This window comes from Marmota monax, unplaced genomic scaffold (genome assembly GCF_021218885.2).
Source record: "Marmota monax isolate L192 unplaced genomic scaffold, Marmota_monax_Labrador192_F-V1.1 WCK01_AAM20220418_F8-fsc00133, whole genome shotgun sequence".
Classification (NCBI taxonomy): Eukaryota; Metazoa; Chordata; class Mammalia; order Rodentia; family Sciuridae; genus Marmota; species Marmota monax.
In genome coordinates this window covers 2,477,723-2,621,901 of record NW_026694821.1, presented here as the reverse complement: position 1 = coordinate 2,621,901, position 144,179 = coordinate 2,477,723, and the positions used below count along the sequence as shown (strand labels likewise).

Sequence of the window (144,179 nt, the reverse complement as noted above, 5' to 3'; positions counted from 1 at the left end):
TGACTCTGTGGTTCGACTCCAGGCACCCCACCTTCACTGCCAGCTGGGATCGCTTCATGAGCTCACTGCGCACAGTTCCACGGTGAATCTGTTCCCGCTGGTGAAATGCGTTTGCAGAACTCGCCCTTGGAAGGTTCCCCGTCAGGTCCGCTCCTGTTCTCACGGGTGCTCTCTTTTCAGGATGGCCAGAGCTCCTCCAAGTTACTGCTTTGTGGCCTTCCCGCCGCGTGCTAAGGATGGTCTGGTGGTGTTTGGGAAAAATTCAGCGCGGCCCAGGGATGAAGTGCAGGAGGTTGTGTATTTCTCCGCTGCTGATCACGAACCGGAGAGCAAGGTCGAGGTAAGTCATGCGCATGTCTCAGTTCCTCCACGCTGAGGATCCTTCTCTGGCTCTGCCTCCAAACACTGGCTTCTTTCTTGGAAGCTTGCTCACCCATCAGATTGTCATGTGATTTCTGCTGATTCTCATTTTCATTCACGTTGGCTCACAGTCTTAAAAAACGAGGGTATGTGAAGAATTCTCTGCTCCTTATGATCCTTGTTTTATAATTAAGTAAGTAAAATTTTACATGGTTCTAAGGTCAAATCTTTATAGGCAAGCACTCTACCACTGAGCTACATACAACTCCAGCCCTAAAGTCAAATCTTTAAAAAAAGTATATTCAAAGTGCTATGTCTGTCCTTGTCTCTTTATTCCATTTTCTTATCTCTCCATAGTTAACCATGTTTTAGAAGAATTTTTGGTTTATCCTTCTCATTAAAAATGTATATATGGGGGCTGGGGATGTGGCTCAAGCGGTAGCGCGCTCGCCTGGCATGTGTGTGCCCCGGGTTCGATCCTCAGCACCACATACAAACAAAGATGTTGTGTCCGCCGAAAACTAAAAAAATAAAATAAAATATTAAAAATTAAAAAAAAATGTATATATGTGTAAAAATCATACATACACATATGTATTTTTCCAGGTCCCCTTCCTCCTTTTTTTAATATTTATTTTTTAGTTTTAGGTGGACACAATATCTTTATTTTACATTTACACGGTGCTGAGGATTGAACCCAGTGCCTCATGCATTCTGGCGAATACTCTACCACTGAGCCACAACCTCAGCCCCACCTTTTCTCCTTTCTAAGGTTAATAGTAGCATGCCACATATACCTCTATCCTTTTTTTTTTTTTTCCAACTAAAATCCTATCTTGGGAATCAGGGCATATGGTATATACAGGAACTCTTCATTCCTTATTTTGAGCTGCAGAGTGTTCCGTTCTACAATGAACCATAGTTTAAGCAGCCCCTGAATGCTGGGGGACATTTGGGTGGTCTTCCAGTCTTTTGCTATTATAAAGATTGCTGAAATGAATAATAGCCACATGCATCTACCACAGTATAAAATAGTCTATTTTTGTCATGTTACAAATTATCAATCAATTCCTGTTTTGAGTGCTTTAACAAATATACTTTTTTTTTTTTTGTCAGTCTTTCTTAGGGATAGATGCCTAGAAGTGGTAATACTGGGTCACAAGGTAAATAAACATGTAATTTTGTTAAATATCCTTCCTCAGGTAGTTTACCATTTTGCATTCCCACCAGTAATGTTATGACAATGCCTGTGTCTGCATATTCCTAGAGTGTTTTGTCAAGTTTCCATGATGGCTATCTTAATTAATTTACCATTTTATCACATTCTTTTATTGGGTTGTATTCTCTTTTATTATAAATTCTCTTGGGTTTTCCAGGTGTATTGTTATGAATCACCTCCAAATAATGGCACTTTGATTATTCTCTTACATCTCTAATTATTTTCTTGTCTGATTGCTCTCATATCTTAAACTCCATGTTTTTTGACATTTTTTTTGCCTTTGTTTCTGACCTGAGTGGGGTTGCCTCTAGTGCTTCCCTATTGAGTAAGATGATAGCTTTGGGACTAAGATTTATGTTGTTTTATCATGTTAAAAGATCTATATGAATTCTTATTTTTAATGAAACAACAACAACTTGGGAATAGGTATTAAGTTTTGATGAAGGTCTTTTCATGATTACGGAAATAATCTAATAACCTAGTTTTTTTCTTTCTATTCATCTGGTAATTGAGCCATGATTGCATTCATGAAATAAACTTCATGGTTATGGTATATTTACTTAGGGTTGTGTATGTGTGCATGCACACAACTAACAAACAAGTGTTTGTTGTTTTTTGGAGAAAAGTGTTGGAGCTAGTAAATGAACAAAACTCTTTTCTATCCTCTCCTTTTTAGTGTTTTAAGGCTGTTAAAATAAATGGATTTTTTTTTCCTGGTCATCATGTTTGGTTTTAAATTAGTGCATCAGTGTGTACAGTGTTTTTTTGTTGTTGTTTTTGTTTTTTTCTGAATCTTAAATCACTGGTTCTGTTTCTATCCTTTGAAAGCACAAGTCAGCACCAAAGAGCAACAGAATTCTATGAAGAGCTCTTATTTTGGGTGAATTTGACAAAGGCACTGGAATGAACAGGCAGAGTTGAGCGTGACTAGACGTAGGCTGTCTGTGGATGGAGCAGTGGTGGACTGTGTCCTACAGGGCTTTCACCAGAACCACATGTCTCTTGAGTTAAGCTGTTAATTCAGTCCAAGCCCCTAGACTGCAGCAAGTCTTTGATGTGGGAGAAGAGTGCTAGTTTCTTTGATGAGCATGTTAGGTTCAATTGGTTTTCACCAGTGCATGAATATCTGTGTCATTTGGGTCTGAGTATTTCTCTTTTCCTGGAACAGGGTAGAGTGGGTGAAGTTTGTTGATTCGAGTGGTTACTGACCTTCCCTGTCTGTTTTCCCTGAATAATTCTATTTTTGCCCCTGAGAGAGCATATAAGTAAACATATAAATAAACTTTTCACATGGACAGATTTAATTTCCCCAAATTGGCTGCACCAAATCTCACCTTATATGCACTTCTTACAGTGTGAGGGGCACTCCTCCCAGGGAGAGGGGCAGATGTGGTCTACATCTCTCATCCCCACCATGTACCTTAGTGATTGCTCTGACCTGTGGGGCATGTGAATGGAATGCTATGTGCCTTTCAGGGCTGGGTGGTAAAAGGACATAGCTTCTTTCTGTCTGGATCTCTGACTGTAGCCCTAAGAAGCCAGTCATTTATCATGCTGGGAGGAACCCAAACTTTTCCACATATAGAGACCACAGGGAGGGGCCCATTTGGAGAAGAGCTGAGGTTCTCTAGTCAACATCCTGCATCAACTGCCAGACATGTGAATGAAAGACCTTCCAGATGGTTTCAGGCCCCAGTCTCTGGAGTGGACACACCATCTCTGCTGTTTGCTGTTCACATTCCTGACCTGTTAAACATGTGAGCTTAATTAAAATGGTTATTTTATACCACTAAACTGTGGAACGATTTGTTAAGTAGCCCTAGTATCTACAACATTATACATAAGCCATTTATAATCATGTCTGAAATAAGTATTTCAGAAAAGTTTGTTCTTTTTGTGGGAAAAATAGGCTAAATAACTCCTCTTGTTCTACTCTTGTGGCTATAGTCATTTTAGGGAATAGACTTACTTTTACCTGTTAATTCATGGTATATTGTCACTCAGGTGTGCTCTAGGTTAAATCTTGGTCTCTTATGTGAATAGGTGCAGTTTTATTTTTATGCAGTACTAAGGATTGAACCCCGTGCCTCACAAGTGCCAGACGAGTGCTATTCCGCCGAGCTACAGCCCTAGCCCTCTGATATATTCTTGTTCATCCTCGTGTGTCTTTCTCCTGGATCCTTTTCCCTGCAGAGTTACCAGAATTTTTTTTTTTTCCAGGATACAGCTCTGCCCATCTCATTGAAAAAGATTCTTATTTGTCGTTTAGACTTTTTTTTTTTTTTTTTAGGGCACATTTGTGTTTACAGAGCTATGAAGAGAAAGCAGAGAGTTCCCATATACTCCCTCACTCTGCCTCCCAGTCTCCCCTGTGCCCTGGTGTGGTTCACTAGTTATGATTGATGAGCCATTGTTATGCACTGTTATTGACTAAAGCCTAACATTGACTCTTTGTGTCATATATCCTATGGGCTTTGACACACATGTAATGACATATGCCCATCATTATGGTGTTGTGGAGAATGCTTTTATAGTCCTGGAGACCCTCCATGCTCCTGACCAGTTCATACTTTCCCCCAACCCCTGGCAACCCCTCTCTAATGTCTCCATGGAAACGTGTAGTTGGATGGTATGATATGTAACCTCTTATGCTTGGCATTGTGAAGAGAGGGATTTTTTTTCTTTTGTTTTTTAATAATTGACCTGTGCTAAGAGACTCTGTGACTCCAGGTGTCAGTGCCCAAACTCCCTATCTTTAGCACATGCTTCTGAGTCTGCTTTCCAAATTTACTGTTTAACTCCCTTATAGTTACACCTGTCTCCATTCTGTCCTTGTCCCAAGGACAAAATGCTGAATTCCTTCCCATATTTGGGTGTATGAGCCACAGTTATTGTCATAGGACTTTCATAAAAACGCCATTAGCACACAGATTTTTTTTTTTAAACTCTGAGGAGTAAGAACTTCCCATAAGAACCAATCTATTCCTCATGCATTTCATGATACTCTAAACACATATCCTAAGAATTCCCTAGAAACCTCATACTGGACTGTTGAGGTCCCAGGAACTCTCATCCTGAGAAGAACCATGTACGAAAAGTCATCCTGATTGCTTATCCACCCACTCATCCTTCCCTCTGGCCCATCCTTCCAGGTGGCTTCCCTTCCACCTTGACCACTCACCTGCCCTTCATCCTCCCATCCATCAGTCCTGTCATGTACCATATGTCAAACTCACTTTGCTTGAGGCTGGGAGAATAAGCAATAAGATCCTTCAGCACAGAGTTGCTCAGTTTCTAAAATTACACAGTGTGTTTTTATTCAGCTGCCGAGTTGGCAGATTGGAACGTCTTAATTTGATATTCTTTAGTCTTTCCCATGTGGATTCTGTTTTTTTAACAGCTTGTCTTTGGCTTTCAAGTAGGATGGATAACTATGTATCTAGTTTGAAAGGCTGTCTTCTCTTTCTGAGGATGCTGTACCACCATGCATCGCAGAACTCCCCTGAATTTACTCCAATTACAGCCTTTCCCTCTGGATGTGGGGAGGTTGAGGAAGCAGATGAAAACTTCTTGGATTATGATGTGCTCTGTGTGTGTGTGTGTGTGTGTGTGCGCGCGCGCGCGCATATGTGCATACACACCCACAGATAGCATAGTTCTATTCTTACGTGGTTGCACTTATCATTTAGAAAAATATTGAACCAATATTAGAATATTAGTCCAGAAAAACAATGGATTTCAGCTAAAGTTTACATTTTTTACACTTGGTGCCCAAGAAGCTAATTATACCAGTTTAAGGAGACAGAGAGAATCCTTGGTAGCAAGGTTAGTTTGGACACATAATTTTTTTGAAGGAGTCTGTTAATATTTGTTAATAAATCTCATTTCCATTATTTTCCTCCTTCATTTTTTCCATTCCTTGAAAATTAATTCTAATTTATGTCTGTTTTTCCACTACACAAAGTGCTCTCTGGACTCAGTATTCTCATGATTGGGGTAGGCTTTTTGTAGGTCCTGTCTTTTTTCTTTACCAGTGAAAATATTTATGAGAAGAAGAGAAAATTTAGAATTTGCAATGGCTTGAGAAAATTGTTAGAAAAATTGTCCAGATGGAGGCTGTGTTTTGTTGTATGTGTGTGAGTGTGTGTGTGTGTGTGTGTGTGTGTGAGAGAGAGAGAGAGAGAGAGAGAGAGAGAGAGAGAGAGAGAGAGAATGGGGTAGAGTACTGAATTTTAGCTCTAGAGGTTATTTCTTCCAATGGGAAAGCATAAGACATTCTAGTATCCCAGACAGCTAAGCAGAGCTCCATGGGCAGCCAATATACGTTTTTTTTTCCTGTCTGTGTCTGTTTTCTGTCCTTCCACACCTGGACCAGGAGCTGTGTGAAACCAGAAGCCTTGCCCTGGCTTCCAGGAGAACACAGCTTGGCAGCAAGTGTCTTTTCCCAAACCTACTCCTGACGCCAGGCCTCTGCATGGCCCATCCCCGGAGATCTCTTAAAGCTTCAGGAAAATCCAAAGCAGTTCTAAAGTGTGGTCAATGGTGTTGCCCTCTGACCTCCCCACCTTCTTTAGTCAACTATTTATTTAGACTCTTATGAACTTTAAGGATGCACAATAGTAGGCTTACACTGGGATTGAAAACTTAAAGATAAACGAACAAACCCTCAGTGACCCTGAGCAATGCTGCTTTAGGGTTGCATTTTTTCTAAAATTAAAGCCATTTCTCTGTAGCCTTCCATTTCCCTGCCTGTTCTCTCTCCACCATAAGAAGTTTGGCTGACTCATCAATGCATCCCATAATGGTTTTCACTGGTGGTGCCAGGGTTGTGTTCACCATCTGAGTACAGTAAGAGAGGCACAATGGTTGCATTTCATTAGCTGAACCGCCTATTGTGTGAGCGTCTACTCCCCCTTTCACTGGGCGATGTCCACAAATAGTGTGGCTGGGATGTGGGGCAGGGTAGGCGCCAGCAGGAAGCTGATCTTGCTTTTCATTTTTGACCCATTCCTGTAGAACAATAAAAGGCTTGCTCTGCAGGATCATTGTTTTTATCTTTTCTGTAGGGCCTTTTCAAGGCTCATCTTTTCCACCATCCAACATGGTAGGTGTCCCCTGCAGCCACGGAGAGGGGCAGGCTCAGGACAGGATGGTCCTTTAAAATCCCAGAGTTCACATGAGGTTGAGTTGACATTTGGAAGCAAACCTTATCACGCTCCCTGGCTGCTCTGGGCATTCTTATATTGTTATGAGGCTCTGACACCCCCAAAGTCATACTTGCTGACAGATTTGTTTTATGAGAGTCAGGGAGGGAGTAGCCATGGGGCAGCAAGACAAATCACTCATCCCTTTTCACAGTTCACTTGAATGGCTTAATAACCAAAGCTGAGATGGCAGCCACCTCTAAGGATCCATCCAAGGGCTGAAACACTTTCTTTTTCTTTTCTAAAAGAAATTTAGCTAGGAATTTTGACTTGAGGCACTCAATTGGTTTTTTCTACTTTGAAACAAGATTTCAGGTGCTGGATGGATATTTTCTCCTGTGAAAACCTCCTCTGCCATCTCAAATCCCACTTCTGTGTCAGCCTCATTAATAATGTAGCAGTTGTCAAGGTCAGTGAATTTTATTTAAAAAAAGAAAGGAAGAAGAAAGAAAAGACTGCCTGTGGAGTTTATGTTCTAGATGGCTGGCTTTACAGAGTTTAGCTAATTACCTCTGGTGTAAATTTCATTATTTTGTGAGTTTTGGTCCTAACCTGGGATTTTAAATCACCCATGCTTATGAGGATAATGTGTTCATCCCTCCCCTCCTGGCCCCACTCCCCAGAGGTGGCTGTGATTAGCCACATTTAAAACACAGTGGAGCGGGCATGAATAACTGTCACAGAAGGGCCCTTGTTAGTCCCAGGCTTCCTTGGTCTATGACAAAGAGTCCGCCAGGGGCATGTGTTACAGGCTCCCTGAGGTTCCCAGCACATGAGGGGGATGTGGCCACATTGGCTTTCAGTTCTAGTGCTTATGAGGGGCTGATCTGTCCCATCTGGCTATTTGGGGATCCCCTTCCTTCCTCATCATTCTCAATTTGGCCCGGAAACTGTCAGGTTGGCTGCCTACAGTTTGAACTCCCACAAGGGCCATCTGGTCTTTTTGATTCAATGTGCAACATTTTTGTCAATCCTTGTTGAGCCTTTGCAGTTCTGTGCCTCAGTGTTGTCAGAATGGCTGCCCTCAGCTGCACGGTGGGGACCTCCCTGGACCATGAATACACCACAGACATCCCACTTCTGCCTTTTCTTGGGCTCTTTGCTCTCTCCAGAATATATCTTTTTTTTTTTTTTTTTTGTATCGGGGATTGAACCCAGGGTGTTTTACCACTGAGCCACATCCCCAGCCCTTTTTAATTTTTGTTTTAAGACAAGATCTTGCTAAGTTGCTTTAGGGCCTTGCTAAGTTGTTGAGACTCATTTGGAACTTGTGATCCTCCTGCCTCGGCCTCCAGAGTTGCTGGAATTATGGGCATGTGCCACCACGCCCAGCCGTCTGGAATATCTTGATGTCTGACATATATTTTTTTCCAAATCAACTCAAATGTCACTGACAGGAGTAAAACATCAAGGATGAATAAACAACATGAATCAGCAAAAGGACTTGTTTTGGACTTGTTTTGGACTTTGCAGTGACTAAGTGACTTTTTAGTTGTAAACATGTTTTGGTTATAGGATGACTAGATAGTATGCCCATGTTAGATAAGTTGATGATGTAACTAGGTAGTGTGCTTATGTTAGATAAGTTAGACATAAACAAGTTTGTTGTAAACATATAGAGTATATAAGCGCGAGGGAAACTCCATGTATTTGCTCACAATCAACTCTCATCGCCTGAGAGTAAGATCGTGCAGTGTGAGCCAGCCACCTCGTGTATTGCTTTGTGTGGTGTGCGAATAAACCAGCATTTCAAAAGGCAATCGAGTTCGTGCTTGGTGTTCGCGTACGTCGCGGTCCGGGGTCCAGTGCAGATATCCGGAAGGGAACTCCTGGTAACCAGACAAGGCTGAGAAGCTGCTCGTGACAGTCACCACTTGAGAAAAACCTCTGGCCACTTACATGTGTTCCCTCTTTCCTTTGGACCTTTGTTATGCTCCCTTAGATCTTTACCATCCATCTGTCCATTCATGAAAAATAAAGCTTACTGGTGCCCACTGTGGACCAGCCTTGATATGTAAATGGACTAAACAACAAAGACTTCCTCCTTCTTTCCTGCAGCTTACCTTCTAGCTTTTGGGGAGATAGCATAGATGAGCTGTGTAATATTTTATCAGGTGGTAAGTGGAATGAATGGAATGGGAAATATAAAAAACAAAGCAGGGTTGATAAGAAGGAAGGGGCAGGATGCCATGAGTATGACATGGACAGGCCTCTGTGACACTGGAGTCATTTGGCAGTTACTCAATTTATGTGGATAGACCTTCTTCTTTCCCAACCAAGGGACAGAAAACAGCCATCCTCATTGATTTTCTGCCAGCAACACTTGGCACAACATACTTTGAATGTAGTGGGTGCTCTATAAATAACTGGTAAATGGGTATAAATGTGTAAAAATGTGTTTGAGGACAAATCAATAAAACCATTCCCTATTTCTACTCTTTTCCTGCCTTTAAAAAAAAAATCATGATAAATCTCTTTTAAGAAGCTGAGATTCCTTCCCCATTCTTGCTTTTCAAGACAAAATTTGTCACTTGTGTTCAGTGGGGACTGGGCTTTTGGAAAATCTTGGCCAATGCCTGTCTTTGTCAGTTTTTCATTTCAGTAACAGATACTTGAAACACTTAACCTATACAGAGAAAAGGGTTATTTGAGCTCACGGTTTTGGAGGCTCCAGCCCAGGATTGGTTTGCCCTGTTGCTTTGGGCCTGGGATGAGGCAGCTTGTCATGGCAGAGGAAAATGGCTTAACTTCAAGAGCCAGGGAGCAGAGGAGAAAGAGTAAGAAGCTGGGGTCCCACAATCCTCTTCAAGGGCCAGTGACCTAAAGACCACCCATTAGCCCCACCTCTTAAAGGTCCCGTCACCTCTCAGTAGCACCACCCTGAGGATCAAGCCTTTAACACCTGGGCCTTTGGGGATCCCTCAACATCAAAACCATCGCAATGCCTGAAAGGCTTCTTGTTTTTTAACACGGAGGAATGCAATTTTAAGGTAGAACCTTCAGTTCAACTTAGAAAAGCACAGGGAACATAGTTGCGATTCCTATTTTGGCTGGCCTTTTGCTCTAGATGAATCATTTATTAAAATAAATAAATTTGGGGAATGGAATAGAGAAAAACATTTCAAGAGTATGTTTCATTGTTCATTTGCCACCAAAATCTCAAGGGTTTCTTGGCAACCCCTGGACTTAATTAGCTTGCAGTTTACAAATATGTATCAAGTGAAATAATATCCCTCCCCCACTGCAGTGCAACCCGTGACGTGGATTGTGCAGACACAGATATCACCCGACCAAACCACTGTGTTTGCTACGTGCATTTCAGCTTTTACTTGAGGAGCAGAGATTACAGGAAATCAATGCAGAATAGATTTCTGGGTTGTATTCAGTCGATAGAACTGTCTTGAAAAAAAAAAAAAAAAAAGCCTAGGCTTCAGTAATCCCGGGCTTTCAGCTGCCCCATTTAAAATGTAAATGACACTGTGGCTCCTAAAATGATTCCCTGGGAGCTCAAGAGCTCTTTGCAATTTAGTGGCCCACACTGCATCCACCACACAGAGAGTGTGTCATAGGGGCCTTGGAGAGCTTTGTGCCCAGCCCAGTCCCCTGGTGGGCCACAGGGTAGGGAGCTTAAGGAAAAAAAGCCAGCAAGGATGTGAGTATGTCCCCACCTGTCCTGGTCCCACACTGCTCATCTTTTTGCCCCAGCTCACTTCGACCGGTTTTATTGTATTTCCACTTCTGTGTAAGAGTTTTTATGAAGGAAATGTTTTACAGTTCAAAATACTTTTGGAAGAAATACTGTGATCTAAGTTAGCTCCCTCAGGTAAAGACGGGGCAGCCCAGAGAAGGTTAAGACATGCAAGTCTAAGTGGCTTGTACTGTGTTGGTGACAGCAGCTAGAAGCACACCTCCATGGATCTGTTTCCTCCTGTGCCTGCCTCACTACCTTAGAGAATTCTCACTGCCTTAGTGTGAGAATCCAGTGGCCCAGACTGGAAAGCAATGTGCAAGGAGGTGCATGTTGGAATGCCATGGTTTCATCCTAATATCATAACCATTTCTTCCTTTTCTGCCATTACTGAAATCATATAGGTTGTCAAACTGTGTTCTGAGAAACTCTAAGAATTATTGCTGGGGTCTCAGGGAACCTTCTTTCTTCAGACAAAGCATCTTCCCTTTTAGCCACGTTCTGTGTCGGGCTTCTGGGTGAGGTTTCTTTTGAAGAAAGAGCTCTATACCTTCAGAAAAGTTCAGAAACCCTGATCCATCAGGATTTTTGCAAATGGAAATTAATAGCTATGTTCATTTGAAATCCCGGTGGTCATCTGTGGCTGTGGAGATGGCCAGATACAGAGTGTTCAGGGCAGAGGTTGGCTGAATACCTGGTGCAAGATGATCACAGATGTGGAAGCACTATGAACAGATTGGCTTGAACGAAACAGACTGGACTCACCATGGAAACCTTTGAGCTGCATTGCGACTCCAGGTGTCTTTTAAAGCTGGATGTTCACAAGGCCTTTTGTTTTTTGGCTCTGTGACTGATGTGATGGTCCATTGTGAGAGCCTGGGTGGAAACCAAGAGGTACCCGACAGGTGACGGTGCTTTCTTTCTTGTCTTCATTTTTTAGTGCACTTACATTTCAATTGACCAAGTTCCGAGGACACATGCCATAGTGATAAGCAGACCCGCCTGGCTTTGGGGGGCAGAAATGGGAGCCAATGAGCACGGCGTGTGCATAGCCAATGAAGCCGTCAACACCAGAGAACCGGCTGCTGAGACGGAAGCCTTACTGGGGATGGATCTGGTCAGGTACTGCATGGTGATTCTTTGAAACAACTACCCAGACAGTATAGTCTGGAATGGGGATGAGATTTATTTCCTCCTGAACCTCATATTTGGTAACACAATCCTCCCAGAGCTGATGTGTGCCTTTTGATGGAAACTTTCAGATGGTGGGGAAAAAAGAGAATAAGCTAATATGCAATATTTTTCAGTAATAAAAAAGAATCAAGTACCAGCATATGCTACATGATGATGTTGAAAACATTATACCGAGTGAAAGAAGGCAGGCACAAAGTCAATTCCATTTGTATGAAACAATACAGAAGAGGCAAATCCAGAGAGGCAAAAGGTGGATTAGTGGTTGCCTAGGTTCGGGTGGGGGTGAGGAATGGTGAGTGAGTCCTAATGGGTGTGAGGTTTCTATTGGGGACATTTGAAAAAGTTCTATACTTGAATCATGATGATAGTTGTACAACTTTATGAATAGACTAAAACCACTGAGTCTCATAGTTTAAAATGGGTAAATTTTATTGTATTTGAAATATATAAGTATATGTCAAAGAAAAGATACATAAAACACTTAAAATTTTAAAAACCATCAGAGCGATGACCACCCTCCTTCACCCTCTACCTCTCAGTTGTTTCTTCTTTCTTTCCCTCGTCTCCTAGCCAGCATGCACCAGAAGGAACTGGATGTGGAAGCTGGATGGGGCAGGGATCTTTGTTTGGTCCTCTACCGCATGTTACAATCCCTGGGAACTGTGGGCCTGGCAACTAATGGGTGATCACCAACAGAATTTTGAATGAGTGACTAAACTGCCTTCTTTCCTTTGTTTGCTCCACAGATGAGAGGAAAACATTCAACCCTTGATTTTCTGAGTCTGGGTTATTTCACTTAGCATGGTGTTCTCCATTTCCATCCATTCACCAACAAATACCTTTATTTTGATATTTTTTTTTCTTATATGCTTCAGATTGATCTTTTCAAGATTATCAACCCATAAGGCAACAGGAGTTTACTGAATATCTACTTTGTGCTTGACCCTGAGTGCATAAAGAAGCTCAAAGCTTCAACAAGATTTTAATGTGGTTGCAGGGAGGAGACAGAAAGTTGAGCAATGCAAATTGTATGAACAATATAAGAGATGACAGTAGGAAAGAGGTGACTCAAGGAGATTGGACATCACATGTGTGGCACAGAATTCCAGAATATAAGCACTGAAACAAGTTCTAGAGCACTGGTTCACAAAGTGAGGATGGTCAGCAAGCTCTGCTCTATGTTCAGATATTGTCACAGACTGGACACATTTGGGATGCTTTGAGGAGGAGTTTTTGACTTGCATCTATCTGCAAGACTCAGGGATATAGACAGCAAAGATAAATTTGGCACATAATTGGTATTGTGATAGCTAGCAAGGTCTGGAATAATAACATATGTCAGGAATAGATGACAGGGTAAGGGCTGAACTTTAGCTATTTAGTTTTAACTCTTACCCTGGCTAGCCCTATGTAGCTTCTGCAATAAAAAGAGAGTGAGGAGGACCCTGTGACAGGCAGGCTCTTCAGAGTGGGGCCTCTGTTATCTGCACCTTGCATGGATCTTTGAGTTAAGGGTTTGGTCTCAGCTTTAAACTGGCTAGGATCAGTTCAGCCAAGTCTGGTGAAATTCTAAGGGACCATTTCAGAGCAACCAAACTCCCTCCTACGTTCATTTGTAGGAAGCTCCAGGAGATATTAATGTTGAGGATTTGCCAACCACAGTTTGAGTGGCCAGGTTCTACAGCACTGTTTTTCAAAGTGTGAACGGTGAGCAAACATGGCCTGGGAACCTGTTAGATATTATCAGTCCCCACAAGACCTCTGCTGAATCTGGGGGTGGGGCTAGCAATCTGTTTAAACAATCCCTCTAGAAGGTTTTGAGGGGTGAAAAAAACAGAATAGCCCTGCTGCAGGGGGAACTTGCTGTGGGTTGGTTCCATCCTTTCGATGTCAGTCTCAGTATCACCCTAGGTATTGCTGTGAGGTGCCCCTACTTTCTCTGCCCTTGCTTGTCCTCTGTGCTTGGATGCCAGTTCTTTCCTTGGAGTGTAAAATATAAACAGCTCCTGTGAGAGGAGGCTGTTTATATTTTACACTCCAAGTATCTGCTATTCTTTATTGGAATATTAAAAAAAGCACAGCAGTTTTCATAAGTATCCTGGTCCTTTGTGTTTTCCATTCATATGTCAAATCCAACCTCAGTTCAAGAGACATAAATGAATGATAGTAGCATTCTAACAGGTACTGGATTTAAAATAAAGGTACAATTCATACGTGTTTCTTAAAGGCTTGTGTGAATGCAAGCATTAGGGCAAGAGCATCAATACTTCCACTGATGCTGATGCTAAAAGCCAAGCTTTGTTTTTTATGTATTTGTTTATTTTTTTTATTTTTACTATCCACAGATCTCTGTGGGACTTTGTTAACCAGTTTCCCCCATTCCTATCCTCAATCCCAAGAAAAGGCACATAGATACAGACATTTCTGCATTTCATGAGGCTGGTTCTAAGTGTCAAGTAGCTGACAGGAGCTAACATAAAGGGGGGAATTTATTAACTGAATGTCAAGGTGTCTCTTACAATCCAGGGTCTGGCTGTCATGATAATGCATATAGGCTTCAGCACCTATGAGGACTAGAAAGCTTTTAGGATCCATTAGTCTGCTGTATGCTGGGAAATGTTTAATAATCAACTGGGGGAGGGGCAGCCCTGATTTGTGGACTTTTCTACTCTCACCAGGACAGATTTCATGGCTACCAGTTGCTTAACAATTGGTCCAAAATCCCTGAAATTTAACCCTCTGCTCTCCGAGCTGATGTTACTAGGCTCAGCTTTGGAGGCTGGACCCATGGAAGAATCATGTCTGCGAGTTGAGTACTGGGGAGAAAGAAAGGCTTTATTCATTGGCCAAAGAATGGAAGAGAAAGGGTTTTGCTCACAAATCAGCTTCTCAACTCCAGAGTCAAGGGGTTACAGACACAGGAGAGGAATCATGAGGAGAGAGAGAGGCTAAGGAAGGGAGGAATAGTCCTGTGTTTTCTGGGAATAGGCAGAGATCTACCAGGAACTCTGGTGTCACCTCTTTTCATTCCTTTCATGATCTGGTACTTCTGGTCGTGGAAGCTGGTAGGTGCCTTTAGCTTTGAAGTGGGGAGACTGAGAGCCACAAGGCAAGTCTGGTAAAGTCAACCCTGTATTATACTTTGCAGAAAACATTTCTCCAGTGTTCTTAGCAGGGCTGAGTAGAATCAGGCTCAGATGTTGAGGCAACAAAGGAGAAAAACACAGTATGAAGACAGAGATGCCAGCCTTTTTATCCCATCCTGTTGCCCATCCGACATCTGTAGGCCCAAGGGAAGAGTCAGTGCTCTCAGCAACAGTGGGCCTCAGGTCCCTGAAGGGCCCGAGAGCTATTGTCATAACCCACAGGTATCATCTACAGCAAAGCCAGTGGGGGATTAATAATGTTATTGCCTAGCTGTGTGTCCTCCAAAATTACTGTGTTTTTTTTTTTTTTATAAGTCAATTAAGAGCAAGTGAAAATAGAGGGTTTATTTAGCATTTTCCTTGATAACACTGGTACGGCTGGCTAGGACAGGTCACCCCATTCCTTCAGTGTTCCAAGTCTCTTCTTTGCATAACTGCTTTATTCTTTTCTTTATCTGCAGATTGACTTTTGCTCATCCTATCTGTGTTTAATGTTGGCACAAAAACCCTGTCAATCTCAGTATTTCAGAATATTTTATAATTCTGGACACATCCCGTTAGCCCCTCAGCATGGCAAGAACATCAATACAAAAGTCACTGGAAAGAAACCAGTGTGAAAATTTGGAAAGCCCTGTAGTTTATCTTTAGGTGGTTCACGCATGTGGAAACTCACAGGTGATTTGAAGGGAGGCTGATCACTGTAGGAGGAAAGAACTACCATTAGTTCTAGCTCGCTGATCACTCTAGGAAGACATATGTGCATGTATTTCATTCAGTTCTTACAACCAGCCATGACATTGGTCTGTTTGTTTACTTACATTTAGTAGATGAGGAAGCTGGAGTTTAAGGACTTGCCCACAGCACCAAGGCTAGATGGTGGCTGGGCCAGAAATACCAGGACCTGCTAACCTCAGGTGAACCACTCCTCTCTGCATTAGATCGCAGTCCTACTCTAATGAGACAGGAAGCTCTGGACACTGAGAGGTGGAACTGAGCCCAAAGATCACACACCCTGCCTTCTGTCAAAAGTCAAAATGATGGCAAATTTAGTTTGAGGTCAAGATGGCATTTATTTGTGACGCATGAATCAGGGTAGCCTTCATTCTGCAAAACAGAGTTCCCATGAGGCAATAGCAGAACAGTGGTTTTATAAAATGGAAACAAGGAAACAGAAGAGCAGGGGAAAAATGGATTAGTTAACATTAGGTTATTTTAGGTTACTTTTTTGGAAGTGTGAAACAGAAGGGACTTCCTTGTTATGCTGACTCAGGCAGACTGGAATCTATTGTTTTAATAAAAAATTGGAGTATTTTGTGCTCCCTTAAAGCTTCAGTCCCTCCCACCCCCTTGGTACCAGGGATTGAACTCAGGAGCACTTAACCACTGAGCTATATCCCCAGCCCTTTTTTTTAAATTTATTTTTTTAAACTCTTTTTTTTAAGTATTTTAGTTGTAGATGGACACAATACCTTTATTTTATTTATTTATGTTTATGTGGTGCTGAGGATTGAACCCAGTGCCCCACACATGGGAGGCAAGCACTCTATCGCTGAGCCACAACCCCAGCCCCTCCCCAGCCCTTTTTATTTATTTATTTATTTTGAGTTGTACACAATACCTTTATTTTGTTTATTTGTTTTTATGTGGTGCTGAGGATCGAATCCAGGGCCTCGCACGTGCTAGGTGAGTGCTCTACTGCTGAGCCACAACCCCAGCCCCTCCCTAGCCCTTTTTGAATTTTATTTAGAGACAGGTTCGCACTAAGTTGTTTAGGGCCTTGCTAAATTACCGAGGCTGGCTTTGAATTTGTGATTCTCTTGCCTCAGCCTCCGGAGCTGCTGGGATTATAGACGTGTGTCACTGCACCTAGCAAAGCTTTTAGTTTGATTGTGGGGCATTTGGCCTGCGGGATTCCCTTTTGGTCTGGTCTGGTCTGGTCTGGTATGTTGGAGCCTAGTGCAGAAGTACAGTCCAAAACCATGCGTTTCCATCAGTTTTAAATTCCCAAATCAATGCAGCACTTAACATCCACTTGTGACCTTTCTTAGTTGATTTGGGCTGCTCTGATAAAGGTGCCATAGATTGAAGAGTTTAAACAACAGATGTTTATTTCTCTTCTGGAGGTTGGGAAGTTCAAGATCAGGGTGCCAGCAGATCCAGTGTCTCCTGAGCACTCACTTTCTGGTTTGCAGACCCTGCCTGTTCTTTGTGCCCTTACGTGACAGACAGCAGAAAGAGGGCAAGATATGGTGTCTCTTTCATAAAGACCCTAATCTCATCACAAGGGCTCCATCCTCATGACCTAATCACCTTCCAAAGGCACCTCTAAGTACCATTACATTGGGGGTTGGGCTTCAACATACAAATTTTGGGGGTGGGGGGACATGCACGATCAGTTCACAGCCTTACCTTCCTACGTCCAGCCCTCTGGCTGAAGGCTGGGAATTTTTCAGTGTCCAGAAGGCCATTGTTTTAGTCAGATTTTTAGCTGCTGTCACCAAAAGATCTGACAAGAACAATTAGAGACATGAAAGTTTATTTGGCTCATGGTCCATAAACGGCCAACTCCATTGCCCTGGGCCCAGGTGAAGCAGAGCATCACGGAGAAAGGTGTGATGGAGGAAGCAGCTCAGGACCTGGGCACCAGAAGCAGAGAAAAGCTCCGTTTTCCAGGGACAGAATATAAACCCCAAAGGCACACCTTTGGTGACCCACCTCCTCCAGCCACACCCTTTCAGCCTATAGTTACCACCCAGTTAATCCCTATCAGAGCATTAATGCACTGAAGGCTCGAATAACTCAATCATTTCACCTCTAAACTTTCTTGCATTGTCTCACATGAGCTTCTGGGGGACACCTCATAGCTAAGCCATAACAGCTGTTACCCCGAGGGGACTTACAAACTTGTTGATTATGGGAAGAAGGAAGGTAATTGGCAGAGTCCTCTAAGAACACCAGGCTAAGGGGAGGGGTGTCGACTGTTTTCATTTGTTTCTCAGGGACAGCAATTACACATCCCACAGTAAATCTAGTTATAACTTAGTTTTACCTTATTTGGCATACAAAGGGACAGGGTCCCTCTTATCTCTAGAGGCACAGATATTGAAAAGATATGCAGAGTTCTTAAAGGGACTTTAAGTAAAGAAAGTGCAGGTGTTTCTCTTCTTCCTTGTGAGATGTGTAAATCTTTCAGGATTGGGTGGGGCTAGCATGACATACCTGTGACAAGGCTGTGAGCCCCAAATAAATATTTTCCCATAAAACTAGGAATTGCATTTAGGAGCAGTTAACTCTCAGGCCCAGAACAACCTGGACAAAGCATACAGTTTGGAAGGATCTGAGTTACACTGAAAGTAGATCTCAGAATGAGACCATAACTTTGGCTCATTCAATTTCATCCCTTTCCCTAACCTGATCTTACCCAGGCTAATGTGGGGTGGTGGAAGGGAAATGAGGCACTGGGGCCATAAAAGTGCTGTTCTTATTTGGAACCACATGAATCTACTCCATCTAGGAGGCAAAGCAGTTGAAAACAGCATTAAAATAGGCCTCTGGATGCTGGGTGTGTCCCAGGATTACCACAGGCCTGGTATCGGTGGCATTTCCTCCACACTCAGTGACATGGGATTCTCCTGCATCTCTCAGTCTCAGAGGAGAGTACAGAACCCTGATGTTCTTCGTGGCCTTGAACTGAGTAGCTGGTGGTCCTGTCTTCATTCTGGGTTGGGAGACCAGCTGGAGATGGTCATGTGGGTCCACGGAGCCACCCGTGGTCTTGATCTGAGGAGGAGGAGAGTGAAACCACAATTATGTCTGTACCGGGGTGCTGAGGTCCTGCTGTGCATGTAGGGCATCCAAGTCAGGGTGGAGGCAAGTGCACACATTGTGGGTTTCAGTGGAAGGTAAACAGGCTGAATATCCAGAGAACATTAGAGAGATCCCAGCCTCCAAAGATGGGGCTACTGAGCACGGCTACGTGTTCACCTGTCCTTCCATAGATTTGCATAGGTCAGTTGGGGCCCTGCAAAGGCCCTGGGAGCAGAATCTGCTGGAGCGGGTGTAGGAAGCATTGTGACTAGGGCCCACCAGGGACCCTGGGAAGGAGAAAGGAGGCCTTCCAGGTGCAGTTCTGGTGATGCAGGTCTCACAGCACACTGGTTTGCTCCAGATCCTCAAGATAAGATGAGCTCTCACTCTTGCTGCTCCTTTTTGGAGAAGACAACCTCGAGCAGGGAAAAGTCTACTTAATTCTATCGTTCAGTAAGCTTGCTCTTTTTTTTTTTCTTTTCATGTCAGGTGGGTAATGTGCCAATGTGGTAACAAGGTTTGAGGGAGGTGTCTCCCAGACAACAGTGGGCAAACCCAATCCCCATGCTTGTGAACCACAGAGGATCAGGGTTATTTTTAAAATATTGTTATCACTCTCCTAAGGCGTTAGGGTTCAGCTTTGTAGATCAGAGCTTTGTAACCAAGCCTTCTTAAATGAGCTTAGAATGAGAAATTTCAAATGAATCGGTACGTAATAAATTGACTATGAAAATAAGCCTGTTACAGAATAAGTCCATAGCTTGTGGCTACATTATCTTTTCTTCTCCATGACAGCACAGTGGAATGCTCCTTCAGAAAGCACTGAATTGGGTGAATTTTAATAGCTACTGCTTCTTGTGTTGAAAATTCACCAAGAACAGGCTTGTACCACCATCTCAGTAGCTTTGCTCTAAGACTCTTGAATTTTTGCCAGCAGACTTACAATTTGAATGATCAGATGAATAAATGAACTGAATACGTATGATGTACCATTTTCTTTCATACCAGCCTGAGGAGGGAGTAGAAATGTTTTTACTTTACCAATAAGAAAATAGAGGTTTGAAAAGAAGACGTTACTTAAGATCATACTGCCTGTGAGTAGTTAAACCAGAGTGAGAAGTTAGTTCTTTATTTCTGAATTGCAGATTTCTCTGCGACAGTGTTCTGCCCCCTGAAATCTACTCATCATTTATTTGGTCTAGGCACTATGCCATTCTTTTTTTTTCTTTTGCAGTGTTGGGGATTGGACCCCAGGGCCTCATGCATGCCAGAAAAATGCTCTACCACTGAGCCATATCCCCAGCCCCAGGCCATCTATTTTCATGTTCATTATCTCATGAAACTCATATCCATTGTAACCCAATGATATAGGAACTGATTTCATAGATGTCATAAAACTGAAGTTAAAATGTATTATGTAAACTGCATATGGTCACAGAGAGGGCAGTATCTGTATTCTCTTTAAAGGGTTTACTAATTGGAAGGGCCAGGATGGATGTCTCACTTCAGAAGGAAGGTGTGTTCTTTTGATAACTGAAGCTGTAAGCCACACCAATTGCTGTAGGCTAATAGGTAGGAGGAAAATACGTAGAAAAAGGATGGAGCATGTCCTCCTAGACAACCATTTCTAATGAGATCTCTGAGCAAATTATATACACAGAGGAGAATGATTGGTAATCAAATACTGTTATTACTAATTGTCTTAGACCATCCAGACTGAGATAACTATAAATAGGATGCTGATAAACAACAGAAACTTATTTCTCATAGTTTGGGAGCTGGGAAGTCCAAGTTCAAGTGCCAACATTTGGTGTCTGGTGTGAACATATATCCTACTCACAGGTGGTGCCTTCTTGCTGTGTCCTCACATGGTAGATGGGGCAAGGCAGCTCTTGAGGCCTCCTTCATACAAACACTAATCCCATCATAAGGTTCCTCTATTATTAGTCATTTCCCAAAGGCCCCCTTGCCTAGTATCATTATATTGGGTGATAGGGTTTCATCATATGAATTTTGAAGGGACACAATATGTAGCAATAACCAAAACACCTGTATAGAATGATGGTGAGCAAAGCTGGGCTGGGCAGAGATTTCCTTTTGTCTAGGTAGGAGTCAGGAGGAAGCACAGGGCTTGCTGAGGGCTAGAGCTGAGCCAGACAGATTCATGGGAGATGGAGTCAGCACAGAGAAAGAGGGGGCCGACCTTCCTTTCCAGGGGAAAAAGCTGCTGGTTCCTGATTCTGTCTGTGCAGAAGGGGGATGATTTTTGCATTTGTAACTGAATGTGTGATAGAGGTATTCTGAGTTGAAAGTACCATTGATTGGTTTGCATGTTGGTCTGCAAATTGAACATTGTACATGCATTGGTGTGCTTCAGGCCTGGGCCTTGTCTTGGTCTTTGGTTGCTATGACAATAATCATGTGGGTTGAAATGACTGAGGAACACTTCTTGTTTCCTGACTTCAGGCTGGGTTTAGAAAGAGGGACAACAGCTAAAGAAGCCTTAGATGTCATCGTCTCCTTGTTGGAAGAACATGGACAAGGTGGGAATTATTACGAAGATGCAAACTCCTGTCATAGCTTCCAAAGTGCGTATCTGCTTGTGGATCGAGAAGAGGCCTGGGTGCTTGAGACCGTAGGGAAGTACTGGGCTGCTGAGAAAATCACAGGTGAGTGGTTTTGAGCATGTGAAAGACTGAGATGGATGTTGGCTGGACCCACAGCACCAGACCCAGAGAAATCATGCTACTGTGCAGCCCCTGTCTGTGCTGGCTCTTCACGCCTAAGCACACCGTTCACTTCTGGGCATCTGTTTCTGGAGATGCACCTGGGGTCTTCTGAATCTGGAGTGAAGGGATGCAGGCCCTTGGGAAGCATATTCCTAACATTTCCTATTTTCTGTTTGCTTTCCGGGCAGGAACCAATTCTGACTACAGGCTGCTGCATGACTCAAACCGCTACTCTATTGACCAAGGTGGTCATTGAGAATAGATCGACCAATCCCTTAAATGGGAACCTGACCTGAGTTCGAAGCAGCTATAGTGCCTTGTAGCTGTTTGTGGTTGGAATGGTCCTCTAAAAGAAGGAGTTTGGATCTGTGTGAGGACTATTCAGTACTACTCTAGACCAATCAGACCATTTCTCTGTGAGGCAATGTTCCTAGAAGGGCAGAGAACTTGATAATCCTCATGGAAGGATTTAGTGCTCATAAAATTGCTGCTCTGTGGCCCTGGCTCCTAAGACAGCACAGGGAAGGAAGCATTAGAGGTGGGAGTGGTGACCTTGAATCAGTACCTCAGCACTCTCATATTCTAAATGGGATTGGATCCCAGAATGGGTTAAAGGCTCCCGAGTTCTGAGGATTGGCCAGTGACATACTCTTACATTCTTTAGGACAGAATGATAAATGCATAGCACATGCACTGCCACTCTTCCCTCCTGTGTCCACAAAGACATGGCTAGTAGATTCCTGCATACTTCTTATTGAACCTATAGTTGGTCTATGTATTTTTTTCAACTTAGTTTACCAATGAATCAGAAAAGATGTTGGGATGAAACCTGTTTGCCACACTTGCCTTAGGGGTGACTGGCGCCAGATCTGACCTGAGTTAGAAGCAGATCTGGTTCAGTAATTGGAAGTCATACTTGTTTCCTGTGCACAAAGTCCAGTGATCAGGGCTTCTCTGGATGTTGGGCACATTGAACCCCATACACAGTTAGTTGCCCCTGGAGGCAGAGAAATCTGGTTAGTGGTTTCCTGGTCAAACTGTGTGAAGGCGGTGTCTGCCTGGATAAGGGAGTGGTGTTTTCTCATTCCCATAAGAGTACTGAATGGGCTAGGGGGTCCCTCAGCAACCACAGGAATTTCTCCACCCCTCTCTACCTAGCATGGAACCAGTAGGGCCTGTGCCCACTTTGCCCAACTCTTTCAGTATTTATAGGACAAGGGCAACCTGTGTGGCCTATCAGGTTTCCATCTCTCCCACAGTGCAGGAACCTCGCACTCCTTTCTTTAATGTTTTTAGTTATAGATGGACACAATACCTTTATTTTGTTTATTCAGTTTTTTTTTTTTTTTTTTTTGTATGTGGTGTTGGGGATTGAACCCAGTGCCTCACACAGACTAAGCAAGCATTCTACCACTGAGCCACAACCCCAGCCTCGAACTCCTTTCCTAAGAGGAAGTGTTGTGGGTAGACACAATACCTTTATTTTATTTATTTTTATGTGGTGCCGAGGATGGAACCCAGGGCCTCGCACATGCTAGGCGAGCGCTCTAGTACTGAGCCACAACCCAGCCCCTGAAGTCTTCCTGTTGAATGGTTCCATTGAGAAGGCTAGTGGGCCGCGCTTCAAAGCTATCATATTGCTTTTAAGTAGAATCAAAGACGTTTTGATCTATAACTTCATTTCAAAAGCCGAGCCCCTTCAAAATATAGCTTAAAAAATCCATCTCCACAAAATGAATGTTGTCTTCCACTAAACATTCAAATTAAAAAAAAAAACACACACACACACAACCATTTCTTGGGCTTATCAATTTCTTGTCCTGTGATCCCAGCAGTAGTGTGATCGATGGCAGTAGGATTAATGTGCTCTGTCCTCCAAATGGTGATTCCTAAAAGCAAATGTCGACCATAAATCAGCCCTCTAGGAGAGTAACATCTGTGGAGCTGTTTATGGAAAAAAAAAAAAAAAAAAAAAACCTTAGTATAAATGATATCAAAATCACCAGTTTAGGCTAAAACAATTTTTAAAAATTTTTAAATTGTTTATAATTTGACTCCTGTGGTACGCTCTGAAAAAAATGAATGGTAAAAGACCAGTGCCCATCATCCAGGAGTGCTTATTTTGGAAGTGTAAATCAGTGAAGCAAAACATCCTGGGTGCACTTAGCCCAGCACTGAGCTTGTCTCTAGGGACTGGGTTTTAGGAAGTAATGGCTGTATAGCAGCTTATAGTTTAGGCTGACTTGCTTTCTCCCACTTTATTGTTCAAGAATTTGGAAGCTCAGCATGTTCCCTGGGAGCAACAATTGTGAATGGGCCTTGTGCACTAGCCCTGATAGCTTGATGTTTGCACTCTGAACACCATCTCAAGCTTAAAGGCCATGTTGCTCTCCATGTGTTTGAAGCTCAGTCTGCAAATACAGAAATGGAGGAAACAGGGCTGGAGTTATACCTCAGTGGCAGAGCACTTGCCTAGCATGTAGAGGCACTGGGCTCAATTCTCAGCACCACATATAAATAAATAAATAAAAGTATTGTGTCCATATACAACTGAAAAAAAAAAGAAAGAAAGAAATTGAAGAAACAGAGCAAGTCTGTCATCTGAGAGGATTTCTCACCTAATCCTCATTCATTAAGGGAGAGTGTACTCAGAAAGCAGTCCTTTCTGAGTTCATTTAGCTCTACATATATTTATAAGGAAAATATTTCCATAAATTTTCACACATACATCTAGACACACATATATTTATAAGTACATTCTCCCCACTTTTTTTTGTACCAGGGATTGACCCCAGTCCTTTATTAAATTTTTTAAAATTTTGAGACAGGGTCTCACTAGGTTGCTTATAGTCTCACTCAATTGCTGAGGCTGGCTTTGAACCTGAGATCTTCCTGCCTCAGCCTCCTGAGCTGCTGGGATTAAAGGCATGTGCCACTGTGTCTGGCCATTCCTTATTCTGAAATGATTCATTATCATTGCCACGTGTTTTTCTAAATGTTGAAAAAATGTTGAATAAAGAAGTATCCGATTTGCATTATAGATTGTGTGTGTGTGTGTGTGTGTGTGTGTATGTATTTGGGTGAGTGGGGGTGGTATAACGTGTGCTACCAGGTGAAAAAGAGTGAGACTGGGGAGGAGGGACCTGTGGATGCTACAAAGCATTTTTTTGTGGAGGAATTTCTAAATCTTGTCAGCACTACCTCTTCCAAAGGATGTTTCACTTCTCTTGTAGGTAATGCACACTTGGGGTTATTTAGAATGAAGGGCCTTGTGTATTTCATTTTGATTGTGAATTTAAGAGCAATAAAGTTATTACACATTTAAAATGTGATGATGCCAGTCAATATTGGTGGAACTAGAAAGGGGACCAAGATTGTGTTTCTTGCTTCAAAATTTGAATTCATTCCTTCCTATAAAGTCAGTGTTCCAAGGAAGGATTTCCCATGAATTTCCATTTCCTGATTAAGTTTTCCTAAGTGTACCTGCTTTGTACTCTGCAGAGGGAGTAAAGTGCATCTGCAATCAGCTTTCCCTCACTACAAAGATGGACGCGGAGCACTCTGATCTCAGGACTTACGCTCAGAGTCAAGGCTGGTGGACGGGAGAGGATGAGTTCAATTTTTCCCAGATTTTTTCTCCAGCTGATGACCACCCAGACAACTGTGCAGGCAAAGACAGCTTAGAAAAGCAAGAAGGTGAGTCGGGCTGTCCTTTAGGATTTTCCTTCTCACACTTTGCTTGTAGCTATTGCAGAGCACTGGTCTGGATTTGGAAGGATGAAGAGGAGGGGTAGAGAATGGACCTTTAGACATAAAGACTAACTTTTACCAAAATTCCCTGGTATCCAGGCAAGGAGACAACTTGTACTTATTTTTACACAATGCTTTCTTGCCTGTGGAGGTCCCTTGTTTTTACTGATGTTATTTTTTCTTTGAACATTGATGTTATCATGTTGTCCTTTGTGATACTTATTGCAAATAAGTCTACTCCTTATAGCTCAGTTATATATTTGGTTTATTTTCTCCTTATATTTTCCTCTTTTCCACTAGTCTGCTGGGCCTTGAGTGCAGGGGTGTTATCTTTTATTCATCTTAAGATCCTCTTGTGATGTTTGTATAGTCCTTTGTTCCATGAACCTTTGTTGAGTAGAAGTGTCTTGAATTCTCTTCCTCAACCCTCTCTCTGCCACCCAGTTACTGACTTAATCAGAATCCATATTTAGGTAAGTGTGTTGATTAGATAGTTTACCATTTTTGTGCCAGAGAGGAAACTTTTCCAAAAAACCCACACTGGTCACATTTTATCTTTGCTAGTTGTATATGTATTTTGTAAGTCGAACTTTTTTTTTAACTCAGGGGCACTCAATCACTGAGCCACATCCCCAGCCCTATTTTGTATTTTATTTAGAGACAGGGTCTGAGTTGCTTAGCACCTGGCTTCTTTTTTTTTTTTTAATATTTATTTTTTTAGTTGTAAGTCGGACACAATATCTTTATTTATTTATTTTTATGTGGTGCTGAGGATTGAACCCAGGGCCTCGCACATGGTAGGCGAGTGCTCTACTGCTGAGCCACAACCCCAGCCCTAATGCCTCGCTTTTTTGCTGAGGCTGGCCTCAGCCTCCTGAGCTGCTGGGATTACAAGCATGGTATAAATTAAACTTTTGATCCATTAGAACTGGAGTCAGCAAATTATATCCTGCAGCAGCTGCCCGTTTTGTAAATAAAATTTAATTGGAACACACTCTGTTGGTCATCTTTTTGTCACGGTGACAAAATACCTGAGATAAACAACTTATAAGGAGGAAAGATTTATTTTGGCTCCTAGTTTCAGAGGTTTCAGTCCATGGTCGGTTGGCTCCATTGCTTTTGGGCATGTGATATGGTAGCACATCAACAGGAGAGCACATGGCAAAGACATAGCTCACCTCATGGCAGCTAGGAAATGCTTGTTTGGAAGGGGTGACGGGGAGGGGCCAGGGTCTCAATATCCTTTTCAAGGGCACACCCTCAAGGATCTAACTTCCTTCTACTAAGCCCCACCTCCTAAAGGTCCACCACCTCCCCGTAGCACTGCATGGGGGAAACCAAGCTGTCAACACAAGGGCCTTTCTGGGATGTTCAGAATCCAAGCTGTAGCACTCACCTGTTATTTATGTGTTGTTTATGTCTGCCTTCATGCTGCACTGGTGAATTTGAGCCATTGCAACAGGGAAGTTAAAATGAGACCATATGGTCCATAGGCCTAAAGTAATCTCTACCTGGTCCTTTAAGAAAAAAGTTTCCTTTTCTCTCATCTAGAAGAATACTTTAGGGCTTTTGCTGTGAAACTTAAGTCATATATTCTGGATAGGAAGGTAAGAATGTATTCATTTTAAAATGAGAATTTGAAAAAGAACTTCTAAAGATTTTTAATGAAATCAAAACTAGCTTGATGAAAGTTGTTCAGTAGTTCTTAGCATAACAGTATCCTTAAATCTGATGAAACTTCTGGTTATAGGAAACCTCTAGGTTATAGGAAATGCACAGGAGAGGGGAACATCTTCAGTATCACCAGGGGGATGCCACGTGCAAGTCCAGCTTGTGTGAAACTCTACAGGAAGAATGAACTGATTTCTATGAAAAATAAGGTGCAAGAAGAAAAATCAAGAGGCAGAGATTAAAATATTCAAGAGATTATTGCCAACCTGTTGGATTCCGATTCAAATCCTACACCAGGCCTGGAGATGTAGTATAGTGGTAGAGCCCATGCTGAGCGTTCCTTCTCAGGGCCCCCAGGTTCCATCTCCAGCCCTGCAGTCCCTCACAACAAACAAATGAAAAACTCCAAATCAATACCTATTTTTTTAGAAAGTAAGAAAGTTTGAACACTGGATAGTTTAAAAAAAATTAAAGACATTTTAAATATTTTTAGTTGTGACATCTTATAGAGATTTATAAAGAGGATATGCATTGTGCTAGCAAATTCTTTCCCTATGTGATGTTTTGATTCCGTCTTTGTGAACACAGATTGAAATAGCCTTTTAATGAATTATAACCAGAGAGGAGCCTATAGATGTGGGATCCCATACAAAGATTTTTTTTTTTGTTTTTGTACCAGGGATAGAACCCAGGGGTGCTTAACCACTAAGCCACATCCCCAGCCCCATTCTTATATTTTATGTAGAGACAGGGTCTCACTAAGTTGCTTAGGGCCTTGCTACATAGCTAAGTCTGGCTTTGAACACATGATCCTCCTGCCAGCCTCCTGAGCTGCTGGGATTATAGGCATGTACCACCTCGTCTGGCTCAAGGATTTGTTTATTCATTCATCTGAATTCAGAGATAATAATCTTAAAGCCTCCAAATATTCTAAATGCCTCTCTGTGTGTATATATCTGACTGTAGGGAGATCATTCTCTAAATTTAGTAATGATCCCAAACAGCACTAGCTTGGGGGTCTGTTTCCAGACTGCATACACTTCCTAATGCATATATATTGAGTTATTGTACTAGTTGAGGTATAGCTAAGTGCTGTAACAGAGAGACTCCAAATTAATGTGGCTTGAAGAACACAGAAGTTCTTCCTTTCCCATGTGATAGTCCAGATGTATATGGATTGTCTAGGGCTGGACCTCCATTTTTGGCCTGATTGTTGGCATCTCCTAGCAAACAGGAAGGGAGAAAAATGAAAGGCAAGGATGTGGATGTGACCAGGAAATTGCACACACCATTTCTACTGACCTCCCATTGGTCAGAATTGACCACATGGCCAGAATTAATCACAAAGAAAGCTGGGACATGTATTCTCTCACTGAGGGTTATGTTCCCAGGTATAATTTCAGGGGCTTATTAATGTAAAAAAGAAAGGAGTGAATGGGTTTTGGTTAACAACGTGCCACAGTTACATCTCCCCGCTATCCATCTCTCTCTTTTTCAGAAAGCATAACTGTACAGACAATGATTAACATCTTACGGGACAAAGCCAGTGGAGTCTGCATAGACTCTGAATCTTTCCTCACCACAGCCAGTATAGTGTCTGTCCTGCCTCAGAATAGAAGCTCGCCGTGCATTCACTACTTCACTGGGACCCCAGATCCTTCCAGGTTTGTTCAAGATACAGTCACAGAGAGAAAGCATGTGTATCCCTTGGAAGCTCATCAGTGTGTTCATGCTGGCCGTGTCCTCCCCATGGGTAGCTAAGTCACAGTTTTCAGTCTGTTTCAATGTGGGCTGCATAGCACAGGAGCTTTGATTAAGTGGAGTGCTTGGTATAGTCACATGGTGGTTATTACGGTTGCAGAATTGTGTTTTAAATTCATCAGATAGTTACTGAGCATGTGTAATGGGCCAAACATTGTGCTGTTTGGATATAGGGATACAGAGATGAACAAAAGATGCGTGCGGGGGCGGGGGATGTGCCCAAGATTTACCAAAAGAACTAGTTCCTAAGCATTATTGGACAAAATGTGATACAGATTGAAGCAGCTTTCATTAAGACGTTGTGTTTTAGGGAGGTATTTTTTTCCCCAAATACTTTAGCAAAAAGACAGCATTGCACAGTGACTAAGAACACAGCCCCTGGAATAACTGGTCAGCATTTGGAATCCCACTTCTGTCACCTAGTAGCTGGATAAGCTACTTAGCCTCTCTAAGCTCTCGTTCCTATAACTGTGCAGTGGGAATAATACCAGCCCCTACCTTTACATGCTTGTTGGGAGGATCACATGAGATGATCCAGTAAGTACATGGTAGGCTTAACTATTATTACTAATTAATTAATGATTATTATTATTTTTTTTTGTGGTGCTGGGGATAGAGCCCAGAGCCTTGAGCATTCGAGGCAAGCACCCTACTCACCAAGCTAAATCCCCAGCCCTTAATTATTATTAATGAGGGCTCTCTCTGACTTACCAAGCAGACAGCTACCCCATCTCCTTTAATGTTCAGCTGTGTATACCACAGGTGACATCATCAGTGGCTTAGAGGGACCATTCAATGCCTTCATTCACTATTACAATAACTGCATTCACATTACAGTAGCCTGGGGGGAAGCTTTTGGGCCAAGATGCCTTGACCCAAACCTTTTATATCAGAATCTTCAGGTGGACCTTGAATCTGTCAGGTATGTCTGATCCTCAGTATGGAAAGCCCTAGAAGACTGTCTACATCAATTAGTTCTCTGGTGTTTTTCAAATGTTCCACTGACCACAAACCATTATCATTTTTTGAATATCAGTTGTTAAACCTTTGAATTCACTACCAAAGAATCTGCAGCTGTTAAATTTCATTCCTTTGGATGCTGAAAATATTTATTCTCCTCTTGATTCAGGAATATGAGACAAGGATTGTGTCTATCAAAGGACTCTTTTTTTCCCCCTTCCTTCTGTCTCTCTTTCTCTGTCTTAGATGATTCAGGGGGAAAGCCAAGTACTTCTGACCTGATGGCCTCATTTTTTGTACTATTGCCAATATCAGTAGAACTTTTTTTTTTTAATATTTATTTTTTAGTTTTAGGCGGACACATCATCTTTTGTTTTGTATGTGGTGCTGAGGATCGAACCTGGGCCTCACGCATGCCAGGCAAGCGTGCTACCGCTTGAGCCACATCCCCAGCCCCATCAGTAGAACTTTCTAACACCATATGCAACTATTGAATTTAGTGTAAACTATTCTTTTTCTTTTAATCTTTATTTTATTTATTTTTATGTGGTGCTGAGGATCAAACCCAGGGCCTCATACATGCTAGGCAAGCACTCTATCACTGAGCCACAACCCCCACCCAACTATTTTTAACTTTTCATTCACTCAACAAAAACTTGTTAAGCACCTACTGCATACCAAATATTGTGCTTGTTCAGTACTAGGGGAGAGGTGTGTGTACAAGAAAGAGGTGGCACAGATGTGGTGGTACAGGGAAGAACTTTGCAGAGGAGACGTGAGCGCTGTGGGAGAAGTGAGAGTTTATTAGGTACAAAAGCAGTAATGGCACTCTAGGTAGAAGAACTGCCTATACTGAGGCACAGAGGCATGAAGGGGCAGAACACAGGTTGATGGGCATGTTTCCTCTTGTAGATGAGGCTGGGGATCAGGTTTCTATCTCTTCCTCCTCCCACTCTCCATAAACAAGCCCAGCCACCCTCACTGGGTCCCTAACTGCCAGCCTCAACCACTCTGTGGTGTTCTGGGTTCTCCTTCTTTTTGATTCCAGCTGTTTTTTCTTGGGTTGATCTGAATACTTGGTTCTGAATACTTGGTTCCATGGGCCCACCTTCCACCTACAACTTGGTCCCAGATTTAGGACTCCTACCACCCTCCCTGCTGACGGACTGTGACTTGTTTTCTCCCCTATCACTGATGTCTTGGAGGTATCTTGTGAGGACTCTGCTGGTCTGCGGGGTACACAGGGCATTTAGGTTCTATTTTGAAGCATCTGGAATGTTCTGCAAAGATATTTGGACATTATTCTTTAAGAAACAGGAGTGGGTTGAACTGAACCAACTCTCTTGTTGAAGTCTCAGATACTTGCTTTAACTCTCCTTAGGATCCAGGGCTTTGTGTTGTCAGGAAACGAATAGAAAGGAATTCTGTTTCCCAGTGAATTCTGTTTCTTAGCGTGAAGTTCAGGGCTTAATCTAATTACAGAAATGGGTTGAGAAATAGCCTTCTGATATTTAAAATGGAAAATTTCAAGTAATTCAAAAAGGAAATTATTCATGGTTAAATTAATTGAAAAGACCTTGTAGAAGATTAAGGCCCTTCCGGAAGACATTCATTTTTATCTTCCCTGGTTAAATGGGCTGCGTCTCCTACCGTGACTGTAGAACTATCATAGGTTATTTTTTTCTTATTCACATTTCGATGTTTCACTGTAATTGGGTATGCTCAACATTGTGCATTTTGTCAGCAGGAAGCATAATTACTTACTCTCAGGTTTTTTGGGTAGTAACACTGAGGAGGTCTTAGCTGACTCCTGCCAGTGCTAAAAATGTTAGAAGTTTTGGGGAGATAGTGTCAAAGTATCTTTTGCAGGTAGGGTACTGGGGATTGATCTCAGGGGTGCTTGACCACTGAGCCACATCCTTAGCCCTATTTTGTTTTTATTTAGAGACAGGGTCTCATTGAGTTGTTTAGTGCCTGGCCATTGCTATATTTGGCTTTGAACTTGCCATCCTCCTGCCTCAGCCTCCCGAGCAGAGCTGCTGGGATAACAGGCATGTGACACTGTGCCTGAACTCTCCTTCCTTCTTATCGTGTACCAATTACCTTGCAAGTTTGAGAGTTGGAAAGAGATACAAAACTCAGAGTTTGAATGATTGAGGGACAGGAAAAGTCATTTAATTAGCTTTGTGGAGAAGGCAAATTCCATCATATTCGTATTCCCTTGGGTTGGCTTGTGCCTTGATCACTGATGCAGTGATATTGATAGACTTCAGTGTACTGGTTCTGACCTTTGGAAGCCATTTTACTTGAAGCTAGTAGTCGTCAAAGCTTCCTTGATAGGAAGAACTGGTAGAGAAAGCATACTTGGAGAGGTGCCTTGCCATTTTGAGACAGGGTAAGATGTTGAGTTTTAGAGTGTGCTTGAGGCAAGGAGAGCTGATCGTGGGTCTCTGTGCCCAACTCCATGTTCTGTGATGCCACTATTGTCTTGAAAAGGGCCACAGAGGGAGTATTTATACCAAAGAATTCTGCAAATACCATACATCTGGGCTTATTATTTTTAAAGATGTAGTTGTCAGACCAGTATAGCACCGAGAGATCCTTATAGACTAACAATCAAAGATATAGGATTGGTAAACCAAAAGGGTTAGAGAAGGTAATTTAAGAACCCTGGGTCATGGTGGGTGTCTCTCCTCCCTCTTTTTCTTTCTGAGCTTTCTTTGTTTCATTGTCTTCTCCCAGTGCACTACCATTGAGAGGCTAAATTAGATTAGCTAAGACTGTGTCATTTGGATCTTTTAAATCTCTGCTGCGGAGGTTACCTTTTTGTTATCGGAAACCCGGGCATCCTAGGTCAGCCTTGGCAGCCACATCAGCCCTGCCTGCAGATATACAGAGCTGAGAGCCCAAGGCAAATGGTTCCCTCCCCTCCTTTCATTCTGAACTCTTCCCATACTACTTCTCTCCACCCTATACTTTGGACTTTCCAAACCTCCCAAGCTTCTGGATCCAAATCTCCATCCCCAAGGTTATCTTATGCTCCAAAAAATTCTCTAAAATTCTCTTCACTGACTGGTTTTGCTCTCAGCCAGGTATGACTCTGACAATATGATTCAGGTGACATAACATTGTCATACTAGAGCTGAAATGGCCCATAGATGAACCACTCAGAAGGACACCTGCCTTTTGAGGGAAACCATCTGCCTTTTAGATTGGTTCACGGTGTAGCAGATTTATCTGAGCAGGGGCTTGTATTTTTCTTTCAGGGACTAATGATCCTCAGTGGATTTGCAGGGATTCTGGGTTACAAGACCAGCCTGGTTTCATTGCTGGGGAGTGTCCACATCTTCAGCAAGAAGAGAGCCACATTTGTGGCTGGAACGGTTGACTGGCCACAGATATTAAAATCCCAAGTCCCAAAAAACAAAAAAGTCCTTATTTTTTGCAGTTACACAATGTATATGAAAAATACCAACAGGATTCAAGGTTGGGAAGTAGTAGGGAAAACAGACTTTGGATGTAGAAGGTCTGAGTTTAGTTGTAGGTCCACTGTTGGTTAGGAATGTGACTTTGGACAAAGCACTAGGATTCTGTGAGCCTCAGTCATCTCACCTGTAAAATGGGACAGAAGTTTTGCCCTGTGTATTCACTGCTGCCTCCATAATATTTGTCAGGCACTGAGTCAGACCCAACATATATTTGCTGAATGAAGGACAAATGAACATGAGAAGAGCAGAGCCAGGAGATGCAAATGCAAACACTGAAATTTGTGCTAGGCTGTAAAACTTTATAGAGATTTTCATGATAATTTTTGTTCTTCCAAATGAGAAAACAAATTATGGGAAAACAGATTTCTTTTTTTTTTTTTTAAACATTGGTTTGGTGCATCCACCAGAAGTTTCTGGAAAGAAAAATGGGCAGATGAGGCAAAGGTGCCACTAGTGGAAATGTTTTGTGGCTGTGTTCAAAGTGTCATTCAAGGCTAAACTTCCTGCACGTCTCTGAGTCAGATCTTGGAAGACCAAGCTGTCCCGTGTGTCATGAGGCTGTGTGCCTCAGACCTTAGATCTGTCTCATTGAGAGCTGAAGGTGGCAAGGACATGGCTCCCTGTAGTGTTGTTCATGGTCTTGTTGGCTTCAGTGTCCCTCAGTAGAGTCTATTTTATTTGTTTATTTTTATGTGGTGCTGACGGTCAAACCCAGTGCCTCATGTATGCTAGGCAAGTGCTCTACTGCTGAGCTATAGCCTAGCCCCCTCAGTAGAGTCTCTTAAAGTACTCTCCTGGCTTCAAACCTCCTCATAAACCAGCCCTGTGATGCCCTTGGCCATTGGAAGCACTTCCTCCCTTTGGACCTAACATCTTATATTCATGTCATACTGTAGAGGGGCTGAATGACCACAGTGAGTTCTGTCTAAGTTACCTTTCTGAAGGTCGTCCTCAGAGTCCAGCCCTGGGGACAGAAGAACAGTGAGCTGTCTGGAGCCTCTCTGCTATGTCCCACTTAGAGCCAACTATAGGACACACTCTGGGTCACTCCACATACATGATGAAGTGAGCCTCTTCCTGGAAAGGTGGTGGAGAGGAGTGGTCACTACCCAGTTTCAGCTTTGACACTAATTGGATATGTGACCTTGGTCAAGTCATTTAATATTTCTGGGCTATCAGTTGCCATACATTTCTTCAAGTGGTATTGAAGAGGCTGCCATCTGAGGTTCAAATATGGGAACATGCCAGTGTAGCTCCTTATCCATTTGGATTTTTTTAAAAAAATTTATTAATGGTGTCTTTTTTATATAACTTTATTTTACTTGTTTATTTTTTTATTCAATACTGAGGATCAAACCCCAGTGCCTCACAGGTGCTAGGCATGTGCTTTACCACTGAGCCACAACCCCAGCCCATCAATTTAGATTTTTCAGTGTGTTTTCAATAAGGATTGGTAAGAAGTCACAGTATTTGAAGCCACCGAGTTAGCCAGTTTCCCCTTTTTGGGATATAGTACATAGGAACAAATGATCAAACCTGAATTATAGATAATTTCCAAATTCTCATTTAAATTAATATTAATATTATTGCAGTGTATTATCAACAATAATTATATTCCTTATTCTATAAATAATTTTATTTCAAAATTTTTATTATTTATATAATTTATTGAATCTCAAAAATTCTTCCTTTAAACACCTTGACAAATTTATGCTTTGTGTTTTTAGCAGTTGAGGATGCTGACTTCCTCACAGAGTATGGAAAGAAGTTTTTGGAAATCTTAGGCTGCTTAAAATATTATGGGCACCTGCTCATATTTTTATTTTTAAGATCAAACCGATAGGTGGGAGGTCTGAACATACAGTACCTCTTATTTTAGAAAAGCTGCTAGACGCTGTCATGAATTAATCTCCATATTCCAGGGGGCTTCGACTGGGTTTGAAGTTATATCAAACAGAGCATTCTTTACTACCAGTGTCCTATATATTGGGTGCAGAAGACCGTGACTGTGGGTTGAAGTGGAGTTACAAGTTCACAGGTCTCGGGACAAAGACATAGAAATGGCAAGACAGCTTTAGAAGCTAGAAGGGACCACTTTAGTCCAGGTGAGCCCAAGAAAGGGAAAACATCAGCCCCCAGCTGGTCAGAGGCAGAGAGAGTACTCATGCGCCCATGCCCAGTCCCAGTCTGTTCTTTGTCCCACCTGTCACAAGGCAACTCAGGTGCTGCCAAGATATCTCTTTCCAGCCTCTCTGGCAGGCAAGGTTCTCCCCTGGGGTCAGTGTGTCAGAAGAGATACCTGGTGAGCAAAGCACTTAGGTTCCAGAAGTATAAAGGCAGGTTTCCAATGAGGAGGTCACTCCACTCCAGCTTTAAGTGCTAGAGAACAAAGGTGCAGTGTGGCCCTGAAAGAAGTAGCAGGTGAACATCATCGTGGCCTGGGGCTGGGAGACGGGCCTCCTCTCCAAGGGCCCCCCTTGTAGCCAGGGTGCAGTGGGCTCTGCTGGAGCCTGCAACTCCCTCGGCTGCTGGTGCTGGGGCCTGCACCAGTCCCACTACAGAGCCTCACACCATGGGGAGCCATGCTGTCACTGGCTCTACCCAATGCAGAGCCCTGTGACCCAGTAGGTGTGGACTGAGGAGTGGGCTTGGGACCTCCAGGCCCCTGTCAGCAGAGGGTCCCTATGTTAGTCACAGAGCCTGCCGGCCATTGTGTGGCAACTCCTGTAGGATGTACACTGGCTTTTCGGAACACTCTTGGGGGGGCTGGGCTCATTGGCAGAGTGTGTGTCTAGTGAGCATGAGGCCCTGGGTTCAGTCCCCAGCACTGGGAAAAATCGGGAACCCCTCAGAACACCCCTGGTACTGTCTGGTCCTGCAGGATCTGATAGGACTCTTGCTGGTTGGGATGTAGTTGTGTCATTGGAGACCAGAGCGACCCAGAGACAGCTCTGGATGCCCTTCTGTGCTGGGCACACTCTTTCTCTCCCACTCCCAGGTAATCAGAATTGGTTTTGACAGTTTGAAGTTTTGTATTAATTCATTTTTCATATCCAACAGTCAGTAGAAGGGAAAAGGAACGATCCGTTTCCAAGAGGCTGTAGGGGGTGGAAGTGTGTCTTCCCTCTGTGTAAGTAGCTTCCCTATGTCTTGGGCGACTTCCTTTGATGGTGGCTAAGGAGGGATATGTCTTGATTTCGCCCAGGTTGGCACGCCTTGTGTTCCCCAGCAGTAGGGCAGAGGAGGGGACCAGTCTCCCATATGAATGATATGTATCACCTGCAGAAGACAGCAGAGTCCCCGACACGCATCCTTAATTAGTACCACTCACTCCATCACTGTGGGGTGCAAATTCTCATTGCCTTTGACATGCAGGTTAAATTAGATGCTGTGACCAGTGTCAGTGCTCTCTCAAGCCCTTTCCTGTGATCACCTTAGGAAACTAACAGAGAGGTTATTTCCCACTACTGTTCTCTATGACTGTGCTTCTCAGACCCAGATGTTATGAATCCCCAGGGATCTTGTTAAAATGCAGATTCTGCTTCAGCAGGACAGGACAGGGCAGGGATGCTGATGCTGTAAGTCCAAGGACAAGTTGGGGGAGCAAGAGTGTCTGATAACCAGTCCTTTTCAGATCATGGTGCACATGAATGTATTTTCAGGGCACAATGGCAAGGTTACTCTGGCTGCCTCACATCTTAACACTTCTGGGCTGAAAAAGCATCCAAGCTCACTTCTAACCCAATGGAGGCTCCTTGGAGTGGGACAGGGTACACCCATGGAGAGGCAAAGAAAAGTCCAAATCTGATAAATTGAAAACACATGGGATGTGCACGTGGCTCACGCTCTCCTATCATTACTGCAGGCGCTGCCCCATGGCTTGGCTAACATCAGGCCGCAGGTCCAGCAGTGCCCATGCCTACCAGGAGTGCCCCTCTGCCCAGCAGTGTTTTCTCTGGGTGTGGAGAGGGGAGAATAAGTGTCCTTCCCAGTGTTCATCGGCTGTGACACTGGCCTGGAACGCCAGGCCACAGCTCTTGACGTGCATGGCTCTCTTGGGTGTGTGTGTGTGTGTGTGTGTGATGATGTGTGCAAGCCATGCACAAGGATATTCACTCACACCTGCCTGCCAGACATCAGTCCTGCCAGAAGAGCTGGATCAAAGAATAAAGGGGCATCAGCCCCTCACTCTGCCCAGCACCTGCTTTCACACAGCCAGATTTCTGCTTCTCTGCAGGTGTCCCCTCTGGGGTCTCTGGGAACTTTGCTTCATCTGTCTTAATCTGTCCCCTCCTTGAGGCTGTGAGAGATCTTACAAAGGTTTTCCAATGAGAATCTTAAAACCAAAAGACCCTTCCTTTACAGGAGAGAAAGGGGCAGACCTTTCATCTCATATTGACCATCCATTCCATCCTCTTCCCAGAACACTATGTGTCTTTTTGCCTCACTTTATACAACTTAAAAGAGTTCTCTTGGATGCTCTTTCCAGGACAGAAAAAGTCTGTTTCGGTGTCTCCTCACTGTAAATAGAAGAATTTGCAGCTTGTAAATGGCTGTTAGTTTTATTAAAATAGCTACTAAAACATGCAGTGTGTTTCTCTTGGCACGAACCCACCTGCCACGAGTTGGCTCTGAAAATGATTGCTGAATAAAGAGACAGTCTCTGGGTGTCCTCACGCCCTATGCTCAGTCTGACTGTCCTTTCTTTCCAGGTCCATATTCAAGCCTTTCATCTTTGTTGATGATGTAAAACTCGTTCCTAAAGCACAGTCTCCCTGTTTTGGGGACGATGACCCTGCTAAAAAGGAGCCTCGGTTCCAGGAGAAACCAGACCGCCGGCATGAGCTGTACAAGGCCCACGAGTGGGCACGTGCTGTCATCGAGAGTGACCAGGTGAGCCTGGGTAAGGGTTCAGGGAGGGTAGTGAGGTCCGTGAGGAAGGAGTCAGGGAGTCCGTTAGCCTCCTCTCCTCTTGGCCAGTCTCCTCCCGGGAAGCCAGGTTCCACAGGCCTTCCTAGAATGCTGGTGCTCATTTTCCTACCCAATCTCCTGAAACCAAGTAAAACAAAGCCTTTACTTTTCATGTTCTGGAACTCAGTGGGCCAAGCTCTCTCTCATTTACTGTTGACTTAGGAGGAATAGAGATGTGCAGTTCTAGAAAGGAGACCTGCTTCAGTGCTTTCTAAAAATTCTTTGCAATCTTTTAGGGCTAAGAAGCTATAATTGATTGGCAGTGCTTTATTTAAAGATGCAATCATATGCTATTTCCAAAAAGTAATTCTCCAAAAATGCTCTGGAGATGGATGGTGGTGGTGGTTGCACAACCACCATGTACCAAATTTTATGTTAAGCATATTTTCCCATACTACCGATATCATTTAGAAAAAGATTCTCACATTCCCAGTTTTTCTTTTTTTTTTTTTTTTTTTTTTGGTACCAGGGATTGAACCCAGGGGCACTTAACCACTGAACCACATCCCCAGTCCCCCTCCCCTTTTAAATTTAGAGTCAGGATCTCACTGAGTTGCTTAGGGCTTCACTAAATTGCTGAGGCTGTCTTTGAACCTCTGATCCTCCTGCTGCAGCCTCCCAAGCCGCTGGGATTTCAGGCACATGTGTGTCACCATGCCCGGCTAAGTTCCTATTTTTTTTTTTTAAGAGTACTTTTTCAAAGTCAAACTGCTTCTTTGATCGAAGCTTGGTTAATAAAGTTTCTGACAGGCCTTATTTTCTAGGTGGATGACAGAAAGCCCCAGGTAGACTCAAAATGTCACCTACTGGTGTCTGGTTTTGTGGGTATCAAGCAATGAGAATGTAGGGGTAGAAAGAGCCCATGGGATTGGTGGGTTTTGAAATTCAGAAATGACTCTTGGGTTGAATGAGGAAGTAGTGGATGAGTAAGGAGAGTGGCTTCTCAGTTCTGGGACTAATTGGGTAAATGAAAGCCTTCAGTGTCACCCACTGTAAATGAGCGAGTCCTTCTTGGAGGAAGAGCTCTTACCATCTCCTAAAAAGAGTGCCCAGGAGATAAACATTCATTGAGCATTCAGCAAACATCTTTGCAGTACACCTACTATGTCCCAGCCATTGGGTGGCACCATTAAGTCCAATTCCTGTGCCCTAGGAGATCATGACCTAACGGGTGACATAGCCATGTGGGCAGGCCATCACAAGACGGAAGATGGCAACCATGGTAAAAGTAGAGGCGTTGTCCAGTGGGGGTCCAGAGGGAAGGCCTTCCAAGGAGATCTGAAGATGGGCACAAGTTGCCCAAGTGTTGACGTAGGGAAAGACCCGCTCGAGGGAGAATCACTGTACAATGGGGGAAAGTATCATGAGATGGAGAAGGTAATTCAGTCTCGCTGAAGACGAGGAAGAGGTAAGGCAAGAGGTCAGGCCCACAAGACCTTTCTTCTCATCAGGGCCTTCCCTGAATGCCGCTTAGGAGTCTGGATTTTATCCTGAAGCAGCCACATTCTAGAACGGTCCTCGTGGTAGTGGTTTGGGAACAGATCAGAGTGGGTGGATGGGACTGTGAGCAGGAAGCCAGCGGAACCCCCGAGGCTCAGTGTCCACAGCCACAATCCCACTGTTGTGCTGACTGTGCAAAGGCCGTGTCCTTCCTCAGGAGCAGGGCCGCTTGCTGAAGAAGACCATGATGGAGCTGGAGAAGCAAGGCCTGGAAGCCATGGAAGAAATCCTGAGCAGCCCTGAGCCCCCAGACCCCGCCGAGGTGGGGGACCTTTTCTATGACTGTGTCGACACGGAGATTAAGTTCTTTAAGTGAAGTGAGCATTCCCTTTCCCCTTCTTATTTAAAACTTCCCACCTGACTAAATGACCAGCAAAACAAACCACTCTCCTGTTTGAGTAAAATGAGAAAAGTTATCAGGTGGTCTCCTTTTCTGAAGCCAGATCCAACTGTTACCTTGTGTCTCTAAATGTCCCTTTCTCAGCCGTGTAGGTCCCCTTCCTTTGCTATGTAACACGTATCCCTCTGGCCTCTCGCGTTCAGTTGTGTGACAAATTGTGGATCTGAAGCTGCTATTCTTGTATTTCAGTGACAATGGACACATTAGCCTCTTGCAGGACTAGAGTTCATGGAGGCTTGAAAGACAGGCTCCGCCGTGTTGAGTTGGTGGGAAAAGCAAGCTCTTTTGAAGTCTTAGTCTTTCAGTACCCGTTTCTTCCAGGTTAACAAAAGGCGTTTGTTGGCGCACACAGGCTCCTGTGTGTGGGGAGGGCAGGGGGCACCTCCCCAGCTGCTCTTCACCTGGGCGCATGCCTGTGGGCACTGCGGTTTCCACAGGTGTTCCCTGGGGAACGAAACCAATGGGAGGGAATAAAGGGGCCTCTTAGCCGCCCCAGCTGTGTCCTAGTGTCCATGATCTCCAAGGACCTGATTTCCATGCGCTGTACTCGTGTGTGGTGGACCCAACCCTGCTTCATATGCAGGAGAGCTGGGCAGCACTGTTAGCCAGAACCTACACACCTTAGAGATTCAGGGAGCCGTGCCAGTGACCTCCCAGGATCGCCAAGTGGGTCTCCCAAAAGACATGCTGCTATCCCTACAGAGCAGTGCACCTACCATGTAGATGGGGCCTTGCGTAGCGACAATTCCTGGTCTAGTTACCAGCATCTAATCTAGGATTCATCCAGTGGCCCTGCGGCATAGTCCCACCCCATGCAACTGTGACTCTCAGCTAATGAGGGAAAGAAAAGGAAAAAAAAATCTTGACTGTTTAGATTGCAGTTGAAGTTGCTGAGATTCGAGCAGTCGCTACTTTATCTCAGCAGAGAGACTCCAGTTGAGCTGATCTGCTTCCAATATCATAGGATTTGACCCACTAGTAGATCACAGAAAAGTAGGCAAGGAAGACCAGGTGGGCTCCATACTGGGCATTCAGAGGGCAAGAAGGTGATAGACAGATACAAGAGCACATCTCTGTGGGGTCACAGTCCAACTCCACCCCTCCTGCCCAGCCTGTCAGAACGCACACATGGGTGTCTGAAGCAGCTGACCGCCTAGATCTTCCCCCTTAGTCCTCATGCCCTGCAGCTGCTTCCAGACTGGTAGTGGAAGTGGGCAGGAAGTGGTGGGGCTTGCCTTCATCTATTGAACTCTCTCCCAACTCCTGCAATGGCAAAGTGGCAGAGATGACTGATAGGAGTGTCTGATAATAGAGCAGCTAGCGGGAGAGTGCTCTTTGGGTCTAATGATGCTTCATCATCCTTGACATGATTCTAGCAAAAGGAAATATTGGATCAGTAGACTTGGAAATGGCTCAGGGGTAGTCACTCCTCAGCAGCTATGTCATAGCCCATGAGGGCTGAAAATGACACAGCTGCTCATTATGTGGGTAGAATGCCAAGGATCAGAGATTTTTTAACGTTTTTCTTTTCCTTTTTTTTTTTTTGTTCTGGGGATAAAACCCACAGCCTTGAGTATGCAAGGCAAGCACTCTCAAATGCTCTCTACCACTGAGCCTTGTCCCCAGCCTCAGAAATTTTATGGGAATGAATATTTTCTTTCTACAACTCTCCTTCAAGAGTGTATGCATAGATTTGCCATGAACTTTCTATTCAGCAGTTTTGTAAATTCTGTATGTAAAATCACTAAGTACAGATGGGAAGACTATTTCAGCTGACAAAGTTTATGGCAGCTAGTAGTGGCAGCGTGTAGTGTAGGTTTGACCTGAGTTTTCACTGCTGATGAGTTGAGGATCTCCTCTTAGGTGCAGTGGCCATTCTAGAAGTGTCTATAGCTGCTAAGGGGGAAAAGGATGAAGTTTGAGAATGATGTAGGTACTTACCTTCCAAAGTCTACCTGAGGAGTGGTTATTTAAAATGAGGTGCTGCAGAAATCCTCTCTTTCAATGCATGGTCTCACCTGCACAGGTTAGGAATCATTTTATCAGACCTGACCTGTCTGAGATAGTCAGGGTAATACAGGATTTGATCTGAAGTCTAGTGCAAATAAATCACACCAAGGCCTGCTTTTATTACTATGGCCCAGGTCACAGATTACCGTAGCAACTCGTTGTCTTTACCCAGCCAGTTGTGCAGTGGGAAACACAGTAGCTACTTCTGTTTGTGGACATTGCAGGCAGGAAAGGGCCAACTGTACATCAGTCACAGCTATAATATCGATGTCTTACCGCTAGAGGGTGTGCCTGCCCTCTGTGTGGGCCTAGTGCCTCCCAGCAGGCAATGGAGGTGGGGGTCTGTGTACAGTCCAACCTGAATAGCAGTGCTCAGGTTTCTTTGTGCATTTGGGAAGGGTGGGGAAAGACTACAGAGAGCAAGCAGTCTGCTGATGTGGCTGTACTCACATTTAGTGACAACAGTCAGAAATATGTTGTTGAATTTTGAGTAGGTTGTTGTAGGGGGAATGTTTGATTTTAAATGCTCCTAACAGATTTTGCTTTGGAAGAATGCTTATTACATGGATAATTTCTTTTCCAGGGATTGCTTTTCTGAAGGCTATATAGGGAAAATGAATATTCAAGAGGAAACGTGAAACTAATGTTTAAAGGTCACCATGTGTAAATAGCTTCCTAAATACCATTTGTATATCTATTAAGAAGGTGGGGTGCCACTGCATGCTTTGTGCAGAAAGAAGTCATGGCCATAAAGGACAGAATCTCTCCCCCACCTCCCCTGTAACCTATCATAAGCTAGTTAGTCTTGTCTATTAGGTGGGATTTACCATAAGTGAAGACGGCCCTCAGATCAAGGGCAGACACTCCAGTGAAAGTAAATTAGCAAAGCAGAAATAATAGTGCTTTCATTTTTGGAGGTGGCTTGAACCTTAGGTAGAATAAGGACATAATCAAAATTATGGAGATTCATTAGTGCCCTGTAATGTAAGACCTGATGTTATTATTAGGAGCTACTCTACAAGCTAACAGAGCAGGTGTATGCCTCTTAGATTTTAGCAACGAAGTTCCTTTACTATTGGATGAATCATTAGGTCTAAAAAGTAATTGCTGACTAAGCAAATAACTGTGCATCCTAACAGATGTCATCTCACCTCCTTACAGGTGACACATAGCTCTGGCTGATAGCAGGGAAGACAGGTGGGACCCTGTGTCTGTCATGAGGTCTCTAATTGCATTCCTGATTGGAGACCTACCCATCCTTTATTGGAGAGGTCTTCAACTGAGCTCTTAGCTTTAGGAAGCACAGGGAGAAGAAAGCAAAGGGACCCACCTCACTGGGCATGCTCTCTGGGAGGGGGAGGAGTGGCAGGTCACATGCCTGGCTGTCCCAGTTCTACTGTATGCTTCCTGTAGCTGTGGCATTTCATTCCACGCAGTCTTAAGTCCCCGCTGCTCTCCTTAGGTTTTTGTCAAAATGTGCTTTATCTGATTGACACCATACATCTTGAAATGTCACATGCAGAATTCTTGTGGGAGCCAATATATACATGTTTGCAATCATATTGTGAGAGTTTCAATGTATTAGCTGGAAAATGCTACTGGCAGCGAATTATAATAAAGAAAGTCTTCGTTTCCTGCAGTGGGAACTGACCATGTAGTCTTAACAGTCTTTTGTACAACTATCTACAAACCAGGTGATGTCCCTTTATCCAGTGCTTGCCCTTGGGATTGTCTCTAAATGCATCAAGCATACAATAAAAAATACTGAAGTTAATGTCCAGTGGCCTCTTCTGTCTTGTGTTTCATGAAAAAATGCTGGCGTCAGTCACCACACAGGAAATGTGTGGAAGGGGATGTGTTTTCTGCTGGAAATCTTCAGAAAAAACCAATCAACTCAGAAATTTCCTGCATTAGGTACCATTCTTTGGGTAAATTCATTCTTTAAAAGTAAACACAAAACTACAATGAGAAATCGAGTCACATCCATCAGGATTGCAACTTAAAACAAAAAGTAGCCAATGGAATCCTTGTAGACTACTGATGGGAATGTAAGATGGCACATCCATTGTGCAAAATAGTATGGCGGTTGCTAAAAAAATGTTTTAAAAAAGGGCTACCATGTGACCCAGTGATTCCACTTCTAAGTATCTTTACAAAAGAATGCAAATCAGGACCCAGAAGAGATATTTGTACTTACAGGTTCATAGTAGCATTATTTACAATAGCCAAAATGTGTAGGCAAGTATCCATAGATGTATGGATGGATAAACAAAATGTAGTATAAGCATACTGTCAGGGAGCCGCTCTGGACAGGAGCTAGGTACACACCTTTAAGTCCTGAGCGAGGAGGTACTGAACAGGTATTGCACTGCAATGCGTTTGGACCCTACCTCCACTGATAAGAGAGGCGCAGCTCCCCAGGAGTGGGTGTCACCCGATGGGGTTGGATCACACCCCACTTGTTTCTTGTAACCCTACCCTTGCCTCATTTGAGTGGCTTCTCCCCAATAAAACCCGAGTTCCAGGAGTGCTCCTCCTCTTTCTTGCCTACCTTGCCCCTCCTGTAGGAGCTGTGGCTGAGGAGCGGTCATTGAACCCAAAAAAGTACTTTCTGTGTCTGTGTCTTTATTTAGTCAGACAAAATTCACTTGGAATGATGCTGACCGGTTTAGCCATGTTCCGTGACACCATACAATAGAATAGTCTTCAGCTTTTAAAAAGAGAAGGAAATTCTGACCCATGCCACCACATGTATGAATATTCAGGACGTCATGCTGAGTAAAATAAACAAGTTACAGGAGGAAGTGTACAATTCTATTTATGTGAAGTACCTAGAGTTGTCAAATCTAGAATAGGAAGAGGAAGAGTGGTTGCCACGGGTTGGGAGGAGGGAGAAATAGAGGATTGTTGTTTGATGGGTACAGAGCTGAAGTTCTACAAAATGAAGAGTTCCGAAGTTGGGTGGTGGTGGTGGCTGCTTAACAGTGAAGATGCCCTTCAGTTACACTGGACAGTAAAAACAATCAAGATGGCAAATTTTATGTTGTGTATTTAACCACAATTTTTTTAAAAGAAAAAAAGAACTAGAATTGGAAGTCTAGAGTCTAGATCATCAGAATGGCTGATGCTATCTATGCTGAGTCTCCTTCTAAAGGTTTAGCAGCTCCATGACACAAGGATGTCTCTTAAGAAAAAAAGTCCTCTCTGCTCTTATGGCATGCAAAATTGATTGTCTTGTTCAGGAAATAGGACTAAGCCACCTGCAACAAGTGACCCGAGTCAAGATCAGATTAGACGACTGCTCCATTGACATAAGGAATTGCTGCTTTAAATTTTATTCTCGGCTTATTTTTTTTTTTTCATTAAAGTAACACACTCCTGAAAAGCTCCAAGAGTAGGTATGAGTTTGTAGGGTTGCTATAACAAAGTATCACTGACTGGATGGTAAAAGCAGGAGAAATTTATTGTTCCATGACTTTGGAGCCTAGATGTGATGTGCAAGATCATAGTGTCTGTGGGGTTGGTTCCATCTGAGGACTGTGAGAGGCAATCTGTTCCATGTCTCCTGACCAGCTTCTGGTGCTTTGCTGGAAATCTTTAGCATCATCCCAACCTCTGCTTTCCTCTTATACCACATTATCCCCGTGCATATGGCAATGTCCAATTTTCCCTTTTTATAAGAAAACCAGCCATATTGAACTTAGGGCCCATTTCAGTATGACTTCATTGAAAATAATTATATCTTTAGTCATCCTATTTCCAAATAAGGTACCATCCTGAGATATACTGGAGGTAAGGACTTCTGTATATGAATTTTGTGGGGGACATAATTCAACCCATGACAGAATGGGTTCATGAAGGATGCCAAACCTTTTGGGGCACAGTCTGAGATTCTGGAACTCCTGGAAGAGCTTCTGGAACCTACAGCTCTTCTCATGAAGTTGTTCCTCTCACCTCTCCCATTCTTAATTTCCTAAGAAGTGCCTCAGTGTGAAGCTCAGCTCCTTTACCACCTGCCTGGACTTTAGAATTCATCACCTGCCTTGTAGATTATCCTGGGCCCTTGCTCTTCTTCCCCACTCAGACTGGCCTTTTTTGGCCACTAAAGAGCTTATTGGTACCTCCACCAATATGGCAGCAGGAAAAAAAAAAAGTCAGCTTCTTAACTCATTAGGATGCGAAGCATGTAGTAGCTAGCTTTCAAATTATTTTCTAGATGAGATTTATTTTTGGAACGTCTATGAATTTTAATTACCCCTCCTGCTTTGTTATCCCACAGCACAGCTAGCGAAGCGTGGTCCCAGCAGCTCAGCCAGCGACAAAAGGGAGCAACTGGGATGCAGCCAGCAGAGCCCTGTTTGTGACTGAGCATGAAATACGCAAACTGGTGGCTCCTCAGAGGGAGGGGTGTGCCCTTGCCTGACTGAAGTGACCGAAGGGTCAGGGCCTGCTCATGTAACTTCATCTCTATATGCCCAGGTACACATCCATGTAGTGCAACTAAAGCACAGGCCAAGTAATTTACTTTCCCAAACTCATACAAGATGATAGAGACTCAAATCTGTGTGTGTTTTCTAAGCTTTCATCCTGAGCCAGCTCACCTAGCAGATAAGCCACATCTCCCCCAGAGCAGGCTTCAGAGTCTACCTAAAACACTCTTAATGGAGTCAGAGATGGTTTTGCTTCACACAGGAGGCTCTTTGGAGAGGTTTGCTGAATTAAGGAAGTGGGGGTCCAAGTGCATTTTAGGCTGAAAGTTTTTTTCCATTTTAACACAATTTAGCAGAATTTATGAACAATACACTCTGCCCATTCTATATTAATAAAACTGAATAAATATAGTTATCTGCTTTATTATTATTATTATTATTATTATTATTAGGTACTGGGAATTTAACCCAGGAGCACTTGACCACTGAGCTACATCCCCAGTCTTTCTGTTTTTTAATTTTGAGACAGGATCTTGCTGAGTTGCTTAGAGCCTCACTAAGTTGCTGAGGCTGGCCTTGAACTTGGGATCCTTCTGCCTCAGCCTCCCCAGTTGCTGGGATTACAGGTGTGTACCACCACACTTGGCTAATTTTAGCTACTTTAAAAACATACCTGAAAAGAACCCCCCAAACCCTAGGCTTGGTTTAACCAAACAGTCAGTAAATTGGCTCAAAGAAGAAAGGCTCTGTTTCCATCACTGCATGTTATAGCAAGCACGGGGTCCATGTAAACATCCATTTTGTTGTGGCCTTCTCAGAAGCCCTTCCGATCCTTAAACTTCTAATCCTTGGCTTTCCCAGGCACGGTGGTGCATGCCTGTAATCCCAGCGACTTGGGAGGTTGGGGTAGGAGGGTTGCAAGTTCAAAGCCAGCCTCAGCAAAAGCTAAGCAACTCAGTGAGGCCCTGTCTTAAAATATAAAATAGGGCTGGGGATGTGGCTTAGTGGTTGACTGCTCCTGAGTTCAATCCCTGGTGCCCCCCCCCCCCAAAATGTTTGACCTTGGTACTCAAATTTGATCATTATACATCGTACGTTCAAAATATCACACAGTATCTCATAAATATGTTACCATTAAAAAATTGGCTTAGATCAGTACTGGTGACCATAGATGGGTTTTCACTAGGAAATGACCTCAGAAGCATTTCCACTTATTAAAGTTAGTTTATTAGGTACAAAGAAATGAATCTGCAGAGGAAGGCATCAATAAATATAAAATACAGGAGAAACAGGGGGAGAGTCACAGACAACAGGGTCAGTGAGGATGTGGGAGGTGGCAGGGACGCCTCTCTGATGAGTCCACGGTCAAGGGGCTCAGCCTGTACACTGCCCGAGCTTGGAGGGTGTGCGTTCAGTGACAGGTCTCGAGGACACACGTGATGCTGGATTCCTGAGGTTGCTCCCTATTTGCCATTTTTTGGTTTCTGCTCCTTCCTTCCCTCTGTTCTTGAATGGTTTTATTATAAATTTTCTATCCCAGCAGAACTTCTGAACGCCTCACCAGGGCCGGCAGTCCACTCCAAAGTGGAACTGCCTGTGTCTAGGGCCTTCTCCATTATGCAAATTAAAGCTCTTGTAAATATTTTATGCAACCGGAAGGAAGGCAGAGTGGATACTGTCCCCCAAATGAAATCCTAGACTTCTTGGAAAACTTCCAGAACCAATACAATAAATCAATAATGCAAAAGGCCTGCGAAAGCTTCTTTCCCACTGATTTTAGCTGTTACAATTTGGCCTGAGTTGTGCCCCAGAGATGCATACTTGACGCTGACTCAGTTTCTCCCACCTGGGATGAGCAAGCACACACCGATGCAAGACACCAGCTTGATCGGCTCCAGACCACAGCGAGGGGTCTGCAGTCACGTTGGCCAAACCCAGCTCACTGTGGCTCACTGTCACGCATCCTCAAGGTTCAAGGGCATGAGTGGGTTGTTCCAAAGCAAACTTCTGCTATCCTCCTCTTCTCCCTCTCCGATTTCCTCAGGGATCTCAGTCTGTTTCCTCCTAGTCTCTCTCCTTTATCTGTGTCAGCGTTCCCTGTCCACTTCCATGCCCTTGCTGGCTCAAGGAAAGGTAAAGGGCAGCTCCAGCCCAGCTGGACTCTGCATCATCAGGGAGCTGAATGTGCACCCGCCCCCAGGTGCCCATTACAGGGGAAGGGGAAGCTGTGGACCTGTGACATCTTCCCTCAGCTGGGAAGGGGGCTGAGTGTGGCCTATGGGTGGTTCCCAGATTCTCAGGGTGGGGCGGTGGCCAGATATTTGAGGCATATATTTCTTCAGACATTTTGTTTTACACGTTTCTCATATATTCCATGGAAATCTTTGCAACCTCTTTGGGAGATTGGGAGACTTCTGGGATAGAATTAGCAGTTCATGATAATCAGAATTAGTGTATGTTTTTTCCTAAAGGAAAAAAAATACCAAAATCTCATAAAGGTGACCTCACCTGGACTACCAGGATGGGGCTGGGAATTTGGAGGGACAGGAGGGAAGTGATGGAGACATGGGCACTAGGAGCACTGTAAACAGTAAGAGCATTGGCTACTTGTAGGATAATTCAGTTACAAAAGGGCCCTGTGGAAGGCACTGGAGGGGCTGAGCCCACTCCTGCCTTTACACTGCAGTATATTTACATTAGGCAGCAAAAAGACATCCCTGTACTGCAAAATGGAAGTGAGACGTGACATCTCACTCCCCGGAGGCTGCGCGGCACCGTCGGGGTATGGGCACACACTACTTCCTCTGAGCTGCATCGTTTATAAGGCATTATTTGGTTTGATTTTGCAGTTGGTGCAATGAGAATATAAAGTCATGCCAATAAGAAGCTTTTGTGACTACTTAGGACTTTGGGACCACCTACAAACTAAGGACGGTCTAAAAATGGTTCAGAGTCTAGGAAGGGCCAGCCCGCAAGCATATGTACAGTCACAGGATAGACACAATGGAGTGGGGCAGGGCTCTGTATGTACAGACAAATGCCAAGATACATTTTAAATAATGGAGAAATGGTGGTTGTCTTTAAAAATATTACTGAAATAACTCAAAGTGGACTAAAATGTTGCTTTAAAGCCCGTGCAAACCACGTATTTACAATAAATAAGCGCTCCTTTCAGAGCCTGTATGTCGACTGAATACAGCTTGAGTATGGTGGGGCCTGACATGTTCATCCTGTGACATGGAACCCCTGGACCTTGGCTTCATCCGTCTTCTCACCGGAGTGTCTTTAGAGATAACTGCGGAAACATGACAGAAGATTATCAGGTGAGGTTAGAAGAATCACTGAACCCAAGGGTGGGAAACACAGCTTTTCCTCATTCACACAGGACCACCAAGGCTGGGAAATGGTCCTATCGTGTGTAAGGAGAGGTTTTTTAACCCAAGAGGTCATGGTGGCAAACCAGATGGGGCATGAAGTTGATGTGTGGCAACCTAAAATTCTGACTTATGAACATTTAGAAGAGACCAAGAACCAGCAGTTGACTGTGCAGGAAGTTCAGGAAAAGCCAAGAACATGCTGGAGATACCAGGTCAGGGCAAGGGAAAAGGGGGAAAGGAAGTCAGACCCTCAGACTTCCAGCCCAGCATCCATGCAGGAGAGAGCACTCCCCGGGCACTATGTGCTGGCCAGAGCCCACTGGTTTCTCTGGGTGCTGCTTTGTGTCTCACTGCAGTGAAAATGATTGAAAATGATCTCCAGAGATCTTGGTGGGATGTCCAAAGAGACTTTTAATCCATCCTTGACTGGATTGTCATGGGCAGAGACAAGTCTGGGGTGATTTAGGTTTGTGCCCACCATGAGGCTGGAGACCAGATGCTGCATAATGTCCCACCTAGCTTTGCCCCATTGATGGTGAGGAAGGCTCTTCTAACACACCAGGAAGAGCAGTGATATATAGTGTTAGGAGCACCAGAGGAAGCTCAGAAGGTCTGGGCATGTGACCTTCGACAAACCCATCAGCCTCTGGAGCCTAGTTTTCTCTTTTGTATAAATGACATTGGGGCTGGGAGTGTAGCTCAGTGGTCAGGCACTTGCTTAGCACATCTGTGAGTCCCTGGGTTTAATCCCCAGCACTGAAAAAAAAATGGCATTAAAAGTTTCTCTCCAGTTTGATCACAGGGTTATTAAAAGGATCAAATGAGATAACATATACAAATCAACTAAAAACTGTAAAGAGCTATATAAATATATGAGACTATAATTATGATGATGATTCTATTTTGCTGATCACAAGAGCAATATATTCCTTGTAGAAATTACAGAAGTATACTAGGAAGAAAGTAAAATGGTCCAGTGTCTACATTGGACCATTTTGCAGGGCTGCATGGAATGTGCAGGAAGGTGATCTAAGATGGAAGGCATGAGATTCTTGAAAGCCAGAGACACGGGGCAGGCGAGGGAGAACAGACTCCCTCAGCTTTTGTTATATGTGAATGTCTTAATTTCTTCCTCACTTCTAAAGGACAGTTTTGCCAAATATAGGATTCTCAGTTGACAGGTTTTTTTTTCTTTTTAATACTTTCAATATATTAGCTTACCACCTTGTCCTCTCCAAAGTTCTGATGAGAAATCTGCCAATAACCTTCCTGAGGATACCTGGTATGTGACAAATCGATTCTCTTGTTGCTTTTGAGATCCTCTATTCTTCAGAAGTTTTATTATAGCGTGCCTTGATGTTAGTCTCTTTGTATTCATCTTACTTAGAGTTTACTGAGCTTTTTGGATGTTTTTACTCGTGCCTCTAATCAAATTTGTAAAGTTTCAGCTGTTATTTCTTCAAACATTCTTCTATGCCCCTCTCGTCTCCCTGATAACACCTGATGGTGTCCCATAGCTCTGACAGGCTCTGTTCACTTTTAAATGTTTTTTCCTTCTGGTCTTCAGACTTAATAATTTTGACTGTCCTTTCTTCTAGTTCACTGATTCTGTTTTTCTGCTGGCTCAAGTCTGCCTTTCATTTTCTCTAGTGAATTTTTCATTTCAGTTGTATTTTTCAGCTTCAGAATTTCTTTGTTTTCTTTCTCTTTACTGATATTTCCATTTTGTTCATACATCATTTGCTTGAATTTATCCACATCTTCCATTACTTTTTTGAGCAACTTTAAGACAGTTGCCTTTTGGGCTGGGGCTCTAGCTAAGTTGGTAGAGCACTTGCCTAGTATGTGTGAGGCACTGGGTTCGATCCTCAGCACCACATAAAAATAAAATAAAGGTATTGTGTCCATCTACTATTAAAAAAAGGAGAGTTGCCATTAATTTATTTATTTACTTATTTTTTGTAGGGGGGATTGAATCTAGGGACATTTTACCACTGAGCTACATCCCCAACCCTTTTTAAAATTTTTTGTTTTGAGACAGGTTCTCACTAACCTGCTTAGAGCATCACTAAGTTGCTGAGGCTGGCTTTGAACTTGCTATCCTCCTATCTTAGCCTCCCAAGTTGTTGGGATTACAAGGATGTGCCACCATGCCCAGCATGAACATTTTTAAGACTGCTGTTTTAAACTCTTTTGTCTAATATATCTGCCATCAACCCTTTTTCAAAGATACTTTTGTTGTTGTTGTTGTTGAGTGGTCTTCACTCTTCTACTTCTTTGTGTAATTTGTGATTTTCTTTTTTGTTGTTGGGAATGATATCCGAATCAAACAATGCCATAACACTAGAAAGCAGATCCTCTTCCTTCCCCAGAATTTGCTAGAAGTATTTGTTATCATTTTAATTTTATTCTATTCTATTTTTATCTTATTTTTTGTATGTTATCTCTGTGCCAAGAATCAGCTTGAGGTGTAAATTTAAGGACTTCTCAGGTCTTTCTGGAGCCTATGACTTTTCCCTTGAACATACGTGGTTACTTCCTAATTTCCCCCACATATGAAGTTGCTTTCAAACAGCTTGGTCTTTAACGTTTGGCTTCCAAAAGTAGAAACAGTAAAATGAAGGGAAGAAAAAAAATTCTCCTGGAAGTTGCTTCAGCCAAAAGGAGACAGAGCTGCAGTGGTGGGAAGAGGTGCAGGGGAGATGCTACCTCTTTACCTGCACCCATGTTTTCAGAAGCAGCAGTGGGCAATTAAAGCCCAGATCCCCAACGTGTGGAGGATGGGGGTATTTTTTTTCCTTTGCCCTTCTTGGCTCCCCCAAACTGTGTGCAAGTTACTCCAAGAACACATGCATAGCTGCCTGCCATGGGGATGGCTGGGGTGGGGGATGCTCAGCAGCTACTGTTACAAGCTGAAATCGTCTAAAAACCACTTCTGATTTATTCTCCAAGCATTCCCTGGATCTTGCAAGCCTTCAGTAGACCCCAGAGTTCTACACAGAGTTCCATTCAGATGGGTTTTGCCAGTGCAATTGTTGTTCAGGTGGGGAGACAGATTCCTGGTGTGTCTTATCCTATCATCCTCTCAGAATCCCCTCCACCTAGTAACAATTCTGTGCATATTCTTCCTCTCTTCTTTCTTTTTTATGTGCATATGCTTCTTTAACTACAGTTGTATACCTGTTTTGAACCTGAGAATGGATATTGCTATTCTTGGGTTAGCTGAGGTTAGAGAAGGGAAATGCTTGTTTGCCAGAGGAAGTACCTATCGCCTGTCCCAGGGACTACCCTGGCTTTTAGGAATCGAGGCCCTTCCTTCTTAGGTCACTTTCCTTCACATTCCATCCCGCTGCGGGGTGGCCCAGCGTACCAGCAAGCCAGCCCGTTGTCTATCACACAGAACCCTGAAACAGGATGAGGCCAGAGTAGGACTGTACATGTTTTCAAAGAAACAAAGGACTTTTAAACCTGAGACTTCATTTTGTACAGTGAGAGATGTCACCTCTGCCCAGGTTAGAAGACACTTCTAAGTTGCATGGGGTGAGAGCAAGGGCATTTCTTCCAAGACTGTCTTAGCACAAAAGCACCCCTGTGGTCTTCCTCCTGGCCTTGTCAATTTCCTATAGCCAAAGGACTTGGCTTGTGAGTCAATCTGGCCAAAATCAATTATAATATTAATGGAGGAAAATGCTCTAAGGGCACCAAAAGGAGCCACGTATTCTACAGGTGAGAGAGAACACTGAATTAGATTTTATAAATGCTACAGGGTTTTTCTCACAGGCTTCTCAAACTATCCTACTCAGGGAAGAATAGGCAGGGACTGGGGTGATGACAGCAGAATGAGTCCAAAGGGGGTTCTGAGTGGCTCAACTTGCTTCTGCATGTGGTAGTGATTCTGGGGGCCCCTTCCATGCTTCAGCTCTTGAATTCTAAGTGTTCCATTCTGGCTTGAAACAAAGCCATGCCAAAATGGCTTTCCACAAAGAAAATGAGTCTGAGGAAGGCTCCCCAGGAGAATCTCCTTGAGGGCTATGTTACCTGAGCATTTCTGCCTTTGATGTCATCTGGGCTCTGTCCAGCTGCCTCGGTCTGGAGCCAGGGACCAGGTGTGTGACCTGAGAGAAACAAGGAAGATCTCATCATTGATTGGACTGGGGAAGGTTGGGCCCACTCCACCAAGAAACCCGCTCAGCCAGCACTTCCACACCAGCAAAGGAACCCAGGGCAAGGTGAGCCTGGAAACCTGAGACCACTGGGCTCCTGGCCCTGGACTGGGCTTCCGCCCCACCCTCAAAGCCACAGACCACAGACACAGGGTCCTCATGTCCATGCTGCAAGGACAGCATCTCGTGAGGCCCATCATCTTTAAGCTTGTTAGCGCTTCCTGACTCATGGCTCACCACAACCTTCAGCTACACCCATCTACAGTGTACCAGGCACCATGCCAGGGTCAGTTAGACCCAGAGCCCAGGAGAGTCCAGGTTGCTGTGCTACTTAAAAAACAGCATGTAATAAAGAAACAATGATCACGAATTATTTATGATATTGAAAAACTGATAATAACCTGGGTTCAATCAAAGGTTCTAGGTAATCTAGAGTTCAGTATCATATAATGGAGTACGAAGCAGCTGTCTTTTTACAAAGTGTTGATTTGGAGGAACTAAATTGTATAAAATAGAACAGTCTCAATTATTTTTAAAATTCACTAAAAACACAATTAATAAATGGAAATCTTTCCTCTTGAGTAGAATTATTATTTTTTAAAATTCCTGTGAATAAATACTTCTGAAGTTTTCTACCATGAGCATATATTAACCATTGGGACAACTCTGTATGGTACAGTTTTAAAAATGAACTGTCACTCAGAAGGGTCTCTGAAACTTAACAAAACATTAATAAATGGGTACTGTAACTTTCATTAAAACATTTTTTTTAAATTAATGAGTGCACTGGGTCTAGAATAAAGATATTTTGGAGCAAATGATGCAGGGAATCTCAGATTTTTGAGCCAGTTTGAGTAAAAGTAAAAAGGCACAGACAGCCCCTGATCTGATTCCCTGTGAGAAGATAGCCTTGGGAATGACTATTTTTAAATCTCAGAAACTCCTGTCCACTACAGAAAAATCTTCTAGGTCTGGGTTTCACAATCCAGGCTTTATTAACATATTGGGCTCTATGATTCTTTGTGGTGAGGCCGTCCTCTGTGCTGTAGGACATTTAACAGCAGAACTGGTCTCTCTGTTACTAGGTGCCAGTCACACTCCTGCCCCAGGCCCATGCCCAATTGTAAACTCAAACCTGACTCTATACATGGCTGACTGGTCCCTGGGGGCCAACATCTCCCCATTTGAAGAGCATTAGGTAATAAAACAGGCTTCCCCAGGTAAACAGCTCTCCCTAGTTTTGATACAGATGCCTGGAAACAAGAGCAGAGAGGTTAAAGGAGAATCAGTGAGTTCTCCATAAAATAGAAAAGACAACTCCGGCCTTAGTGCAAGAGAAATTTCACTGGTGCCAGAAGTGAGTGGCGGAGACAACGTCAGGGTTAGACAGAGTGCTTTGGATTTAAAAATGGCTTTGAAGGGATTTCCCCTTATAAAATGTCACTAGAACCTTCTGGAATTCATCAAGTGGGGCCGTTCTATGGAAACCGTCCATCACATCGGCTATTCCCCATGGAAAGGTAATTCATATTCATCCAAACTACAGTTTTCAAACTTTTGGTACTGGAGCTCAGAGTAAAAATCTTTTTACATCTCTTCCCCATCTCCATCCAGCCCCTACTGCACTGGCAGAGCCCACGGAGTGAACGCTGCTTGCTGCCTTTGCTGCGATCTCCTGCAAACCGAGGGCTCTGCTTCCCTGCGAATGCAGCTGTGGCCCTGAGGAACACTGGGAGCAGCAGTCGTGGTGCACACTCCTCTGCACTGTGAGGTTAAAAGAGGAATGTCTGTGCCGGGGCTGACGGAGCAGGACCCAGGGCCAAGCTGGCTTTCAGCCTTTTTTTCCTTCATGTGCAAACCAAAACTCGCCTTGTATCTTTCTCCAGCCATAGCCACATTTTCATATTAGGGGGAAAAAATTCATTCTGTAACCAAGTGACATGAGAATAGATATGTAGGACTTGGAGAGTGTCCAGAAAGGATTTAGAAATTTGGCTGGCCATTAAGGCAGGGCCTCCTGGAGACTCTTCTGCCAGCCTTGGAGTGCAATTCCTGGGAGCTGGGAAGGTGGGCTCGGGAAAGGCAGACTTGTGTGAGGAGCAGACCTAACCATCAGCGCAGGGCCAACGGTCTGCCCAACCTCAGTCTACCGTGGCAGGAAAGTGAGGAGGTAGCGTGCCCAGACGCAAAGATCACGCTGGTCGTGGAGCAGAGATCTGAACTAGCCCTGACCACAGGCAGCAGAGGCAGGCCTCTGTACTCTGCCTTGGTTTCTCCAGCTGTACATGAAGCCAGATGGCACCAAAGGGCCTTCTCGTAATCTCTAAGTGAAGGGAATGACAGGTTCCATTGGATCTAAACCTTCCATCTGGCCTTTTCTCTCCTTCTCTACTGTCACTGCTATCATAGAACTGGTGGGCCCTGGAGACTCGTCATCCCTTTGAGCACATCTCCTCTGGACTAAGCCTAAGCTAAGAGCGGTCACCCTACATGCCACATGCCTCCCTTCCTGCACAGGTAGATGGACCTGTGGGTGGGCTAATCTTCTTCTCTCTCCCCAAAATTTGCAATCTAAAAGTTTCAATGATTACTGAAAGCAGTATTCATTTATCAAAAGAATTTAGACAACACAGACAAGCACTGAGTGACAATCACTTCATATTTTGGTGTATTTCTAGTCTCTTCCTCTATTTGATCAAATTCTCTTTTTCTCCATCAACACACAAGTTACTTTTATTTTATTTTTTTAAAAAAATTTAAATCATAAGCAGGACGCAGAGCCACACAATGGTAATCCCAGTAGTTCGGGAGGCTGAGGCAGGAGGATCCCAAGTTCAAAGCCACAGCAATTTAGTGAGGCCCTAAGCAACTCAGAGAGACCCTGTCTCAAAATTAAAAAAAAAAAAAAAGGGGGGGCTGGGGATGTGGTTCAGTGGTTAAGTATCCTTGGGTTTAAGCATCCTTGGGTTTAATCCCGGAACAACAACAACAACAAAAAAAAAAATAGATCGTATCTATTTTTTGTGTACTTTTTTGGTATTATTTTATTCATTCAAGATGGTGTTGATGTTTTCTCAATGTGCTAAATATTTGGTAACATTGTTTTAATGTTTTCCTGGTGTTCCATTTTGTGGCTCTGCTTTAATTTTTTAAACTCCATTGATGGAGATTTGTGATATTTCCAATTTTTTTATTCTATAAATGGTTGAGCAATGTATACATGAGTGAGTATTTTTTTTCAACAAGTATTTACTGAGTGCATGCCTCACTCCATTCTGAGAGCTGGAGATGGGCCAGTGCATAAAATTGGTGCCTTCTCTGCCATTCAGGTCTTACCCTGTATGGGGGACGACAGACAAGGGGCAGGCAAACACATCACATGTCAGCAGGCAATAAATACCTTGAAGACATTAAAAAACAGTGTGAAGAGAATAAAAGGTGATGGGCCAGAGAGACCTACTATTTTACATCAGTCAAGGATTGTCTGATAAGGTACTGCTGTGGACTGAACTGTGTCCCCCCTTCTCAAATTCACATGTAGAAATCTCAATACCAGTGTGATGGTACTGGCAGATGTGCTTTTGTTGGGAGGTGATCAGGGTTAGATGAGGTCATGTGGGTGGGTCCCCTGATGGGATTAGTGCCCTCATACTAGAAAGTGGTTCTTCCTCTTTGCCATGTCAGTACAGTGAGAAGGTGGCTCTCAAACTCTTTGACAGAGTTTCCTCTGTCAAAGCAGGAAACTGAATCAGCCAGCACCTAATCTTTTCAGCTTCTAGACTGTGAGAAAATATACGTCTGTTAAGCCAGCCAGTCTATGGTATTTTGTTTTGGCAGCCTGAGCTGATAGACAGGTACATTTGATCCAGAGGAAGTAGAGAATGAGTCTGTGGCTATCTGAGGAAAATGTCTCATACAAAAGGAAAAGCAGATGCAAAGAACCCAGAGGAGAATTGTGCTTTGAATGTTCTAGAAATTGAGGTGGTGTCAGAGCAAGTAAGGTGGGAGGAGAGTGGTTCAAGAGGAGAGGGACAGTTCATGTAGGTCTTATGAACCATGATAAAAATTTCTCATTGATTTGGAGCAAGATGAGAATTTACTGAAGGCTCTGGGGCAGAGGGCAGCTTGGTTGGGCTGGGGCTTTAGACACATCACTTGTGCTACAGTGGGAAGCAGGGAAGCCTGTTAGCAGGTTCCTGGGGTAATTTGGGAAAGAAATGCTTAGGCCAGGGTTGGGGTGGAAGAAGAGGTGAGAGAGATCACATTCTAGATGCATTTCACTGGAAGATGCCCTAGAGTTTACTGCTAAGTTGAATGTGGGAGAAGAGAAAGAAGTTGAAGATGATTCTGAGGTTTTTGGTATTAAAAAAAATGGAAGAGCCATCAGAGATCAGGGGAAGTAGAAAGGAGAGGGAGAGCTGTTGGGAAATCTTAAGTGGGAGAAGAGCTTTGGAAGAAGGGGTTGTACACTACCCTGATGCCTCTGAACATGGGATTTGGCAAGGAGGAGGTCCACTGGTGGCCTTGATAGCAGCTCTTGTCATGGCAGGGAGGGGAGAAGGACTGGGAGGACTCGGCTGGAGAGAGAACAGGAGGAGAGGAAGTGAGACAGGGAGACACTGCTGGCTCAAAGAGGAGCAGAGAAGGCTCAGGGACAGAGTAGATCAAGGGACAGATTTTACAGACATCAAAGCACCTTTGCAGGTTCAGAGAAATAAAGAAATGCCCAGGAAAGGCAGAAGTTGTGGTGAAGGAGTAGGAGGCTGGAAGACAGTTTATGAAGGGCTATGGCTGACAGTAAGTATCAGGAGTAGCCAAAAAACGCTCGCTGGGGCAGAGGGTCCTGCCCAACTGCCCACTACAAAGGCAGAAATAATTACTCTCCCCCTGAGGTGTGCTTTTTCTACGGATTCTCTCAGCTTTGGAACATCTCATCCTTTTTAATTTCTGTGACATGATCCACCCAATACAGCTAAAGTCATTGTACTGCCAAGTGGAGAAGTTGCACAGCTCCTGGAAATAATGGTGGCCAAGTTTTACTTTAAACATAAAATAATTCTTTTCAAAGAGGAGTTGAACTTCAATGAGATATCACTTTGCACTCACTAGACTCTACTGTGAAATGAAATTAAGATTTACAACTGAAAAATCAGGGTTGATAAGGACGGAGAAAAACTGGAACCCTTATGTGCTTTTCGTGAAAATGTAAAATGGTGGAGCTGCTATGGGAACTGGTATGGAGGTTCCTCATCCAATTACAAATAAAAATTACCATACATCCCAGCCATTCTACTTTGAGATATATACCCCAGAGAATTTGGAATCAGGTGTCAGGAGCTGCCACGTAGGAGTTGAGCACCCCCTAGTTTTGATTGATGGGAATGTAGAGATATGGCAAGCCAGCCATGGGCTGTGTGTGTGTGAGCTGTGAGCATTTTGAACACACAAGCGGACTGGACTGATGATGCAGCTCTGTCTGGGCTGTGCCCAGATGTGTCCCTTTCGCTTGTTCTGCCTTTGATCATCTCACAGCACATGAGATGGATGTGGTCTTCCAAGATGTCAGTCAACATGCTGACCTGGGAATATCGCGAAGCTAGACTCGACCCCCTGAAACCTGACTCCTTGCTTCATTTGAATGGCTTCTCCCCAATAAAACTGGGTTCGAGGTGTGCTCTTTCTCTTTCTTGCCTGCCTTAACTCCTTTGTGGGAGCTGGATCAGAAGAGCTATCATAGAACCCAAAGAAAAAGGTATTTCTGTGTCATTATTTCATGCCAGCCCAGTTCACCTGGAGTGACCCTAACTGGTTTAGTTGTTTGCTGTGACAATCAGGGTCTTAAGGAGACATTTGTATACCTCTGTTCATAGCAGCAAATATTTTTAAGAGCTAAAATGTGAAAGAACCCAATCATCCAGTGAATAGATAAACAAAATGTGGTATTTGTGTATGTGTGTGTGTGTGTATGTATACATACATATATAATGGAATATTATTCTGCCTTACAAAGGAAGAACATTCTGACATAAATTACATGAATGAACTTTGAGGACATCATGCTAAATGAAATCAGCCTGTAACAAAAAGCAAATAGTGTATGGTTCTGCTTATAGGAAGTACTTAGTGTACTCAAAATCATAGAGACAGAAAGTAGAATGGTGTTTGCCAGGGGCCGGGGGGCTGGGGGGAGAGGGAAACATGGAGTTATTAATCCATGGGTGTAGAATTTCAGTTTTACAAGATGAAAAGTATCCTGGAGTTTGAAACATCTTCACCACCTCAAAAGGAAACTCCATACCCATTAGCCGTCACTCCCCATTTTCCAACCCTCAGTCCCTGGAATGCCTAATCTAACTTTCTGACTCTATGGATTTGCCTATTTTGGACATTTCATATAAATGGGATCCTACAATTGTGGCTGTCCTATTTGGTTTCTTTAACTTAGCATAATGTTTTCAAGCATCATTCATGCCCTAGCATGTCTCAGTACTTCATTCCTTTTTATTGCTGAATCATATCTCATTATAGGATGATCATGCATTGTCCATCAATTCATCAGTCATTTCCACTTTTTGGTGATTGTAAATTATGCTGCTATGAATGTTTCTGCACAGCATTCATAGTGTAGTGCTTTGTTTGAAGACTAGCTTAAAATTCTTTTGGGTCTATACCCAGGAGAGGAATTGATGGGTCATGCTATAGGTTGGATCTGGAAAGTCCCCCAAAGGCCCATGTCTTCAAGGCTTGGTCCTCGGCCTGTGGCGCTCTGTGGTTTGGTGGAGACCTTTAAGGGGTGGAATCTAGTGGGAAGTCTTAGGTCATGGGGGTGTGCCCTTAAAGGGGACTATGGACCCTAGTCTCTTTCTCTCTTTTGATCCCTGGCTGCCCCAAGCTTTGCTTCACCATCTGCATAAGATACTGCCTTACCACAAACCCAAAAGCACTGGGCCAGTCGACCATGGACTGAAACCTCTGAAATTGTAAGCCAAATAGTCTTTTCTCTCTTTAATTGATTATCTTGGTTATTGTATTACAGTAAAGGAAAAGCGACTAACACAGGTGATATGTTTTATATTTAAATCATTGAAGAACATAATGCATCACTAAAATATTTAAATAACTAGACAAAAACATCTTACCAATGGGAAAAAAAATAGCCATTAACGGCAGAGCAGAGACAGTGAATACATCCATTGGAAAAGCTAAATATTAGGGCATTTGTGTACTGTGGTATGTGTGTACTTTAGCATGCATGCGCTCTAGAAGGAAGGGGAGAGAAAACAAGCAGGATGAGACAAAGTGAGCACTGCTACCCCTGAGCATGAGAACCCATGTGTCTCACAGAAACAACACTGACTCCTGGACCATGAAGACTCCGATATCTTGGGGAACCAGTTCCATAGCGAGGAGAGGAAAACTGCACGGAGAAATGTGATCACACTAACATCATTAACAAGGCTCTCCCCTGTGATTCACAAGGATGGCAAGAATATGCTCATTTAATTTTGAGGGAATCTCCCAAAGTATTTCATGTCCACTGATGCCACGTCAATCGAAAATAGTTACCTTATTTTTGAAGTTGCAATTTCCCTTTCTTGTCTGTAAGATGTTAGTTCATTTAGCAGACATTTTTTTTTTCTGTTCCTTTCTGAGCAGCAGGGGATTACTTTTGAGGTGGGCACTGAGGCAAACATTTCTCTTGCGATGAGGCATAGAGCACAGACTGCCAGCTGTGCCCTCCCTGCTGGGCAGGCTGAGTGGGGCTGAGGTAGCTCTCCAATTCTCAGGCACCATGGGCTGTATGAAGTCTGCCATTGCTGACTTCCTAAGTCATGCCCAATGAGAACGGGGACCCCTAAGTCTTCATACTGATATCTTATTTCACAAGATTATTGTGCTTATTTCATAAGATGAGAAAAGAATGTTATTTAGTGACATTCCCCAACTTATGGTAGCCTGTGTAGCCTTACTCAATCAGGCACCTTATGCCTAAAGTACCATAGGGGACTTATGGTTCCTAAATGCACCATGCTATCATGCTTTCTCCTGGGCATGTGCAAAGAGTGCCCTCTCTCTAGGCCACTGTGACCCCACCTTCTACTCCTTCCCCTCAATGCCCCTAACACTCAAGTCATTAAGACACTGTCATGTATGGCGGTTAACTTCTCACTCATCTCTCAGGAGTGTGCATGGCAGAGGGTGGTGTGGGGACCTTGCTTCTTACTCTGCAGCCTCTGGTGCCTGCAGGGTGCCTGCTGTGCAAGGGCAGTGTGCACACATTTGCTGAACTGAGCAGGAACGTGAGACCCGCGCAGCACCTGCCTCCTCCAACTGCTGGCTCTTCAGTCTTTTTAAAAGCTAAAGGGATGTGATTTCTCCCCCATCTACCTTTATAACAATCCACTCCCTTTCTCTCAAGTCAGAAAAATGGTATTTACATGTGATTAAAAGAGGACGCAAGGCCCCTCTCTCTGACAGGCAGTCCAACAGCCAGAAGAGGGAACTCTACCCAGGCTGGTGCTGAGAGCCCTCTGCCCTGACCAGAGCAGGCTGAGCACCTCTGCTCCTCTGCAGAAGGGACCTCACCAATGCCCCTCTGAGAGGACAGGGCCACTGAACCTGGTCCCCAATTCCTGGTCTCATGCTAGCCCTGGACTCTGATGACTTTTCATTAGGGTGCTCAGGTGAGTGCGACGGGGTCCTTACTTAGGCAACAGGGTAGGAACACATCCAACTCTCACCCCATACTGTTGAATCTGCTGCCTTCGACTACCCCTTGTCCAGTCCGGCTAGCTCAGCACTGCACAAGAATTGGCTCAATTTAACCAGTGAGCAGCCATAGTGCGGTAGTACCCCACCCTCACTTTTCTCTCACTTCCCTGTTATTTCAGCCTCAGTCTCCTCCTCTCTTCTCAGGGATGAACAGGTGAGCTGAGTTAAAGCCTCTCTTGGAGCCTGACCACACTGTTCAGTCAGCAGGAGGCTGGCTAAGTCTCAACCTAGATTGTACACCAGAATCACCTGGCAGCTCTCAAAAATAGTGACATCTGGGTCCCACCTGGATATTTTGATAAGAGGCAGCCTGGAGTTCAGGTCTTTTAAAAGCTCCTAGGTCATTCCAGTGGGCAGCCAGCCATGGTTGAGAACCATTGGCATAAGGATATTTTCCACTGCCTGATTTGTCAGAATTCTGAATTGGGGGGAATTCTATTTCTTTCCCAGACATTCATGTAAAGTCTCTGTATCCCATTTCAGTGTTGTTTGGGGGCATTTAGCTTCCTAGTCAAAAGTCCCAGGGACTGGGTTGTGGCTCAGTGGTAGACAGCACTTGTCTAGCATGTGTGAGGCCCTGGGTTTGATCCTTAGCACCACATATAAGTAAATAAAATAAAGGTCCACTGACAACTAAAAAAAAAAAAAAGTCCCAGGAGGAGAGGGATATGTGGTAAATTTAGGTATCCAAATCTGATGCCTGTTAACCCTGGTGTTGTGCAAAAAAACAAAAACAAAATCTCCAAGTGAACTCTTATATGCAAGGACAAATACATATTCTGAAACTTAAGTATGAACACACTGTATCGTTGCAGCAGAACAGTAAAATCATGATGTCACCCTGCAGGCAGTCTCTGGTCAATCAATACACACTGAGCACCTACTTTAGGAGTGTCAGGAAAAGCCAGAAGTCTTGTCAAGGTAGTACTTACTTCGGGGGACCTTGCTAGGGTAAATCTTCTGGCATGGTTTGTATTCATCCGGAGGGGGGAAGTCTTCCACAGAATGGAACGTGAATTTAGACTCGAAGTCATCTGCACATGTGGGAAATGGTACAGTTTAGTTGGGTTACTGGCAGGCCCCACGTTGGATTGCTCCAGGAGAACACACGTCACTCTAAGCAAATGCACTGTGTTCTGCTTGCTTGCTCTGTGCAAAGGTGTTGACAGAAGGGCTATTCCCCCCAAGACATCCATCCACCTTTCAAGTTTTACTGCTTAGCTGGGAGGAGGGGAAGTAGAGTGAGATCAGCAGTGATTTCCCATCACCCACCAAACTACTCCAACCAACATCTTAAGGAAGCTCCTAAGGGGGCAGAAGTGAGCTCCTGGGGAGAGAAGAGGAGTGGTCATGTCTCCCTTTCCTGGGCTGACTCCTGCCTTTTGAGCTGGGTCTTATGTCTGACCATAGCCTAGCACACAGAAGGGGGGCAGAGGTGTTGCAGTCACATCCAACTCCAGGTGCCTTTAACTTCCTACTTCCATAGTTTTGCTCCAATTGTCCCCCTACCTCATGGGCCTTCCACCCACTCCTTGCCCTTATCCAAATCACTCTGGTCTCTCAGTCTCCATGGAGAGAGAGAGACATACACAGAAAGAGAGAATTCAAATGCTGGTTTTCTTTCTGTTCTCTAATCTGAGTCAGAAGTCTAAGAGTAGGCCCTGGAACTATAGTGAAGGTGGTAAAAGAAACCCTATTTCACAGGCCCTGTAGGCTGTCCTGTATCTGTGTGAGCCCACAGTTCACTGGGAAGCACATAAGCTCTCTCCAGGGGCCAGGGGAAATCACTTCCTCACTGGCACCAGCCCCTCAGGTGTGCACCTGCTTACCGGTGATGTGCATGCTTCCATTCCGTAGCTGACCTCCGGGCTGCTGGGTGGGGGTCCAGGCAGGGTTCTGCTGGCTCTTGCTTGAAAGCTCTGTGGTGGGTGATCTTGCAGGAGGTGCTGGAGGTGGATTTAGCTTTCCACCACTGGTCCCTTATGCGGAAGATGACAGAGCATTCAGAGTTAGGAATGGGGACAGCGATGTTATAACTTTATGTGAGAGATTAGACATTTAGGTCTCTGGCTATAATATGATATAGAGATTAAAAGGGCAACTGCTTGAGCCAAACTGAGATTGAATCATAGTTCCCTCATTGGGACAAATAACAGGTTCTCTGTGCCTCAGTTTTCTTATCCGTAAAATGAGAATACTAGGACCTATACCTCCTAGGGTTGAGAGGACTAAATGAGTTGATTTCAGTCAAGTGGTATACAATAAGTGCTCCATAGTTGTGATAATATTAATGATGACCCTCATTATAAGATGGTACAGCCCTCTGGGCATGGTAGGACAGGCCTGTAATCCTAGCAGCTTGAGAGGCTGAGGCAGGAGGATCATGAGTTCAAAGCCAGCCTCAGGAAAAGCAAGGTGCTAAGCAACTCAGCGAGACCCTATCTCTAAATATAATACAAAATAGGACTGGAGATGTGGCTCAGTGGTTGAGTGCTCCTGAGTTCAATTCTAGGTATCCCCCCCCCCAAAAGAAAGATGATACAGCCCAAGGAATGGCCCCACTGCAGAGTGATAGGAACAGCAAAGGTAGTTGCTAGGTGAGGGCCCAGAGGGAGGCCAGAAGAATGGGTCATAGGGGCATGTTCCTACCCTCAGGTTTTGCTCCCACTGGGTTCTGCCCCCACCAGCTCTTCTGCACTGCAATCTGTTTATTCTCCTTCAGGTCCAACCTAGATCCTTCCCGACCACCAAGGCCCAACTCAAATCCAACCTACACCCTCAAGCCTTCCCTGGTCAATGGCCAGAGGCTCCTCCTTCCTCTCCCTGTGCTATTCTGTGGGACCCTTGGCAGTCTACAGCCCAGTGTCCTGGCTCCTCATTATATATACCCTACTGCTGCTTATTTCCCCAATGACATTGCCACCATCACTTTGCCAGTACACCACTGTTCCCTGTGCTAGTTGCTTACAATTATAACTTCTTTCCCTTCTCCCAAGTTAAGCTGAAGTAGAAGTTACCCCCATTTTATATGTGAAATCAAGTTTCACGTCCAAAGACACCAAGGGAGAGGCCAGGCAAGCCTTCTGGAGCAGGTGGGGGTTCCAGCAGCAGCAGCAGCAGCAGCAGCAGAGTGGTGCCCTCCGAGCTCCTGCTTTCCCTGCAGGGTCTGCCCAAAGGGTCTGTCCCAGGCTTCTTTCTCTCACTCTTCTCTTCCTAGGCACCTAGGAGTTATTTGATCCCACAAGGAGACTAAAGGGCTAAAGAGACTGCTGATCGTCCTCTGGATGGGAACTTGCCCCTCCTTGTGGGAAAGGAGAAGGAAGGAAGGAAAAAAACAGGCTGCTGCCCCAGCTATGCTCAGGCCCTCACCGCATAGTCACAGCAATGCCCTGTGAAAGGTGCTGTCGTTATTCCTACTTGTCAGAGTTAAAAAAAAAAAAAAGTCAAGATAAAACAAAACAAAAAACCCAAGTAACTGGCATCAGATTACACAGGAGTGTGTAGGGAATCCAGGATCTGAACTCAAAACTCTCCAAATCCAAGACATGTTTTTTTCCCACTCCACCACAGACATTTAAAATCACAGATAGCAAAAGGGCTCACCACTCTCAATGCTGGGCCTCCTGGTGACCAGTCAGTTGAAAGAAGAATGACTAAAACCTTATCTCTTCTGATCAACAGTCTTAAAAATATTCTTGCCCTTTGTGCTAGGAATTCTCTCTTAGGAACCTATCCTCTAAAAAATATCCCAAATAGGGCTGAGGTTGTGGCTCAGTGGTAGAGCGCTTGCCTTGCTTGTGTGAACCACTGGGTTTGATCGTCAGCACCACATAAGAAAAAAAAATTAATTAAAAAAATAAAAAATATCCAAAGTATTCAGCACCACATAAGAAAAAAAATTAATTAAAAAAATAAAAAATATCCAAAGTATAGACTAAAATCCTACACTGTTATTCATAATAACAAAAACAGGGAATCAACTTAAATGTATGTACCCACTATCATTTAAATTTACTTATACATTTTAATAATTTGACAAAACTGCTTTTAATATAGTATTAAATAAAAATACAAAATTGTAAGTACAAAGTGGTATTAAGCATGTAAACGTACATGTATTCAGAAAAAAATGAAAATGACATCCAAATGACAGTTTTCATCTCTAGGCGATATTATTTCTATTTGCTCCACAATAAGCTGGCATTGTTTTTAATTTAAGGAAATACATTTAAGAAACTCTCTGCATCAAGAGATTTACTGACAGAAAAAAAATATATGCATGGATATGTGTGTGTGGGGAGTTGTATATGTGTTAATTGTGTATGTATACGGGTGTGTGTATGGAGTATGCATTTATTAGGGTGTTTGTGTGTAAGGCTGAGAGAGTGCTTGTAGTTGTGTTTGAGTTGTGTGTGTGAATGCAGGTGTGTGTGGATGTGTGGTGGTACCTTCTGTGTGGAAAGGCGTCAACAGTGCATGAAGTCTACCACTACAGGGACCAGTGAAGTAAGTCATGAGCCATCAACAATTCACAATCCTCTCTGCTCTGTACGTGAAGAATTATTTTTGCTTTTTGGCTAAAGATACAGGCCCTGTTTTCTCCAGTCAGCTGAGAACCTCCCAAAAGGCAGAATGTGAATCCAATCTGCTGATGGCCAGTGAAGATTCAGGCTGGGAGCCAGACTGGAATAATTCAAGAGAAGACTAAACCAGAGACCTGGGCTGGGAAACAAGCCCCACCCGAGGAGTAGATCTGGAGATAGAAAGTCCATAGCAAAAACAAAAGCCTTCTCTAGAGCTCACTTGCTATTCCCTGTTCCAAGCGCAACACATACAAGGCCTCCATCTTTACAACAACCCCAGGAGGTAGAAAGATTGCTGTCCCCATCTTACAGAGAAGGACGCACAGACAGCTAGGTGGTTGTCCAGGGTCCCAGCCAGTGATGGCAAGAGGATCATGGCCAGAATCCCTCCCTTACCTTCTGCAGGATCTGGGACAAGTCTCTCAATCCCCCTCGCCCTTGGTTTGCGTCTCTAAAATGAAAACTTCCAACAATAAAGTCCCTTAGAGGGACAAGGTTCTACCCAGAGGCACTGAGTAGCTCTGAACTAAAACAAGATTCTGAGATTGGAACCATCCCACGGTTTGTACGGGGTTCCGCGGACTGGGCTGCTTTACCTGGGCCTCTGCAGATCCTCCTCTTCTGCAGGAGCGGCTGAGGTCCCAGAGGGCCAGGTGGTGCGGGCAAGCCCTGCGCGCTGGCCTTCTGCTGTTGGGCCTGGAAGCTGGGGGACTTGGGGGGCAGCGGGGGAGGGGTTTCGCTGCTGTTGTTAGCGCCTGGCAAGGGAGGCGCTGGCACCGAAGCCCTGGGCGAACAGGAAGCATACAGGGGGAGTGGGGGCGGCGGAGGGGGCGGCGGCGGCGGGGCGGGAGGCTCTGGCACCTCTTGGGCGGGGCTGGCAGGCTCCTCATTGAGTCCTGGATACCCACAGGGTGGGAGGAGAGGGAGCGGGGGCGGGATGGGCGGGAGGTGCAAGGGGGCCAGCTGAGGCCTCACTGCCTTGTCACTGAGTAGGGAGGCCGGGGGCAGAGGGGGTGGAGTCGGAGGAAGTGGCGGAGGTGGAGGCGGAGGAGGGCAGGGGACAGTGGGTGCAATGGCAGGAGAGCTCCCTTTGGTCGGTAGGCCGGGTGGGGACACCAGCGAGGCCTTGGTGGGGGAAGACGGTGGTAGAGGTGGAGGTAGGGGCGGAGGAGGTGGAGGTGGGGCGGGCACATTGGGGCGAGGAGGGACTATCCTGGCAGCGCCTTGGGCCTCAGAAGCATTGCCTAGCCTGGGAGATGCAGGGGGGTTAAGCGGGCCACTAATGGTTTTGGTGGGAAGCCGGGGAGAAGGCGCTCGAGAACCAGGGGCCTGCCCTGTCTTGCCACCTAGAAATGAAACAAATTCTGGGTTAGCTCAACAACAGAGAAAGGAAGAAGCTCAAGTGCGTGGGTGGCGCTTGGGACCAGCTGGACGAGCGCCAAGGTCCTTCTGAGCATCAAGGAGCTGTCCTTCCAGACAAGCCCAGGTCAGACCCTAATCTTACTATTCTGTTCTCACCTGCCAATAGCCTTCTCATATCCAGCCCAGGACGCAGGACTGCTCTGACCTGTGCCCTTCCCCATCTCAAGACCCCTCACATTCATTCACCATTACCGCCAGGTGCAGTTGCCCTTTTGCTCTAGTTTGGATCCTTAGGTATACCAAGCCCAAACACCTGGCTAGGGAGGTTTTCCTCACTGCTAGCATTTTATGAACAAGGACATCCTTTGTTTCTATATTGCAAACATAAAATTCATGATTCCCTGAATACATAAGGGAAATCAGCAGGGAAACACTTGTCCTCCACATTCCAGGTCCAATGACCTTGAACCTCCTAGTTACCTGGCCTCTAGAAGTTCAAAGCCCTCTTTCCCAAAAACTTACTCTAATTTTCAAAGGCCTGACTTTTTCCTGATCTCTGAATTTCTCATCCTCTATGTGTCTCTTTCACCACATCATTTAAAAATATATGTATATTTTAGTTGTAGTTGGACACAGTACTTTTATTTTATTTATTTATTTTCATGTGGTGCCTAGGATCGAACCCAGGGCCTCATACATGCTAGACAAACGCTCTACCACTGAGCCACAACCCCAGCCCAACCACATCATTGAAATCCAATAACTCTTAAACTCAGGGGTAACAACAAATTGCTCGTTTGTGTTTGGTGAACTTTATGGAGGATTGGGATGGATATAGGGTCCTTGGAGGGAGCTCTGACTCTTGATATAACCTTGCACCACAGTGCTGATTCTCGTCTTCCCCCTCCCTTGCCTCTTGCTAAGGAGAAAAAAATTTTGTCTTCCTGCTTAATACACTGAAGTTCTGCAATCATTGTTTAAATATGATTTTAAGAGAGGTCACTGTCAGAGGGAATGTCACTCTCCTTTCAGGAGGCATATTCAAATATTTATTCCAAATATAGTCCTCCCTTAAAGGAGTTCTGGGGAACACACTTTCCCCTATTTCACTACCCCTATATTTTATATGGCAATATGTGGAAAACACTTGAAAAAAATGCTTGCTTCTCACACATACAACTTCCTGAGTGCTGCAGCATAGGGGCAGCTTTTGTTTCATATTATAAACTCCAGTGTCTATTGAGGGGTTCTGGGGTTTTTCATCCCATATGAATTTCCAGAGTTTCCCCAAACTGGTTACAAATCATTCCTGAAGGACTTGATGTCAAAAGCCAGGCCAAAGGCATAGAAGAAGTGCCCCTGGGGGAAGAAGATAAGTGGGCAGGAGTATGGTATCTGGGTTTTTGCACTGGTGGCCCTCTGGCTATGATGTGACAGTCACCTGGGCAATACTACTAGAGCTTGGTTGTTCTTAAGGCAAGTGATGATGTCATCCCTGTATTGAAGATTTTCTTTGAGGAGATTCTGGAAGACATATCTTTGTCCTGAGGAATTAACTTAATTTCAGGTGCCAGAACAGCTGGCTGCCTATGCCCAGGAGTAGAAAGCCCTACCTGGTCTTTTCAGGGACAAGATCTATGTTTTATATGATGTCTAGGGCAGGGATCAGCACAGAGAATCCAGCCTAAAAGTTCTGAAACCTGTTCCCATAGTACACAGAGATGATGACAGAAAACCCAGGCAGCTCCCTAAATAAGTCAGGGTCTACCTAGATGCCCAATTGCCAAGTGAAATTTAAAAGAATCATAAATTTAAAAAGCAGAACAGAGCCTACTCTTGAATAACCAATCCAAACTTTTAAAATGATTGAAAACATCGTGAATCCAAGATTCAAAAACCCTGAAAGTGAGTCTGTTAAGAGTACAAAATCGCCTCTGTTTCCTGCTCACGTGGTGGAGGATCAGGTACCAGGAATATTTGGAGCCTGACAGTCCCTGGGTCAGTGATACCCCTGGAGTTTATTCAGCTTGTTGGCTAAAGAGCACAACAGTAGGAAAACACTTTTTTCTACTATATATATACCCAATTTGAATGTAAAAGTTTTAAAACATCCAGTGCCCGCTAAAGCACACATAACTGCAGTAGACTGATTGTAGTAATGGCCTCAATTACCCTCTCATGCCTAATTCTGTAATCTTTGAATATGATTGACTATTAACATAATCTTTTAAAATGATTGAATATGATATCAAGAGATGAAGTCTATTTCCACATCTTTGTCACTTGCTTTGGATGTGATAGGAATTAACACTTCCTAGCCTTCCAAGTTACTTCTCAGTAGCTTCCAAGACTAAGCCTCAAGGGACTTTATACACATCTTCCTTTTATTTTGGAGCCTTGCCACCACCATGATAACAAGCCCTTGAGCAGCCTGCTGGAGACTGAGAGACCACGTGGACCTGAGGTGAGTCAAGCCAGTTGTGAGTCAAGCCTGAGGTGAGTCAAGCCTGAGCCTCAGAGACAGGAAAAACAGGAGAAATCTAAGATAAAGGAAAGCCACCTACCTAACCCGCAGATTTGCAGATGCTGAGGGAGTAGAGCTGAGATCATTCCACATTGCTAACCCACAGAATTATAGGCTAAATAATAAATGGTCATTTAAAACTCTTAAGTTTCTGTGTTCTGTTACATAGCAATGCCTAATTGATACACTGAATGAAAACCATTACAACTCATGCATCTCTAGTGAGGCCACAGTGATGTCATTATGATGATCTGTTATGATTTGCACCTTCTGTCTGGGCAACCATTACACCATTGCTAAATAATACAAGTTGCTCTTCAATTATTACAACAATTTAGTTAGGATGATGATTTGAAAGATTCCTCATGAACAATTCTGTGCTTTAGAAAGTTCCAGTGTTTAACTTTCCAAATACATGATCTCTAACATGACTGTTTATAAAACACATGTTCCTGGGCACATGTGGAACCAACTGGGCACATGTGGATTGCCCAGTTGGTTCCACGAGTTAAGGAGATTTAGACTATGATGTAGCTAGTCAAACTTTTCCTTACCTGCTACATCCCTCTGGCCTGCTGGTCGCAACACAGGAAAGCCACCAGCGAAGAGATCTCCCAGGACTGGGGGTGTGTTTCCTCCTCGGGAGTTGGCAGAGCCTCCTCCTTCTTTGTTGCTTGCTTTTGAACCTTCAAAGAGAAGAGCAAGTGGTGAAGATGTGTGAGTAGAGCTGAGCAGTTCCTTCTCACTCTGGGGTTTGACACCGTCTCAGCAGTGTCCCATTGTCCTCTTTCCAGTGTCGCCCTTGCACTCAGCATCTTCCCCAGGTGCCCTCTGCCTTGATACTCTGCAGACTCATGTGCCTATATATGTCTGCTGCCCTCTCCAGCCCTGTCAAAGAGCTAACCATTTGTGGCCAACCACCCTGAAAGGCGACCAAATAAAGGGACCTGAATTCTACCCATTTGCTGGATGCTGATGGGGAATCAGCAGTACACTGCAAATTAGAAAACCTGAACACAGCAGGTGTAGAGTTGGTCCTATTCGCAGCTTGGCATTGGGAAGACTAGACAAAGAAAACCTATGGATTTGATTCGGCGCACCATCTTAACTTGCTGTCCACAGGGGGTTGACCAGAACTACAACCAGGAAGTGAAGGTCTGCAATGATTTCTGCTTCAGAATTTTCCTTCTCCTGGGTTCTTAGACACTGGGCCCACCCTATGATTCCCTAAACTTCTTCTTCTGTAGGAAGCCTGAAAGCTTGGACATCACTAACTCTAGCCTTTGAGATGTGTGTGATTACCAATTGCAGAACCTGAAAAGATATTCAGTGGAGGCAAAAATCACTGACAGAATGTATTTATAGCCTGAAGCTATTATGCAGGGAGAAGTTAGGACACAGTGCCTACTGGTGGCTGAAAGTAGACAGATTATTCTGAGTATTAATATACATTACTTTTTGGAGTCAATATGAAGTGGGTGTTCCAACAAAATGGATTAATTTGTTAATTGAGCGTAGCCAAGTAGACAGTGGGTCTAAATGGAAACTAATTTATATTATAATCAATTTTGAAAACGCTTTTTTAAAAACATGTCTTTGGCTGGGTGTGGTGCTGCATGTCTGTAATCCCATCCTCTCAGGAGGCTGAGGCAGGAGGATCGTGTGTTCTAAGCCAGCCTCAGCAAAAGTGAGGTGCTACACAACTCATTGAGTCCCTGTCTCTAAATAATTAAATACACAATAGGGCTGGAGATGTGGCTCTGTGGTTGAGTGCCCCTGAGTTCAATCCCCAGTACTGCCCCCCTCAAAAAAAGTGTCTTTGTGTGTTATCATATGAGATACAATTATGTTTTTAGGACTAGCTTTAGGACCATCATGCACATCATTGCAAAGTATATAAAGACCCAATACCTTACATTATTAAATAATTCAATCTTCCATAATCTGAACAGTACCCCACTGTAGAAAAAAGAACAGGTATTATTATCTCCTTCATTTTGCAGATGAGCTAACTGAGCCTCAAAGAAGTTCCCTGGGGCTTGGGGTGTATAGGGGTGTAGTTCAGTGGCAGAGCCTGTGTTTCATTCCTAGTACCAAAACAAAAAACAAACAACAACAACAACAAAAAACAACAAGAGGCCCCTTGATTTGCCTGGTGGCAGAAGCAGAATTCAACATGAGTTATCTGACCTGCACACAGGCTCCTATTATGTTCTGGAAGACAGAAGGCTGCAGTCATAGGATCTTGTGAGATAGAATTTTGAACACATCTTTTTCCTTGTGAAAAACAAAAACTCCATTTTTTTTTTTTAATGTTGAGAGCTTTGTCGTCTATAGTTAAGTTTGAGGACTATGTTGGCACAGGGTAAGGGATCTTTATGTTACCCCATGATGGACACACAAAATGTGGTACATCCATAAGATGAAACTGTGTGAGAAGGCTGAAGTACTGACACATACTGTATTATGGATGGAGCTTGAAAATGCTGGCCTGAGAGAAGCCAGTCACCAAAAGGCCACAGAGGACATGATTCCATTCCTATGAAATAACCAGAATAAGCTCATCCATAGAGACAGAAAGTAGGTTAGTGGCTGCCAGGGGCTGGGCTGGGAGGAATGGAGTGACTGTTAATGAGTGCGGGATTTTCTTTTTGGGGTAATAAAAATGTTCTGGAACTAGTTAGAGGGAATGGTTCCAACAACATTGTGGATATAGTAAATGCCGCTAAAGGTTTTAAAATGGTAAAATTGGTAAATTGTGTTATATGTATTTTATACAATGAATAAAAAAGTTAAACCACCATGGGGTTTTTGCTTTGTTTTGTTTTTTAACTTTTAGCCTTTGAAAAGTGATGGAAGATGCACTCTAAAACATCTCACTCTCTTGCCCATCTGCCTGTCCACTGAGCAGGTCTGAGATGGCCTGGTGTGTCCTGCATCACAAATGCAACCCAGCCAGGGGACTGTGGCTGTGCCCTGCCCTGTGCCCCTGCCCTGGGTTTGCGGTAGGCCTGATTGAACTGCTTGCTTACTCTCGATTTGTGGGGCACTGCGGTCATTGATCTGTGTGACTTTTCGCAGGCGAGTTCCTTGCTGGATATCAGCCAACAGGGCACTCCGACCTTTCGGATCTGGCTTCCTCAAGCCTGAAGTGTCAGTGCTGACCTGTAAAAGAAGAAGAGGTTTGACTATAATTGAATGTAACATTCACAGAGGAGCAGAGCGGCCTGACTGCTGGGAGCTCTCCTACTTCCATACCCCCTCCCCAAAGCTGACCTCTCGTCCAGGCGGTTACCTGCAGCTATCACTGAAGACTGCCTCAGCCTCGCCCACACCTCTCTTCCTGAAGCCTAGAATGGACTCTTTCTTTTAGAAGCCTCAAGCCAAGTGCCCATCTTGTGCATAAAGTCCTGGAGGCCTCAAGGAGCCCTCAATCATAGCCCCTTTCCCCCCTTCCTGGTAAGCTGCACCCACACATTTGGGCTTCCATCTGTGCGTCCCTACTTCCTGCTTCCAGGTTCTGAATGACCACTCTACCTGGTGTCCCTAGGTTACCCCTGGACCAAATCCTAGACTGCCCCTACCTTGTGGATGGGAGATGCTCCTGCGCCATTTGGCTCTAGACTACTCTGAGCAGTACTGAGGTGTTGCTCATCCTTTGGTGGTCACATCTTTCCAAGGTTAGGGCCCAGGTGGCCCATCATGGGCCTGTTACATCTCTTAACTGAAGCCAATTTGGACTCTGGGAGCGGTTTTGAGGGAAGTGATAGCAATCTTCACGTGATTTTTGGAGCAGAGAGAAGAACCGCGGGGTTCCACAGAAACTGGGGCCCAGAGGGTTCAGAGAAAGGTGGGGCAGGACTATAGTGACTGAGTGACTGCTAGCTCTGTGCCTGGATGTGTCACATCAGTCTTCACGAATCCTTGTGAGTTTCAAGAGACCTTGTCCTCCCTTTCACAGGAGGAAGAAACTGAGTCTATGAAATCATCTCTTGGAGGTCACGGGTTTGGGATTCAACTCTAAATGGGCTGAATCCTGAAGGCCACATACTTTTTACTTTGCAACACCAGTGATCAAGGTCACATGCCATCTTGAGTTTATGTGTCTTAGAGACTGCTGAAATGCTTCATAAGTATCTTAGCAAGAACAACTTTGTCCTAATTCTGCAAGTAGTCCTGAGATCCAACTGCTTTCCTTCCAGATAAAAGGTGTGGGAAGTTGGCAAAAGGGGAGGGAGAGGCTGCACTGGGAGACACAGCCATGGAGATTCGCTGCACTTAGGACGTTAATGCCATGTGACTTTAGAGACCGTTAAACACTTTTCAAGGCAAGAAATACTTCTTAGTCCCTACTGAAGAAAAGACTATGTTTCTTTGTGTTTCAGTTTAAATATTATCATTTTGGAGTCTTTTCTGCTCCCAAATTTAAATAAGATCATGAACTCTTCTGTCTTAGAGCGTTATATTTCATTTTCCTCTGTCACATTTATCAGGGCCTACAAGTTTATAGTTATCTTTCCATGGTTCTGGCTATGAGTTTTATGTTCATTAACCCCAAAGACTCTCTATTAGTATATCCTCAAAGAGTAGAACAGGACCTGGCCTCAAATAGGTTCAATAACTATTTTCTGTGCAGATGAATGAATACAGGTGTGAACTACACTTAGGAGGTGTAAGACATTGTCCTTGCTCTCAAGGGCATGCACATGTGCCAGGGTCATGGACACACAGGGAGTTTAGCCAACCTATTACACGATAGAGCACCCATTGAGTCCCATAGAGAGGAAGACCACAGAGGGTTCAGATATGGCCACATGTATGAGCCCAGCAGTCTTCAGGGAAGATGTGAGATCCAGGAGGGCCCCTGACATGTACCTGGAATTTATAAATCCTTGCTATCACTATTTTCTCTTCAACAAAGGGCAAAGCAGGCTTGCTGACTAGAAACTCAGGGGCCCTGTAGTGTCTCAGACTAGAAGTGAAGGCCACTGTGGTTTGGGCTTAAATGTGCTGAGTCCATATTTTCATTGGCTGACTAAGCTCAGGTTATGAATCTTATGCTGGTTTTGACAGGTATGAGCTTCACTGTCTGGATCTTATTTCCTACAAACATGATTTTTGAGATGGGCTTATGAATGATGGTCATTAAGGCACCTGTGAGCAAGTGGCCCAACCCTAATTGGTTGGATAGATTTAGATATAGACAGAGATATGTATACTATGAATATCTAACTGCACACAGACAGCAGGATATTTCCCATACAACATGTTCTAAAAATATCCTCTAAAACCATTGATGTCAGAAGTCATTTTGCTCTGCAAAGTTTAAGATTTTTAAACTCTTCTTTCATTTTATTTATAAGTAAGGGATCAACAGAAATACTAAAACCCTTGCCAAGAGGGTATTATTTTTTTTGGTATAAATTTGGTATTACAATCTTATGTGTATTATGGTCAGGGACACAGGAGAGGAAGTGCTTCATCAATTTCTTCCTGGGCATAAGATAAACAGCAGTGAGTTATAATGATATTCATGGCCCAACTCAGGTCAGGGTTTATAAGGCACATTTTTCCATTTAAAGAAGCACCTGGAATGCAGAGAAAACCCTACCTGTCACTACCCCTGGGAGAGGGGTCCCCTCATCCAGCTCACCCTCAATTTCCTATTTATTACCACAATGCACCCCACTTCCTGACCTTGCCTATCCCAGGTGTTGCAGGTTAGGGCTGTGAATTACGCTGAGTGGAAATAATGATTTTTATTTTAGTACCTACTTAGCACATGCATCAATAAAATCCCTGATGATGCTATATGACCAATTTGTTAATAAATATGTTCTACATTGTGGCAGGAAATGAGGGTCAGGACACCAACAGCAACTGGCAGCAATACTTTATTAGTAGCACCAGAGCCCAGAGGGATAATTCTCAAAGTCTGAGCCCTGAGTACAGCATGGTTTTTACACTGGTATATAAGCAAGTTTTGTTTACTTTTTTTTAATGTGGTGTTGGGGATTAAACCCAGGGCCTCACACATTTGAGGCAAGTGCTCTGCCACTGAGCTACAACCCCAGCCCCTTATAAGCAAGTTTTGGGTATATCAAGGCAAGGGAGTTGGTGCAATTCTATTGGAGGGTGCAGTCTACATTTTGTAAATGGGTGCAAGCTTGTCAACAGCCTAGGGACTCTTAGCTCATACACTTAGGGACTTTTACTGCACTAAGGGATTGTTTTGTCCCTGTTGCTTTGTTTCCTGCTTCTGCTACTGTTGTTTTCAGTGAGAGGTACCTGCTAGCCGCTGCAAGCTTCTATGGTTAAATGTCACTATGTAGAGATGCTGTGGGTCAGTGTGCAAAACCACAGCCTGGCAGCTCTTAAACTGCTAAAGTCACCATTTTGCTCCACCACAACATCAGCAGAAGCACATGGCAAGTCACATTACCTTTACACCATCAGTTCAGATCTGCCCTAAATTTAACATTCCTTCTCCTTTACTTCTAGTTTTTTCCTGCTCCAGTGTCTGCTTTGGTGATTGTCCTCTAGAGGGCTCCCCCTCACCTGGTATCCTTCCACCTTCTCCTCTACAGTGAGGCACAGAAGAATTATGAACTGCATAACTAAGGCGTCCATATATATCTGGACATAATAGGTTTTCTACAAGAGGATGTATTCATTCTCACATTGAAGATCATAGTACCCAATGAGATAAGTTCTTACTCCATCCTTAATATTTATCCATAATTTCCTTTTCAAAAAAATCTTCTACAACTCTGTGAATTCTTGTTACTGTGGTTACGGGATGCAGTAACAGGAGGGAAGAGTCCTGGCTGTTTTATTCTATGCAAATCCTGATCACTGGTAACTATACTAAAAATATCATAAAGGGAAAGAAAGCCATGCCTGGACACTTTTCCCACTGCAACTATTTACACCAAAAAACAAAAACAAGCCATCATTTCAAAGATAACTAATGTTAACAACATTATTGAGTATGAAGATCGACTTGGTTCCACATGAAGCTTTGGTTCACTCAGTTTCCCTACAACAAGCTACAAAAGAAATAGCCCAGGATCCGAAAAGATGCAAAATATGCACATTAGCTCATTCCCTTCGGTGTAAAGATGGAAAACCTGAAGTGAGCCAGTAAGAAGATTAGAAGCACCGACATCAAATGACAGCACTAACAGAGCCAAGAGTCAGATGAAATTGGCGAGGGGCCTTTCTTCTTATCTGGATAAGTTATAAGGTCTCTGCATTTATAAGGGCTTGTCATTCCAACAAATGAGTCAGCCACGATACTGTTTGAAATGCACGTCCCCTGTTATTTGCCACCTTGCCACCATATGCCATTCCTGCATCTGTCTGATCCTGGTTTTTGTGACAAATGCTAATAAAAATCTCGCCAGTTGACCCAAATCAAGCAGGTTATTGCTCTCAAAGATGATCTAAACCCAGTCAGCCTAACATGGTTTCAGTCTCGCAGTCTCCGTGGTGGCTGTTAAACTAATAGCAGTGCCCGGTTTCCAGGCACGTGGCCTGCTCATCACCCAGCCCTCAGCCTACCCCTTCTCACACTTGACACAGACCTGTGTCAGCAGCCAGGGCACTTGCAGTTAATTCCCAAGTCTGAATCACAAGAACATGCCAGAATGGCAGAGTCTCCTGCCTGCTGCTATCGTCTTTATGTAGAACACAGGGAACCCAGGATCCAGAATAGAGATTGAAATATTTTCAGAAAAAAAAAATGAACTCTCTTGTGTTGGGCCTGACAGAATGTTCCCTGTGTCCCAAATGTGCAGAAGTCAAGCTGTTCAAGAATGAGGCATATTGGGATCTGACAGTTCTGTGTCTCATTTTTAGAACTTCAAATTGCAATTCAAATCCATGAGCAAAAAGAATGAACCCTTTAACCTCCTTTTCTAAAGCCTGATGTCTTAAACCAAAGTGTCTACAGGCCCGTGAGTAGAGCTACCTTATGCTGTGTTGCTTCTCTTATCTGTAGGTAAAGCAGAATCAGGAGCTTTTCACTGGGGCTGCAGGCTGTAGGTGAGTCTGATCCTGTTCTTTACACCCATAAAAAAAAAAGCCCACCCATTAAGTTTATCTCAACCTCTGGCACAACTTGGATTGTTATGTGTGGCACACCTCCTTGCTATCTCTCCCAGCAGCCAGCCCATTCCAAACTCAAGTTCGTTTTTCCTGAGTGATTTCTCTGGAATCTGGCCCCTCTTCTCCATCCCCGTGATGCTGCCTTAAGGAAGCCCACCAATCCCTCTGCAGTCCACCACCTGTTCTTCCTGCCTCTTGTCTTGCCCTCCTCCACAGCAGCCAGAGTGATCATTTTAAGGGTCATATCATTTATTGCATCACTCTTTGCTGGCTCCCCACTGCTCTGAGAAACTCATTCAAATCCCCTCATACTGCATAGGCCTTTAGGGACCAGTCCACACTTTCCATTCTACACTGGAGTTCACCTACAGAACTTGGCTTGAACAAGCTGTGCTCTTTGCTCTTTTCACACTTATCTCTTGGCAGTCTTCCAAGGAGTCGGTGGATCCAGGAAGGCCAGGTAAGAACCCTGTCTATGCTCTGGGAGGAACTCTTGCCCCCAGCAGAGCATCTGCTCTCTGGGTCACGTCACCCCACTCATGCCCTGTAATGGCTTTCCACCTCACTCAGAATAGCACAAGCAAAGTCCTCCCTTAACGTCACTGGCTGGACTTGACCCCCATTTCCTCTTGCTACCCTGCGTGTACCTATGAATGATAGCATTTTTTCAACTAGTGTTATAAAGTAGCGTTATAAAGAGTTTGGCGATCCTTTTCTAGATACAAACTACACTTATGGTGATAAATTTAATCACTTATTTTTAGCAATTTAAATTCTAATATGAGTTCAAGGTCCCTTCAATAGGGAATAATTAGAAAAGTAGGAGAATAAATGTCAAAGATGAGAAGAGTAGAAATGAAGGAGTGTGGCAAGAGAGGGATTTGAGATGTATATACAAGGCCATCAAGGCCAGGTTTAGAGGCAGGGATTAGAGATTCAACTATCGCAGAGCTATAGATTCAGAAAGGCAATAAACATATAGGTGGTGGGTTGGATACCAGACAAAAACACGTCTTTAAATTCATGTGGTGGTTGTTAGTTTTAAATGATAAAATGAATTTATAAATAGTTCATGGAGACTTCTGGAGAGAGGGGACTTGAATGATGGTTAATAGAAATCAGGAGAAAACTACTTAGTTATTGATGTAACCCAATAATATTTAAGATATGAGTGTTGACTGGGCCAGGGGCCATAGGGGTTAGACTGCCAGGATCTTGTTCTCAGAGAGTATATGTACATATGTGTGTACGAATGTGTATGTGTGCTATTCCATATGTGTGTGTTTATATGGTATACAGACATATACACATTTATATATATTTGTGGGTATATATAGGTTTGTGTGTGTGTGTGTTTTATAATTTATTTTCTAGATCCAAGCTTCTTAGCTGGCCTCTAAAACTAGAATCTCAATCCACCTTTGAGATTACCTTCAGAGGGTCATCTTTAAAGCACTAATCACCTGATTTCCCTTCACAAAATGCCCTTGTGGCTCTCTACTCTTAACTGAAAGGAGGAATCCAGTCATACTGCCCCAGGTAGCCTTCCCAGGCTGAGATAGGCCTCCATTCTAGATTGTTCCAGTGTTTCTTATTTCCTGCTTTGCAGCCTGTGCTCAGGCTCCTGTCTCTTCTGGGAATGCCCTCACCATAGCCCTGCCATATTTCACAAACCTTTTACCTCCCTTGTAAGCTACACAGCAAGAACAGTTTACGAAGACTTTTATTTTTTTCAACTTCCTCAATTAGACTTTTCCTACTGCCAAAGCACATCATTTGTAACTCTCTATGACACTATTTATATCTTGTCCAATATTACAGCCTTTACATATTTGTCTCTTGTTTTTGAGAGTAGGATCTAAGCCACTTTCTATTATGAGAGAAGACAGCTTTTCTTTTCTTTTCTTTTTAACTACATGAGCAATCTATCAGTATTTGTTGACATGAATTCCATGTAGGCCTTAACCCTGGATCTTTGGCTCTGACAACCGACGGCTCCCACACAACATGCAGGTGTGGGAGAAGAAGCTGCTGTCCTGGGAGGGCATCTCACAGCCCAGGTTCTTCCAGATGGTCCTCTCACTTTCTATTCCTTGGCCACTCTATCCCTGCAAGTGAGAATTCAATTTGTCATCACTCTTGTTTTCAATGGTGGCAATGTTCCCAGGTTTTTAAGTCTAAATTTTAAATTATGAGTAAAATTTGGTTTTAAAAAAAAACCCATACTGGACCTGCAAAGAACAACCTCATTAATTCAAAAATTAAAAAATAAATTTAAAAAAAGCCTGAGGCTAGGAGTCAAGGTACAATATGAGGAAAAGATAATAAATAATTCATAGTTTGAACAGAATCTCAAAAACTGGTGAGGTTTCTTTTATATTTTCTTTTTACTTTAGACAAAAAGTGCTACCCACCCTCCAAAAAAAGAAAAAAAGAAAAAGAAAGAAAGAAACGTGTCCCACTCCCAGCTGATTAATTTGCAAATTAATGAAATAACACCACTGTCCTTAATTCCAGCTGATGGCACCAGCATTCTCATTTTTGCTAAATGCCTTCCTCATTCATCCAAGTTTGAACCCTCAAAGATACCTATGGCTCTGTCCCCTCTTTCATTTGAAGTAACCAAGCTTTTGGGAGGACCCACCTCCTCTTCTACTTTAGTGTGGACACAGAGATAGTTTTGTAGTCTGGGGAAGGGAATTAACAAGGGACTGTGTTATGGTTTGGGTGTGAGGTGTACCCCAAAAGCTCATGTGTGAGACAGTGCAAGAGGTTTAGAGGAGAAATTCTTGGGTTACATGAGCCTTAACTCAATGAATTAATGCCATGATGGGATTGACTGAGTGGAAACTGAAAGAGGGTAGGGTATGGCTAGAGGAGGTAGGTCACTGGGGACCTGGCTTTGGGGTATATATTTTTATCCGGCAAGTGGAATCTCTCTCTGCTTTCTGATCATCACATGAGCAACTTCCCTCCACCACACTCTTCCACCATGATGTCCCTGCCTCACCTGGAGCCCCGAGGAATGGAACCTGTTGTCTATGGACTGAGACCTCTGAAACTGGTAAACTTTTCCTCCTCTATAGTTCTCTGGTGGGGTCCTTTAGTCACAGCAACTAGAAAGCTGACTAAAACAGGCTGCAACTTGCAATGAGGTGACAATAACAACATCACAATAACAAAAAGTAACAGAAAGGCACTTATATGTGCCAGGCCTTGTCCCAAGTACCCTGAGAGAATTAAGTCATTACGAGGGCCCTTGAGCAACCCTTGGATGTAGGTCCTGGTTATGAGGATTCTGTCCACTTGACAGATGAGGCACAGAGGTGAAGCAGACCACCTACTGCCAGGAAGTGTAGAGCTGAGAGGTAATCCCAGGTCAGTCTGGCACTCATAACCACAAAGCTGCAAGCCTCTTCCATAATGTCATCACCCAGGAAATGCAGGGCAGGCCTGCAGCTGGGGGTGGGGGTGGGGCGGGGGGAAACTGCCCTCTGGCCTGGAACCAGGGTAGATGCTGCTTCACAAGGAACCAGAGCAGGAAGGAGCAGGCAGGGAAAGGGCATCAGAGAAGGAAAAGGAAGGGCTGTGGGGTGTGCGTGCATGTGTGTGTACGTGTGTGTGTGTGTGTGTGTGTGTAAGATAAAAGCTTTCAGAAAAGGCTGGTACCATAGAAGCTAAGTGCTAGGCCTCTGCCAGGGCCAGAAAGGATGGCCAAGGTGGAAGGAGAAGAGCCGGTTAGTGCATTAAATGTGAGCCAGCAGCTGCCTTGGCAAGGGAGGACCAGGGGCACTTCAAGTGGAAACTGCACAGAGTAACCCTACGCTGTGCGGCTGATACCTCCACTGTAAACTACCTGTACCTGAAACTCCCTTGTCAGGTAACACAGAACCTCTGATGCACCAATATTACTGCTCCACCTCTTTCTTTCCAGAGTTGAGCCCCAGTTCTCCTTTCATGCCTCTCTACTGGCTGAAGGTAAAATGCAGGGTTTTCAGCAAATGGCTTCCTCATGTTGATTCTGAAATAATAGGGATTATGAACACAGCCCACATATAAAAGGAGACAAAAGCAACAAAAATAGCTAAGGGAGAAATTTCAAAATTTCTGGCAACTGTGAGATGTTTTCAGAGTATTGTGTCAGTTACGGATGATAATGTAAGTGGATTTAGACTTCTTTTTCTCACTGCCATTTTTCTAGGCCTTTTGCATGGAGAATTCAATAGGAGTCTCTGAGTCTGGGCTTGGATTGGATCCTAGAAAAACAATAATCTGCAGCTTTGCCCAAGAAGAGCACCCATGGGATTCTCATCCATTTCGAAGGCTGCTTCCAGACCTCTTTGGGCTGGTCCCCTGGAGCAGCAGATCTGGGCTGCCTGACATACGTGCTTCAAAATTCTGTCATCACCCTTGGCTCTCACTCCAGTTCTGGGCACGCCTGATGAAGAATGGAGGGTTTTCCCACCTAGAAACTCAATGCAATTTCCTTCAAAATACCGATGACATTCTTCACAGAACTAGAAAAAAACAGTCCTAAAATTCATTTGAAAGAATAAAAGACCCAGAATAGCCAAAGCAATTCTCAGTCCAAAAAGCAATGCTGGACGCATGACAAAACCTGACTTCAAATTATACTACAGAACTATAGTAACAAAAAACTGCATGGTACCAGCATAAAACAGACACATGGACCAGTGGTTCAGAATAGAAGACACAGAGACAAACCCACACACATCTACAGTCCTCTGATCGTTGACAAAGTTGCCAAAAACCCACACTGGAAAAAAGACAGCCTATTGAACAAATGTTGATGCTGGGAAAATTGGTTATTTATATGTGAAAAAATGAAACTAGACCCTTATCTCTCACCCTGCACAAATATCAACTCAAAATTGATCAAAGACTGAGGAATTAGACCAGAAACTATGCAACTCCTAGAAAAAAACATAGGGTCAACACTCCAGTATATAGGCACAGGCAATGACTTTCTTAGTAGGATCCCTAAAGCTCAGAAAATAATGTCAAGAGTTAATAAATAGAATGGCATATAATTAAAAAGCTTCTGCTCAGCAAAGGAAACAATTAGGAATGTGAAGAGAGAAACCATAGAATGGAGAAAATATTTGCTTGCTTTTTTTCTGACAGAGGATTAATATCTAGAGTATATAAAGAACAAAAAAACTTAACACCAAAAAAAAAAACCCTTCAATTAATAACTGGGTAAATGAATTAAACAGACACATCTCAAAAGAAGAAATACAGATGGTCAACAAATATGTGAAAAAATGTTCAGCATCATTAGCATTTAGGGAAATGTAAAATCGAAACTACACTGACATTTCATCTCACATCAGTCAGAATGGCAGTCATTGAGAATACAAATAAGAATAGATACTGGAGAAAAAGGAACTTTTATACCGTTGGTGGATTTGCAAATTAGTACAACCACTATGGAAATCAGTGTGGATGTTCCTCAAAAGATTAGGCACAGAACTACCATATGACCCAGCTATATTCCTTGGTATTTATCCTAAAAATTAAAGTCATTGTAATATAGTGATACATGCAAACCATGTTTATAGTGGCATAATTCACAATAGCCAAACTGTGGGATGTGAAGAGGTGTCCACCAATGAATAAATGGATAAAGAAAACGTGGTATATAGACACAATAGAATTTTATTCAGGCATAAAGAAGAATGAAATTGTGTTATTGTTATTTATAGGAAAATGGATGGAACTTGAGAACATTATATTAAAGGTCAAGGTTGTATGTTTTCTCTCATATGTGGAAGCTAGAGAGGAAAAAAGAAAAGAAAGATGGGGGGGGCAGGGATATTATGAAAATTAAAGGGGATTCAGTTGAAGAAAGAGACCAGGGATGGGAAAACGGGAGACAGGCATAAGTGCTGGGAAGTGATATTGGCCAAATTATATTGTTCTATTGTGTGCACGTACGAATATGTAACAACAAATCCCACCAGCATGTACAACTACAATGCACCAGTAAAAATATGCAGAAAGAGAAGGAAAAAAAAAAGAATGGAGGCTTGCCTTCCTTTCCTATCTGGCCCCAAACCATCCTTTGTTTTCAGGAGATCCTCCACACCCCTTCTGGTGTCTCTGTGATCCACGCCCTTGACTTTCCTCTGTTCTTCCTGAGCCACTGCTTTTGTTGCTGGCTGGGCTGCCGGTAGTTAAGCAGGCAGTATTGTTGTACAGAGCCCAGGTCCCTTTTTACTATTCTAGCTGAGTTTTCACTTAAGGAAGCAACTGTTTGCCAGTGGCCAAGTGTTCTTAGTGGATTAAGAACTCTTTCTATGGCTGGTGCCGTGGTGCACGCCCGTAATCCCAGCAACTCAGGAGGCTGTGGCAGCTGGTTCACAAGTTCGAAGCCAGCCTCATCCATTCAATGAGGCCCAAGGCAATTTAGTGAGACCCTATCTCAAAATAAAAAATAAAAAGGGCTGGGGATATGGCTCAGTAGTTAAGTGCCCCTGATTTTAATCACCAGTACCAAAACAAACAAACAAACAAACAAACACACAAACAAACAAAAACAACCCTTTCCATCAGTTTTCCATGAGTAAACACAGTCCTTCTTTGCACTGAAAATGTGGGCACTGGAGTACCACCATCTTCAATGGGATCCTGAATCTACTATTTATTACTAGCATAATTTAAGGTAAATTACCTGACCTCTACAGGCCTCAATTTTTCTCATCTGTAAAATTGGAAAGAGAATAACAACAGCCACATAAATTGTGGTGAGAATTAAATGAGGTAATCTATATAATGAGTTTAAAACAGTGCTTGGCACCTAGTAATTAATAAATGTGAGCTATTAATACCAGCTCTCTCTAATAGTTTCCGACGCACTCCCACCTTTTCCTGTTTTAAAGCTCATGTTCCCTGGAATAAAGACAGGGATTTAAAAAAAGAAAAAAAGAAATCACTGGATGACAGCTGTGTTGCAGGCCTAGGAAACAGCCAGTTCAGATTGGGAAAGACTGGAATAGATTCCAAGCAAGAGACTTTGGATAAAAGATGGATGATATTAGGTCTCAAAGGAAGAAAGACTGTCTCCTCTCCTTTCCTCTTCACCCCTAGTGAAAACAAAGAGAATCTGTGATTCCAGGGAAAAGAGGAAGCTGTCCAGGAAAGGTTTCATATGAATAATATTTCGACTTCGTAATCCTGAAAATATTGTTTTTCAGGAATGTTCAACTTTTATAGACAAAGCAGGAAATATTAAACTATGATAGAAGACACATGTTATTATCCTTAACTATAAAAGAAGTTGATGGATCTGGGAATATTTAGAAAGAACAATAGACTACAACTAAGTGGGGTTTATTCTGGGAATGCATATAGGAATATCTGGTTCCACAAAGGACAATCAAAAATCTCATTGATTGCATTAACCAATGCAGAAAGAGCATCTGACGAAATCCAACATCCATTCATGATTAAAAACTCTTACTGAACAAGAAATGGAGGGGAACTTCATCATCCTGATAGAGGGCATTGACAAAAACACTATAACATCATACTTGAAGGAAGAATATTTTCCTCTTAAGACCAGGAACAAAGCAAGAATGTTCCCTCTCATCAATCTTATTTGACATCATAATGTAAATCCTAGTAAGTGAAATAAGATAACACAAAGAAATAAACAGCATGCAGATTGAAAAGGAATATATCAACACCGCACTTGTGGACTGGGGTTGTGGCTCAGTGGTAGAGCACTTGCCTCGCATGTGCAAGGCCCTGGGTTCGATCCCCAGCATTGCATAAATAAAATAAACAAAATTGAGGTATTATGTCCATCTATAGCTTATGTGTGTGTGTATATATATATATATATACATATACATATATATATATATATATATATATATATATATATTTTTTTTTTTTTAAAATAAAAAGCTGCACTCAGGGAGCATGGTTTTCTATTTAGGAAACTTCTAGTGAGTTAGTAAGGTCAGAATAGATATAAGGTCAACCAAAAAAATCCATCATATTTCTATATACTAGCAATAAATAACTGGAAATCAAAAAAAATTTTAAAAGTCTTTAAAATTGTTATTCAAAAAATGTACAGACATGGATTTTTAAAACCACAGAATGTCAATGAAAGGAAGAATTTTTAAATATGATAAAGATGCTAATTCTCCCCAGGTTGATCTATAAATTCAATGCAATTCAAATCAAAATCCCAGATTTTAAAATAGACATAGGTGTGTTGACTTTAAAATGTATATGAAAAAGCAAAGGAACTAGATAGACAAAACAGCTTGCAAAAGAAGAGTGAAGCTGGAGGACTTCGGTATCTCATTTTAGGATTAACTATAAACTACAGTAATCAGGATCGTCTGGCGCTGTCTAGGGGACACACACACATATCAATGGGATGGATAGACTAGAGAGTTCAGAAATAGGGCCACCTGAGTGTAGTTAATGGATTTTTGACAAAAATGTGAAGTAGTTTCATGAAAAAAAGGATAGACTTTAGAACAAATGTTGGAACAACTGGACACCTGTATGCAAAAAGGTATGAGCCTAAGCCTCATACCTTGTAGAAATTACCCTAAAATGGATCACAATTGATCCACAATAGGATCATAAAATGTAAAATTGTAGTATTTTTTTAAGAAGAAAACAAAGGAGAATTTTTTTGTGATTTGGAGTTAAGCAAAGAGTTCTTAGATAAGACACAAAAACTACAACAAATCAAAAAAAATTACAAAGTTAGACTCCATAAAACACTTAAATTGTTGTTTTGAGAAAAACTGTTAACAGGATGAAAAGTAAGTTACAGACTGGAAGAAAAAAATTGTGTGCAATAAAGGACTTATATTTAGAATATATAAAGAACTCTCAAAACTCAACAATAAGAAAACAAAAACCCCTGTTAACATAAAGGACAAAAGACTTAAACAGATATTTCACCAAAAAGAATATACAGAAGGTAGATGAGAACAGGAATAGATGTTTGCTATCATTAGTCATCAGGGAAATGCAAATTAAACCATGATGGGAGACTACTACACACCTGTACAATGGCTAACCTGCAAAAACCAAACCAACAAGCCAAAACAACAAAGAAACAGAAAAGCACCTACAATATCACATGCTGAAAACAACGCAGCACAACTGGAACCCTTGCACATCGTTGTTGGGACTGTGAAGCACCGCAGCCACAGTTTGGCATTTTGTTATAAAGTCAGACATACACTTAACATATGATCCAGTAATCTCACAGCTAGGTATTTACCCTGGAAAAACAAAGACTTAGGTTCATACAAAATCCTATACGCAAATATTTATAGCAGCTTTACTCATAATCACCAAAACCTGGAAGTCACCTGAATGAATTGAGCCAGTGAATAGATTAACAAACTGTGGACAATGCCCAGCATTGGAATACTCATGAGAAAATAAAAAGGAAGACAAGTGGCCACCAGGGATTACAGATGGAAGAAGGGTGTGACTTCAAAGGGGTGACACCAGAGAGCTTTGGGGGTGATGGATCTATACTGTATTCTTATGGTGCACAAATCCATGCATACATTATAATTCACAGACCCATCACCCTCCCCGAGAAAAAAAAGTCAATCTTACAATATGCAAATTTGAAAAATGAAAACAAAATTAAAAATACAGCTAAGAAAATTTGGCAAATGAAAGACAGAAAAGAGATGGAGCAAAGACTAGGGGCACTGGTGGCCCAATTTCACATAAGAGAGGGTCAGAGTACACTGTCTGACCACAACCAATGGAGGCTCAAGTGTATTATTTAAAGATCAAAGGCAACCACAAGAGGAAATCAAAAGAAAGGAAGAAGACAGGGAGAAAAGGTGAGAGGTGATGTAAGGGAGTTCAATCCCCATCTCTCATAGCAGCAAGTCAATAGATGATGTCTCAGTGTGATAAAGAAAGAAATAACAGTGTTGTCATATTATTTAGAGATTACAATTTAAATCCCCCCTCGCCCCCTTCAAATTTATCATCTCTTATATTCCGAAAGCCAAAAAGAGCAAGTACCTAACTCACTCAACCTGGGCTCACCTACAGACTGTTCTTCTCCTTCATTACCACTTTCTGCACTACTTAATTTTTTAAACCATGGCATTTATTTGCCATGCCCACTGGGCCACTCACTAAGTTCTAATCTCTGTTCATTTGCAGAACAGTAAAAATATATCTCAGGCCAACAAATGGTCAGGTTCTTCCCAGCCCAAGTGACCACCCTTATTGTGTCTCAGGGTCGAGATCCATTATCCAAACATTTCAACATCCAAAACAACAATGCCTCTTATTTTCTTAAGGACAAGGACAGTCTCTCCTGAGTTTCATCTTGAATTCAAAGTTGTCTAAAGGTCTAGTCTGTGTGCACATGGGACCTTCATGGAACAGGTTAATGGGCCAGGAGTTACCACTGGCCAAGAAGCTAATATGAACAGGTTCTGGGAAGAATAAGTCTCCTGAGATTATGTCCCTCAGGGCTGCCGTGGGGTGCCAGGATGACATCTTGTTCCCATCCTGCAACTACCAGACCCTTCAATCACTACATGGCACAATTATTGCAAAACACCTAGATAAATCTTCCATGAATGTCATCAGTCCCTCCTCTGGTTAAAAATGTACAATGTCTCAGTCTGTCTCAAATATACCATCTCCATGAAGTGCTTTCTGAAAACTCACCTGCTGATTCTCCCCAAACAACAGGGACATAGTCCTATAATTGCAAACATTTGCAGCTTACAAGTCTTTCTGTATATTTATGATGCATGGGTTTCACAGCAGTGTGGAGGGGCAAATGTCAGTTCCTTTGTTTTCCACCCCAGAAGCCCAGAGACTGCTGCACACCAGGAATTCAGTATATATTTATTTGACTTTCTGGATTTATTAAGCACAACATTTTGTCCTAAAGTTCTCTATAAAAACAGCCTCAGGTTGTTGTTTTTTAGGATGGAAATATCTATAAAAATACACAACAAATAAACAATATCTAAAATAAGCAAATCTATGACAAATAGAAGGTAGCACAAATTTATGCTTATAGAGTAAAAACAAAGAGAAAGAAAGGACAACCTGCAGGAAGGCAGGTTTAAGGTTGAAATACCCCCCCATCCTTTTTCCTTATGTATTTTTATCAAACCTATTTTGCAAAGTTGTATTTCTTTTCTTAGAAAAATAGTTGGTACATCCATATGCATAAGGACGAAAGGTCAAATGCAAGTAAATATAGTAAATTAGATAGCTCCATGCAGAATTTGCAAGAAAAGTACAAACTCTCCTGTTCCTCCTAGCATTGCCAAACTGAGGTTACCGCTCTCACTTACAAAAGTATTTGCTGAGCATCTTCTTTGGGCAGAGACAAGAGAAAGGGCAGCCAGACATTTCTGCACACTACTTTCTGGGTAAGGATTGGAAATACATCAGCAGAATAGAAACACCTGAAGTCTATGTCCACCATCTTTGGGCCTCAATGGCATTTTATGTAACACAGACAGATCATTTCAGAAGGAGCTGAATTTGCAGCTTCTGGGTTTATGTTTCCAACTGGCTGCTGAACATCTCCAAGTAAATGTCCTTAAACTCAACACATCCAAAATAAACACATTATCTCCACCACACGACCCACCAAACACACATGCATGCGTGCATGCACACACACACACACACATATGCACACATTCCTGCCACCTGTTATTCCTCTTGTAATATGGATCTAAGCAATATCCCTCAAGTCAACCATACTCGAAACCAACAATTCCTTCTATCAATAATTCGTCAGTTTTACCTGCTATCAACCCTCTCCAAAACACATCTCCAATTCCTACCACCCTTTCCAGTCCCACTACAGCTTCTTGTGTTCACACTCTCTCCACTTCTCACCCACACCCCTTAAACCACAGCTCTGATCTCAGTAGGCCACCCTCCAGGGGTGTAGGTGGAAGTGAGAAGGCTGGGAGTCCTGCATTTGAATGTTCTCCTATCCCTGCAATTAAATGTTCATGTTGTTTCTCCAATTCAATTTTCTTCTCTAGATCTCGATCAGTCATCCACAGAATTGGGTAAAACTCACTTGGCATAGTGTTTAAGGACTTCCAGGATCTGATCAGGGCCTAACCGCCCCAACATGCTACATCCCAGCCACATACTCATTCCCTGTGCTGCTCACACACCTGATGCCTGACAGTCAATCTCCTGCACTTCCTCAGTCTGATATAGCCTGCTCTTCCAACTCTGTCTCTTGAAATCACCTGCATCTTCCCAGGCCCGGCTACAGAGGCTCTTTCAGAGACCACAACAATAATTCAAGAGTTAGAATTAATTATTTCCTTCTTGGCATCTCCACTATTATTCTCTTATATTCTTACTTATTTTATGAGTTTAATCCAGTAGAGCAGATGGAGCTGGAGTTTCCTGATCCTGAGATGTAGAGGAGACTTGCTCAGAGGCCCTACTGGAAGCTCTCAGGAAGCCCAAAGCCTCCAGAGATTTTTGCAAGGTCAAGGGACTTACATTCCGGGGTTATGTTTGGTTCCAGGTTCCTACTTTCAAACAGCTGTCTTTGTTCTACTCCTTGTGGTCTCACAAACATGGCCTGAGCTGTCAGTGCTACTCCCTCACCAAATCAAACACAATGAAACACCTCCCCCCCACAAAAAAATCCACATGAAACATAGCAGATTTACTGCCATATGGGTGGAGAAGAGAAAAGCTTTCTATCTCAGGCATCAACAACAATTTCCCACTGAGTGAGGGGCATCCCTGACCCTCAAATGACCTTTGACCACCATCCCAACACAGGAGAATTTCATCTGGCCCAGCATCCCCTCAGTCACCATCTTCAAACCAGTGTTGGGATTCCTCTCTCTTATTCCCTTCTTCACTATTGTTACCTCTCACATACATAGAGCCAATTCTCGCCCTTGCCTCAGGAGGTGCAGATAAGCTGTCCTTATTGTTACCTGCTCTAGCCAGGTTACAACTGTTCCCTCCTGCAGCTTTTATTAAGATATTTCTCCAAAGACAGCCCCCCAAGCGATTCTGCGCAGCTGCAGAGAGCATCTATTTCCCATCTTGACATGCATCTGGCTCCCCCAAGTAGGTTCCATGAAGTAGAAATGATGTCTCAATCCATCCTTCTAGTACTCAGCACAATGTCTTGTACATATTAAGCCCTTAAAAACTGACTAAAATGAAACTCATTCTTCAATATGAAAAGTAGAGTGCAAATTAAAAGTAAAAACAAAATTTTTTTCCCCCTGAGAATGGCAGGAGTGTGCCTCATACAACACACTCTCATCAATGGCACGCCTGGTATATTTTTTAATAAAATAGGGCTGGTGCAAACCCTCCCTGAAAAACACAGAAGCAGCTGTTCAATTGGATCCAGCAATTCTGGAGAAGAGTAGAAGAAAACTGAAGGTCGGGACAGCTGCAATGACTCAGGACGGGGCTTTCACTGTTCTCCATAACCATGGGATGTCTGCATGCCCACTATAGCAGGGAGAGAACTTGGTTTCCTGGGAACATGCCAAACCTCCGAGGAAGTGGATGGTAACAGGGAAAAGGGGCCTATTTTTAGTTCACTCCTCACCACTGTATTTTTGTCTTGCACCTCCTAAAATTAGACTTGCTGACTGAGGCTGTATGTAACCAGGGTGGCATGCTGATGAAACCATCACTTCCCCAAAGGAGACATGTCTTCTCTGGCAGTCCTTCCAATGGCTCTCTGCCTCCTTGATGTCTTGGCGAGCTTAACCCTACCCCGGAAGGAAGAAGGTATAGCCCTGCGTGGGCAGAGCATCACTAAAGCCCCTGAAGTCTCAAGACTCTTTAAGTATTAGAACATCAGACTCAACATCAACTGCCTTTGATGTGCCAGCTACTATTCTGATCACTAGTATATTTAATTTCAAGAACCAAAAATATTTCTACTGGCAGGAAATATGACAGTGCTATAGAAATGTAAGGCACTGATTATAGAAAAATAACACACACACATTTTTAAAGAAACCACATTTTAAAGATCCTAATAATCTTTGGTACTTATGCTGTTCATATGAGTAATAACACCATCAAAAGAATGGTTTTCAAGTTGATGAATCTTAAACAAAACACAGAATTTACATTTTGATAACAATTCTGATGTTCATAGTGGGGGAGGCTGTGCGTGGGGACAGGAGTACATGGGAATTCTGCACTTTATGCTCAATTTTGCTGTCAACTAAAACTGTTCTAAAAATAAAGTCTACCAAAATGAAATCACATGCATACAGGTACATTCTAATGTGTATGGAAATACTTTAAAGAAAAGTGTAACATGAAAGCACCCTGTCACTGAAGTCACTGGTTGGGGGGAATAGTGGAAACCCCAGATAATACCAATGGCCAAAAGCTGGTCCATGAGAATTGGGAATCTGGAACGTGTATCTTGTCCCTGAACTGATGGATACCTGATTAATGTTATTAAAAAGTGAATCAGAAACCTTGCAAATCAGGAAATTAAAAAAGGATCTGTATAAGCCACATACTATGGAAGGGGTTTAGAAAAACTTTGTGGTAGGAGAATTTTAAAAAATAGTGGTTTCAATTTTTGGGGGAATGAGGTGAAACATAATTTAAAAGCAAGAAAAGTGAATCTTCCAAAATGATACTATGATTTCTTTTTAAGAGAGGCAACTTAGTTCAGCTTGTGCAATGCTACATTATGGGGGACAAAGTTCAACTGCACTATGTCAAGGGTCAAGGGTCAAGGCTGGGTCAAGGTGAGGTGAGGGAGGTCCTTAGGGAGCAAAGTTAAGGAGGTGAGTACCCAGAGTGAGTGCCCTCACCTTTTTACCTTGCCCTCTACTCTGGTGAGGAAGACATCTATTTAAACCAGATCCAGAAATGACTGAAGTCCATTATCACCCAGTTCCCCCTCCTGCTACACTCCATTCTTGACTGTAATGGATATACAATTCTTGGTATTCTTCCCTTTTCATATGTCTAATCTGAGGGTAGAGACTGCAGCCTATCAACATGATCTGCAACAAACCCTAATTTTTAGAATAATTTATGCCCATAAATTGACTGGTAGATTTTCAGATTTACTAAGGGAATATGAAGAGAGTGAAAAAACATTTATTTCTCAAACTTCTTCAAATTATAGTTTAAAAGAATTGATTAGGGAAATACTCAATATGGGAAAGAATGCAAAAACTTGAACAAAGGAGATGGGAGAAATGTTTGCAGCCTCCCCATTATAAGAATGAAGGTGGGAGCCAGACATGGTGACACACACACCTGTTATCCCAGTGACTCAGAACTCTGAGGCAGGAGGATCAAGAGTTCAAAGCCAGCTTCAGCAACTTAGCGAGACCCTGTCTCTAAGCAAAATACAAAAAAGGGCTGGGGATGTGGCTCAGTGGTTAAGTGCCCCTAGGTTCAATTCCCAGTACCAAAAAAGATTTTAACAAACAAACAAACAAACAAACAAAAACCCCAAAATAATGAAGGTGGGGAATGTGTGATAGGTTCCCAGGGAAAGAAGCAGATCTGTGAAGGAGACTGCTCTCCTTCTGTCTCTATAGCTACCTCTACAGACATTCACATAAGAGAAACACACATGTGGCATAGTAAGAGACAGATCAGGTTGCCAGATAAAATATAAGATGTCCAGCTAAATTTGAATTTCAGCTGAACAATAAGAATTTTTTTAGTATGACATATTTGCTCCACACTTATATTCAAATAATTATTTGCTGAAATTCTAATTTAACCGAATGTCCTATATTGTTATTTGCTAGCTCCAGCAACAGAGATAAAGCAATAAAGCAAATTTAGGTAGAGCTAGGAAAGGTGAAGGAGACAAAAATAAAAATACAAATGGAAGAAGTGAGACCACTTGTAAAAAGCAGATAGGTTACCCCTCACATCTCATGTTTTCTACGGTTGTACTTTTGCAACTCCAGGTCTGTACAGAGACCTGCTGAGGCTTACCCTGGCTCTACCCTTCTCATCTGGTCATAGTCCAGCCCCATCATGCCAGCAATCATCCATTAGGAATAGGGAGCTCCCAAGAAGGGAGGCAGAGCCACTGTGTGGCAGGTAAGCCAGGCAAATTGCCTTGTGCTTGCTGAAAAACCATCCTATAATGGATGTTAAAATGAATCAGGGTTGCAAGGAATTGACAGGAGTCTCCATATAAGTGCCTAGAAATAGCAGTTATCTGTCCATTGATTCTGAAATGCATTACTCCTGCAACACACTCAGCATTTCTGTAATCAGAAACAAAGGCCTAAACCGATTTTAGAATCGAAAGACTCCTTTGAATCAGAGATTCTGCATTTTTCTAGAAAAAAAAAGACAAAACACAACAAAACATCACAGGAACTTGGGGTTTTGAACACACAGCAACACAGGACAGTAGATCCAAGCTGCAGCTTCTGTTTTGAGTTGGCCACATCTGGAAATACAGGTGCCCCAGAGGCTTTTCCTCAGGTGTGGTGGGAGCAGCTGATGGAGTCAGCAGTGCACATGTGTGCCATTAAAGGTGCTCTGTATGAGTCTGCTAGGGCGGCTGGGACAAAGCACTACGGACAGTGTGGCTCAAACAGCAGGTTTTTTTTTTTTTTTCTCATAGTCCTGGAGGCTAGAAGTCCAAGATCAAGGTGTCAGCCACGTTAATTCCTTCTGAGGCTACGCTCCAGGGCTTCTGGACGGTCTTCTTCTCTCTGGTCTCATGGGGTCGTCCCTGTGAATGTGTGTGTGTGTCTATGTCCCAGTCTACTCTCAAGGAAATCAGTTTTGGTGGTATAGGGCCTCCTCCACCAGCCTTATTTTACCTAAATTACCTCTTCTAAGACCTCATCTCCAAATACATTCCCATTTGGAGGAACTGTGATTAGAACTTCCAGATGTGAATGTGTTGGTAGGAGAGGGCAGTTTCATCCTGTAACACATGAGTCTGGACATGGTGGTGAGGCTACTGCTACTGGTGCCTCTGATATAGACCAAAAAAGAATTTTATAATTGTGAAGAGCAGCTCAGCAGGTCCATCTGCTACAATGTGGTGATAGACCCAACCTGATCTTTTCTTAAAATTGGGAGCCATCTCTCCACAAAGCCATGAAAAGATAATTTTGGCTTTACTATAAATTACTGCAAATTCTGAACCTGCTTGGAATGCCTGCCCGTGCCTTGAACTCACCCATGCCTGGCTCTCTGACCAGACAGCAGCCCTCTCTGAAACTTTAGTGACACCTCATAAATATTGGCCTTCCCTGGCCAGATAATGACCCTCTCTGAGGCTCTAATGGTCCTCACAAATTCTGATGTTGGGGCCAGCAAAAAATGTAAACTACCATTAGTGTGATGCTTGTCAGAGTTCTGTTATCTGTAACCTCCCTTTGTGTAACTTTCTGGGCTATAAAGCTGGGCTGCAGGAAACTGGGGCTGCTGTCTTGTTTCCCGCAGTTTTGGGTGGGAGAGGCAGCCCGGCCGGTAGAAATAATAAGCTTGCTTTAATTTGATTTTGATTGGAGTCAGTGGTCTTTTCTTGCATCCTGGTCTAACAGTGGTCTGTACAACTCACTGGGTCTGAGTTCTTCATCTATAAAACAGGATCCTTCAATTTGGAACTCACCCATCGTAAAGAGCGTATCAAGGTTCAAAGAGATGTTAAAATCAGTCCACCTCTTACCACACAGTGTTGTTATCTTTAATAAAATATTAATACTGATAATTAATGGCAGATGTTAACAGTGCACATCCAAATGCTACATCCCATAGTTTAGCTTCCAATTTCATCTCAGTTGGGATTCAAATTGAGCCACAGCTAAAAATTATTCTGAGGGCTTTAGGAGGGTGTTTTATACATACAGAGAAAATCCTGGGAGGAGTGCATTTTGGGTGTAACCATTTAAATTCTTTTTATGCTGGTGGCACCAGCAGCAGTGGTGTGGCTATACCATATGACCTCTGGGGTCCCCAGCAACGCAAGGGGAAGTGTGATCTTAATTATCTATTGCTCATCTCCTGAGCAGATCCCAAGGCTGGGCACCCGACTTATTCACACTGCTGATGCTGGGAAGCGCAAGGCAAACATATCCTCCTTCCTCAGGGAGTTTTACCAACACCCGGTGAAGATAGGCAATCAACAAGTCATCTCAAGTGTAATTGTGTTTAGGCTTGGCCAGGTGCCTATCAGACATGAATGCTGCAGTGAAATGTGCACTTTTGTTTTACACATGTTCACATTAATTCCTAAGCCAGGAAAATGTTAGCAAAATGGAAAAGAGCATCCACATGTAAAATATCATCAACAATGAATAACTTTATGGTCCTTGCTTCCTGCTAAGCACTGCACATGCGTTAATTTGTCTTCATAGTGACCATAATTAAATAGAAAACTTTCTAATTAAGGCACAGAAAACTTAAGTAATCTGGCTTTCCAAAGCCACACAGCTTGGATGGAAACATATGCAGTCTACTCAGACATCTTAGCCACCATGGCTGAAAGAAGGGGACACATCAGCATACAAAGGTCCTATTGGAGTAGTACTATCAGAGAAGGCCATCATGGCCAGCCCTACTCCCAGTTTTAGAAGGTTTCCCAGCCATCTCTGCCACAACTGCAGCCCAGGAGGCAATGAGGTAGAGGGAACAGAACGCAGGGAAAGGATCCCTTCTAGCAGCTGTGTGACTCTGAGCCAGTACTTAACCTTGCTGTGCCTCAGTTTCTCCCTCTCTGAAACTACCTTGGTGATAAGTATGACTGTGACAGATGCTGTGGGTGCCCTGGGCATAGTTGTTCAGCCTATCCCCAAGCCTGGCTTCAGACAATGGCCTTTTGGGCTAACTGCTATGATCTCTGCCAGAGGAACTCCTAGATGGGGAGATGAAGTGCTATAGAGGAACAAGAATTGGTCTGAGTAGTCTCCCAGGGATTCCCAGCAGGTTGGAGGCCCCAAATAAACTACATGCATTCAACTTCTTATCTCAGAATTACCAGTGGGTCTGTGTCAGAAACCCTGAGCTGGGTAACTATACTTGGCAGCAAAGAGAACAAGAGGCTTGGTAAGATGCCCTGCCTCCAGGTAAGATGGCTACATTCCAGAAATTATGGTGGGCCAGAGGGTCCTGTGGGTTAGTGCTCTGGGCATCAATCAAAGCAGCATAGCAGGGTGCCCATGCTGAGTTGATTCCTGCTGGTTTGGGTTCTCCTGGTATCTGAACAGTACAGCAACATGTTCCAGAATAATGTGTCCTGATATCGCTGCCACATTTTAGTTAATTTCCCCAAAGAACAAGAGCATGTGTGAGCTTGCATGAGTTTTAAAGAGTTTTTACACAGTTCCTCACATAAGCCCTAGGAGCTAGTATGGTGTGGTCACATCTCCACCCCTCATCCGATATCCCCTGATTTTTACATTTGAGAATCCAGCCTTTGAAGAACACATTTACAGCTTTAGAATAGCTTTTCTCTTCAGGCATTATCTAGCAACAATTAGAATGAAATGGAACCCAAGCAGAATGAAGCAAAAAGAAAACCAACAGTGCCTCTAAGCCTCTGTGCACCTGTCCTACAGTGAGGACCTGAGAGGCGAAGGACAGAGAAGCTCAAGGTTACACAGAGGATGCTGGTGAGGCCCATGTGAGGAAGTTCAGCTCCTGGCACACCTGACCAGGAGAGGTGGCCCAGCTTTCACGCACAAATAGCCATATGGCTGGTCCTGCCAAAATACTGCCAGAAGAAATAACATTGAACTTCACAAAGTTCACAGTGTTTTCCAGGTCTATCACTTGAGTACCATTCTTATCCAAGCCAAACAGGGAAGACTGGCACTGTCGCCAATGGAAATTTTATGCCTTGAACACAAAACTATATGGTTCATTTGGACATAAGTCAGTGGTGGGCAGGGAATGGTGTTGAATGGTCCTGGTGAGGAAAAGAGCCATGGTTTTTCCCCATGAGGATCAGGAATGGATGACTCAACTGAAAACCTGATTAAAAAAGGAAGAGGAGATTGGGCTAAAGTGACAACCCTCGAAAGTAAAGAGGAACTAGTATGTGAGTTTGCACATGGCTGGAGAAATGAGCAAGATGGAAAATGGCGGGGTGGGGGGGGAGCAACTCAGAAGAAAATACAAAATATTTTTCTGATATTGCTTAGCTCCTAAGTAATTGTTAAACATTGACTTAGATTTAATTTCTTAGAAAACTCCCCTAAGAAATCTTAGCATCCATCCATGCCAAGATCCTTCACCAGCACAGTCAGGAACCTCTTTTTCCTTTAATGATTGCCTCAGATTAATCTTTAACATTTATATGCAATATATATATATATATATATATATATATTTATGCTATATACATTTACACACACACACATACCTCCATAACACACACTTCTGCTGGCTATCTCTACACCCAGAGGTTTTATCTCACAGTTTGCTTTCCTACTAACAGTCACAAGACACATTTCGTCAGAGATGAGAGAATGCTGAAGGTGAAAATTCTTCCATATTTGGTGACCTTGGGCTTAAGGGGAGTTGCTGATAGGGAGAACTGCTTTAATGACCGTCCCCCATGTCCTCTATGCTTTGTCTGAGGAGAGAACACCAGCTAAGCTAGATGTCCTTGGACCAGCCAGAGAACAGGAACTGCAACAGTTTCACAAAACATTGTTATCTGGGCTTTGCTTGGTCTCGAGGTTTATTTGAATAAAAACTAGCAAGGGAGGCTGTGATGGGGACCCAGAGCTTTGGACATTCCTGCTCAAAGTTGCCTGTATGGACTCTCCATGGGAGGGAAACCAAGCCACTATATTTCTCACCCTGTGGATCAACCCTTCAGCTGTAGGGAGAGCTAAAAACCCTGCTCAGGAGTCCCCAGCAAAACAGGAGTCAGACCGAGTGGGGAAGCGGAGGGACCAAATCTCAGTGATGTACAGAATTTCCAGCAGAAAACCTGCACTAACGTGGGTCTCATTCTGTAAAACTGGAAAGCCTGTAATAGTTGATCTCAAACGCCCTTCTGAATTAGTGAAAGCTTCCTACGGAACTCCCTGGTTCTGTCAAATCACCTATATTTTGAATTAAACAAGAGTTTGTTAATGTTCATTAAAGTTTTTTTTTAGCTATAGAAAACTGTTAACATATACAAATGGAGTGAAGTATAATAATCCCCCAGATATCACCATCCAGCTTCAATGCTTATCAGCTCGTAGCCAATCTATGTCTCCACACCAATCACTTCCCTCCTCCAAATCCCTGCTTGTTCAAAACATATATCCCAACATTGTATCTTCCACAGATTTTATTATAAAAGAAAATAACTCTTAAACAATAACAATATTATTAAATAAAATAAGTCATAAAATTAATTTGCTGATATAAACCAAAATAAAGAAAATATCTGTGTTCAAATTTCCCTGATTAATTTAATTTTTTCATGATTTTTTTAGTTGTTCTTTTTAGATATACATTACAGTAGAGTGTATTTTGACATATTACACAAACATGGAGTATAACTTACTCTAATTAGGATCCCATTCTAGTGGTTCACCATGATGTGCAGTTACACGGATGGTGTATTCATATATAAACATAAGAAAGTTGTGTCTGACTCATTCTACTGTCTTTCCTGATGAGTTTTAAATGAATGTTTTGCTCAGGCAGTGAAAGACCAAGCCATAGCATTTGAATCTCAGCATCCTGGAACTGCCATGAGACCCAAGCAACTGTGTCCTCTGCTTTAGAGAGGGGCAGGGAGCCAGGCGATTTAAAATTCTCACACAGGCATCACCGTTAAACCTTCCAGGGAGATGTATGTCCTTCCCTTCAGTGTCATGGTCTGCTGCTGCCAAAACTGCTCATCAAATGACAAATCTAATGGCAGCTGGGAAAGCAAAGCCTCCTCCAAATGTCTTAAATATCTGAACCATGCAATTATTTCTCTGAGTGGATGTTAAAGGATACCCCCAGATCTCCACACACACATTGTTGGTCACCCCAGTTGAGATGAGGCCACAGCTGAAGCCAGGTGGTTCTGACCTGTGGCTGATTCCATGTCGTTCCTGCAACTCTTGTGGACCCAGGTCCCCTCAGCTTAGTCCACAGAATAAAAAAAAGACAAACCCTTAACTCCCCAGACAGCCTACAGGAATGGGGTACTGGCAAAGATGGGTTTGGATGCCCAGAAAACCTAAAAGGTAACTTCTATTCCCCTGTTTGGAGGTTATTTTCAGACTCTCCCACTGTGGATAACTCAGGCTCCCCACCTAGATCTTCATTTCTGGTGTCTGACCTCTGCTTTGCTCTGACCTTTCGACTTGTATGCATCAGTACAAGATTTGTCCAGTTGTGTTCTGGTCTCTGAAATAATAGTAGCTATCATTTATTAAGCAGGCACTTTGCAAACAACAGCTGCTGTTGTTAGCTTATTGAATCCTTTCAAAACCCCCTTGATTCATTTATTCCACATGTATTTTCAAAGGTCACCATGAGACAGGTGCCATCCAAAGTGTTGAGGATGCACTGTGAGCAACATAGACCAAAGTGCCTTCCTTTGGGAGACTTCTGTGTTAGGAGCAACCTTCCCTAGAAGTGGCCATTGTGATTCCCACTAACAGATAAAGAAACTGAATCTCAGAGTTGTTAAGTAATTCACTTGATATTCTATAGCTAGGAAATAATAGCACACCTGGAATTCAATTTCCAATCAGCATAAGTCTAAAATCTATGGGTTTTTGTTTTAAATATATCATGCTGCATCATTACATGATCCTGACTAAAACAGTAAGTGCTGACCCGTGGGCTGTGGGACACAAACATGCTTTTAGCTTTTACACCTTTGAGTTTTAGACCCTGTACATGGTACAGGTAGAATCCTGCTTCTACCAGCCTGAAAGCACATTTCTACTGCTCTATTATGAGCAGATCTTATTAAAATGGAAATCTACTGCTACCAGATGGAAATCTATTGCTACCATCTACAAGACAGGTACACTGTGTACTTTCTGTGAGTTTTTAAATGTCTATTGAAAAGCAAAGGTACAGGATCTACTCTTTTACAGAACAATAGAAAATTGGTAATGGTGATGTTGTGCCAAAGGATACTTAAGAGCTTTTAAAGTCACGCCCAAATACTAATTGTTGCTGCCCCTAAAGTTACTTCTGATATAATTGTATTTGCTTTATCAAATGTTCTTACTGAAATTTGAATATATTGAACATGCACTGGCTTTCAAGTCTTAGGCCAGGGGAAGATGTAAAGTAGTGGTTTTTTGGTCATTGCACGTTTGCCTAGTGACTTACAGGGTCTTCAGCAAAGTCAGTAGCTCAGAAAGGCAGTTCCTGCTAGGTGCTGGCACTGACCTAGGCACAGACCCTCTCTCTGAGTCACTCACTATTACCGTGTGTCCATGGGCCCCAAGACCCTCTTTCATCCCTCACCCGACTTGATTGTTCAAGAGACAGCTCAAATGATTTCAGAAGCAATCATAGGAAGAAGCAAGATGACTAATTCAGAGGTCAAGAGGGCTCTTTAAAGATGAGGCTTCAAGGAACTCTCAGGTGGGAAATGATGAAGAGACAATAGAACCTTCAGAATCCTGGTCTGAGAATCCAATTCTCTACTCAACATTTCCATGACTGAGCAGTGATCCATGACAAGCTTAGGGTTCTCTGGATTCAGGTTCTAAACTCTCCTGAGGCACAGACCCAGGAATTCTGTGCAGCCAAAGCTTGATGATGGTCAGTCAAGGTTAAGGACATGGTCTCCTGAAACTGAGCTTAAGTGGCATTGACTGTCCCCACTGTGTGCCCAGCATCAGAGACCCTATCTTTCTGAGCTCATCCCCAGGCAGTTGTAAGCTAAAGACAAGACAAAACTGAGTTCCTCTGCATTGTGGACACTTCTGAAATGTTGATTCTCTGCTGCAAACCGTGGGTTTAACTCAAATGGAAACTTGCAATTTTTTTTTCTATTTAGAGGGGGAAATCAACAGAGCAAGTTGGGGAAAACAATAGATCCACAAAGAAAAAGAAAAGAAAAGAATGGTCATAGGAGCAGGTTAGGCATCCAGGAAGGAAATCTGGAAGATGTGTCCAGGGTTTGGAGAATGGGATCCATTGATTTCCCGGTTTTTAGATTCAAATAGGTAGAAGCAATTCTTGAGAATTGCTTCCTTGAGAATTCCAGTAGACTCAATGCCCTTTGAGTTTACATCAAAGAGCAGTTGGCTTACCAGTTCAGAGCAAGGACTGGTGCCATTGGGCTGGGGTTCAAACCACACCCTGCCCAGTTAATAGCTACGTGCCCCTGGGTGAGTCACTTCTCTCTCTGCCCCAGGTCCATCATTGCAAAACAGCACTATCAGTTTTGACCTCACTGGATTATAAATATGAATTTAGAATTCATATTACATGCAGCACAATAGCTATTCAGGTGATATTTATGATTATTGCTATACACTATTATAATTTAGTCCAACTCAGCCAATTGGCAAGAGATCATTACTTTAAAAAAATTTAATTATAAAATTAAAAAGATTCCATGTAGATATTTGGAAAAATGTGGAATTACACAAAAAATGAAAATAAAAATTACCCACCACCCCTCCCCCATCTGGGAAACCCAGAGAGGACATCTGTGTCCTCACAATCTATCTGAGCTCACATGAGCAGGCGTATTTTCTTCTATACAGTTGGGGCCACACTGCTTAGGGATGTACTCTGCTTTTCTCATTCCACATACCTGTCCTTTTATTCAACATTCTAGGAGGCAGGACCCACAAGCTGCTGGCAGCAGAGATGTCCTGTCCACACAAATGAGCTCAGTGGGCCAGTGCCTCCATCTCACTGCAATCTCTTCTGCTTGGTTGAGGCTGCATAGCTCTTTGCTTGCTGCAACCTGACCTTGGTGGGATTTTTTTTGTTTTTGCTTTTATCTCAACAAAGGTGAAGGAGGTGAGAGCAGTTAGGGGATCAGACATGTAGCCCCAAAGACTCAGGCTCCAAACCATGGTGTCCTTTCCTAATCAAAACCACACACAGCTGAAAAGACACTTGGGGGAGGGGGGAAAGGCTCATGGGCAGTTTTCTAGGAATTGTTAGTTGCACTGGAGTTTTAAAGGCATTTCAAAGGCAAAGAGCCAGAATATTCAGGTGTAAAATAAAATTCCAGTGAGGAATGATCACTTCAGCAATGGGCCACATCCAAGGGTCACCCTCTGACACTGTACCCCATGTCAGCTTCTTGTCATAACCCTGGGTTGCCTAGATGCATGAGAGCAGCTCCTGCTCCAATGCTCCTGTGATACTTGAGAAAGGCCTTTCACAAGAACACCCAGGCCTTCTGGCAGAGTCCTAGACATTATTAGTGCATAATCGCCACCTTCTGCACCTCCTGCCAGCCTTTTCCTTTTTGTCCTTGTCACCCCACCCACCTCACAGCTGTGACAGAAAAAAAACACATTTCAATACCATTCTGAATGGCTCTTTGGAAGTATGAGTGGCAGGTCCTGACACACCCCTCTCTCTCATAGACAGGAGATCTGTTGCAAAGACAGGCTCTGTTTTCACTAAAGCAGGGTTACTGCTCCTGGTGCAAGCCGACAGAGCGGGAGAATCAGGTTTTAAAATTACTTGAAGACAAAGGTGTAGTTTTGCAAACTGGTAAGCAGAGACCAAATGTCAACTTAATATGATCCTAATAGCATGGCATCATGCAAAAACCTTCTCCTTATTCCAGCGGCCACTATCGATCCCTGGTAAACCTCTCTCATTATCGACACTAACCAAAGCACTACAGCATCAGGAGAACCTATGTGAGTGACAGTATTTAAGAATTTGTAAGCCTTTCATTATTCCACATGCACCAGTAAACATGCAAATTACAGAACTTAGTATAATATGCAGTTCTGCTAAGCGCCCTTCCACCAAGAACACTTTACCCCCACTTCTTCTTAACAAGAGCGAATACAAGTCTCCCTGTCTCCCATGGGACTTCAGAAAACACTGCATTTTCCACATTGCCTTTCACAGATTGGCATGTCGTCCTACATCGCAAGCCTTTGCGTACTAGAGGTGGTGGGAAAACCTCCCCTTGAAAGTCTCAGCTGGTATTTCCAGCGTTGCTAAATCTACTTTTACCATAAATCATGCATTTCTTAGACTCCACAGAGAAAAACAATGCCACCAAGTTTCCTGAATGCAAAAACTGGCAAATACCTTAAGGGAGCAGAACAGTGAGGGGCCAGGATAGATGTCTGCTTGTAATTTCTCCTCAGCATCCGTATTAACAATTATACCCCAAAACAGCAGGCAAAAATATACAGCGCTGTGGTGTCTTCCTCATTAGAGTGCTGCTTTTAGTGGGAAAGCATGATTAAAAGTCAGTTTTTCTTTGGTGTTTAAACAATAAGTATGGCCAATCCTAAGACAACTGCTTCCTTCTGAGGATGTTTTAACCTGAACAGCAACATTAAAAAATAATGCCATGGGGCTGGGGCCGTAGCTCAGTGGTAGAGTGCTTGCCTAGCATGTGTGAGGCACAGGGTTCGATTCTCAGCACCAGATATAAATAAATAAAATAAAGGTCCATTGACAACTAGAATTAAAAAAAATAATGCCACAAAAATCCACAAATCTATTTTATAAATAAATACATGTGTTGTGGTCAGAAACCTGTCAGACTCTGCCTGGGCTACCCAACTCCAAAATGTATCAGCTGGTGAGTGACTACATTTGCTTCCTCTTGGACAGAATGTACCACGTGTCAAAGGGGATTGTAGCAAGAAAAAACCTCACAGGCCCTCAAGGAGCTGATTCACCCAGCTTACATGCTAGGTCCAAGGACACTTGAACAGGAGGGGTCAAAGAACATTTGAAAGCAAAAGTTCAGTACAATTCTACTGCATTTTAAAAATCAAACCCATCATATATTTTTTTAGATATGTTAAAAGCAACAATAATTTAGGTAGACAAAGCAACAATAATTTAAGTATAAGAGGACCAAAGCACCCTGAGGGCAATTTTGATATTGTTACTGGATTTTAAAAGGCTGAGACAAAGGAGTCTTGCTGGAAAGACAGAGAAATCAGCTGCAGGAAAACAGGATGGCAGAGCCGTCTGGGTCTAGAGAGGGCTCACTCCAGAGCTCCAGCAGGCCCCTGGCCCTTCTCCCTCCTCTGCTCCCACATTCTTGGAAAAAGAGAAGATATGCATCAGAAATGGGGGGATGAAGACAGGGAAGTGGGGAGCAAAGAGATGGGGGGGAATCTCTGCATTGACAAGGATTTTCCACTTGACCTAGCTGTAGTCAGCTTCCGCACCTTCTCCTAGGTTCATTTATGTACTTCCTTGCAAAATCCAGTTTTGGCAAAGAACTTGGCTAAGTTAGTTTAGATAACGCTCTCTATTTGGTTGTCTCTACCTTCCCCTAGCTGGGGTCTGATCAACCCGGCCTGTCCTCAGCAAGAATCCTGATGTTTCCTTGACCACATATCCCTTGGCTACAAATTCCTACTTGCTCACGCTGTATTCAGTTGAGCCCAATCTCTCTCCCCCACGGGAAACTCCCACTGCAGTGGTGCCTGTCACTGTGGTCTGAACACAGTCTTCTTTCCAGCCCTTTAACAAGTATCACTGAGTAATTGTTTCTTCAACAGCATTGATGTTTGGAGTTCTGAGCACTGGTTATGAAAAACTTCAACTCCATTTCCAAAACCTATTCACACAGATACTCATTCATTCGTCCACTCACCTACTCACTCATTCTTGCTTATTTCAAGCCAGGTACAAGGGACACACACAAAAAAATGACAAAACATCAAACACAAACCAGAGTTAAAGATGGATCACAGACCTGAAGGAGAGTTTAAAAAATATGTCTAAAGCCAGTGTGGCATAGGAAGAAGTGACATCTGAGCTGAGAGTAGCAGAAAGGGTCTTCCGAGTGGAAAGGACAGCCATGCCAGAGATCTAAGGTGGAGACCCCAGGAGAGGGGCTCAGTAGGAGAGGCAGGCAGGGGCCAGATCAGGCAAGGTGGGGTGGGCCACAGTTGAGAGGGGATGCTGAGACATGAAGCATAGAGGCTAAGAGCTGATGCAAGTGTACCACGACCATTGGATGCTGGTGACGAGTGGAAGGCTGAGCCAGGCCAGCTGGCTGTGGGACAGGTGTTGGCAAATCTTTTCTGGAGAGGACCAGACAGTAAATATTTTAGGCACTGTGAGCCAAGAGGCAAAATCAAGGATAACATGTATGTACTTATATAACAAAAGAGACAACAAATTTCCACAAAATATTTATTGTCAAAATTCAAAATATGTTAATAATAATTGAGTCAGTATTTAAAATAAATGTCTACTCATTAGAAGAATGGAATTCTGTTTGGTGGGGAAATCACATTTTCCTTAATTGGTGTTTCTGCCTCTGTAGCATAAAAACAGCCACAGACAATATGTAAATGAAGGCTGTGCTCCAATTAACTCTATTTAAGGGTTAAGATTCCACATAATTTTCATGGGCCATGAAACTTTACTTTTGATTTTTTTCCAGATATTTGGAAATGTAAAAGCCATTCTTAGCTCAAGGGCTGTAAGAAAATGGGTGATGTGTATAGATTTGGGCCATGGGCTCCAGCTTGCCAGACTCTATGTCCCATATTCTGGATGTGTCTGAATGTTTGCTCATGAGTACATTCATTTTCAGCAGATTACTACAGGGTGATGCTGTGTAGTTCTCAATGTATCACAGTGGCTTGTGCTGTCAGTAATTCCATTATAGCTGATACTAAGTTTGATCCATTTTAAGGGGAAATTTTCCCCTTTGTAATTAAAAGTAGTCTGTACCCCCTCTTCCCCCAAAAAGAGCTGGAGTATAGCTCAGTGGTAGAGTACTTGCCTACCATCCAAAAGGCCACTGAGTTGGATCCTCAATACAGCGCACACACACAGCACACACACTGTCATCTGTGGTTGACATTTATTGTCAAAATTCCTGAGAACAGGAATTGGGGTCCTGAGAACATCCTGAGAACCCAAACAACCTTTCATGAAGTGATTTCAGCTTTCATGGATGGCTGTTGTTGAATAAATTATACAGTGGAAATTGCAAAATAATTTGAATGTAACTTTAATGGCTGCCGCATACATACCATTTTGTGAATTATTTATTTATTAAATTGAAAATTAGAATTTTAGTTCTTTTCTTTTTTTTTTTGGTTACTACTATAAGTAATACTTTCATTGATATCCTGTATTTCTATTAATCTGTGATGAATAGTTAAAGAAACATTGCTTGAGGTAAAACTAGGTCATAGAGTATATTCATTTTCTGAAGGGTTTGGTCTTTATTGACAAATTGTGTCTTAGGGAATTATAACACTTTTTTTTTTGCTCCTAACTAAGTATTATAAGAACCTGGTTCCTAACACTCCAGCCAACATTTAAGATGTGCCATTATCAAATTGATGGAGGAAAATGGTTTCTCATTACAAGATGAACATCCCTTACCTGACATGCTGGGACCAGAGGGTTTCAGATTTCTGATGCATTCAGATTTTGAAATACTTACATAGACTATACTGATTGAGCATCCCTAATCAAAAATCCTAAATCTGAAATGCTACAAAACCCAAAACATTGTGAGCATCATGTTAACGTTCAAAAAGGGCATGATGCTCAAGATGGAGCATTTTAGATACTAGGTTTTTGGATTAGGCAAGCTCAACCTATAGGTTTAATTTACATTGATTCAACTGTAGTGGAGGTCAAAATATTTGTATTTCCTCTGCTCCATCCTATTCCATACCCATTTCTCTATTTACCCTTTTTTATACTGATCTGTAAGAGCTCTTTATATACTAAGGACATTAATTTTTGTCTTTAATATATACTGTAAATATTTTTCCAAGTTTGCAGAAAAATGTTTCAAAGAATATTAAAATGTACGTGGTTAGTTTCCTCTCAAATTGACCTGTTCTTCTGTAAGATAGATGGCCCAAAAGGGGGGAGGGTTGAAAAAAAGAAATGAGGGAGGGAATGCAAAACACTAACCAAATACAGAATTATGATTATTTATTTTGAATTTTAGCATCTTTAAAGGAAACAAATTCCCTAATGAAATATTAAAATTTATTACCAGTATTATTGAATTTCTTCTAATCTTTGATATTTATAGCTGATTTCATTATATGCAAAATTATGTTGTTAATTCACCATTTTTCTCTACCTTTTCATAATCAGCATAGATGTAATTTTTAATTAACACCAGAGCTTAATAAAGTTTTAAATTAACAGCATAACATAATACATTTAAGGTATCATAAACCACTTAAGATCTATTTCTTTTCACTAGAATAAAGAGTTTTGTTGTCCATATCCGTGTATAAATTCCTTTTGGTTTTTTTAGGGTTAAATACTTAAATTAGTCTTTAAATTAAAATTAAAGGGGAAATTCATTCAGGTTTGCTTTATCTACTAGAGAATTCCAGAAAGGCTTGTTCTACATGTATTGAGCCCAGATAGCTGTGGGTCACCAGCAAGGTTTAAAAATAGGTCATTCCCCAAATCTCCAAAAACATGGGTTTTGGTAAGTTCATTTGTTCTGGTGATTCATCCTGTATCATCATATTTAAAATTATTATAAGCTGTTCCTCAGTGGGAGCAATCTGTTTAGGATCCATATGATAATTTGGTTATGTTTCATTCACTTATAAATTGCTCAACACTTCATGATGACTGAATTCTACCGTGTGGGGTTGAATTCATCAGGGAAACTTTAATACTTATTCCTATTCTTTCCATATATTTTGTCCCCCATCCGGGGACATTTCACAATACCCAGGGACATTTTTTACTGCAATGTTTGAGGGATTCTACTGGCACCTGGTAGGCAGAGGCTAGGGTTGTGATTAAGTATCCTAAAATGAACAGGGCAGCTCGCTCCTCCAACAAGAATTATCTGGTCCCAAATATCAGTGGTGACGAGATTTGAGAATCCATGTTCTAAAACAAAATGACCACCCTCTGTGGCCCCTACTTAACCCAAACCAAACTATGAAACCAGGAGAGTGTCCAGTAGCACAAACTGAAACAGAAAGAATTCAGTCTTGTGCAGACAGGGAAGTTTTTAGTGATTTATATTTTTCATTGTGGCATTTCACATGACACTTGACTTGCTTGAACGTAGAACCAGGGACTGAAGTCCAAGGTGTCTTTATCTATCACCTTCCCATTTACCACCGGAACTTGATTTTGCAGTGCCTCCTCAGCTGTGCGCTTTGGCAGGGCCTGGCACATGAGGCTCCGAGTGAGGTGGAAAGACACGTAGGGAAACTCAAGGAGTCAAAGGGACGTGGTGCGAACAGTGCAGGTGGGTGCTGCTGAGGAATAGAAGAGACAGATACCTGACCCAGGCTGGTTTGGAATCAGATCCTGAAGCTGTCAGAGCTGCCTGAGGTCCACCTGCCACAGCGGAGCTAGGTAGTGGTTGCTTCTGAACATTGAGAACCTTTCCCTATAGTGTAATCCAAGCACCCGATGCTCCAAAGCAAACCAGACAGAAAATAAAACAGGTCTTACCAGAGGTGCTGATGGTGGGGGAGGGGGAGGAGCTCCCAGAGGTGGGGGAGGAGCTCCTAGAGGCGGGGGAGGTGGAGGCAGAGGAGGTGGGGGCGGCGGCGGCACTGGCATGGCAGTGTTGGTTGGTGTCTCTTGTTTATGAACGGTCCCAAGAGAGGGGTTTCTGCTCTGGAAAAGAAAAAGAAGGGTAGTTTTAAACATGGATGTCTTTCTTTATATGCAGGCAGTTCATGTGTTACAGACACATGCATGTTGTACACGGTTTCCTTCTTTGGCTTGTTCATTAATTCATTGAATTCATTCATTCATTCGCAGAGCCCAGTGCAAGGCTGGCCTCAGGCTAAATGCTGGGAACTGACCAGATTCTAGAGATAATTAGGTGATAAAGCTGATAGAATTCAGCTATTTTTGTCTCAATAAAAATCGGAGTCTATATTGGGCTGGGGATGTGGCTCAAGCGGTAGCGCGCTCGCCTGGCATGCGCGGGGTGCTGGGTTCTATCCTCAGCACCACACAAAAATAAAGATGTTGTGTCCACCGAAAACTAAAAAATAAATATAAAAAAATTCTTTCTCTAAAAAAAAGAAAAATCGAGTATATAGAGAAACAGCCACATTTCCTTCTATAAGGATTTTTCCAGATAACTGAAATCCACATCATTAACATTGAGCCTGCAGTTTTATCCTTTTCAATGCATACTGCATAGACTCCCACCTTCCTAAGCAGAGCGAACAGAAGGAAATTTGACCGTTTCTGAATGTCACAGGCTTAACATTATTCATGACGCAAGCCTCAAGCAAAGCTTCCAGGGGCCTTAGTCATTCTCCTGCCTCTTTCTCTCCTGTCAGCTCTGACTTTCCTTGCTGTCCCCATATCATAGTTTCTGCACAACCTCTGGGTGTGGGCATGCACTTCTCCTCTACATAGACTTTAATCTGGCATTTGCACACCTAGGGCTTTTAGGCATGATTCTGCAAATAAGGTTCTATTTCAGATATTTCAAATAGTTGATATCTATTTCAAATAGTTGATATCTAATCTCCAGATAAATGTACTTGTCTGAAGAGCACACGTGTGTCTGGATGCAGATGACTATCTTAAAACCCATATCAAGTCACACTGTAAGGACTAAAAACCTATATTAAAGAATCCCCACAATTATGACCCTTTTAACCTTCACATAGTCTACTGGATTTTGCTTACTTAATACATTAGTTCTCTTTATCTTTTTACACAGTGCCTATTATGTGACAGGTCAATCACATTAATTTCTAGGACAATCCTCTAAGGCCAGTAGTTACATTCTCATTTTTATAGGTAAGCAATATGCCACTCAGAGACATGAAGTTCTTTGCTCAAAGTCATACCCCCTGGTTGACCTTGGACTGGAACTCAGGCTTAAAGGTCCAAAGTCCAGTCTCCTTTCAATGTGATTTTTATTTATTGTGGCAGAATAAAAATAATATGAAATGTATTGTTTTAACTATTTTTAAGTAAACCATTCAGTGGTGTTAAGTACATTAACAAGACTTTTCGACAATGACCTTATCCCTTCCCAAATATTTTTCACCATCCCAAAGAAAAACTCTACCCATTAAACAATAACTCCTCATTGATCTCCCCACCAGCCACTCTGTTCTACTTTCTGTATCATGAATTTTCCTCTTGTAAGTACTTCACTTATGTGGGACCATACAATATTTGCCTGAGTCTGGCTTATTTCATTTAGCATTAATGTTTTCTATGTTCATTCATGTTGTAGCATATATCAGAACTCATTCCTGATTATTCCATGTCAATACCATATTTTGTTTAACCGTTCATCTGTTGCTGGGCACCTGAATTGCTCTAAAAAGTTGTGAAAAATGCTGCTGTGGGCCTTGGTGTACAAACATCTCCTTAGGACCTTGCTTTTGATTCTTTTAGGTATATACCTACACATGGTAATGCTTGATCATATAGTATCAGCCTCTGTTCAGCAGGATTTAAAAATCCCCTAAAATTATATAAAAGTTACAAATGGAAGAAAATATACAGGTAAATGCAACTTTTGGGAAAAAAATTCATGATGATTTTCCTTATAATTCTAAAGAGATGCATGGAATTTCCTAAGAACTCCAAAGAGGTGATCCTTTAACAAGACTACACTTTTCTTGTATAATATTCTCTCTAAAGGCTGGGGTGGGAGGTACTAATAAACATTGTTACTTCCTCTTTCCTCAATATTAAAATGAGAATAGAAGGACTGCATAAGGCCACAGCATAAGGCCATAGTAAATCGAAGCAGAGATATCAGAGATAGTGCATGCTTTTTTCAAGGAGTCTCAATGTTGTTTTTTTCAAAACCTGATAAATATAATAATAAGTCAGATAAAGCTACTGTTTTATAGCCACTAAAGCAACTTGGATGCAGGCTTACAATTTAATTGAAACAAGTATAAATTATCAGCTATTTGTATTTGACATTTTCTTTCACAGAGGCATTGGGTATATTCTTTACATAATCTTTTGTTCGGTGGCAAAAATATTTTCAGTCAGAGATTAAAGGTTTGGCTGAAGTATTAATAGAAAAAAAGGAATAAAGAAAGGTCTCATTATGTAAGGACTTCATCTTTTAACTAAGACACATGAGAGGGGCTGGCTCTTAAGGTCTTCTACCCAGGACTCCTTTCTCCATAAGCAAAGGTCCAATGTGTTAGCAGAGCCATAAGATGAAAGGATGCCTCTGTGAAAGAAAATGTCAAATACAAATAGCTGATAATTTATCCTTGTTTCAATTATTGTGAGCCTGCATCCAAATTGCTTTAGTATGGTTTCTGGCTCACCTTTGTAAGATTTCCTTTCAAACACCTGATGAGACATTACAGACGTGAAAAATTAAACTTCTATCGTTTTAAGTCATGGAGTTGTTGTGTTACTTTGTTAGCCAATAATATTTAACCTTTCTAACATAGGAACTATATAGAATACAGTCAATTTTTCTTTTTTCTTTTCTTTTTTTTTTTTTTTTTTTTTGGTAGTGGAGATTGAACTCAGGGGCATTCAAACACTGAGCCACATCCCCAGCCCTATTTTGTATTTTATTTAGAGACAGGGTCTCACTGAGTTGCTTAGTGCCTTGCTTTTGCTGAGGCTGGCTTTGAACTTGTGATCCTCCTTCCTTCCCGAGCCTCTGGGATTATAGGTGTATGCCTTTGCTACCGGTGAATATAGTCAGTTCTTATTGGTCACCATAGTTATGCTCTCTGTATAAAATCATAAAATACTGTACTTGATGGCTGGGATCAAGCACTCTACTGGACACCATATTAATCCCCATCACCACTATGAATAACTGTAATAGAAGTAGGAGTGGGATAAACGCCCTGAAGAGATGTAGGGACTGCTGAGGAATGCCATCATCATTTGGAACTTGAGGAGGGATGTAATAAATAAACACTTGAGTGTGATGGTTAATTTTATGTGTCAATTTGACTGGGCTGAGGGATTCCCAGATAGTTGGCAGAACATCATTTCTGAGTGTATCTGTGAGGTTGTTTCTGAAAGAGGTTAGCATTTGAATCTGTAGACTGAATATAGCTCTCCCTCACCAATGTGGGTGGGCATCATCCAATTCATTGAGGGCCTGAACAGAACAAGACTCCTGGCCAACAGCAGGATGACTCATGACTGAATGAAGTTTTTCTCCTTAGGGCACATACAGCTTTCTTGGGCTTACAACACTAGACAGCACATCAGCACTGTGCTTTGCTAAACAGAAAAAGCACAAACATTTTTAAAATGAGGCATGAAATAGCCTGAGAGCTTGTTTATGGTGTAAGAGCTAAAGCAAGAAGACAGAGTGTCACCTTGTCCCACTTCAGCTGGGAATTCGCCTGCTGGGCGACTTATATTTTTACCACTTACCCCATGTCTGTGAGTGACCACAAAAGCACCATGAACACTATTTTAGAGTCACAAATACATTTTAGCAAGAAGGTGAATTTGCAAAAATGGAATCTGCAAATAATGAGGATCAGCAATATAACTGTTGGAACCCCTAGTAAACGCTCAGCACAGCTTTAGGGACTTTGAATACATTATTTCATTGAATTCTCTCAACAATCATGGGGTAGATCCTGACATTTCCATGTAACACAAAACCACATTTTATCTCCCCTAGTACATTTCAGAAAGAGCAGCAATGCTGAGTTGAAAGTCCAGATCTTTTGGACTCATTTCTACAGCACCACATTATTTTATTAAATTGGCACGATTTGGACTGTATTCCTTCTCTGTTTCCATTTTGCAAAAACTTAAAATATTTGGGGGGCCTTCAATGAAAGGGACACAAAGGTGAGAACAATCTTTCCCCTTGCTTCTCCCCATGGGCTCTTGTTCTCCATCTACTCTTGTCCTTAGGAATCTGAGAATGATTAGGTACCATGGGGATTCTGCTTTACTGAAATCACAGGGAATGGTTTTTCCACGTCTGGGATTAAAGGGTATTTTTATATGCAGTACTTGATGGCTGTGAAGGCTTTTTTCTTGACAGATATAATAATTAAGCAATTATCTAGAGAAGTATTTGTTAAGATCTGACAAGAATACAGAGCTCCAGGAAGTTACAGGCTGTACCCATGAGCTCTTTGATGCTTTGTGCTCTACCGACCCATTTAAAAATATTATTTTGTTCTGAAATATATAAAATGTTTAGGATTTTTTTAAAAAGCTAGGTTCTCAAAGGCTTTTCTACTTTTAACTCAAAAAATAACTGAAAAACAGCATCAAAATGCACATTAGCTATTTAAGCACCATTAGAGAATGGTAAGGGAAACAGCCAACATGTGCTCCCAGGTGAGGCCCTGAACACAGAGACAGTGCTGGTCTTAGAGTCAGACAGACCTCAGTGACAAGACCTTGGACAAGTTGCTTCAGGTTAGTGGCCTTCACTTTTTTTTTTATTTGTAAAACAGGAGTTAGAATGCTTAATTAATAGTTTGCTGTCAGGCTTCAATAAAGACCATAGTCTAGGTCCTCTTTGCAGAGAAAGCAGTGCAGATCCTGATCAGACACTCCACTGGACACCATATTAATCCCCATCACCACCATGAATAACTGTAATAGAAGTAGGAGTGGGATGCCCCCAAGAGATACAGGGACTGCTGAGGAATGCCATCATCATTTCGAACTTGAGGAAGGGTGTAATAAATAAGCAATTAGTAGAAGCTACCACATTTTTCAACAGGCACACATATGTCTATGGGTTCTGCTCTAGTTAGCTTTTGTACTTTGTAAATGTACAAAAGTGGTTTATAAACAGAAACAGAAGTGGGAGAACACAAGCCAGCTGCAGGGCTCTGCATGTGAGAAAAAGAAGTGGAGAAGGCTGGGAATACAGAGGCTTAGATGGTGGCCAACCACTCTGCAAGTGTCTCCTTCCTTGGGTAGGGGTGGACATTTGTCTTGTGGCCACCCACCATGTTTAGCCACTTTTCCTGTGCCTGAGGAATTTCTCACATGGTGAGACAACCAGAAGCCAGGAGCTCCTTTTCCCAGCATCCCTTGCAGCAGGAGAATACTGACGCAGGGGTAGGGTAGATACCAGATGAACAGGGTGCAGAAGGGACAAGGCTAATGGGCGAGGCCTGGGTCTGGAGCAGAGGCCCCCTTCTCAACTCTGGCGATTGATGTGATATTCCACAGGAGTGCAAGCTCAGCATTGGCCAATGGTCTTTTATTTTCCCTAGGGAAAGCTCCATATCCAAATTCTTATGTAAAATAGAATTTTTAAATGTGGGTAAGTCCAGTTATCCCTTGGTAACTGTGGTCCTAGGAGCCCTCACAGATAACAAAATCTTCAGATGCTCAAATTCATGGTCTATAATGGCACAGTATTTACATATAACCTACACACAATTCAACCATATACCCTGAATCATTTCTAGATTACTTATAATACCTAATACAATATAAATGCCATATAAATAGTTGTTGCACTGGATCATTTAGGAACTAACGACAAGGAAAAAGTCTGCATATGTTCAGTACAGATGCGATATTTTCTCCAAGTATTTTCAATCCATGGTTGGTTAATCAGCAGATGCAAAACACAAGAATATGAAGGCCATCTCCATGTAACTCTAAAAGCACTCTATTTAGTTTTATTCATTTATTTTTTTGGTAGTACTGGGTATTGAATCCAGGGCCTTGCATACACTAGGCAAGCACTCAGTCACTGAGCTACATTGCCAGCTCTGTTAAAGCGTTTTTCAGCCCCAGAGTGCCAACGGAACACGTTGGCGGGTCACACGGAGCTCACAGACTGCCATAGTGTGACCTCTTTATTGAGAGTTCTTTTGGCATAGGGAGTGTGGACCTCCCTCTGGATGCAGTTGATGAACTGTTCTTCCTCCTGTCCTACTAGTCTCCTCTTTTTCCTACCTGATCAGCCTGTCTGTGCCCATTCAGAAATAGATGTGCACTGGGCTTGCCAAGCTTGTTAATATAAAAAGTTATATACATCTCTATTCCAGCTGTGCTTTGTGAGTTATCTCAGAAAGAAATAACTCAGAGTAAACAATTTTACACACTGGTTGCTCTCATCAAAACATCTAAGGATTTTTCTCCCTAAGAATAGTCTGTCAGATTACAGCTGCTCACAAATAGAAAATGTGCTTTTTTTTTTCAAAGCAAGAAAAATTACTGCTACCATTTCACAAAAGCATCTTTTGTTGGTTCTAAAAATATATCTCAACAGGCATCTGAAGATAAGGTCCTCAGTGCATTTCTAATTTCTTACCTCTCCATACGGTCCTGCTGAGTTCTTGGTATTTTTTGGCTGTGAAATCAGAGAAAAGAACAGAGGTTTTTTTACCCTCAAACTAATGGAGGTGAATGAACCCCCAGGCGTCCCTGGCTCACATGATGTCTCCTAGAGTCCTGCCACATTAAGGATAGGTTGTTCAAATGTTTCCTGCAGCCAGGGAAGCATAACCCGCAAGTCCATGTGCAAAGAACTCGTGGAAGGTATCTCAGAATACACATAGTAGAGTTTCAAAATTACAAGTTATGAAGGAATTTCGTCTTTTAATTTCTCTCCAGGTGATGATGAAAGCAACATGAGTGGTCACTTCCTCAGCATCCAGTGAGCAGGCTCTGAGGCAGCCGGCTCCCCGACTCCCACCGGGGAGACCTTGGCCGCCTGCCACTACTCCCAAGTGAGTCTGTCTTCCATTGGCCACGTGAAAGCCACTGTTCTCACTCTCTGTGGTAGAAAAATCCTAGAAACATTTAGCCTTGATTTTAGGAAGTGGGGCATATTGGCCTGAGTATGTAGGCAACAGAGCAGGGGGAATTACGAAGTGCAGGATAGGGCTGAGGTTGCAGCTCAGCGGTAGAGCGAGGCCTTGGGTTCGATCCTCAGCACCACATAAAAATAAATAAAATAAAGATATTTTAAAAAGTAAAATAAAAAAGGATGAAAAATTCCAGAGCATTCTTGTTCTAGATGATAGTAAAATGAATTAGCCCTGGCATGCCCTTTCTATGGGACAGGTACCATATTTACAGGTTTTCATGTAGTAATTCAGAAAGGAACAGAAAGTTTAAGACTCTTGCCCTAAATCACACAGTGAATTAGTGGAGGTGCTGATACTCAGGGTGTCTGGCTCCTAAGCACCATGCTAATTTAAGTCACTTGTGTACATATGACTTATAGTTTCTGTGACACACACCACCTGAACTTATATTTATTTAAGACTATAAATAAACTCATGATTTTAGGTAAATAAGCTTATTTTGAAAAAGAAACTTTAAGTTTCAACCATAAATGGTAAAATAATACCATTTGTCATAAATGAAAGGTAATAATAAGAATGAACATAATAGCCGAGCACAGTAGCACACGCTTATAATCTATAAGCTATTCAGGAGGCACAGGCAGAGGAGGATCACAAATTTGAGGCCTCCACTGGCAACTTAGTAAGACCCTGTTTCAAAATAAAACTTTTTAAAAAGGGAAGGGCATAAAGAAGAATGACTTTATGATATTTGCCGGTAAATCATGCTAAGTGAAATAAGCCAAGCACCCCCCTCCCCCCCCGCAAAAAAAAAAAAAAGTCAAATGTTCTCTTTATATGTGAAAACACAACAAGGCGGGGTGGAAAGGATAGACGTTCATCAGATTAGACAAAGGGGGATGAAGGGAAGGGACCAGGGACAGGAATAGGAAAGACAGAGAAAGTATCTCACATCTTTCCTATGTACGTATATGATTACACCACAGTGAATCCCACAAGAAGTTAATTTAAAAATAATAATAACTATAGGTAAACGGCAGAAAGATCAGTAAAGGAAAGGAAGCAGTGGGTGGGGTCTGAATGAGAATAAGATATATTCCATACTTGTATAATATCAAAATGGATCCTACTGTCAGCTATAACTAAAATGAAACAATAAAAACTTTTAAAAATCAAATTAAAAAGGGCTGGGGATATAGCTCAGTGGCAGAGCCCAGTATCTGTAAGGCCCTGGGTTCAATCCCCAGGACTGCTAAATAAATAAATAAATAAATAGGCAATAATTATTAAAATAAAAATGTTTATCTACCTCTCCTGTCATGTTTCCCCATGGAGCTAAGCAGAGCTTTGGGAGAAGGATCCAGAGCAGCGGTTACCAATCTTTCATGGAGAATGACCACCCCAGAGGACTTGTTAAATGCACATTCCAACTCAGTTGGACCAGTGGGTCTGGGGCAGGCCTGGAGCTCTGCAGTTTCAACAGGCTCCCCCAGGTGAGGCCAAGGCTGCTGCTCTGGGAACCATCCTTGGAGAAGCTTGTCAGAAAGGCAGTCTCCTCCACCTAGGCCCACAGAATCAGAATTGTTGGGAATATCTTACCAGCAAGGGATCTCAGTGCTCACTAAGGGTTCCTGCTCTAGAATATCTAGGATGATGAAACTTATGGGCTCTGTCCCATAAGTTGTCAAATGTGTCCTCAACAGAAAAGATTCATTGATGTGTAGAATCATTTACTTTCAACTGGCTGGATCCTTGAGAACAGCAGACTGTACTTTGAACTAGAAATGACCTACCACAGGGAAAGGGAAACTAGCTGAGTGCCCACACTCTCTCACGCAGAGGGCAGGAGCAATTGCCTGGGAAATGGGGGAGACACACTCTTGAAATGGAACTGGCTCCGTGCTACCTGGTTGCCACAGTCAGTCATCAGCCACAGACTGGTCCCTGTGAATTCCAAAACGGAGACACGCAGCAGTCATGATCTAATGTGACCCTCATGTCACACCCACAAGGAGCTCACAAACTGGTTCCCTTTTATAAGACTTCCTGAAATGCAAATCTGTTCCAGTTCATTCACTGAATTCATTATCATATTTGAACAGCATTTGATGGAGAAATGGAGACATTGATGATATTTATCACTGACTCAGGCATTTAAATCAAGGTAGAAAGCCAAGAAAATCATTGGGTATGCAGTTTCCAAGGGTGAAAGGAGAAAATATTGGTTTCCTGTCCCCCCACTCCTTAAATTAACTAAAAACAAAACTGGGTTTATTAAAAATACATAGTATTGGTCACATATTCATAAGTAAGCTTTGTCTTATGTAATAGTGATGCCTCTGAAAAATGGCAAGTCTAGTTTTGGAAAGTAGAGGATACCTTGATAGAACAAGGTGGTTATTATTCAATCTATAATTAATATTACAAAATTTTGAGTTACTTTACAAAATGAATGGCCATCTCTTTATTTTACCATGTTAGATTTATAAGGAAGGTATTTTCCGTTCTCTTCAGACTAGGCGGTTCTCTTCGGGTAGGATTGTGAGTACCCCTGAAATGCCCTTCTGAGAACCACTGAGGAAATGCTATGGCACAGGGTACAGAAAAGACAGAACCTGCATGTAATCCCAGTGGCTCAGGAGGCTGAGGCAGGAGGATTGCAAGTTCAAAGACAGCCTCAGCAAAATTGAGGCGCTAAGCAACTCAGTGAGATCCTGTCTCTAAATAAAATACACAATAGGGCTCTGGGGGAGGCTCAGTGGTAGAGTATCCCTGAGTTCAATCCCTGGAGCCCAGAAAGAAAAAAAAAAGGACAAAGGATAGAACCTTTCTCTTTTCAAGTGTTGTACATGAGACATTAGGTCAGCTTGTGTGCTTTCTCATTATTCCTGATGCTCCTGCTTTGGGTCAAAGGAGGACCAAGTTGATTCTGGCACCACAGGTCCCTTATCCAGTTTCAAGTTACACTAGGACCTCCATCTGCCATGGGGAGCCATCTTTGTCTCAGTGAATAGGCAGATTCCGTCCCGGGGCAGCCAGCACAGTTCATCCACAGCAAAGCCTGATAGCCTGACTGGCAGCTGTCACTTCAGACTCCAAGACATCACATGTAGATGGGAAGTATACTCCTCTTCAGGCTCTTGGCCTTGGAATAAAACTCTGCATCTGCTTCTCTACTCCATTTGGAGCCTCCTACACTTTACCTGCAACACAATATTGACATTTTCATATGTATTGTTATGATCTGGCTATGGTCTGCCCCAAAGGATCCAAGTGCTGGAAGCCTGGTCCCCAATGTAATGGTATTGAGACTTGGTGGAAACCTGGTGGGACCCTTCAGAGTTGGGCCTATTGGAAGATGATTAAGTCCTTGGAGCACTGCCCTCTGAAGGCATTAATGCTCATCTCATGGAGGTAGGTTAGGTGTAGTGGAATTGAATTAGTTATTGTGACAGCAAGGTCAGTTTGCTTCCTCCACTTACTTTCTCGTGTGACGTTATCTGCTGTGTTATGAAATAGCCTGAGGCCCTTGTCAGATACAGCTTCCTGATCATCAACTTCCCTGCCTCTTCTCTGTGTAACTTACCTAGCCTTAGGTACTTTGTTAGAGCAATAGAAAATGGACTAAGACACATACCTTTTCTCTATGAATTTGTCCATGCTATTTAGCTTATATGTCATGGCCTTCACCACCTAGAAAATTCTTAATCATCCTTTAAAACTCTGCTCTAGTTCCAGCCTCTCGGTATAGATTGTTTTGTTTTCTATCTCTCTTTAGCAGAGATAAATGAACCTACAGTATTCTTTGGACCCTTCTATTACGGTGCAAAGCAGATATAGTCTTTTCCTATATCTGCATAACTTCCTTCACTGGACCATGGGTTCCTCAAAGGCTCAAAGATAGGGACTATATCTTAAATATCTTGGTATTGCCAAGGCCAAAGGTAATGCTCAAATGCCAAATCTAATTGCCTTGATATTGAGATATTTATAAATCTAGACAATGATATATTGATATATATGTGTGTGTATTATATATATGCACACACACACATATATGCACACAACACACATATTTTTTGCTCAAGTAAAAGGTGGAGCTATACTTGGCAGCAACTTATTATGAAAGTTCTACCTGTGAGTTTCACAATCCTAATGAAATAATCTTAACGATTATTAGAGACATTATGGCATACTACAATAAGAAGGCAAGAGGCACGCAAGAGATGTTCCTGGCCAACAATAGACCTAATTATCAGTGTGGGAAATATATTTTGAATGTTGGTTCTCAAGGTTCACAGTGCCCACAAGAAAGATCTCACCTGGTATGTTGGAAAATAACATAATCAAAGAGAAGTTTTATGAGGGATAGGAGAACAGGCCCTAATTCTGACTTTCATGCCCAGCTATTTCTCCATCTTAAAAGGGCAGAAGGTTTTTCTTTTTTCCTAATTTGCAGAGGTGTGAGAAATTAAAAATAGCATACCATCTTCTCTAAAACCAAAGTTATTTCAAACATAATTTTCCTAAGAAATGTTGTGGCGGGTTTTTGGAAATGAAGGTGGTCTACCAAAAGGAAGCTGGCTTTATTTTGCCTCTTCAATGAAAGAGGCCCATTTTTCTAAATTCAAGAAGGTCTCTAAATAAAGAGTAAGTAAGACTGGGAATGTGGCTCAGTGGTTGAGTACCCCTGAGTTCAATTCCCAGTGCCCACCTGCAAAATAAATAAATTGATTAAATTAAATAAAGACCAAAAATCTCCCAGGAAGTGTGAATAACAATAATATAAACCTAAAGAAAGGAAGGAATTAACTTCTATTTATGAATGTGAAAACAGATATTTAGGAATAAGAAAGGAAGGAATTAACTTCTATTTATGAATGTGAAAACAGATATTTAGGAATTAGAAAAAAAATGTAAATGTTAGAGCTAGTAAGTCCAAAAGCTTATTCTCTGAATAACAGAAAACAATAAAATAAATAATCATCTAACTAAAAAATGAGAAGAAAGAAAAAGCGCAAACATATAGACTAAGATAAGAAAATGGGGAAATGATGATAGCTACAAAAGATTGTAAAATTTTGTTTAAATCAGATAGACAACTCTCTAGTGAAATGTGAATTACTAAAGTGACCAAGACAAGACAGAAAATCTCAACAGAAGAAACAGCAAAAATGGTTCAAGATCCACCATCAAGAAGCTTGAGGGCCACCCAGGAGTTGGATTCCACCCAGCGTATATTTAGCAGTTAGCAGTCAGACCCAAGCCTGGGAAAGACAGAACCAAGACAAAACAGAAAAAGAAAAAGACAAAAAGAAAGGCCCTACTGACCAATCTCATTTATGAATATAAAGGACCAAAATATTAAGCATTAATAATCAAATTCTGCAACACACTGAATAACACACATCACCCAACTACAGTTCAAAGGCAAGGGCATTTCCATGCCAGAAAAACTACTGATATGATTCACCATACTGGGGATATTAAAAGAAAATCGTAAGATCTTCATAGCTGTCCCAAACTATGTAAAACATTTTAAAATACATTATGGTAAATAGGGAAAGAGTGAATAAATTTCAATTAAAGTCAGGAATCCTAGATGTAGTGGTCAATTCAATTAGAAAAAAAAAAGAAAATCATACTAATTGGAAAGAAGGAGGCTCAATTATCATTTTTCCAAAATGATATGGCAATGTACATGAAACACCTGAGAGAATCAATAGAAAAATTATTTCAAGTCATAAGAGAATTTAAAAAGTGGCTCTTCAAAGACAAAATCCAAAAATTATCTGAGAAACAAAGAGGACATGGAAAAAAACATATTTTACCCTTGATCAGAAAGACTAAATCATACGAATGTTAATTTTCTCTGTATTTATCTATAAATTTAAGGTGATCATAATAATAATACCAACTTGCTTTCTTTTTAGAACTAGGCTAGTGGATTCCAAAGTTCACATGGAAAACTAAAATCACTGGATATCAAACAAATTTGGTACCGGCATATTAAGAATTGGTGAGGTAATGAAACCGAAAGCCCCAAAATAGATATAAGTATTTTAGGAAATGCTGGCTATGTTAAAAAAAAAATAAAAAGACACTGCATGTGGGAGGAAGTTATTCAATAAAAATTATGGAGAAAATTGGGTAGCAATCTGGAAAAAATAAAGTTAGATATCAATGTAAAGATCTTATGCCTTATAGCAAAATAAATTCCAAAGCATCAATAGAAAAGGAAATTAATTATACTAAAAGAAAATATGAGTGAATGTTAAAATTCTTGATGTCAAAATGACTTTTATAAAAGTTATAAAGATTTCTGCAAACTAATAAATACGTATACAAAACAACAAACAAACTCACACTACAAACTGGAGGAAAATTATATCATAAGAAGTCATACTACATGTGGGAGGGCAATTACAGTAGATTTTAAAAAATGATAGTAAAATGGATGTTTTATTTCCTATATAAGGTGGTCCTATAAACCCTATAATAAAAATCAAGAATTCAATAAAAATGCACAAGGGGCCTAAATGGTTCATAGCTAAGGAATACAAGTGGCATTAACACACATTGAAGATGTTCTGCCTTATTCATAATGAGAAAATAAATGCTAGTCAAACCACTATAAAATACCCTTTTTACCAATCAGGTTGGCAAAGTTCAAAAATCTGATAAATATGTGTTGGAGAGAGTGCAGGGAATCAGTCACTCTCATAATTATTAATGGAAATATAAATTAGTAAGGGTCTATAAGGGTAATGAACAAATGTATCAAAATTTTAACATGCACTTTTAAATTTTAGGAATTTCTGATATACTTAGACCTGTGAGAAATAGTCCATGCAGTGACATTCATTTCAGCAATTTTAAAATACTGTAAGAGGATAAATAATCTATATTCCTATCAACTGGGAACTGAAATATTAAATTATAATTCATACCCTATAATGGCATACTAGATAGTGTTCAGAAGAATGAAGTAACCCTATGTCTACCAACATGGAATGATCTCCAAGTTATATTAAGTGAAAAAAATCAGGCAGAAAATTGACTGGGTGTGCCTTTATTTGTGTGTCTGTATGTGCATGTGTTTATGTATACATATACATATTTATAAATGTAGAAATTATCTGGAAGAACCCTTGACAACTAGGTGGCCTAAGAATGGGGTGTGAGAAAGACTTCACAGTATACATTCTTTTTACACTTTTTGAAGTATGTATCATGTGCACTATTATATATTCCAAAAATTAATTAAGAACCTAAAAGTTCAGGATTGCTAAATCAGAGAACTACTTCTTTGCAAGAATTGTAAACAATTGTTCAAAACGCTCTGTGCTATTTGAATTAGGAGACCTCTGCATGCCTAAAGAGTAAACACAATGAATAAAGAAAAACAGGAAATTTGTCTTGAGGATTTGGTCCACCTGAGCAGCTGCCAGAGCTGTCAAGAGCAGTAGCAAGAGCTGATGCTGTCCCTGCACAGACTTCTGCACCAGCTGAAACTACCACCACAGCCACCTGCAAGTGTCAAAGGTAGATGACCAAGCGCACTAGAAAACAGGTAAGAGTGGAATAAAATAATTCTTCTCAAACCAACCCCTAAGGTTTAATTCTTCTGTTAACACATGGTTAAGACACAGTAAGAATAGCTTTATGACATGCTTCTTAATTGGACATGAATCATTTGGGAATTAGTTCCAGCTGTAACTGATCCTTGCCATTCATTAAATGCATGAACGGGTGCTGGCCAAGAGGTGCACAGGTCTGAAATAACAACTAGTGGCTTTGTTTCCCCAGCCCCAAGAATACTGCAGGTCCTACAGACAGGTATTCTGGCTTGTCATTCTTTAGCATATGTAATTTATGTAAATAATGTCAAACATCATCATTTAAAACTCCTTGCTCATCCATGAATGCCAGGAAGGCACAATATTTGGCCTGAACCGAGGACACTTAGCCTTCCTTCTAGAAGTCTGCAGGTGAAGTTCTGAAACCTGAGGGCGCGTACATTCCAGCAAAACCCAGAACAACAACAGTGCATACAAAACTGTTAAAGTGCGAGAAAGGTGAATTTTAAACTCAGGAAAATGTTGCTTGTTTGTCATATTTTTGGTCTTACTTATTTCTTTTTCATATATGTGTGTGTTTTGTACTTCTCCTCTCTCTCTTTTTTTTTAAATCTTACCTATTTCTGAAGCTATTTTATGTTTTCTCTGACTTGCGGTAAAGCAGCACAATTAAGGAATTTGGAGCCCGACCCTACAATATGTAGATCGGAGCCAACTTTTTCTTCTATCAGACGCAGAGTCTCTGATTTGATATCTAGCTCCTTGATCCACTTTGAGTTAACTTTTGTGCATGGCGAGAGGAGGGGATTCAGTTTCATTTTGTTGCATATGGATTTCCAGTTTTCCCAGCACCATTTGTTGAAGATGCTATCCTCCCTCCATTGCATGCTTTTAGCTCCTTTATCAAATATAAGATAGTTGTAGCTTTGTGGATTAGTCTCTGTGTCCTCTATTCTGTACCATTGGTCCACCCTCCTGTTTTGGTACCAGTACCATGCTGTTTTTGTTACTATTGCTCTGTAATATAGTTTTAAGTCTGGTATCGCTATACCGCCTGATTCGCACTTCCTGCTTAGAATTGCTTTTGCTATTCTGGGTCTTTTATTTTTCCATATGAATTTCATGATTGCTTTATCCATTTCCACAAGAAATGCTGTTGGGATTTTGATTGGCATTGCATTAAACCTATAGAGAACTTTTGGTAATATCGCCATTTTGATGATGTTAGTTCTGCCTATCCATGAACAGGGTATATTTTTCCATCTTCTAAGATCTTCTTCTACTGCTCTTTTTAGGGTTTTGTAGTTTTCATTGTATAAATCTTTCACCTCTTTTGTTAGGTTGATTCCCAAGTATTTTATTTTTTTTGAGGATATTGTGAATGGAGTGTTTTTCCTCATTTCCGTTTCAGAAGTTTTGTCGCTGATATACAGAAATGCCTTTGATTTATGCGTGTTGATTTTATATCCTGCCACTTTGCTGAATTCATTTATTAGTTCTAGTAGTTTTTTTGTAGACCCTTTTGGGTCTTCTAGGTATAGAATCATGTCATCTGCAAATAGTGATAATTTAAGTTCTTCCTTTCCTATTTTTATGCCTTTAATTTCTTTCGTCTGTCTAATTGCTCTGGCCAGTGTTTCGAGACACCCATAGCACAAAAGTTGATAACAAAAATCAACAAATGGGACTTACTTAAACTGAAAAGTTTTCTCTCAGCAAGAGAAACAATAAAAGAGGTAAATAGGGAGCCTACATCATGGGAACAAATTTTTACTCCTCACACTTCAGATAGAGCCCTAATATCCAGAGTATACAAAGAACTCAAAAAATTAAACAATAAGAAAACAAATAACCCAATCAACAAATGGGCCAAAGACCTGAACAGACACTTCTCAGAGGAGGACATACAATCAATCAACAAGTACATGAAAAAATGCTCACCATCTCTAGCAGTCAGAGAAATGCAAATCAAACCCACCCTAAGATACCATCTCACTCCAGTAAGATTGGCAGCCATTATGAAGTCAAATAACAACAAGTGCTGGCGAGGATGTGGGGAAAAGGGTACTCTTGTACATTGCTGGTGGGACTGCAAACTGGTGCGGCCAATCTGGAAAGCAGTATGGAGATTCCTGGGAAAGCTGGGAATGGAACCACCATTTGACCCAGCTATTGCCCTTCTTGGACTATTCCCTGAAGACCTTAAAAGAGCGTACTACAGGGATACTGCTACATCGATGTTCATAGCAGCACAATTCACAATTGCTAGACTGTGGAACCAACCCAGATGCCCTTCAATAGATGAATGGATAAAAAAAAATGTGGCATTTATACACCATGGAGTATTATGCAGACAAAATCATAGAATTTGCAGGGAAATGGATGGCACTAGAGCAGATTATGCTTAGTGAAGCTAGCCAATCCCCAAAAAACAAATACCAAATGTCTTCTTTGATATAATGAGAGCAACTAAGAACAGAGCAGGGAGGAAGAGCAGGAAGAAAAGATTAACATTAAACAGATACATGAGGTGGGATGGAAAGGGAGAGAAAAGGGAAATTGCATGGTAATGGAGGGAGACCCTCATTGTTATACAAAATTACATATAAGAGGTTGTGAGGGGAATGGGGAAATAAACAAGGAGAGAAATGAATTACAGTGGATGGGGTAGAGAGAGAAGATGGGAGGGGAGGGAGGGGGGATAGTAGAGGATAGGATAGGTAGCAGAATACAACAGTTACTAATAGGGCATTATGTAAAAATGTGGATGTGTAACCGATGTGATTCTGCAATCTGTATTTGGGGTAAAATTGGGAGTTCATAACCAACTTGAATCTAATGTATGAAATATGATATGTCAAGAGCTTTATAATGTTTTGAACAACCAATAAAAAAAAATAAAGCAGCACAATTGAAACAAAAATATTCCATTTAATTTTTGGAAGAATGTTAGAATAGATAACAGCTCCAATGAACACAGTGGAGACTCCACATTTTTGTGTAGTTAAGAGGAAGTAGGAAGTACACCTTTGGTTCTTGTCCTGACTCTTCCCATACGAGGGAGGAAATGCCCCCTCCTCTGATACAGCAGTTGTAATTTATGTCAAACATATAGGAAAGGGGGCAGTTTCATTTTTCTCTATGACTTTATTTCCTGGGCAGACCTGGTTGATGTCTTAATACTGATTGACATTGGGACTGGGAGGATAGCTCAGTGGTAGAGCACTTGCCTAGCGTCAGCAAAGCCTTGGGTTTAATCTCCAGCACTGCAAAACAACAACAAAAAACCTGCTGGAAAGTTCAACAAAACTCACATGTTTTAGACTATGTTCCCTGCATCCATTAATCATTATTCACATAATTACCTTCATCCCCCTAAACACTTTGGTTGACAGATACTGTCATTCCCATTTCACAGATGAGGAAATGAAGACTCAAAGATGTAATCACCCTGCTCAGATAACCAGGATGTGACAAAAACAGACGGAACCAAGTGAGTCTGATCCCAAGTCTGCTCTTTCCATTATTCCCCCAGCTTTTGCTGAGCACATCCACCTCTGGGTAGTTTGTGCAGAGCAGTAAATATTGATTATTTTTATTGACACTTAATAATTGTACATATTTACGGGGGATAGTGTGGTAATTTGATACATTTATACAACTTATATTTACTGATCTCTGTATGTTAGGCACTATGCTGATTACCAAATGAAACTACAGACTTGATTAGCAGATGATCAATAAATATTAATAGATAAATAAATCGATAAATGTTTCTTGTCCACAAGCGACACCTTATAACAGCTAACACTTATTGAGAATTACTGTGTGCTGGGCACTTTTCAAAAAAAAAAGAAGAGGAGGATGAGGGCTCAGTGGTAGAGCACTTGCCTAGCATGTGTGAGGCCCTGGGTTCAATCCTCAGCACCACAGAAAAAATAAATAAATAAAATAAAGGTATTGTATCCATCTACAACTGAAAAAAATATTTTAAAAAGAGGAGGAAAATAGAGGTGACAATAAGGCAAATAGCACATAAAACCAAAATAAATCCCAATGCATCAGTAGTTGCAATAACAGCAAACAGATTTTTAGATTCCTTTACTAAAATATGAACTATTTAAATTGTTTTTCTTAAATCAGTTATATTTTCTTTACAAGAAACACAGCTAAAACAAAATTATGTTTACAAGTTGAAAATAATAACCCAAACACTTAAGTACTGGTGCAGAATCTTCATACACTGCTGGTAAATGGTGCAGCCAATTTGGAAAAGATTGACAATTCTTCAACATAAAACAGAGTCACCATGAGACTCAAGCAATTCTGTTCCTAAGTATCTATTGAAGACAGTCAAACATATCCACACAAAAACCTGTACTTGAACACTCACAGTAGCATTATCCAAAATAAACCAAATGTGTACACAATGCAGATGTCCATCAACTTACAAATGGAAAAACAAAATGCAGTATTTTCCAGCAAGGAAAAAAATGAAGAACTGATATCTGCTACAGTATGGCTCGAACTTAAAATCTTTATGCTAAGGGGGAAAAGTCAATCACAAAAGGCCACATCTGTGTGATTCTATTTATAGGAAATGTCCAGAATAGGTAAGCCCATAGAGATAAAAAGTAGGCTCATGGGAGTCACGGGTTTCTCTTTGGGGTGGTGGAAATGACTTGAAATTGTGGTGATAGCTGCACAACTGTGAATATTCTATAAACCACGGAGATTAATACACTTTGAAGAGGTAAACTTTGTGACAACTAAATTATACCTTAATAAAGTCGTCATTTATAACAACAAACAAATGGGCACAGCATTATAAATATCAGGCAAAAGAGAATCCAAGGCAAAAACATCAATAGAAATAAAAAGCACTTTGGAAACATGAATGAAAAGGTAAGTAATAGTTTCCACAGGTCACAGACAGGTAAAAAGCGCAAGAAAGGACCCTCTGGGCCAGGCCCCTGGTGGCTGCAGGGGTTGCAGAAGTGCTGTGCTGAGTGCCCACGAAGGGCCTATGGTGTGGGAAGCACAGCCAGGCTCTCATGGAGTTGGGGGTCTGGGCTTTATTTTGTAGGATTTTAGATCAATGGACAATGTATACATGTATAGACATACTGCAGGAACTCTCACTAATCTGCAAATCAATGTGTGTTAATAATATTTTTTAAAGAAAGACATTTTAGACATTGATGGTTTTGAAACAGCATCCTGGGGGCTACCATGAGAAAAGGATTGTAGGGAGAAGAAATAGCAGACAGATCCATTGGGGGATCCACACAAGCAAAGCCAAGTGTTAATTTGAATTAGAGTAACAGCAATGGGCCAGAATCAAGGAGGAAATCAGACTGGACATCTGGGATAAGAGAGAAGGAAGAACCCAAGGTAAATCCAGGGTTCCTTGCAAGACAGTGGAGTGTTAACCAAGGAATAGCAGGAGAAAATGGAAGTGGTGGTGAACAGGCAGGGAGAAGTGAGTTTAATTAGAAACACACTGAATTTGAGGTGCTTTGGCAAATGGACATGTAGATCTGAAATTCAGAAAAGAAGCAGGACCCACAATAGCGATTTAGGAATATTCACATTGGCAGTGGGGTTTATTTCCTTCTCTAGTGCTAATTCCATGAAGATCTATAAAAGTATAACATTTAAAATTACCAAGTCACCTTCTTTGATTTCTAATTAAGTCAAGAACATGGCTAATAATGGCAGTCAGGTGGCTGATACTGCTAGTTGCCTACTCAATAACTATTTCCTCTTCCTCTTGGGAACAGAACCCCTAATTTGGGAGTGTTGCAATTTACCCAGCTAAAAATATTTGATTTCTCAGACTGTCTTACATTTAGAGCAACCCTGTGACAATGTTTTGGCCGATGAAATGTAAGTGGAAGTTTGGGGTGGGGGGCATCATTTTCTGAATAAAAGTAAAACCACCCTACTAGAATGGCCTTCACTCTTTAGCTATGTGCATTTTCTCTTTCTTCTTGCCTAGACTGTAGAAATAAGCCCGGAGATACAGAAGTCATCTTGGGACCATGAGGCAACCAGATTTGGGGTGAAGTCCTACAGGTTATAGGATGGAGAAATAGGAAGATGGAAAGAGGCTGATCTCTGATTGTATCATGTGAGCTCTTACACCAACCTCAGACTTCCTTTATTGAGAGTATAGTACCACATGACAAATAAACTTGTATCTGTTGAAGGTAAATTCAGATGCATGCTCTGTTTTTGTTTTCTTTGGCAGTTGAGTGCAATCACTAAGGTATATAAATCATATGGTGACACACATACACACATATGGAGATAGGTATCTAAATATCTTAATGTATATCTATATATAGATGTCTCTCTCTCTCTGTGTGTGTCTGTGTGTGTGTGTATGTTAAGAGAGAAGCAGGCAACATGATCATTATTATTTCAGTTATAAAAAATGTTTAAAAATACAGTATCATTTCTTTTTAATAGCATTGTATTTTTTTTTCTTTCCCAAATAGGGTGATAAGAATTTGCATCTAAAGGGAAACAATGAATTACCAGTATCAAGAAAGTTCATGAATACACAATCATCTATCTATGAATATACACAAAAATGACACCCTCGGACTTTTTCAGTACGATATAAGCTGATCTGGCTCATTTAAATGGCTTGGGTCAGACCAACGTTCTTGAAGATGGGATTGTCCACCAGACTCGAAAGAATTATCCCTGGAAGGAAGAGTCTTTCTACTCTTTCAGGCACCTAGTAAGCATAGCTAAGGAAATAGCAAAACCCTGTACCATGGTGTTCAGGCCCCTTACAGAAAAGTAAGGGGACAGTGCTGTGGGATTATGTCAATAATTCTAGGAAACACTGTCTTATACCACAAAACTTTTATTCTCATTAGGCAGGGATGATGTGGAAGACTTGTATCTCTATGGCAATAGTAAATTCAGGACAAAGTTATCCCAGGTTTCAGGACCAGAAAAAGCTGTGTAAACGATCTTTTTTTATCTCATGGTTGCTGTGGATCAGATAACTATTTGTGTTTCCCTTTTTGTTTTGGCTGCTGGGAAGCTCTGGCAAAATATTAATCCCATCTCTGGAAACTACTTTCACCTCATATATTCTTGTTCTCTAAATTATCTCTGATTCGGTCTCACTTTCCACTTGTGCATTCTCGTTAGCCCAGTTCATTATCTATTAATTTTAAATTGTTTAATGCCTAATTTTATAAACTCTTCAAATGCTTTATGGAACAAAGACTATTTAGGCAAATAACTTTTTAAAGCACCAGATTGTCATCATAGCAAAAATACTGCTAATTTACTGAACATTGCTATGAATGAGGTACTGTCCTAAGATTTCAGCTTATCTTATTTACCTTAAATATAAGTAATTTTATAGATGAGAAAACTGAAGCATACAGAGGTTAAATAATTTATCTAAGATCACACAGCAAATAAGTGATAAATGCAAGACTCAAACTCAGATCATCTGAATTACATAACTTATACAAAAGAAAAATAATGTTTAATTTCTTAAAGAAGTAGAGGCCTTCTGATTTTATAGGCTGAGCTCAGCATTGTTCAGCTCTGAAAAAGAAACCTATTATCCATCTGGTCCATGCAATCATGCCAGATGATCCATATCAACAGAGAGTATGAGACTGTGAAAGTTGAAACAATAGACAATCCAAAAAATAACAGGCTTTTGATCTTGGAACACTGTTACATTTGCTCATTCATTCATTCAACAGCTTGTAGGGAATATTCCTCATCTGCCAGTAGTGGTGCAGGTGCTGGGAAAAGTGGTCATATCATCTTCCCTCCAGGAACTCAAGGGCTATAAGGGATAGTCAGGTAGGTTAAGGGCATCATGGGATTAGGATGCGAAGGCTGACAGGAGACCAGAACAGGGGATGACAGGATCAATCTGAAAGCAGTTTAGCCCTCACCTCTTGGTTCCCTTCAAAACAGAAATAAGGAGAATTAGCTCCCTTGTGATGATTTTGTACGTAAGAAGCTCTTAGCCTAGCCCCAGCACCATTTAGCCATTAGCTCTTAAGGATCAGTGGATGGCAGCCAGGGTCCTTGCTTTGATATATGCATGCACTCACATGGATGCCTGTCCCCAGGAACTCAAAATTCTGGAGCTAGCGACTGCCTTCTCTCAGCTAACCCTGGAGCTGACTCTAACTTACAGTCCACAGGCAGTCCTCTCCTTTGGATCCACCATCCTAGAGTCACAGTCTTACTGGAATACCTCGCCCACACACAACAAATACTCCTTCAGGATGCCCTGGAACATCTTCCCCCACACTGCCTGGATCACCTAATGCCTGCTCAGTATTTTGGCCCCATTTGCTCTATTTCACCTTATCCGTTTGGCACTTGAATGCTATAGTTCATTGCACACTGCCTGGCTGCATAACAGAGGGGGATTCACCCTTGAACAGTCTGAGAGCCTCCTCAAATTGCAAAACGGGAGTTCCCTAGTGCTTTAGTGGCTGAAGCCATTGAGAACGCTTATGAGCTCCACCTGCTCAGCATCCGGCAGGGGAACGACTTGTCTCTCTGGTTTTGTGCAGTAGCAAAATTAGAAGTAATTAATCATTTTCTCACTACCCTGAACTCTTATTTAATAGTTCCTGCTTCAAGTTTGTTTTGTCAGGCCATCAGCAAAGTCAGTCAAATATTACAATTCCTTTCTAAATATTCTAGCAGCCAGATGGTAGGAACACCACAGTGACAAGGCAAAACTCTCCTAAAGATAACTTTGTGATGCACGAGCACACTTGATGGCACTTGGCTGAGGGGACTCACCCAGAGATACCTCTATCGTTGCCCCACTTAACCCAGGGTCTCATTCCAGGATTAAGCCAAGCATTGAACTCTGCAATTTGAAACTGGCTGGTAAAACTAACATGTTTCTGCTTCTCTAAGTTCCAAATTTTAGGCAGAAGTATAAAATTATTAGAATACACATCAGGACAGATTTTTCAGGATTTCTCCCTCGATGTAATGTTGTATACCCTAAAGCTTCAAATACTTCTGCCCTCCAGTTAATGTATATTTAGAACGTGCTTGTTAGAAAACAAGTATCCTGCCTTCTGCTCAGTTATTTTTGTTGATGTTTAAAACGTTAGCATTAATAAACATGTATTCATAAATTTCTAAAATGCAGGAAAAGTTGACTGTTCCTCCCTAGTAAAAATTCCATGTTTTCCTCTATAGTTAAGCCCTTTTTTGGTTTCTCAGATCTTTTCTAAGTTTCCAGTTTTTTGTTGTGTGTGTGTGTGTGTGTGTGTTGGAGTGACTGCAAAATCACAACCTGTACTATATGATGTCTGAACAATAAATCTCCAAAAAAGAGCATTGCCAGGCTGGACCAGCTGGCTTTCTCCTGTTCCTAAAACTGTATGTTCTTAGACACACACACTTCCTCCATCCCTTCTGCTGCTGGCTAACTTCATGTAACACAATGCCACACTCACAACTGCACGAAAACAGACTCCTGGAAGGAACTCAAAGAGGGGGCATGGCAGCCCTACCGCCCTTAGACACTGGCCTACAAGTCACTGTCACCAATACCACTCTGTCCTGACTGGGGTGCCCCCAAATTGCCTGTTTATGGCTCATGCCTAGAATTTTAAGTCCACGTACCCAGATTCTTATCCTTAGCTTCCCTGAACAAGTCATTTAACTGCTGTCACTTTTTATTTTCTCTTCAGTACAAAAGCACAAGAATGACAACTCCCTTTAAAGAACTGCTGTGAATCATATGAGGTAACACACATGCAGGCATTGGTGAAACACTCTAGAGTGTATGTACCATTTCCCATTATTTCTTAACTTTCTTATGCTTCCTTGTTACCTCCCCCTTGTTTTTTTTCTGAGTTGATTTTGTAGTTTTTAAATGTATCTCTAAAATACATTAGTTGGAAAACTAAAGAGATCTTTATGCTACCATACTGAATGGATTTTAGCATTAAATCTTTATTTACTTTTTTATTGAAGTAAACTTACATAAGTCAAATGCACAAGTCTCAAGGACATAAGTCATGACTTCATAAATTTTTAGATGCTCGAATGTGTGACCACTACTTAAGTCAAGGTAGGGAGCATTTCCAGCATCCTAGAAGCCTCCCTTAGCCCTGTACAGGTCAGTAACAAAGTCCAAAGGCAGCTCCTCTTCTGACCTCTATTTGCTATGAGTTACCTTTGTTTGGAGTTTAACACCACTTCTCCCCTCCTCAGTCCAGGGCTGGGGATTAAACCCAGGGCCTCAACCATGCCAGGAAAGTGCTCTACCCCTGAGCCACATCCCCAGAGGCATTTCCCACCCCAAAATGTTTTTTGAGAAGCTTAGAGTCTCTCTGATAATCATTAAATGCTGACTGAAAGATATACACTTCTAATCTTGTCTCTAAAGTGACAAAAATTCTGACAAGGACAAGACTGAGAAGCACAAACTTTCTAAATCACACAGGTCGTGCCAAACAAAGGCTCTCATTTACAGCCAAGGACCTGAGGCTCAGAGAAGGGAACCTCAGCCCAACTTCCTGCTACAGAGTAACTTTCCTTCCAAATGCTGCAGATCACAAAGCGAACTGAAGGTCAGGGATGCTGCTGATCTGACCCAGAGCTCTGGGAACAGCTCTCCTGGCCTCTCCCTGCAGAGCACATTCTGTCCCCATGCTGCCCCTGTGCCGGGCACGCCACCCTTACAGGACCAGGTTCCTGAGTTCCAGTGTCTACCAGCCCACGGGGTCTGGACCCCCCCCCCCAACCCCCCAGATTTTGAATTTCCTGGTGCCCTGCTCCAACTCTGCTCCCTCTTGGCTCCTGGTTGGATATAGTGGAAGATTTTTTTCTGCCACCTTCTCCCTGATCCCTCAAGAGGACTTTAAAGCTCTTATGTAGTCATATGTAAACTGTTGGAGTAGACTTACTACTGGCTCCAGACTTACTACTGGAGATGAGCTTCGGAGAGGAATCTGGAGACCTGGGCATTAGTCTCCGCTGTCACCACGAGCTGTGTGACCTTGGACAAGTCACTTCAAGTCTCTGGAGTTGGTTTTCTTACTGGAGGCTACTCCTGTATTCTCAAAGCCACCTATGGCTTTGCAATTTACTAGCTCTTTTTAGTTCCACTCAGCCTTTACCGCGACACTCCCCACCCCAGCGAGACCCGTCTTTTGTTCTGGGGGTGAAGCGAAGAAGGAGAGCTTCAGGAAGGACCAGGCTGAGGAGGCCTTGGTACCAGCAGCTGTTCACTGGGGACTCGGGTCCCGGGAGGTCACCGGGCAACCCCACCGTGACCTTGTTCCCTCCCTGGCCCTTTTCTGGCCCGGCCTGAGTGAAGCGTCTGGGAGACAGTGGCGGGCACTAGGGCGGCTCAGAGCAGCGCCTGGATAGCGGCCCGGACCTGGGGCTGCAGTCTGGCGGGGGTCCCTTTGGCACTGGCGTGCGCGCAGCAACCTGCCTCTACCCGAGGCCACTCCGCCTCGGGATTGGCCTGAGAGGACGCCACGGATCACCCTTTCCCCCTCGGACACCGATCGGGACACGCGCGCAGAGCCGCTACCTGCAGATGGCCGTGCCCTGGACGGGTCTGGACTCGAGGTGGGGCCGCCGTCCCCGCCGCCTCCCCGCTCTGGGCTCCGTCCCGCAGCGCCCGTGCTCCAGGCGACGCCGCTGAGGTCGCGCGGCGCTCGGTGCTGCGCGCTCGGTGTGCCCCGCTGGCTCCCCGGCCGCCAGCTCTGGTGCTGCCGGGACGCGGAGGAGGGGCCGCCGCCCCCACCTGCTCGCGGGCTCCAGCCCAGGAGCCGCGGCCGCCTAGCGCTGGGACTTGGCCCGGGAGGGCGGGGTCGCTCCAGCACCCGGGAGGCGGGTCCCAGCCGCGCTGCTCGCCTCCCAGGTACAGAGTCCCAAGTCTGAGCCCGGAGGAGAGTGGGGCCTAGGACTGGACTTCCCCAGATAGGAGCCATTAGTGCAGGTGACCCATGGCCCGGCCCCTCCACTGTGGGGACATGCCACTCCTTTGATCTATTAAAAAAAAAAATTCCGAGCTCTTATTGAGCTCCAGAATGGGGACGAAAGTGGGAACAAGATAGCCTCTTGTCTTCACGGAGTTCGAGGTATAGAAAGGGGAATCAACAAATGGGCAATTACAAGACAGAAAGAATCAAGTGGGGTTGGTCCAGGGGACTCGTGAGCGCGCATAGAAGGGACAGGTAAGAGAAGACTGTCCAGGAGTGGAAGGTTCTTCGGCCAGAAGTGAGGGTGAGCAGAATTATCCGGGTGAATTGAGGAGGTAGTTTCTTTGAGGTGGGGTAAAAGGGCTCTTTGAAAACTGAGGAGCCAGAGGAACTCTGTGTGGCCAGCAAATCCCTGTCACACTTCATGTTCAGATCCTTGAGACTTGCAGGTTTGTGTCTGAGGCTGGTGTACTCTGTTACCCTAGGTGCAGTAATGGTTTGGTAAGCATTCTCTGTCTCCTATCTCCTGGGCATTCCTGCCAGCTAAGGGTGTACTCCTGGACTCTTGACTCTTCTTGAGTGTTTGAGTATCTATGAGCCAGACATCCTAGAGGGCCATCAGGGTGTGCTGGTGAAGGAGGCAGGGTCACTAACTGAGAAGGTCTGGAGTGGAGGAGAGACCTGGACTGCATGCTTCTTGGAGGCTTGTAGAAGTTCCTGGGACCATAGGTAAGGGAGCAGTCAATGCCAACAGCAGGGCTCTCACGCAAGAATTGCAACCTGTCTCCAAGTTCAGATGTGTAACAGCTGCTGTCGCAGTATGTTCCCCAAGCAACCCTCAGCTACTTTCTTAATTACTCATGTTTATAGCCTGACAGTGTGTAGGCTTATGTTTATAGCAAAGATTAATATTACACTTAGGATGTCTTTCACTCCTGTCTTGCCAAGAACGTGCTTTTTTTCTCTTGATTTAGGTGAAGAAGGGCATATGCAGCAGTGAGTGGGTGCTTGTTTCCCCACTTTCGTCCTGCACCCTCTTGTCCTTTCCTCCTTTACAGCCATACTACATGATCACACACAGGAAAGCTGAAACACATGCTCCAATCTAAAAGCCACAAGCCATTTTGGATGTGGAAAAAAATGCAAAGCATTTATCCAGGAACTCTCCTTCTCTGTGCTGTTAATGCTCACTCATTAAATACTTAACTAGTAGTGTTCTGATTCAACAAGGAAGAAAAAGTGAATTTGCAGAGAAGTTATTTCTGTGGGCCTGGAGAGTTCCCATCAGGTCTTCTGCTGAGCAGAAGGAGTATGAGCTAGTTGGATGGGAAGGCTGCTATTTATATTATGAGATGGATAGGTGCTGGCATTAATTGATTTATTTTTAAAAATGCCTGGTTCGAAGGGATGGAAAGGTGATAAGTGAGGAATCTGGAAAATGGGGTCATTTGGCCTTGAGAGCTTCGTAGGGCTTTTTATTCAAGTGCCCAGTGTCTCATATCCTTGTGTAGTATTCCTGCCATTAGTATCTTGAACATTACAGGAGGATTCATTCCCACCTACTTCCACCAGGATTTATGTAATTTTGAGAAGGCCCTGGCTATTCTTGGCAGACCCTGTGAGTCACCTTCCCAATCACCAAACCATTCTCCCCTTCTTCCCTATAGCCAGAATCTTGGGTCACGATTGGTCCAAGACTACCATGACAATCCCATTCCTGATTGCGAAACCTTTCTTGAAGCTAAGGAAATCATCCACCCAGTTTGGGTCAATGAGTTGAAATAGGGGGTTCGCTGGGGCTTCTGGCTCTATCCTTCCATTTCCCAATCTCTTTATGCCTCAAACCTAAATAGCAACCACAAGACAATGAACACGAGGCCAAACAGTCCATATAATTAGGACAACAGCTAGGCATGGTGGCACACACCTATAATCCCAGTGGCTCAGTAGGCTGAAACAGGAGGATCTCAAGTTCAAAGCCAGCCTCAGCAAAGGGAGGTGCTAAGCAACTCAGTGAGACCCTGTCTCTAAGTAAAAAGACAAAAAACAAAACAGGGCTGGGGATGTAGCTCAGTTGTTGAGTGCCCCTGAGTTCAATCCCGGTACCCTCAAAATAAATAAATAAATAAATAAAAATAATCAGGACAGCAGAGAGGAAAATAGAGTCAGTGTGGTTGTTAGGCACTTGAACCAAAGCCAGTAACTCTCCACTTCTGGACTGTTTCTTATGTGAGAAAAATAGTTCCTGTTTATTTACGCCATGGAGATTGGGTTTCTAACCTTGCAAGCATATGTAGTGACCTGGTAAAGGGCAAAATCTGCCTATTCTCCTTCACCAAATGCCTGTGATAGTTCACCTTTCACACTTTCTGCTTGCAACAAAGACACTTGCAAATGCACACTTGTCTGTTTTGTAACTTCTTGAGCTTTTCAAGAGCAAGGCAACTATAGAAATCTTAAATGTTTGCATGTATCACTTTATCCCTCATGTATTTATAGATGAGTTATTTCATGGTGATAGTGCACTGGTGCCAAGGGTGTAAAGATGGATTCACAGCCCTGCCCCCAGGGAGTCATCAGCTTATAGATGACACAAGCTTGAAAATAGAGTATTGCAAGTCTATGTAGTGGAGGAATCTGCTCTGTATAGAGGGGGTAAGACAGAAGAAATGAAGGACTCTGGGTTCAGGGAGAAGGGAGACAGTGATACCTGAGCTGAGCTTCCATGGATGAACAGGGATTTCTCCTGCTAGAAACTGCGGGGGGAGGAAGAACATTTCGGGGAACAGAGTTTGAAAGAACTTGATAGCTCAGGAACCTCAAACTGCCCATGTCTGAATCCAAACTTATGGTCTTCCTCCCAAGCCTGACCTACTCTCAGTGTTGCCCACCCCCACTCATCCAAACTTCAGTTGTCAGACTTTATCTGTTGAATTTGTTTACCTGCACCCCTGGGACCAGAGCCCAATACCTCTCTCTAGGACATCCACAGAAACCTCTTAGCTGGAATATTGTTTTTTTTTTTTCATCACTATAATGAAATACCTAAGGACTGTGTACCTGTCAAAAGAGTATTAATTATCTCATGATTTTAGAAGCTGAAAGTCCAAACAGCATAGTGCTGGGGGTATATTCAAGACCCCCAGTGAGTGTTTGGAACTGCAATAGTACCAAACCCTATATTTACTATGTTTTTTCCTAAACATACAAATCTATGAAAAGTTTAACTTACAAATTAGGTACAGTAAGAGATTATCAACAATAACTTATAGATCAATTATAACAACATACTATATTAAAATTTTCAACATGATTACTCTTGTGTTTTGGAGCCATTACTAAGTAAAATGAGGATTATTTGAACACAAGCAATTTAAAACTTATGTGTTGTGAATTTCTTGAGTTTTAGTATTTTCAGGCTTCAGTTGACTAAGGTTACTGAAACCTCAGAAGGGAAATTGTAGATAATGGGGACTAGTGTATATGAGTTTTCATAGCAACATTATCCATAATAGCCAAAAGATGAATACAACACAAATTTCTATCAGGGGATGAATGCGTACACAAAATGTAATATGTCCATATAATCAAATACTACTCAGTAATAAAAAGGAATGAAGTATTGACATGTGCTCCAACATGGATGAACCTTGTAAACAATATGCTAGGTGAGAAAAGCCAACCAAAAAAGTCACACATTGTGTGAATCCATTTATATGAAAAGACAGATTCACTAGAGACAGTGATTGCTAGGGGTGGGAGTGGGGGCTCTGGGGAGTGACTCTTCAACGGAACAGGGTCTCCATTTGGGGGAATAAAAATGTTCTGGAAACAGATGTGGTATTGCACACTAAGTGTGAAACTACTTAATGCCACTGATTTGTACACTTTTACATGGTTTAAAGGGTGAATTTTCTTTTATGTGCATTTTGTACAATAATAATAAAAATGATAAAATCTTTGAGGAGTGTGAGGGTCTATGGCAGTGGCTTCCCAGTCAGCACAACCCAGGTGCAGGGAAGAAGGCAGAATGGAGCCTTCTACATAGAGAGGAGGCTCCATCTTGGACAGATGAGCCAACGGCCATGGAGGCCACTGCTGAGCACCAGGCTGAGGCCTGCAGGTTCCTAGGCTGAGAAACTGGACTTCAGAGCATAGCAGAGCAAAGAGAGCAAGAATTCTACTCAACCAGCAACTCCAGGCCAATAGGAGACCAAGCGGGTAATTTGTTAATTTGGGATGCAATTTTCATCCCACTTTGCTGCTTCCAAAAATTCTATTGTTCCAGAATGTGCTAGAACACAAAAAGTTGAGATCTACTTCACTTACTTATGAGAAGTTAGGAAGGTGGAGAACTGTGGAGAACACAGAGCTTTACTGAAAAGGCAGGGAGAGAGAGGAACCAGTCTACAAAGCAGATGAGAGAGCTGGGCCGTGGTGGCGCAAGTCTGTAATCCCAGTGGCTTGGGAGGCTGAGGCAGGAGAATCACGAGTTCAAAGCCAGCCTCAGCAAAAGTGAGACCCCAAGCAACTCATAAAATCTTTGAAGAGCGTGAGGGTCTATGGCAGTGGCAGGGAAGAAGGCAGAATGGAGCCTTCTGTGAAGGGCCTGCATAGAGAGGAGGCTCCATCTTGGACAGATGTCTCTAAATAAAATATAAAAAAGGGCTGGGGTTGTGGTTCAGTGGCTAAGTGCCCCTGAATTCAATTCCAGAGAGAGAGAGAGAGAGAGAGAGAGAGAGAGAGAGAGAGGAAAAGAGCAGATGGTTCAGAGAAAGAGAAGGGCTCAGAGCAATTAAGGCTGCAGAAACAACGAGGGAAGAAGACATGACCCGTAGTATCATGCTGCATGTAGGTGCCACATTCAATGGCCAAAAATTATGACAATAAGAGAAGGTCATTGGTAACTCTAGTATTTACAAGTTCAGCATGGTAGATCAAGCAGAAGCCCTAATCTTAGGGGACCGTGATGTGAAAAGGAGCTGGGGGAGCTCAGAACACACTGTGTGTGGTGTTCACTGATTTTACTAAAAAAAAAAAAAAAAAAAAAAAAAACTTGATCAAGAAGAGAAGGAGAGAGACAGGATCACACCCACAAGGGGAGAAAGAGTCCAAAGGAAGTTTTGTGCCTGACATGTGGTGAAGAGAAAACAGCCAGTGGTGAAAAAGGGTTTCAAATTTTAGGAAAACAAGAGAGTTGCACATGAAACAAGGAAATCTCTGAAACTCCTTCTTAGAGACACTGAGAAAGGATTTGCTGAGCAATATTTTACAAAGTTTTCAAGACCTTTGTCCTTCTAAACAGATAGTGTAAAGTAGTATTGAAAGTGTGGACCTTAAAATAAAAGATATGGATTAAGCTGTTGCCAACTCCCTGCGTGAATTTCATTCTATCAGTAGCTTGTTAGATCCTCAAAATCTCAATTCTCTCATCTACAAATGGGTGCAATGATTTCTGCTGTGCCTGAGTGTCATTGGCAGACGACTAAGAAGTGGATTCTATGAAATTCCTAAAATTGAATGCACTTCATTTTCCTATGAGGGGTCACAGAGATGTAAGGAGCTTTTACTGTTTTAATTAATCTGCATTCAGTAGAAACACCTACTAAAACATAATTATTATTTAAAATGAGAAACATCCCACGTCAAACCTCCCCATGCATGCTATTTCAGAGCATTTTCCTTTCTGTACAAAAAGGTCACCTCATTTTATAGTGTGGTAGAAGGGACGATCAATGCGGTAGAGGAACAAGGAGCGATGGATCCTGTGTGTCCTCCTCACTTCTCTTCAGGTCTGTCACCCTTTAAGATTCGCTTTCCTCACCTGTCATTTCAGGGCTCTGCTGTACTCATGTGGTCCATTTCTCACAAGACAAACTTTCCTTTCCTCTTGTTGGTTGAAATGGTCTTTTGGGTTGTAGTGACCTACAGTTTATTAAGAGCTTTCCCTTAACAGTACTCGTGTTATTGTAGTGATCATCCACCACCAGTGGAGGGTTTGGTCGCCATATGCAATGAGGAAAAGGAAGTTTAGGAGTTAATGGGCTTGCAAAAATCCTAGGCTGGTGAGAAAAGTTGTGTGTCCTATATGTCCTCCTCACATCTCAAATCCTTTATTTTGCCACCATGCAACCAGCCTGTCCTCTCCCTGCCCAGCCTGGGGCCTGCCATTGCACATGTTCACTGGATGCTTGACTCATGACCTCTCAGCTTCATTGTGCCCTCTGTGACCTCCATCCTGGTAGGAGATATCATATCATGATGGAGGCCCTTTTAAGAGGATTCCAGCCTTCTTCTGGATTCCTTGTTTCTCCTAGTGACAGTAACACCCATTGATTCTATCAGGTACCAAACCTAGGTCCTCCATCTTCTCCCTGATATTAATCACCACCTTCTGATCCATCACAAAATCTTTCTCATTCTGCTTCCCAGATACCTCTGTTCTGTGTTGTCTCCTGCAGTCACTGCTTTAATTCAGGGCTGGTCTATTGCCATCATCTCCAAACTTCCTTTACTGACCCCAGTGTTCTATGCCCTCCTCCCAACCATTCGTTCGACTCTGCAGCCATGACA

At 42.5% G+C, this 144,179-nt stretch overlaps 2 protein-coding genes and 1 non-coding gene across 3 annotated transcripts in view; 1 reads left to right on the top strand and 2 right to left on the bottom strand.

Annotated features, from left to right (window-relative positions):
* Positions 1-43,632, top strand: part of Scrn1 (secernin 1) — a 63,466-nt gene extending 19,834 nt beyond the window's left edge. The window contains exons 2-8 of the mRNA XM_046426043.2: positions 181-340; positions 11,412-11,593; positions 21,085-21,287; positions 24,849-25,043; positions 28,267-28,432; positions 37,690-37,870; positions 39,606-43,632. Coding sequence (XP_046281999.1) covers positions 182-340; positions 11,412-11,593; positions 21,085-21,287; positions 24,849-25,043; positions 28,267-28,432; positions 37,690-37,870; positions 39,606-39,764 — 1,245 coding nt within the window. The 5' untranslated portion in view covers position 181 and the 3' untranslated portion in view covers positions 39,765-43,632. The remainder of the gene's footprint in view (positions 1-180; positions 341-11,411; positions 11,594-21,084; positions 21,288-24,848; positions 25,044-28,266; positions 28,433-37,689; positions 37,871-39,605) is intronic.
* LOC124080227 (small nucleolar RNA U13) lies at positions 19,102-19,204 on the bottom strand. Its single transcript, XR_006847636.1, has one exon. It is a non-coding gene; the product is annotated as a small nucleolar RNA U13 (small nucleolar RNA).
* Positions 43,633-47,492: 3,860 nt separating the features above from the next.
* Wipf3 (WAS/WASL interacting protein family member 3) lies at positions 47,493-137,408 on the bottom strand. Its single transcript, XM_046426063.1, has 9 exons — positions 137,213-137,408; positions 110,778-110,945; positions 74,102-74,234; positions 71,624-71,755; positions 67,780-68,529; positions 64,430-64,579; positions 63,533-63,634; positions 53,704-53,780; positions 47,493-49,583 (listed from the first exon to the last, which is right to left on the bottom strand). Exons 2-9 carry the CDS (start codon positions 110,886-110,888, stop codon positions 49,560-49,562), a joined length of 1,479 nt encoding a protein of 492 aa, XP_046282019.1. The 5' UTR covers positions 110,889-110,945; positions 137,213-137,408; the 3' UTR covers positions 47,493-49,559.
* Positions 137,409-144,179: the final 6,771 nt, after the last annotated feature.

What these genes read in the sequence shown, in the direction of transcription:
- Wipf3 (XM_046426063.1), bottom strand. Translation starts at nt 110,888, where the DNA reads ATGCCAGTGCCGCCGCCGCCCCCACCTCCTCTGCCTCCACCTCCCCCG. An exon ending in CCCCACCATCAGCACCTCTG is followed by an intron (nt 74,235 to 110,777) that starts GTAAGACCTGTT and finishes CTTCTTTTACAG; the next exon opens with GTCAGCACTGACACTTCAGG. An exon ending in TCAAAGGCAGAAATGCTCAG is followed by an intron (nt 49,584 to 53,703) that starts GTAACATAGCCC and finishes ATGTTTCCGCAG; the next exon opens with TTATCTCTAAAGACACTCCG.